This window comes from Pholcus phalangioides, unplaced genomic scaffold (assembly GCF_987345545.1).
Source record: "Pholcus phalangioides strain wild (caught in Gottingen) unplaced genomic scaffold, Ppha-v1.0 ptg000004l_1, whole genome shotgun sequence".
Taxonomy (NCBI): Eukaryota; Metazoa; Arthropoda; class Arachnida; order Araneae; family Pholcidae; genus Pholcus; species Pholcus phalangioides.
Window position 1 is genome coordinate 13460642 of NW_028301597.1, and position 144179 is coordinate 13604820.

The window sequence follows — 144179 nt, forward strand, 5'->3', positions numbered from 1 at the left end:
CAACGCGCGTGTGTGAATTCGGTTGCCCCCCCCCCCCTTCCACTCCTAACTCAGACACCGGTCCAAAAGGAAGAAGCTAATCAACACGAGACACATCATCCAGTCATTTTTTTTTCTCTGTTGAATTCAAAATAATTTTAGAACATTTGAAACTCTGAAATTTTTTTCACATAAAAATGTTATACATTCATTGTTATACAGGGTGTCCCTCAAATTCATAACTATAGTTTAAAAATTCTCAAGAATTGAAGGCATTGGTATGCTTGAATCGGTTTACTGGAAAGTTATTCTCACGAGGGGGGGGGGGGATTTGTACAGAAAAAAAATTAGAATTTTTGTCGATAGAGGACGCTGCATGAAAGAAAACCACGGGAAATATGCAAATCAGAGTCCTATAAAATGCAGGGTGTGCAGCTTATTTCTGAATTTTCGTGTTGTTGGCAGTAGCATAAGGTTTTCATTGTGATATTGACATTGGTGGATAAAGCACTATTCGTGAAGTAGTTTTAGCTCAGCTAAGAATCGCCTGCTGAAGCTTTACGAATGTTTCGGATACAGTAAGGATTGAAAATATTCAGACGCAATAACTCCTACCGGACTTTCTTGCAGTGCCCTCTATCGACAAAGATTCAAAGTAAATTTGTTTTCTTCAAACACACAAAAAATTTGCTCCTCCTGAGAATAATTTTTCCCCCTTAATATATCTTGGGCTAAAAAGATATGAATTGGCGGGATGAATAGCTTACCGTAGTCTTCAGGGGCAGAGAAAAATTCAATTTTTAGTTAAACCAATAGTTTATTACTGGCATGACTTCAGGAACGAATCTCGCACTTTCTACAACCGACGGCAAGGAGACCAATTTTTCGTTCGGATGCAATGGACGATTTGTATTGCTTTTTTGTGTGTGTGGCCGTTAGAAGCCCGTAGACTACCAGAACATTCTTGGAACCTATCTACTTCTAATCGAGACGTCAATAGAGGGTCATCGTTAGTTGTTTCAACAGGCCAATGCCTCTATTCACACGTGTACATTCACCAGTAAGTGGTTCACTACTAATACACGACGTGAGTTGTAATTTTCAGCTATGAGCCCGGACTTGAATCAAATAGGAGACCTTCATTTTCTTTCCATGCCTGATCGAGTATTTTGAACGATTCTTGGTAATAGCACAACTGTGAATATTAGGCTACGGTTATAGTCGGAGAAATGCTTCTCTTACGTAAAATTTTTTTTTTGTTTCCTTTTGTGAAAGATAGATGACACTTAAACTCATACTTTGCACATTGAATATTTCTCTTTTGTGGAGGGGAGGCCAGATATCTCAAGTAGAAAGGTGCTTCCAAAAATAGGATCCTTACAGACGATGTCAGACAGGATTAAGCGTGTTCATCTCTCACAACGGATTAAGGCACTCACAGAAAGACGGATGAGACAGCGGTAACAAGTAACAGGTTTATTGCAACAATTAACTTCGAATGTAATCATGTTTAACTGTTATAAGATATGCTGCACAGCACTAAGGGCTGCGAGCAGACATAATATAAATTTACATTTGAGAATTAACAGTTATAACCAGCGAGTGAACGGAGTGAAGCAGCAACGACACATAACATAGCTCAATCCTTTTATACACAGCACACATTTCACATTTTTGTGGATATGCAAATGACATGATCCATGCAACAACCGTGGATCGGTTGTGACGAAGGTTGGCAGCGACTCCTTGTACGTCACTACAAGCAGAACATACCCTGAAGCGATGACGTAGGTTAGCAGTGACAGAAATAGCGTACCGCCACAAATACAATCGAAAAATTGTGTGATAAAAACACAGAATCTGGGCTCGAGCCCACAAAATAGTGATTGAGGAAGGCAGACGCTCTCCCACTACTTCAACAATCGACACCAGTCTTATAAAGTACATTACAAGCGAACCTGTCAGAGAATAGAGAATAGAAAAAAAAGAAAAACGGATATATATGAGTAAGGTTCCGGGACGAATCGTCAGGGAAGCTGCTAAACGAAGAAGCAAAAGAGGGAAAAACTACCCTGAAAAAGATAGCGCGGGAGCCACAGAGAGAAGAAAAGAGAAACGCTCCCCCTGGGGTCTTTTTCTTTTATTATTATTATTATGAGTGTGGTGTTGTAAGGTGTGATGTGCTCGTTGTGTAGCACTTTTCTCGATCCTCCTTAATCAAAATAAATATGATTATTGTTTTGAAAGACGACTCACCGTCACGTATAGAGATCGCCTACCCATCCAATCGATCGTGAGACCCGAAAACCCATTCGAGGTCTGGAGCGTTGACTACATTGGACCCTTAGAACCCAAGTCAAGCAGAGGCCATACATTGTCAGAGTACAACACGTGGGACTGATATTTGATCAGGACGTAGAATTTGGAGATGTGGACTACGCTCCTGTTCACATAAAATGAAATCAGTCCAGGACATTCACAACCACGTAATGGGGTTATCTAATAAGCTGGAAGTTCACAGCAACGGCAAGTATTCGAAACCGAAAAAATTTTCAGACGTGTTCAGCAGCACGCCTGGACAAGCAAAAGTCGGGAAATGTATATATTAGGAAAGTACACGGAAAATGTTTGTAAATGTGAATGCATTTCAGTGCATATGTATTACTAATGTGTACTCAGTATGGTATTTTCATTGATCCCACGATGGTAATTGTTGATTTTGTGATTTTTTTTTTGTATGTGTGCTTGAACATGTTTTTCTTTGTTCATTTCTTTTCCTAAATGTGGTAAGCTCAGTTGTCTTGAAAAAAAAATAGACAATGAGCTCCCAAGGGGGGACGAGTAAGGTTCCGGGACGAATCGTCAGGGAAGCTGCTAAACGAAGAAGCAAAAGAGGGAAAAACTACCCTGAAAAAGATAGCGCGGGAGCCACAGAGAGAAGAAAAGAGAAACGCTCCCCCTGGGGTCTTTTTCTTTTATTATTATTATTATGAGTGTGGTGTTGTAAGGTGTGATGTGCTCGTTGTGTAGCACTTTTCTCGATCCTCCTTAATCAAAATAAATATGATTATTGTTTTGAAAGACGACTCATCAACGAGTACGTGTTCAGTTACTCGACCACGAAGGGGGAGGATCGTTACTATATGCCTACGCAATCTATGCGTTTCATTTAAAGAATTTCATCTTAACGGGAAAGCATTTCTGTGTGTGTGTGTGTGAAATCCTCACAAATGATGACACAGGATACTACGCTCATCATCTATGGATGATGGGAACACACTGATGGTAAAAATTACACCGATGTCTGTATAATTTTGAGACTGCTTGTTTTTCATTTTTGAATTTCTATTAATTTAGTTCTTGAAAAAAATTCTTTTAAACAATTGTGTAATAGCTTCAATGAGATTCATGCACAAAAAAATTTGAGACGGAAATGTGAAATGCTTGATTCATTATTTAAGGAAAACGATTGTCTATATACTTTTGAGACAGGTCATAATTTAAAATAAACGACATCGAAATATCGAGAAACGTGTCGTTATATTTCTGTTTCTCGTTTCATTTCGCAGATTTATTTTCCGACCAACCCTTGCGAACATATTCGTATTCCTTTCCAACGCACCATGCGACAGGGTTACAGTTTTCGAAGATACGGTTGAGATATGGGAACCCATTCAGACTCTCATTTCCTTGCACTAAGAAGCAGAAAAAGGAAACTACGACACCACAATGAATCCGCTATCCTGGGAGAGAACGCTATCCCACTCCACTTCTGTAAATAGCCAATGATTTATGGTGTACATCACGCCCATAACAGGGATGACCGATAGCGCAGCAATAATATATAGATAAAAGAGTTTCAGCGCTTTCGAGGCATTTTTTGCAAGAAATTCTCAGAATTAGAGTTCAACACCTTTTTAAAAAACTTGGTTTGCCCCTTCTGATTTCGTAACTATGAGAGAGAGAATATTTTTTTGAATACATTTCAGAAAAAACTTCAAGCAATATAATATCTGGGTCTTTGCCTCACTTGTTTTTATCACCAATCATTTTTCACAGGTGTTTTTCGCATTTCTGTACGCGAAAATCATCTCTTGGAAAATGGCGCAGATTTTATAATATCCTGCGTGCGGTGCATATAATGTTGAAATAACATAATGAAAAAGTATTTGATATAATTATATTTCAAACATTAATTAATTTTCTGTAGTATCAAGGTTTCATTTTGGCACCTCGGTTATAACGGTAAAATCTCCCGAGCCCCTTGAATGTCGCTATAACCGAATTTGACTGCATAGAAAATGAAATATTGAATTCGCACAACACATCTGAGTCCATTAAGCGAAAAAGTTACCTGTATCGCCACTTAAACTTGGTTTCCTATCGCCGATATTTTTCTATTTAGTTGGAAGGGAGGTGAGCATTAAGAACGGTATATACCGTCTTAAACTCTCTCACATGAGAAACGTCCAATGTTTTTTCACCTCTCGGCAGACGTTGGCGTTTGGCAGCACAGCACGGCCATCTAAACGAATGGAGTCAATGGAGCAATGGCTCCGAATTATTGAAGATTGAAATGAAGTGAATATTGAAATACATCTGGGATAACCAGAGCCGCAACTAAGGGGAGGAGGCAGGTGGGTCTGGTGCCTCGGACTCTGGACTATAGGGGGTGCCTATAACTGCTCCGTCTGAATTACACGGGGCCTCAAAATCTTGCCCAACACCATCATTCTTTCTTTCAAACTGAGCACAATTCAGGTCTATCACCATCTACGGGCGATTTACTACTTAGCAAGTTGATCAGGAAGTGTAACCGTGTGTGTACCTAACAGTCTGGGTGCGTATGTAGCGTTGTATTTGATTTTTTAGTGCTTCCATCTATATTTCAGAAGAAAAGTGAGTGATGTGATATGATTGAATTACATTTGTACTGTTCTAAGGTCTATTGCTCTCTGTGGCGAGACTTTTTAAGGGAGAGATCGGCTCGCATTCGCGATTTGAAATAAGCAACCACAGAAAACCTACTTCAGTAGACCACCATTGTGGCGACGGTGGGGCCCAACACCATCTACAGGGTGATTCAGAAAAGATGGGAAAAACTTTAAGAGGTGATAGTACACACCAATACAAGCAATTGTCATCAAAGAATGCATGGTCTAACATGAACCATGTGAACCGACTATAACCGTAGCAAACGCTCGTTTTGAAACGGCCACTCCGCAAACGTTAAAACGGCATTCCTGTTGAAATTTATCGGGAGAAAAAGAACACCATGCATTCAAATGTAAACTGGGCAAAAGAAGAAGAAACCGTATGCAAATCTGCGTCACACTAAATAAAAGGTGTGGACGCCAGCCCTGTGAAGTTATTCCAGCGCGCAACCGTTCTAACAGTTGTAACGTACGGAATAATGGCGGACTGGCGCCTACACACTTTATTCACTGTTACGCAGATTTGCGTACGGTTTCTCCTTGTTGTCCAGGTTACATTCTCTGGATAAATTTCAACAGGAATGCCGTTTCAACATTTGCGGAGCAGCCGTTTCGAAACGCGCGTTTACGTTTCATGTTAGAGTGTGCATTCTTTGATGACAATTGCTTGTACTGGTGGGTGCTATCAGTCGCTCCCATCTTTTCTGAATCACCCTGCATGGCAGAAGGCCTCCGCGGGATGCTCGTGACGTCACTGAAGAAGGTCACGTCACCTATAGCCATTGGATATACTGCAAAAAAGGTAAAGATAGCGCATGCGTCGGCCTGCTGTATCCAATAGCTATTGACGGGCCTTCTTCAGTGACGTCACGAGCTTCACAAGGAGGCCTTCTGCTGTAGATGGTGTTGGCTTGCCCTGGTGATGACGACGAATCTAGTTGCAGCCCCGCGGGTTACGAAGATTATTTTCCGCTGATTTTCAGTTAACACAGTCACATTGTTTTTTAATTTGACAATACACAAATATACATATGGAATTGAGCGCACACACACAATAAAGACGTTCATGTAGCCCCCAAGGGACAATTGTTCTTCCAGGAAGCCTGTAAGATTAATGTCTTCTCTGTTTACACAAGCAAAATTAAAGAGAGAGAGAGAAAAATAATAATAATTAAATAAGAAATAAAAAAAATAATATAATAAGTGATACATATGTATGCATATATTTTCTCTTCTTTTGGGTATTTCTATTTGTTTAGCCGCCAATTTAAACCAAAGTACATTTCAATGATATTAGGTTTTCTATTTGCATGAAGACATAAGGCAATGAGATAAAATTGATCAGAGAAAAATATAAAAAAGGCGATTGTAATTTCACAATTATGAAGGTTTCGCAAAAAGTTCAAAAATTATATATAATGTAAGTGATTTCGTGTGCAAGACATAATTTATGTGCATAGGTATGCCATTAGCAGGACTTGTGAAAATAAAATAAAGCAATCAAAACATTTCATAATACTAGGAAAATATTATTTTCACTATTATTATAATTAAATATTAAATATTATTTCATTATTTTATTAAAAGATTTGTTATATCGTCATCTTCTATATATAATGCTGTATTGTCTGCAAATGAGATTAGCTATCCGTTCAGGTTCATTTTGCAAAAGTCGTTTATATAAATTAAGAATGATGTGGGATCCAACACTGATCCCTGGGAAACACTTTTTTAGGTTTCGTGGTAATCACTAATTTTCTTCTTTATAGTAACAGCTTGGTGTCTATGTAAATAATAAGTTTTGAACCATTCAAGTACTTGTCCCCTGACTCCAGCCTTATGTAATTTTCTTGTTAATATATTTAAGTCTACGTTATCAAATGCTTGCTTTAAATCCAGATAGACTATTATGCAATATTTGTTATTATTATAACCATTATTTAGATAATTACTGACTTTTAATACAGCCATTCAGTGTTTTTGTTTTGCTGGAATCCATACTGATTGCATGCAATAAAGTTGTTATGGTTTAAGAAGCTAATTAGTTGCACATTCATATGTTTTTCAATAACTTTTGAAAATATTGGAAGAACTGAGAAAAGAGGTTGGTAAAAGGCCGAGGAGAGACAGAAGTCGCGAGGAAAGGGAACGAATTGAGACATTCGATAAAAAAGAGAATAGTGTGAAAGTTTGTACCGAAGGGACATGACGGTTTCGTTGGGGAAGTTGGATAATAATTGAAATAAAGGGTTGTTTTCTACTTTTGGGAGTTAAGAACCCAGTTATTTTGCCCTGAAATCGCAGTGGAAATACAGCCGAGGACCTACGACCGATAAGAAGTAGACGGGGGAAAGTTTACTGGTAATGTAACTCAAACGTACACTATGGATTTTGACATACGTACATGAAATGCAAATGCAAAAAAAAAGTGCAGATCAGGGCTTGACAAATCGGAAAAAGTTTTATGCGCCAGCCAAATTTCTTAGGAGCCAATGATGATCTTAATCTCAAGAAAAACAGTCCTTAATAATTTTTTTGTACTTTTTCAGGACTTTATATTCTTTTTCTATGTTGAAAGACAACTGTCTTAAAAATCGGAAAATATATTCCAATTTAGCTATCACATGAAGAAAATTTTAAGTGCCAATACAGATTTTATAGTCACCAAATGGACTTGACACTCGAGATTTGTCAAGCCCCTTGTAAGTAACAGTTTTTCCTTCAACTAAATGAAGAAAAAAAACCTCGCAGGCAAGTATCGCGAATGTAGAAGGGGTAAAAAAAGAAGATTATATTGCAAAAGTTACCAGATATTCTTCTGATTCTGAGTTGGACACCATGTTTAGAGTTTTTTAGACGTTCGTGTGTTGCATATGATCGAAACACCCATGAACATTGTGGATTCCTCCCAGGAAATTACCAAATAATTTGTGCTGAAGCGATTCTGCAGTAACACTTATGGAAGCCCAACACTTCATGTTTAGAATGTTCTTGTGTTACACGTAATCCAAATACCCATGAACACTGTGGATTCTTACCAGAAATAATTGCTTGAACTTAATTTCACACTGTTTATTTTTTTCCCAGATGAATTGCTGTTTGGTCACACAGTTTGGAGCAAAGAATTACATATAATTTGTATTCGTTTCAGTAACTTGTCTGCAATAAAGTGCTCCAAAAAAATTCTAAATTTCCTCCCTGTTTTCCTCCCTTTTATGTAATTCAAAATTTACTGGCTAAATCTTCTAAAGTAGGGTAGTAGTTGATTATACAGTGTAGAAACGTGTGGTGTTACAAATATGACATTTGTAAAGCCTCGCTTTCAAAAGTGATGTACATTAATTGTGGGTGTGAATATTTTGTTATTAAATAAATTTATTTACTCATCGAGCTCATCGATTGAAATGATTGAATCCGTGTGTGTTATTCAGCATTTACAAACGCTGAACAAAATTCAAATGAAATGATGAACAAATATGGTTCTAAAATTTTTATGAATTTTGTAATAAATTTACAGTATTCAGACTCAGTAGTATCCATTTATCAAATCTTCTTCTGAACTTTTAATGCATCTGAAGTCCTTTATATAATCTAAATTGCCATTTCTGTGAGTAAGTACTTCTTTTTTTGATGCCGACCCCCCCCCCCCCCCACCTAAAATTAAGGATCGGGGAAAATGAATTTCACACCCTTTTTCAACCTTAAATATTTCCCTATTAAAATATTCCCTACCAAAAATTTAAGTTCAAAAGAGTAAATACGAATATTATTGCTATAAACTATTTACATCGTAATCGCACGAACTGTAATGAATTCCAGTTTCATGTATATAATCGTAGTCTATGTATATAAAATTAATTTTCTGTGTGTGTGTGTTCTCAATACAAATCTACAATTTTAAATCGATCTTCGCCAAATTTTGCATATATACCAAATGGGACCCGACTTGAACGACAGGCTACTTTAAAATTTTGTCAGAGCAGGGCAAATGCCCCAAATGGGCAAAAAACTGTCGGGCAACAATGGTTTTTGGGCCTCAACAATCACTTTCCGAACGTTTACTTTGGTTACCGTGGTTCCCTAGCAATGCGTTTCAGATATCCATTTGCCTTTACAATGGTTTGCCACATTTTCAATACTCCCAGTAATGAGGTTTTTTTGAATGACGTCATGATGATCATCAACATCGCTTTGAGGGTCAGGAAAAGTGATTCTCATATAAATCACTGTTAAAATTGCCGATTTTACTGTAGAAATGCAGAAATTTAGTGGGGTTTTCTGTCACATCAATAATTTAAAAAATTGTATTGAATCCTCGATTTTTGAAATATTGAGTTTGCTTAGAGATACTCTATATATAGGAAGCCCAGGAGAGAGAGAGAGAGAGAGAGAGAGAGAGAGAGATTATATATATATAAATAGAAAGTAATTAGCGCCGGACCTACTTTTGAGTTGGATATTCATGCACTAACATTGATTTCAACCGTTTATTTATATGTTCTCAAGCATGAAAATTAATGTCTCCGTATTGTCTTTTGATATTCAACTGCATCAATTCATATAGTTTAGGATGTTTTAAAATTAATTATAAGTACATCGAATAAATTCCACCGTTTTAATTAAGTATTTTTTTTGAAGCAGAAATAGACAGATGCATAACTTGAAGTTCAAGGGGGGGGGGATCAAAATACCTAGCACCCCTTGAAAAAGGAAAAAAAAAACCCAATATTTTCATTTCTACGTTTCTTTAAATCTGGATTTGTTTATTTCATGAGTCACCATATAAGGAAGTCGCTATATTGGTTAACGTGGACACGGTTTGTATCTCCCTCAAAGAAAGAGGGATATATCACGTGATCCAATAAAGCCATGTTCAAGAAAACCCGGACAGCGCCGGGTAATATATAGCTAGTTATTATTAATTTTATGAAATTATTAGTAACCATAGTAAATTCGATCATTGAAATGTCTTATCGTTTTCTCTTAAATCGAATTTTTCATGCTCATTAGTCACCCATTTTCAGCGCGGGAAATATACGAATATAAAGGGGTTCTTCTAGTTCTAGCTAAGCCCTCCGCTAACGGTCTATGACGTCATAGCCTAGAAACACTTGACACGTTATCACGGGTTACTATATTTGGCGCTGTTGTAAACTATTATTCAACTAGTGAAAAAGGAACCCCTTTTTTTTTTCTGGAAAAGTACCTTTCTTTGCTTTGATAGAGAAGTACCAGCGTAAATAAAGTGTATTTTTTGCATCGATATGTGACAGTACTTTTTCTTGAAAACCAGTGGGTTCCATTGCTTCAAACAAAACAAGCATGTTTTACAGTGTTTTAAAATAGGAATATTTGGTGTGGGACTAAGTTACTACTTTGGCCCAAAATAAAAACAAATGAATTTAATAAAAATATGATGAAAAGTGGAATTGTTATAGATCACGTCCTTTTAGTGAATGGTTTGAACTATCTTCAAATTACCTTATATCTCAGCATTTATTATTGGCTGTTTCCTAAAATAATATTAAACAAAGAGTTACTGGCGTACCGTTGATCCTAGAAGTATACTTTCAGCTGGAAAAAGCACCCAAATAATGTGTAGTACCAAAGCCTTGTAAATACTACTCTCTGGGAGGTTTTGCTTGTACTCACACAGATATGTTATTAATGTTCGAAGGGGTTGTATGTTTATTAAAATAAAAAAAAAACTTTTCATGTTGACACATTGTGCCCAAAACCTCAGTGAAAAGGTGTTGCCGTGTCTCTCATGATGCCCACAAAAAATATTCCATGTTTTTAAGCGCAATATTGGCTGAGATATAGTATTTCAAAATTTGGAAGAAAGTTGGAAGAAAAGCAGCATTATAAAAGCGGGTAAAACTCTTACCAGCATTTAATCCCGGTTTTTTTTCCAATCTGGATCAGACCTCAATTGTGAATCCCGTCATCTTTATTGTAGAGGCGTTAGCAAATTATTAGCTTTTTTTTGCACGACTCCACAATCACTTGTTGTATCCGGATCAGGATCGTCAGATATCACGAAACCATCGAAGTAACGATGATGTTTGATGGATCTTGTTGAATTCCTGATCTAATCTGCGTTTTCCAACTTCAAACGAAGTCTTCAACTGCTGGAATAAAAAAATATAGGCCAATGAATCAGAAGAGCTCTCTAAATCAGTGTTTCTCAACCACCAGGCCGCGCAGCCGGGTACCGGGCTCCGACATCAGTCAAACCGGGCCGTGAATGGTTAACCGATTCATTTTTACCCATTTATAACCCCATTAGGCGTGCGTATGACCGGGTCTTCCACTCACATAAAAGAAATCAACCGGGCCGCAGGCTTCCAAAGGTTGAGAACCACTGCTATAGATGGAAGTTTAGACATTAGACTTTCGATCTTTGATTCCAGAAGTTGAAGACTTATACGGAGATGCAAATTTCATTTGCCATCAAGATTTTGACTATGTCTAAAAAGCTATATCGAGGCTGCAACAATTCACATAGGCAAAATCTTTACACCTCGGTGGTTTCGTGATATCTGACGATCTTGATCCGGATCCTACCAAGAGATTGTGGAGTCGTGCAAAAAAAAAACCACTCTAATAAATTATAAACCAGCTGCTATATCGGCTCTAACATAGCGACGATGGAATCATTGAGAGCTCATGATTGAGGTCCGATACAGATCTGTAAAACAGGCTAATAATTCAATATAACAGAGACGTATGAATTCAATGTTTTGTGTGTGTGTGTGTGGTGCATAAAATCTATGGTTGAGGCAAAAATGGAAACAGTAAAATGTATTTCTACTATATCAAAACGCGTTTCCTCATACTGTCCTACCAAATATACCTGCAACTTTGTGTTTGCAGAAATGTCCCGTTTTTCTACCCGTATTGCGAAGATCGAACGATTCGGGGTTTACATACGTAACGAAGAAAGACATAAAACATTAATTCAATCAAGTTGATGTAAATTTGCATGAAAATAATATAATATGTAATAATCCGTTTTATGTCAGATGTTCGAATTTTTGAAACAACTTTTGGGGTGTCCTAATTTTTGAAACAAAAAAAGGAAAAAGTAACTTGACACTTTAAGAAACAATCAGTCTACTTTATGGAAATTTTTTTGCCGAATTTTTTCAAGAAGAACCTTTATAAGATGAAAATACAAATTTCAACCGTACCCCTTAATTTTGGATTTCCAGCTCGAGAATTTCACGAACTGCTCTTGTGAATATATTTCTAGGGTGTTCTAATTTCCTGAAAAGGAAGTGTATTTCAGTGGCGTCCCGGAATGGATCGTTTTTTGCCAATGGATAAAACCATGTGTCCGTAGTAGCATATTATTGGAAAAAAAAGAAGATTGAATAATTTCATTACGCACTTTCATCTGTAAAGACTCCTTTTTGAATTGTTGTTTCCATGGTGACGTGAGTAGCATCTTCCTCCTCCTCGCGCGCGAGCGCTCTCTTCTCGCTCTACTCTTTCTACCATACACTCACTCACACACACACACACACATAGTGTATGCTGTCTATAGACAATAACCAACTGCTCCTCAAGGAAAGAACATCCACAAAATTTAATATATACTAGTATATTCTTGTTCAAAAGTCACCGCTGCATCCAGTCGGCAAAAAGTTGCACTGGCCTGTATTTCATTGACGCGGATACAAGTTTTATTTTCTGTCCGTCCGGAAGACTTCCTTGAAAGAAAGAACTTACGAAACATCTCGGAACTGTTTTGTGCTATGCCGTGTTCAAGCGGTACTTCGAGGTGCGCGGTATTCTTGATGATAGGCAGACAAAGCAAGACGACTGCATCGGTCCGTTCAACAAGTGGTCGGATTTCGTTATGGATGTCTACCGTAAGTTAATTTCGCTGCTCTTCGTCGTACACCTTCTGCTTTCGAACGACATCTAGTGCATCTTCACATAACACTGTGTGTGCGATATATTTGGAAAGGAAACATTGGAAACTCACCTCGATTCCAATCTTGATCGATAAACTGAATTCTCGAAAAAAGACATCGAATCCTAGGAAAAAAAAAGAAAGTTGTGTCGTGTGGGAATAAGTTTCGTGATCGTCACTTCTGTACGAATTCGTCCGACTTCATCATGGCGTACCGTGATGTTTTTGAATAGTGACGGGGACCAGGCCAGAGAGTAAAGGTAATTTTTTCTCGGCATTCGGCTACAGTGATGGTTACATTTCTAATGACCTGCACTGGAGTAAGAATGTAATAGTGTTATCTTGATGCGTAATTTAAGAAAGAAACATCTTCCTGCGAGATAATCTGATATTTTCTTTTGAAGTCGCAACTGCTGTAAAACGCATGAACTATATTCCACCTGTCGTTGTCGTATCTGTTCGATCGTCGACTCCGTAAACTCGTGATGTATGGACTGATCTTGGAGAATCTGAGTCAATATGTGATTTCGGTGTACGGAGAAGATAAGTGGACCGAGATACGACGATTAGCGAAAGTCGAACATACCACATTCAGCACACATCACGTGTATCCCGACAGTCTCATACCGAAGCTGACGTCGAAAGCATGCCGGGTAAGTTCTTGGGATGTGTGTGTGATTAACAGTATTCTTTTCAAAAGTTTTTCCCCCCGCGTTGGCGCAACATGACTTAACAGGTCTTTGCGCCGACTCTATCCATTGCAACGACGTGTAATAACAAGGATAACGAGGAATTAGGAATCTACCTAAAATTTATTATTAACCACTTTACGATGAAAGACGTAATATTGCGTTCAAATGCCAGTGGGATAAATTCAAACAAGTCTCTCTGTTTTCTTTCCTCCCTCCTCATCACCACGAAACTTTGTTGCAACCCTAGAAATCCTGAAAAGGAGGTAAAAGCAAGTGTCAGTAGATAAGTGCCGCTGTGGTGGTCGAGTGGTTATAGTGCCGGACTCGTGATGCGAGAATCCGGGTTCGAACCCCACAGTGGTGGTCGGCTGAAGTTGGTTTTCTGTGGTTCCCAACTTCAAGGCGCAAATGCGAGCCGATCTCCCCGTTAAAAAGTCTCGCCACAGAGAGCAACAGTCCTACAACGGTAAATCATTCAACCATAACACTTCACTCATAGTTAGTAAAACTGGGGGCAGATGACAGCACTACACATAACAAGCATTACACAGAAACAAACATTACGTCAGGTTGCACTACACGTACACGCACATTCCCGCATGTACCGATTCGTTGGGGGGTTCCGCGGGGGGGGGGGTGGTGTAGCAGTAGTAGGTAGGGGCTCGGGGATCCATGATGTTCTTAAGTCAGCCACCTCGTTGGGCAATTTGCCTGTTGTGGCGTTGTATTTGTATAAGGTTCTTTTTGAAATTCACGCAAAAAAAAAAAAAAGAAGAATGAGTTTCGTCCAAAATCGTCCTAAACGATAGTCCTCCTCTCCCTCGTCGTTTAGAGTAAGTTAATAGTCAATAATGTTTGTAAACATTATTTGTGGCGTTATTTATATTATGTATATTTTATTGTATTACATATTATTATTTTATAGTGTTTAATACTATAAGTGATTGAATGCCGTTTTTATTAGTCATTTTTATGTAATGAATAATTGCGGAACAAATTATGCGAGTTTCCATTATTTCCTATTGGAAAGTTTAATTCGGATAACGAGCACGATGGGGAACCAATTAAGCTCGTTAACCGAAGTTCCACTGTATTACATATAATAGAGGGAGACAGTATAGTAATATAACTCTTTTCCTTTCATTTGTTTCCTTTTACCCTTTGTGCTTATCTACTTTTTTCCTTCCTTTCTCTGCCGTGCCATTTATGTATCATATTTATCCCAATTCGTCTAACAGAGATCATCCGAATTTTTTGCGAATGGCTTGTAAGCGAAGCGGTTAACTCGTATTTATGTATCATCATCATCATCAGCAGCAATAATCATCTTAAATTAACTGCTGGATGTAAATCTTCTCTAAATTTTTCTTTTTCCTCTGTTGTCAGATGCATTTGCCATTCGGTTAACACCAACCATCTTTCGGACTTCGTGCCAGTAGTGTATACATTTTGAATGAGGAAGCTAGCATACTAGCTCAGCTGGCAGTAATTGTTTTTTTACTGTGGTGGTCATAGTGAAGGACTCGCATCACGGAAACCAGGGTTCGATCCCCACCGTCGCCACAGTGGTGGTCGGCTGAAGTTAGTATACTATGGTTCCCAACTTCGAGGCGCGAATGCGTTAAAAAGTATCGCCACAGAGAGCAACAGGCCTAGCAACTTCACAATTATTCAATCATTGCACTTCACTCGTAATTAGAAAAATTGATGACAGATGGCAGCACTGCAGCACATAATAAGCATTACGAACTTTACGTTAGGCTCGCAACACGCGCATTTCAACATGTACCAAATTGTTAGAAGTTCCGCAGAGGAATGTGGACGAGGTGCATGTGTGGTTTAGTAATAGTAGTCATTTTCCTTTCACCTCGAAGAGCAGAGTTTAACTATGATGCATAAACATGAAAATTCAGGCATAATTTCACTTCCAATAGCATAATCGCCGACCATTTTGGTAAATTTGATAAATTTCCGTGAAATTTATATCACTTTTACCGGCGATTATGCATAGTACCGAAGTGTCGTTGGTAAACATGATAAATTATGCCTAAATTCATCACATTTGCCGGTTATTATGCATAATCGGCATTTCGTATTGGTAAATATGATAAATCGGTCCCACTACGCGATAAGATTAATTATCTACAACAGTGGTTCTCAAACGTTTTGAAGCGTGACGTCCCCCCCCCCCCCCTTTGGACAAGAAATTCATCGGTGACCCTCTGCATAGGGTGGCCATATGTCCAAGTTTTAAGGGACATTTCGATTTTTTGCTAGTAAATATGTTGTCTCGAAAGCTTGTTTTGGTTTTAATCAGGCAATATATTGATTTTCAACGATATTCATTATCTTTTAAATATTATATAAGTATCTTTTATGTTTTTTGATGTACTTTATGCAAGATGGAAGCATAGCGAAGTGTATGCTCTTTGATTTCGGTGCGCAGGGTGATTAAGAAATAACCATCCGGTTTAAAATGATTCTACACTTGAAATCGGCCATTAATAATATAATATTGTTCATAAAAAAATATAAACATTTCCCCACTTCTGTTCACATATATTACTTACCATTCTGTGTTTTCAATTTAAAAAAAATATACGATTTTGAAATCGGGTGATTCTTTCTGAGCCACCCTATGTATAAGTATTAACTTGACATATACTGATTATTGTACAAGTAGAATGTGATAAAATTATATTGTATGATGCATGGTAAGTAGCTCAGATGAGTAAAGGAATTTTTTTAGTTTTGACACATTTATATAATAATAATGAATTTCTTATTTGAACGTTTTTAATTTGGACAATCTCTCGCCCCACACTTTGGGAATCACTGATCTAGAGGATCGTACTTGTGGACCCGAGTCTGAACCGGATATAATGAGTTCGAATTTAACGAATTTTCCCAAACATCCCCAAAATAACTCCTATTTGACGAATTCTGAAATCGAAACTAATTCCTATTTAAATATTTTAAGATCGTATCCCGTAAAACGAACTATTATTGCAAATCTTAATATCGTATCTCGACATAACGTGATATGATATATCATTACAACGCTCGAGTATAAATTAAAAGTGATTATTTTTTCAGTATTTATCGAATTTACTGATAAGGTTTGAGAGTTATGCATAATCTCCGGTAAAAGTGATAAATTTATCAAACTCACCGATACGATTGGTGATTATGCATAATAACCGGTAGTTAACCGATTTATCGCACATTTACCGTAACATACACACACATACACCCAACACATTCTGGTGTGAGTTAATTCGTTGAAAATCTCTTAGAGCGCCGCAGTGTGTTATTTTAGCAACATGGGGGGGGGGGGGGAACAAAATGAAATTTTCGACTGATCTGAAAAGGGAAAACATTACATTTCTCGATAGCAGAATGTCCCAACATTATGGAAACGTGGTTAGTTTCTTTTTTAAGCATGCGCAATTCTGTTCGAGCATGTGTCTATACATGCTCGTTCTCAAACAAACACGTCGTATTGCTTCGTCACCCACTTCATTCCGTCAAATTTTCTGGACCAATGTATATCACACATTTTCTTTTGCGCTGTTTTTGTTCAGTGGTAATAATTTACACACTTTCCTGATATTTTAAATTCAAAAAATTTTCAAAACTGTCTGTAATTAACCTGAGGACGTTACTTTGTAAAGTAAGTGATTTTTATCACATAAATTATTTTCTTCTCTAATTTCTTTTAATGCTTTAGTATATTACTAACCGTTTTTGAGCGCTCTGACCATATACAAGTTATAGCTAACATGTTTGACAAATAAAAACTTCAAAAACGTGCTTCGATAAAAAACTTGCAGACAAAATATTTTTTCTTCTTTAGATGGATTGGCAAATTACTCTCGTACGTCATTGCTTGACATATGGGTAGGAAACAAGAACGTTACAAGATTTAAAGTCATTTTTAGTTTTAATTTGGGAGAAATTGACAATACAGATATTTCTAAGGCACCGACGAATAATTTTAAAAGTATATGTTCGATATATTTTTGGCTGCAAGTGAAAAACGGTGGCGAAAAGCGGCAAGATACAAGGAACAATTTCTTAAAGATTATTCGTTATAGATTGATAAAAATATATTGCATGCTGAAGATTTATTTGAAGCTGCTCCAGCTACATCACAAAAATTCGCCATCAAAAGACCTGGGGCAGTACTGTATACTCATACTTATAAAGGACTAGCTGATACCCGGCGACGTTGCCCGCCCTGTAAAAAATTTACATATATATATAGCTTATTAATTATTTTTTAATGAAAAAAATTTCTGCGTCAAGTAAGAAAAAATTACTTTTATTTTTTAATATTTTAATTAAAAACTTCAGGCAATCGCTTGTGGATACACAATATTTTTTGTTTTTCCATTTGGTGTGTAGATGTACAAATTTTTGGGATTACCAACACGCGAACAGGCGACGTAAAGCTGTCCGTGTGAAAAACAGGGCTCAAGTAGGTTGATACCTGCCACTGCTAACGACTGGCCTTGCGCTTTGTTGATTGTCATGGCAAAAGCTAAACAAATCGGGAACTGTAATCGCTTGATAGTGAATGGAATTTCTTCAGTTATAATTGGGATACGTGGAATAAAGATGTCTTCTCCTTTGGCACATGCAATTAGAATCGTTGCTTCAATGATGTAATTGTGCAATTTCTTCACGCAGAATTTGGTGCCATTGCAGAGTCTCGGTGTCTGTAAATTTCTTAAAAGCATTATAGGTGCTCCAACTTTGTGAATCAAGTTGTGTGGTGGCACACCCGAAATATCCAAAGAGTTCAGAAATTCTGCAGGATGCAGAACTGCGCTGAGTCTGTGACAGTGTGAACCGATTTGTAAGATGTGGAGTCTCCCGGAATAATTTTTAGGATTTTTTCGTTGATCTTGTTCACACTGTCATTTTTCGGTGCCAGAATCGCTATCTCACAAAGCCACTCATTTTTTGGGTGATTTTCTTGAATGTTTGGGAAGACTTTGCAAGTTCTTGAACTGAGTTTATTTTCCCAAATAGATTTTGCCAGTTGTTAATAAGTCCAGCGCTTCGGTCTACGGGAATTCTTCTATTGCCAAGTTTGATCAACTGATGTGAAAATGATAGTAGTGCCGAGTCATTTTGCAGTTGAACTCGCATGTTGGTAGATAATGATAATTTTTTAACTTCGTGCCAGAGCATTGAGTTCATCAGCTGGCGGTGAACATTTTTATTCTGAGTTTTGTCGTCGTAGTTGTTGTTCTCTGTTAGTGACGTCATGCGTCCAGTTTGTGCAGCGAATATTATTCAAACGCGTTTTAAGCATTTTCTAAATTGAAACTATACCTATACGATGGGCGGTTGATGAGATAAAGGCCGCATTAGCACTTACAGGATACCCTGTATATAGGCTAGCAGAAATACCCGGCGCTCTTCCCGGGTTTTCTTCAATTACTGGGAGGATTGGAAAAGTGACAAACCGTTATAAAGGAATAAACTGTAATAATGGCAGCGTTAAAGATGTGACAAACCATTGTAAAGGCATATATTCACGTCTGAAACGCATTGTTGGAAACCACGGTAACCAAAGTAAACGTTCCGAAAGTGATTGTTGAGGCCCCAAAACCATTGTTGCCCGACAGTTTTTCGCCCATTTCGGGCATTTGCCCAGCTCTGACGAAATTTTAAAGTAGCCTACGGTTCAATCCCGGACTTATTTGGTATATATGCAAAATCTGGCGACGATCGGTCTAAAACTGTAGATTTGTATAAAGAGCATACATACATACTTTCACATTTATATATAAGATATCCCGAGAAGAAACAGACGTTTACTATACTGAACGCATGCGCATTTTAGAGACAAATAGATGTTCGAGAATTGATATATTTAAATAGGACCAGATCTGGCAGCATTGTTGAGCAGTTGGTATGACGCCGGATCGAAAAGAGTTTATGGTTTGAATCCCGCCCGTAAGACTATTTTTACCCTCTCTTTCTTGCATCTTCAATTTTTTGAATGATTATTGATTTATTGAGTTTTTGATTTGCACTCAATGTTGTTAAATGTCCCGACATCCCCAGAGGTGTGCGGGGTCGCGGATGATGGCGTATTAGCCAGCCTCCGACACACGTTTTTTATTATTTTTCGCACAATAAAATGAAAGTATTTGTTGTTTTTATGATCGTATCGGTTATACTTTTGAAAAATAAATGAGTGTAAAAAACTACAATCCGAATCCAGCCAGTGGTGCCCTCCACTCCTTGAAATAAGCATCGTTTTTCCTCTGTGTGTGTGTGTGTGTGTACGGAGGAAAATTCCAAGAATCATTCAAAGATGTAAGGTAAAAGAGGGGAAAAACAGCACTATGTGTGTGGTTTGAACCATGAACCTTTCGGTTGCCTTCGATTCGGCGTCGCACCAACTGCTCAACAATTGCTGCTAGCCGGTCCTATTTAAATATATCAATTCTCGAACATTTATTAGTCTCTAATGCGCATGCGTTCTCAGAATGGACACCTAGACTAATCGTGAACGCTAGACGTCAGTTTCTCTTGGATTATCCGTTATAAACATGAGCAGATAGTACTGCCCCTGGAAGATCCAATAAGCTCTCTACCGACTGTGTTCCTAGAGTGAAGTTGCGCCCAGAAGATTTGAAGTGCGTCTCCATCCTGCTGTAGCAACGCCAGTTAGCCGGTGTTGGCTGTAGACCCTAACATAACAAAAAATCAATGGAAAAACAGCGCTCTATTACGTCAGTGAATCGAGTGTGTATGAGTATAGCCACTGGATATACTCCCTATTCCAGTCGCCGTACGCTTAGCACGCGACTGCCGTGGTGGTAGAATGCTCGTATATCACTGTGAAGGTTGCTGCTATGGTCCTGGGTTCGAACCCGAGAGAGGATATTAATAAGATATTTTCTTTAACTTACTTGAGGCCTTCATTTCCAGCCCATCTTATTAATGGGTACAGTTGCCTTACTACGCATGAGCAGTCCGTCAAGGGCACTTCCCTTAAGTTTTCCGCCGAGAAATATAGCGTGCAATTTACTGGCGTTTAAATGAATTATTTCACTCAAAAATTTATAATTATCCCCTTTTAATGAAATCGCACAATTAAAATGCAATATGTGCGACATGAATTCCATGAATTGTTTAAAAAATATTAAAGTTTGATGGAAAAACGATTACCATCAGGGATTTAAAAATGAAATAAATTATAATTTTTTTTTCTGGCCAAACCGAATTGAAGACAATACATGGAGTAATTATAAATTTGAATCCATTGAATGTTAAATACAGTACTTAAAGTGACGTCCTAATTTAACTGGTTATGGGCTGGGCTGTTTTAAGAACTTTGTGGGGCCCGGACCAAGTGATTGTTCTGAGGCCCTACCTAACAAATTCTCGGAAATTTCAATCAATTCTAATTTTCGTGAGGCCCTTCTTCTCTTGAGGCTCATGGGCCATACCCGGATGGGCCCTTGCATTAAGGCGGCGCCGATTATAGGGCCGGAAAATATGTAACCACAGGGTGTTTGGAGGGGCTAGAGCTCGAAAAGAGCCGGAAGCTGCATTGGGTGGCAAGGTTTAGGGGGGGGGGAGATTACAGGTGAGAACAAAATTATCGTAATATAATAATCGAATTTCATAGTGGTGGCAAAATCATTTTCCCCGCCCCCTCAAAAAAATTCTAGTTACGGCTCTGGCTAGAGATCATGAACGAAATATGGGTGTCCCCAAATAATTGGAATTTAATTTTTTTAAATTTTATTCTTCAATATTTAATTGTATTTGTGATAATTATAACCTCAAGAAGTTATTGAAGTCAAGTTGAAAAGGGAGGGAGGTCACTGAAAATGTTTGGTCACTGAATGAATGAACGCCAGAACTTTGCCACTGGACTTATCCCGTTGCCGAAATCTCTTCCAGCCCATCTTCGTGGCAGAGCCTGGAACACTTTGTTTTGTGTCAAAAAGAAAAAAAAACCACAAAAATGTTTACAACATATTTACCCCGAACAATTGGGTAGTGTCGCGATTAACAAATTTTGTGGTGATTACAGATGAGATGGGGTTGAGAGTTGGAGAAAAGTGTCGGGTTTCGTTAATACACGTATTCGGATGGAGGTATATTCATAGGCGGAAATAGACTTGGAAGTCTGGGGGGCACGGTCATTATTGCTGGGGGGCACGATGATGATGATGTCAACTCATATATACATTAGATCAGTCGACTTCACCTTTGACGCGGGGGGGGGGGAGGGGGCACTGACCCCCACGTCTCCCGTATCTCCGCCAATGGGCATATTTTAAAAGCAATTGGGGGGCATGCTATCTCATCTGTTATCTTACACTTGCCATAATATATGCACAAAAGAAAGCAAACGAAATGAGAATCTTATTGTGAAATATAAAATATCCATCGGAGCGAGTCATCTCGTTTAACACCTTATTGGTGAGCAAATGGATTTGATAAGCAAAGCACCAGGACCTGATGATATCTATTCCAGGGTCCTCGGGGAATGTGCTAATGAATTGTTGGGGCCAGTCGTACGGATATACAGGAGTAGTGTTGCTGAGGGTATCGTCCCAAGGGATTGGAAACTGGCTAACGTTGTTCCGATATTTAAGAAGGGTAGTAGAGAAGCGGTGTCAAATTATCGTTCAGTGAGTTTGACGAGTTCCCTCTCTAAAATTTTGGAAATTATCATCAAAAGGCAGTTTGTGAAGAGGATAGACGAGAATAATGTATTGTCGGATAATTAGCATGGGTTCGGGGGGGGGGGAAGTCATGTATGGCTGACTTCCTTCGCTTCTATGATGACATGACTAAGGCTTTGGGTAGAGCAAAAATTTAGATGTTGCTTACTTTGATTTCCAGAAGGCATTCGATCGGGTCCAACATGGTAAACTCTTGAAGCGTTTACACGAGATTGGAATTGGGGGCAACTTGGTGAATTGGATAGAATCGTGGTTAAGAGATAGGTCACAACGAGTTATGTGGGAACGGGGAATTCTCTGGTTGGACAGGCGTCACAAGTGTAATTCCTCAAGGAAGTGTCCTTGGCCCCATACTTTCTTCACTTTTTATCGATAAACTTGGTCAGGGGAATGTGTAGGACTGGCCCCAACAATTCATTAGCACATTCCTATGGGATTACTAGCAAATTCGCAGATGATGTGAAGCTAATGGGGGTAATCGGGAATGAAAGCGATAGGGAGTTGCTCCAGACCAACTTAAACAAGATTGCAGCATGGGCAAATGAATGGAACATGACGTTTAGCATAGATAAGTGCATGGTCGCTCATTTTGGTTTGAACAACCCACGGTTCTCTTACGAGTTGAATGGTGTCACTATCCCGGATTCAACTAGGGTCACGGATTTGGGAATTCTCATTGACGAGCGACTTAGGTTTTCTGAACATTGTTCAGCGGTTGTCAAAAAAGCGAACAGAATGCTTGGTCTCATTTTCAAAAAGGTCTCTTCGCGTTCTCCTAAAGTCATTCTTCCGCTTTTTCGAGGCTTAGTTCGTCCTGGACTGGAGTATGCTGTAAGGTTTTGGAGACCATACCTACAGAGGGACATAGACTTGATTGAAGGGGTGCAGAGAAGAGCTACGTTATGAAGAGAGACTTCATTTTTTGAATATGTTTACATTGGGCGAACGCGCTTTTACAAGGGGACACCAGTATCGATTGGTGAGGGACAATGCAAGGTTATGGTGTCGCAGGGAATTTTTCTCTAATAGAGTTGTTAATAAATGGAATAGCTTACCCCCGGAGGTAGTAAATTGTAACACAATTGACACGTTTAAAAAGAAATACGATAAACATGTTGGGGTAAATCGAGAAGCTATCCATACTTAGAATTAGACAACCATAAGTATTCTTTATGGGCGTTGTATAATATTTTATCATGTGTATATATATATATATGTGTGTGTTGTTTGTAATTGCATTTTTAATTGGGTTGCTGTATTTTTGAAATATATGACATCCATATTTATTATAGGCATCTTTTTCTCAGCCACCTCGTAGGGCATTTTGTCTGTTGTGGCGTTGTATTTGTGTTTTATTTGTATAACTTGTGGACTAGAATCCAGCATCAGTTTTATTGGGTTGAGTTCACTCGCTCCGGTGGATTTGATGTAAATATGCAAAATAGAAATATTATGTGGGGAAATATATACAATTAGGGATCTCACCCGTGCCATCTCGCTTAGCACCTTATTCGGTGTGCAACATGAATACGACGATTTGAGTACGCACGTGTGTTGTGGACATGAAATGCATCAAGAACTTAAATAGAGGAAAGAGAAATACACATATACACTTATATATATAACTGCCAGGTCGAGTTGTCTCGCCCTAAACCTATTTTGGTGAGTAATGTGGGATTAGTTTAAATTGTCTGGAGAGAGTCTTAGCTAATGATTAGCGTCGGTCTTGCTGTTTTGATTGACCCTCTCGGGCTGGTTATATTTATATTTAAAAAAATGAATATATATATAATAAAAAGTACATGTAATGGCTATTATGAAACCATTCGTGTCCTCCCGCCTAGCACCCCCGCTAGAATAGCGGAATGGAGGACGCTTGTGGTTATCAAATTTAGACCATTGTTACGGAAATGTCATAAAAAATGTTTGGTCACTGAAAACTTTAGTGATTTTTCTGAGGCCTCCTCCCCACCTGAGAAGAGGCCAATGAGATATTGGTAACATTTGCACGAATGCTACCAATAATCTTACTGGTTGCATCGGGGCCTCGTCATGTTCGTTTTTTCCCCTCTTAAGAAGGAAAAAAATCACGAAGGCCCCGGTGTTTTTCAATTTCTGTTAATTTAAAATGCCTCTGGGACAGATGCCCTGTGCCCAGAGCCGTCTTAAGAACATCGTGGGCCCCCGGGGATTCATCTGAGTGATGATCACCCAGATGAATCCCAATCAAATGCAGATTCATCGAACAGCGATACAGAGTAGGCTTTTCCCCATGATTTTTATTAGCATTTCTCTACTATTAGCTTATTTGTTTGTGTGTATTTTTTTTACAGGTATTTATAATTTTCGGCACGAGGTATGGTGATATGAATACTTAATGTAATGTGTACTATATGTTTATCTTCATGTAAAAGAGTAACGCTTGAATTTTAAGGAGCCAACTACATATGCATATCTGCATTTCATAATTAAAAAATACTACATTTTGTAATGTTTATTGCAGTTTCACCGTGATTTATGGTGATAAACTAAATATTGCCGAGCATATGTATATGTATTCATGAATGATACAACAGATAGGACTCAAAAAATCAGCCCGGATCAATTTAAAATCGAGAAAATATTTTTGCCCTCTAGAGGGATGCACGACGGTCAACTCGAAACGAGCCTTGCTCTTCACCTTCACAAAACAGTATCTCCCACAATATCGAAGGTAGTATTTGTCTCGAAGTTGTATGTAATTTAAGTAATACTCTCTCTTTTTGTTTTCTTTTTTCGTGAGGGAAGGGGCGTGCCCGTGCACCAACTCCCAGTTCACAAGTCTGATTTTGTATTGATGCGTTTTTGTTACTACTCGAAGGGTGGCGGATCTTTCTAAACGTACGACATGCTTCATTGCCGGTGATTAAGTTCGGTTGGACAGATGCCATACACATGATGTATCCTGGTGGCCTAATTACAATCCTTACTCTCTTAGTAACACAGGAAGCGTTAGTACACAGGTGATTGGTTACTACGAGCAAGAAAGATACCAAGACGTCACGAGGGGGCGGAGCTTTTGGCGAAATCGAATTTCGCCAAATAACTCGCTAGGCGCTTTTTAGTTGACGCCTATCTACAAAAGTCGGGACGACCATAAAAACAGAAAATACTGGGACTGTCCCATGAAATACGAGACGTATGGTCACCCTAATTATAGGGATACGTATATTTCGTTTTTACGAAGTGACCGCGATAAATGCGAAGTTTGCCAATTTTGACGAATACATGCTAAAATTTTAATTTTTACAACTTTTTCACGAAATCCTGGTAATTTGCACTTTTTGAAGTGGAAAGTCGTAATTTTGCTCAGTACTTGTGAGATTGCTTAAAAGGAGGGGAACCACAAGCATCACTTCTTTCCCCTCTGACATTGTGTTTAGATGTAAGTACTGTCGAGTTCGGTTATAACGTAGCCCCTAGGTGTTTCGAGAAGTGTATGTAATAACCAACGTGTATGTCCTAAGCGAGGAGTTGAAATTAGCTTACGTAGCAATAGTAGATATGCATTATTGAGATAGTCGTGGACAAAATAAGCTTATGCAGCACCTAATCGTAATATAATATAGTATGAATAGAGTTTTGATTGATTCTTGAAAAGTTTTGGAAATGTACCAGAAAACGAGATATACAACATGCAGACATTTTTGGAAATGTTAATAATTCTTTTGAGATTTATGCTAACGGTTTTCCCCCCTTTGAAGTTGACAGCAGTGTACAATTTAAAAATTCAGAAAAAGACCCTCCACTGATGCTTATGAATTTTACATACACGTCACTAGTACACTTTCATTAGCATAGCTTTTCCAGTGATCGAGTTGATTTGCAACAATCGCTTCCATCATCGTCACCAATAAAAAAAATCTCAAAGTAATAAAAACAAGTAAAAATTCAATAATTGGAAAAGCATAGAAGAGAGAGAGAGAGAGAGAAGAAGTTGGTTTTACACAGAGAAAGACTGATTTTTTTAAATTAAATGTCAAAAATTTTATCGCACAAGATTTACATTTTCCCTCAAAAATGGCGTTAAATTTAAAAACTTATTTATTGCTATCTGTTGATGAGAAATGTAACTATTCTGTTAATGTGTTGAATTATTAAAAAAAAATTTAGGTCTTTTTGTGAGAAAATGTCAAGAGATATCACCAAGAGAGAACAAATGATAAAAATATAAACTACTCAAGATATCACCCAAATAAATGAACAAAAAGTCTGTTTTTTGATCATTTTTTTGTGTTTTTGTTGCAGTATGTTATACAGTTGAATCCCTTTACAAAGAACGCCAAGAGACCGGAGGAATCACTTCGTTAAAACGAAATTTCGTTATAAAGGAATTCCAGGTTACCTAGCATTGTTCTTATGCAAACTTATTTGGGGGATTAGAAAAGAGTTCGTTAAAACGGGATTCAACTGCATCCGGATTATTTTCTTGATTAAGACCATTTTTTTGGTTTGTTATATCCACAGCGTATTTTTAAGCAGGGTATGTTATAACAGAGGTAAAAATATATAGACTATTAATGGGCCATTGAGTTCCCACGACGCATCCCAAACCTATGGATGTGTTAGATATCACCCGGACAATGAACTAGCTTTGAACTTTAAAAAAAACACAGAAATCTGTATTATAATATACAGGGTGATTATAAAAAAACTATCCCGACATATGGGCCCCTAACTATCATACCATTCACAGAAACTGAATGAAATTTTGGCATAAGGTATTTTGATGTATGCGCTCAAGAATGATATGGAAAACAACAGTGTCACTCTAACAGTTACGGTTACAGTGAGAAAATTTCGAAAATATCAAATGGCAACACCAAGTTTTTTGTATTGGAATGTGATCTCCATTGTGATAATAAAACCCTAAATAGCGTTCGAACGGCAACTGTAGCATGAAAATCACCGGCGGTAGATAGGCTACAAGTGAGGACAACCAATAAGGACAGAGAAGCAGCATAAAATAAAGCATTTTATTGTGTTTCACAAATTTTCCACATGACCTTGTGGAGGACTAATCAGGCTGGGATCTCAGCCGAAGAAACGGTGTGACGAATGAAACGAACATTAATGCTCTGGTGCACGGCAAAGTCCTTTTTACTTTTTCCTTGCCTAGCTCCGGGGATTTTCGTGCTACAGGTGCCATTCCAACGCTATTTAGTGTTTTTCAGTATGGAGATCGCATTCCAATACAAAAAACTTGGTGTTGCCATTTGATATTTTCGAAATTTTCTCACTGTAACCGTAACTGTTAGAGTGACACTGTTGTTTTCCATATCATTCTTGAGCGCATACATCAAAATACCTTATGCCAAAATTTCACTCAGTTTCTGTGAATGGTATGATAGTTAGGGGCCCATATGTCGGGATAGTTTTTTTATAATCACCCCGTATTTGCCATCTCGATACTCTGTTGAAATATGGTAACCCGCATTTATTTGAACATGTAATCGCATTTAATCCCATGTATACTCATGTTATCATCATATATTCGCATATATTCTCATTTATTCCTTTTCGCAAACTTATAGGATACAACACTTATTTTTATTTTGTGGACATTTGGGGATTGTGATCAAAGTTGTATATTGCAATTATTATAATTTTGTTATTTTTGGAAATTACACTCAGTTTTTGATATTCATTATGTTAACGGCATTAGTCTTGCTTCCATAGTTATGAATGTATACGTAAAGTATTGCAAGGTCTGGAATTTAATGTAGTAACAACCCATAAGAGGGTTGACTACTGAGGGGTGTTCACAGAAACCATGAAAAGTGTATAATTATTGTACTATTTAATGAATGAACGATATTTATAAAAAAATTACTCATGCTCTGTAAACATAAATCTCTGATTAGCATCTCTCAATTATGTCACATAATCCGCGGGGGTTTTTGGGTAACACAACACCAGCTACTCTTTTCACCCCCCTTAATGACAAATGTTCCTTCAGAATATAGTAAATATTTCTGGTGATTTCTCTGAATTCAAATATTTGTAAATTACCCACTTGGTTTCACATTAAAATTTATTTCTCCAAACATATACGCTCACTACACTACTGACACGCAAGCACAACTTGTCTTTTCCTTCATATGCCAATCCCAGGCAATTTGCAAGTCGGAAGACAGCCTGCAAAGGCGTGTCCGGAAAATTCACCGCCAGCAATTCACCGACAACAATTCACCGCCGGAAAATTCACCGACCAACAATTCACCGCTAGGAAAATTCACCGACCAACAATTCACCGCCATGCAATTCACCGCTAGGAAAATTCACCGACCGACAATTCATCGCCATGCAATTCACCGCTAGGAAAATTCACCGACCGACAATTCACCGCCTTGCAATTCACCACTAGGAAAATTCACCGACTAGCAATTCACCGACAACAGTTCAATGCGAGGGAGTGAGCGAATGAGTTACTGAGTGACCGAGTGAGTCAGTGATTGAGTGACCGAGTGAGTCAGTGATTGAGTGACCGAGTGAGTGAGTGACCCAGTGAGTGACTGAGTGACCCAGTGAGTGACCCAGTGACCGAGTGAGCGAGTGACCCAGTGAGTGACCGAGTGACCCAGTGAGTGACCGAATGACCGAGTGAGTGAGTGATTGAGTGACCGAGTGAGCGAGTGACCCAGTGAGTGACCGAGTGACCCAGTGAGTGACTGAGTGACCGAGTGAGTAAGTGATTGAGTGGGTGAGTGAGTGATCCAGTAGTGACTGAGTGACCGAGTGAGTAAGTGATTTATCGAGTCAGTGATTGAGCGGGTGAGTGAGTGACCCAGTAGTGACTGAGTGACCGAGTGAGTAAGTGATTGAGAGAGCGAGTAAATTGGTTAGTGAGTGAGGGAGTGAGCGAATTGGTTAGTTAGTTAGTTTTTAACCTAGTAGTGTCACAAATGATTAAAAAATCCGATTGTTCCGAAAACGTATTTATTATGAAGTGTAGATTTGAAGACACTTGGATCGGGCGTCCTCTTCGTCGTGGTGGTCGTCGTCAGCCGCGCTTTGACATTTGGAACTGCTTTCAAGGAACGCGTAACGATTTCCCTAATACCAACAATTCTATAGAAAGATGGCATCGAGCGTTCCAACAGCAATTATCTGCTCACCACCCAGATACATGGAAGTTCATCGGTGCCATAAAAAGAGAACAGAGTTTGAATGAAGTTCGGATGGAGCAAATTGTAAGTGGACAAAACCATCACATTGATTAGGAGAAAGAAATACCGGGACTCTGCGCAGAGATTAAAGAATTTACCCTTCACCGAATTCGCAAATTTTATGGGGTCCCAGACTGGATGTACCTTGGGCTTCCACTATCGCAAGGACCCCTGGAAATGAAACCTTTTAATTTCCCCATGAAGGTATATGTGCAATCCCCCGGGTACCCCGACCCTGTATGTTGGAAGCACTGGTGATATATGTATATTTTACGTATACATACCTCTCGGCATGACCCCCACGAGGGCAGGGCTGACAGGGGCCGGAACGTTTCTTATCGCTTTTTGATATTTTCACACTATAAATTAAGCACAGAGGGGCCCGTGAAAACGCTGGTTTGGGAGCCCGCCATCTATTTCAGCTTAGGGGACCTGCTGTAGGATGTGGGAAACTCGGGTTACATGCACATTACTTGGTCCCGATGTGTTAAATGGGTCCCGATATATACAAGAGTTAAATGAAAACTTGACCCCAAAATCGTAACCGACTTCCGTAACACAAAAACGTAACAGATTTCCATCACTCAAAAAAAGTCACCGACTCCCGTAATAAAAAAATCGTCACTAATTTCCGTTGCATAGGAAGTATATATATACGTATATAGTAAATATAGAGTACATATACTAGATACGCACTAAGGCGGGATTCCTGAAAGTTCATCACGTGAAATCGCGGGTAACAGCTAGTTCATCATAAAAAAAATCCATTGGTTACTGATGATCAGCGATGTTTTTTATAACATCAAAGTGATAACAGGAGATGATTTTAAGCATTTTTAGGAAGTTAATTCATCGCGTATCCACCTACTTTATTATCTTTTAATTCTGTTATTATCCCTTTTAACATTTCATTAGAAGTTTCTGAGTAAAACAGAGTTAATGGAATTTTGTTGAATATACTATCTTGTATTTGGCAACAGCAATTTGTAATTTATACAAATACAAGGCCACAACAGGCAAAATGCCCAGCGAGGTGGCTGAGAAAAAGATCCCCACAATAAATATGGATGTCATATATTTAAAAAATACAGCAACCCGAATCCGTATCATCTGAATTTCTTCTCATAAAGTCATTATTTAAACTTTCCGCCATATCTTTAGGACATGGCACTTACTCACTCAATAGATCACTCACTCACTTAGCAGCTCGCTCACTCACTCACGGACTGACTTACTTGCTCATTGAATCATTAACCCACTCGCTCACTGAATCACTTACTCACTCGCTCACTGAATCACTTACTCACTCGCTCACTGAATCACTTACTCACTGGGTCACTCAGTCACTCACTGGGTCACTCAGTCACTCACTGGGTCACTCAGTCACTCACTGGGTCACTCACTCACTCAGTAACTCAATCGCTCATTCCCTCGCTAACTGACTCGCATCGAACTGTCGTCGGTGAATTGCATGGCGGTGAATTGTCGGTCGGTGAATTTTCCTAGCGGTGAATTGCATGGCGGTGAATTGTTGGTCGGTGAATTTTCCTAGCGGTGAATTGCATGGCGGTGAATTGTTGGTCGGTGAATTTTCCTAGCGGTGAATTGCATGGCGGTGAATTGTTGTCGGTGAATTTTCCTAGCGGTGAATTGCATGGCGGTGAATTGTTGTCGGTGAATTTTCCGGCGGTGAATTGTTGGCGGTGAATTTTCCGTAAACCCTGCAAAGGCTAGGAACCGACGAAAACGTTCAATTCTGGTCTGGTGTGAATGGGACCAAATTATAAGGATTACACAATCTATGTTATATCCACGGTTTATCCTATATGCGGGTTATGTTATAAGTGTACTGGGATATATTAACGTGGATCGAAAAGTATACAGGCCCGTCATTTAGGGGGTGGGGGCAGGGGGAGCCACCCTGGCTTTTGAAAATACACTACAAATGGTATATATATATATGTATACATATGCGTACCTTTAGTACATTCTCTTTGCCCACCCCTGGCAAAAGTTCACCCCCCCCCCCCGGAAAAAGTTGAAATGACGGCCCTGAGAGAGAGAAAGTGTAGGAAATTTTTTTTTCTTTTTCGAAATTACTTTTGGCATGGGGGGGGGGGGGGAGTTGTGTGTGTATTAGTTTGTATAATTTTTTTACTGAAATCCGTTCATATCTTCTGGTGGCCCAAGCGCCCCAAAAATAGTTAAAAATTGACATTTTCATGAAAATGTATTAAAAATTGTAAATTAATGAAAAATGTTTATACATTTTGGGCAGAGTATTCAGGTATTAAAGTATATAAACTTATAAATAACAATAATTTTATAATAATACATGAAGTATAAATTTAAAAATCAAAGCATGAAGTATAAATTTTAAATCATAAAACTTATAAAAATTGAACTTTCAGTCATAACGACTTTTAATTCCATTAATTTGAAGAGATTTACGTATTTCTAAATGTTGCAATTCTTTTTGGTATTAAAATGTTCGATATGGCTTCTTCATTTTATCTTATTCAATATGAAGCCGTGTCTCTTCTCCACACACACTTTCCGACACTAGGTGAGAATGTATCTTTCGACTGCTTGGGTATGGCATGAATATTTTCACCGTTCCTTCCAACTTTTACTATTCCAAATAATTTTGTACATTTAAAAATAAACAATAAGCAATTTTTCATTCTCTGCCAATATATTATTTTCCCTCTGAAATCGATTGTCTAACTCATTTTTTATTTTTATTAGAAATTTGCATAAAAATCGATTTTTTGCCAAATATTTAAGTGTCTTGGGGCACCGGAAGAAATTAATTGAAGTTGAAAAATTTGGCATTTATGCCAGTATGCTTAAAAGACAACTTTTGCACCCCATGCCAATTCTTTTATCCATTTTGATTTTTCGATCCATCCTACTGTATATGGAACTTTTTGGAATTTCGAAAAAAAGATTATATAAAACACATTTGAACAATAAGTTTAAATTAGGGAAGTAGAGATATTACAGTCTTATCCCGTTTTAACGAATACTGTTACAGTGAAAATCCCGTTTTGACGAACACTTCTAATCCCTCAGATGACTTTACATAGGAACAATGCAAAAACCTGGAATTAAATATAATAACTATTAAATAATATAATTTAAGCCTTTTTGAAATTAAAATAAAGCAATAAAATTTGAGGAATCGAAAAAACCGCTTGAAACCACGCGCGAAAATAAAACGAAAGAGAAAAAAAAAAACACCAATCAACTTCGCTAAATTTGAACTTCGCCAAATATTTCACTATGAGTGACGTAATGGCACATGACTAACTTCGACCAATCACGATGCGCAAAATTTCCATAATGTTACTAGAAGAGTAGGATTTGTTTATTCGCATCCTGGTGATGTTCGAATGATTGCGGAGAACAGGGAGACAAGCATCAGAGAGAGAAAGGAAAGTTTGCAGAATGGTATTACACTCGCCTAAGATACCACGCATATTTTCCTAGCGCGCAGTGGTTTCCTCTTAACCTTTTTCCCATCAGTGTAATACGATTTACCGTCCCGCACGTTTATACATTTTTAATTCCTTTTTTTTGTGCTAAGGTTGAAAATTAGTTCAAAAATTAAACTAAAAATTATTATCACTTTTTAACATTTTTGGAAAAATTTGAGAGGAAAAAAAATTCTTCTTCACACACTTATTTTTGAAGCGTTTGAATTTTTTGAAGTTTTCTTTTCTGAAACATGCTCACGGCACTTTCAAATCTAAGAGCAGCATGCTGATAACGTGAGGCACGAATGTAAACGAACTACAAAATATTTTGTGCGAAAAAAGAACTTTTGCAACGTAAAATATCGTACGACACATTTCTGTGAGCGAAAGCTACAAAAATGAGGTGTCAAAATGTCACATTTTCGCACCTTATCGGTATGATTCATATTTTTCAAAGAATTGAAAAAGCCAATTGAATTCTCCTTGTCTTTTCAATTTTTCTGAAATATCAGTCACCACGTTAAAAAAAAAATTCCATCGCGCTCACCCCCAAATCACTGCCCTAGCGTTTGCGTGGAATTCCGATTCTACAAAGTTTCAAAGATTATTTTTGGAAAGATTTTAACGACCGTATGCTTTTGGAAGTGGTCAACTTATTATGTGTAAGATTAGTTACTCGTATATTGCAGTATTGCAGTTTCAAAAAAATATTCAAAGGAACAGTTAACATTAACATTTTAATCAGGATTGTAAGTGGTGCAAAATCTATGTTTATGTGCGTGTGTGTGTCGTAAAACGTTGAGCAAAATCTCAAACGGGTTTACGTTTGTCGGTCTTATTATTTATCTCATATAATAATCAAAAATTTTTCTACAATGGTATTCAACGGTTTGGGTGCTGAGGGTATGTGAACCCGTTTGATTTGCTCAACAATGGAGTTTCACGATAAGAGATAGATTGAGCGAACATAGATTTTCCTCTTTTCAACGACATCGCAAGTCAGTTTGTAGGTCTTGTACTTTCAAAGTAAGAATAAGCCAAGCAAATTTGCGATATTTCATTACACCGAATTACCGAGACACCATTATAAACAGGAATGAGTCAATTTTCACCCATTGTATTTTTGGACCCTCAGAACCTGTACTACTGCTGCTACTAAACCGCATATGCACCTCTCAAACATACCTCTGTGGAATTTCTAACGAACTGGTGCGTGGAATAATACGTGCCGTGTATGTGTTGTGTACCTAACGCGAAGCTTCTCCCTGAGAAATATCGGTTTGTTTACAATAAGTGCTGCCATTTACCTCCCAAAATCGAAGTAATAAACTCAGAAGCTTCTTATTACGCATGAATTTTAAACGATGTAGGCTTCATTGTTCACTGTGGAAGTTTTTTTTTTTTTGAAATGGGAGATAGGGATCGCATCTTTATTTCGAAATTTCGATTCCTTCTGTTAAAGTAGACACCCTGCTGATAGCCTGATCATGTAAAAAATTATAAGCCATGCAAATTTGTGGTCTTTCATTACACCGACACGGTGCATATACCACGTACTCCAATCGGCGAAGGATGAATTCTTGATCAAAAGGAATGTCTATGGATAGATCTAGTTACAAGGACTGGCAGGACTGTCTCAAGAGCATCATGGGCCTCCAACCCCAATGAGTTTTTGAGTTTTTCCTTGGCCAGTTCCCCTGGCTAAAAATGCTTGCCTACAAATTTTCATGATTACTTTCGAAAATTTCAGTCGTATGACAACATTTTTGTGAAGCCCCCACGGGCTGTGCCCAGAGTTGAACTGCTAGGACCGGCAGGAAAAGAATTGAAAGGACACGGTTGAGAAGGGAAATTCATAATGTCGTTTATAGATGAGTGATAGGAATGGCTCGCACATTTCTTACTTGCCTTACTTTCTTCCTTTCAAACTGAGCACAACTCCAGTCAATCGCTATGGGCAATTTACTACCGAGAGCGTTGTGTCGGAGGTGTGAGTGTGTGTACCTAACAATCTCGTGCGTATGTAGTGTTGCATCTGATTTTTCCAGCGCTGCCATCTATATTTCAGAAATGTAATGATTGAATATTTGTACCATTGTAGGCCCCTTGCTCTCTGTGGCGAGACTTTTGAATAGGGAGATCGGTTCGCATTCGCGCCTCGAAGTTGGGAACCACACAAAACCAACTTCAGCCAACCACCACTCGTGGCGATGGTGGGGTTCATACCATAGAATTATCTTGAGTACATATTTCATATTTATACTTTGCTATTATAAATACGAGGGAACTGCTCTGAGCTAGGGCCCCTGCTCTGTCACCTATTGAATAAGAACAAAACTCTCTTAAAATTGAACTAAAATAAAACGATTTTTTTTTTTTTTTTTTTTTTTTTTAATATTGCTCTCATTTTTTTTTTTAAATTTTCGTTGTGTATTTTCGATCGACTTATATTTATTTTTCTCGTTCGCATTTCATTTTCGTTGTTTTTTCGCCAGGTTCGCTCGCTTCTTTGATATAAGTTCGTAGGTTTTTGGACGTTAGTGTTAGCAAACAGTGTATACTTTTTCACGGGTACTCTCAATAACGTTGTTTTCCTTCCATTTGGGCCTATTGTTGTAGTGTTAGTGTTTTGAGATAGTTAGCTAATTCTAATAAGTATAAATTGTACTTCGCAGCTTAATACTTTTTTTTAGAGGGTGTTGTATTCTTTATATACATATTTATTTTATTCTTCGTGATTTAGTGCTGAGCATTCTACTTTACGTAATTTTTTCGTATAGTCTCTTACGTATATTTTGCATAGTAATGTATTTTACATTATTTTAATTTCCAGTTAACGTTTCTCATTTTCGTATTGTTAAGTATTATTATTATTATCTAGCTTTAGCAATAGTGTTAGTATGCCTCGACCTCGACTAGTGTTGTGTAGAGCTTGCGACGGGAGGTTTCCCTGGTCTAGGGGTATAGTAGCTGATAGTTTCAATTGTAAAGGGTGCTTGGATAGAAAAAGGCTGGAACTCGAGGTCGAAGCTTTACGGGAAAAAGTTAGGGTGCTAGAGGGCCCGGTTATAACGGACCCTCTGGTCGTCGAGCCACCTGTTGATGAAGAAGCAATCTCCACGAACAACGACATTTTAGAGGGCGAATGGGTGGTCGTGGATGAGGTAGAGGGGGATAGTGATAGGGGTTTAATCATCGGCGATTCTATGGTTAGGGAACTTGGGAACCGAGTGTGTAGGGATTTTCGGGGTTTCGAGCGCTGTTGTCTTCCTGGGGGGAAGATTGGCAACGTTCGAGACGTTTTTCATCGCCGAAAGTTGCCCTTGCGGGTGATTCTGTGGGTGGGAACAAATCAGGTAGGAGCGAATATTAGTGAGTCTCTGTCAGAATACCGGGATTTACTATTATCCGCTAGGGAGGGGGGTTCAGATGTGGCAGTGATTCCAGTGCTGCCAAGGGGTAGTAGGGGATATAGGAGTAGGATCCACCAATTCAATATAGGCCTGAAGGACATTTGCTCCTCACTTGGGGTCACGTTCTTGGAGCTTCCCGCATTTACCGATAGGTGGCTTCGTTCGGATGGGATCCATCTAAATAAGAGAGGGGTCTGGGAGGTTTACGATAGTCTTAGGTCAGGTTTTTTACTCCCAGACCACGTAGTCGGGAATGCGGGTTAGTTAATGATAATCACAACAGTACTGACGGGGAATTACCCACCTCTGACTTGGATGGCTTCTCGATTGACAACAAACCACCGGGCAAATTAAAATGTGTGTTAATAAATGCCAGGAGCTTGGGTAACAAGAAAGATTTTTTAGAAACTATGATAGTTGTGGAGGACTTGGATCTTATAGCCATTACAGAATCTTGGGCAAACGATGGGGATGAATCTTTCTTACACATCTCCGGATACGATACTTTTTTGAGAAATAGATCTGATAGGAAAGGGGGTGGAGTGTTGATATACGTGAAATCATGTTTGAAGGCTAGAGAGTGTAACGTGCAGAGAAGTGATATTGAAACCATATGGGTTGAACTTGAGAACAAAAGACGTCATAAGCTTATTGTTGGGGTTTGTTACAATCCACCGAATAGGGATCAAAACTATATCGCCAAAATGCATGATGAAATTTCCTACATGTGTAAGCGAAAGAGGGTTCTCATACTAGGGGATTTCAATTACCCGGGTATTGATTGGGAGAACCTTTCATCTGGAAATCAGTATGAAAGAGACTTTCTTAAGTTGGTGCTCGAAAATTTTTTGTATCAGCATGTATCAGAAGCCACTAGGGGTACTGCTATTTTGGATTTAGTTCTTACTAGTTCTGAGGATCTAGTTGAACATGTTTCGGTGGGGGAAGAGTTTTCTTCCAGTGATCATCGTATCGTCAGATTTCACTGTAACTTTTCCTCGGGTAAGGTTGACAACAAAAGACTGGTTCCTTGTTTTCGGAGAACTAACTTTGATGTTTTGCGAAGAAGGTTAGCGGAAGTTTTCAAAGACCGGTTGGAATCAGTAGGGGTGGTAAGTCAATGGGAAGAATTTAGTACGAAGCTGTCCTCTGTTTTGCACGACGTCATACCCTTTGTTCGAAAAAAGCGTGTTTGTACATCACACCCTCTATGGTTCACGGATAGCGTGCGGAACCTTTATCTTGAAAAGAAAAGAGCATTCAGAGAGTATAAAAGTGGACGAGGTGACCTATCATTGTTTACTGATAAAAGAAGACTGTTGAAGAAAGCGATAAGGGATAGTAAAAAGCAAGTTGAATCTAGGTTGAGATAACATTGGCTCTGACCCAAAATCATTTTTTCGATACGTCAATAATGGATGTAAGGGGACAGTTGGCCCCCTCTCGATAGGAGGCTCAAAAGTAGAGAGCAATGTAGGCATGTGTAGTGCTTTCAATGACTTTTTCGCGTCGGTTTTTAATGGAGATAATGATATTCGATATACGGGTGTTGCATGGGGTAATAAAACGCTCAACGATATTCAAGTGGAAGACGTGGAGTTCCTAAATCTTCTAAGAAATGTATGTGCAAGCAAAGCACCAGGACCAGATGATATCTATCCCAGGGTTCTCAGGGAAGGTGCTAATGAATTGATGGGGCCAGTCGCACAGATATACAGGAGTAGTGTTGCTGAGGGTATCGTCCCGAGAGATTGGAAACTGGCTAACGTTGTTCCGATATTTAAGAAGGGTAGTAGAGAAGTGGTGTCTAATTATCGTCCAGTGAGTTTGACGAGCTCCCTCTCGAAAATTTTGGAAATTATCATCAAAAGGCAGTTTGTGAAGTGGATAGACGAGAATAATGTATTGTCGGATAATCAGCATGGGTTCAGGAAGGGGAAGTCATGTGTAACTAACCTCCTTTGCTTCTATGATTACGTGACTAAGGCTTTGGGTAAGAGCAAAAATGTCGACGTTGTTTACCTTGATTTCCAGAAGGCATTCGATCGGGTCCAACATGGCAAACTCTTGAAGCGTTTACACGAGATTGGAATAGGGGGCAACTTGCTGAATTGGATAGAATCGTGGTTAAGAGATAGGTCGCAACGAGTTATGGTGAACGGGGAATTCTCTGGTTGGACAGACGTCACAAGTGGAGTTCCTCAGGGAAGTGTCCTTGGCCCCATACTTTTTTCACTTTTTATCGACAAACTCGATCAGGGTATCGATGGAATTACTAGCAAATTCGCAGATGATGTGAAGCTAATGGGGGTAATCGGAAATGAAAGCGATAGGGAGTTGCTCCAGACCAACTTAAACAAGATTGCAGCATGGGCAAATGAATGGAGCATGACGTTTAGCGTAGATAAGTGCATGGTCGCTCATTTTGGTTCGAACAACCCACGGTTCTCTTACGAGTTGAATGGTGTCACTATCCCGGATGCAACTAGAGTCACCGATTTGGGAATTCTCATTGACGAGCGACTTAAGTTTTCTGAACATTGTTCAGCGGTTGTCAAAAAATCGAATAGAATGCTTGGTCTCATTTTCAAAAAGGTCTCTTCGCGTTCTCCTAAAGTCATTCTTCCGCTTTTTCGAGGCTTAGTTCGTCCTGGACTGGAGTATGCTGTAAGGTTTTGGAGACCATACCTACAGAGGGACATAGACTTGGTTGAAGGGGTGCAGAGAAGAGCTACGCGTGTCCTTATTGGCACACGGGGCTTGAGTTATGAAGAAAGACTTCATTTTTTGAATATGTTTACATTGGATGAACGCAGGTGTCGAGGAGATATGATCGAAGTGTTCAAAATTTTCAATGGGATGGATAGGATGGACCATGAACTTTTAGTACACCGCCAATCGACTGCTTTTACAAGGGGACACCAGTATCGATTGGTGAGGGACAATGCAAGGTTATGGTGTCGCAGGGAATTTTTCTCCAATAGGGTTGTTAATAAATGGAATAGCTTACCCCCGGAGGTAGTAAATTGTAACACAATTGACACGTTTAAAAAGAAATACGATAAACATGTTGGGGTAAATCGAGAAGCTATCCATTCTTAGAATAAGACAACCATAAGTATTCTTTATGGGCATTGTATAATATTTTATCATGTGTATATATTGTTTGTAATTTGTGTTAATTGCATTTTTAATGGGGTTGCTGTATTTTTGAAACATATGACAACCATATTTTTATGGGCATCTTTTTATCAGCCACCTCGTTGGGCATTTTGCCTGTTGTGGCGTTGTATTTGTATTTGTATTTGTATTTGAATTTAAAAAAAAAATATGGTTGTTTGTTTTAAACCAATGTGCAGAATAAAAATGAACCCCATGTGGTATGAAACCATGATTTTTATTTTCATGTTGCTTACCGGTGTAAAGTGTAAATTTTATGCGCCAAAATACAGTTTATTATGTTCTTTGCCATTTACAAAAAGTAATTTAGCGTCAAACAAAAAAAATATTAATCGGTATTTTGGCACATGAAATTTCTCCCGTATGCAGCCTAAAAACGAATAATATATGGTACTAGCTATAATACCCGGCGCTGCCCGGGGTTTCTTCAATGAGGCTTTTTTGGATCACGTGATATCTCACTTTCTTTGAGGGACATACAAACCGTGTCTAAGTTGATCAATACGGCGACTTCCTGCGTGACTCATGAAAGAAACAAATCTAGAATTAAAGAAACGTAGAAATGAATTTATATTTTTTCTTTGGTGCTAGGTATTTCGATTACACCCCCTTTGAACTTCAAGTTATCCCCGTCTCTGCCTGTTTCTGCTTTAAAAAATGCTTAATTAAAGCTGTGGAATTTTTTCGATGTACTTTTTACGGGGCCCATAATTAATTTTAAAGCAACCTAAACTATATGAATTTATGCAGTTGAATATTAAAAGACAATATGGAGACATTAATTTTCATACAAGATATACAGAAGACTGGATGTTGTGAAGATATTTATTACTTGAGATGTTAATTTTTTAAGGAAGGAAAAAACTCATCTCTGCCTCTACCGGGAGTCGAACCCGGGTCCCTCGATTGCCGGACGAGTGCTCTGACCACTAAGCTACAGAGGAGATAGAGATTTTCCTTCGCTAGAGCGTATATATGCCGAACGGAACCGTGCAATGGACGGTGAAACCGATCAGCTAATAGCTCATGGACGACGAGCCACCAGAGGGCTATATATATGACATGAATGTCGCTCTCCACTTGTTAATACAAGATATACAGAAGACTGGATGTTGTGAAGATATTTATTACTTGAGATGTTAATTTTTTAAGGAAGGAAAAAACTCATCTCTGCCTCTACCGGGAGTCGAACCCGGGTCCCTCGATTGCCGGACGAGTGCTCTGACCACTAAGCTACAGAGGAAATAGAGTCCATTGCACGGTTCCGTTCGGCATATATACGCTCTAGCGAAGGAAAATCTCTATCTCCTCTGTAGCTTAGTGGTCAGAGCACTCGTCCGGCAATCGAGGGACCCGGGTTCGACTCCCGGTAGAGGCAGAGATGAGTTTTTTTCCTTCCTTAAAAAATTAACATCTCAAGTAATAAATATCTTCACAACATCCAGTCTTCTGTATATCTTGTATTAACAAGTGGAGAGTGACATTCATGTCATTAATTTTCATGCTTGAGGGGATATAAATAAAAAGTAGAAATCAATGTTATTGCATGGATATCCAACTCGAAAGTAGGTCCGGCTAATTACTTCATATTTAATCTCCCGGGCTTCGTATATCTATCTCTAAGTGAACTCAATATTTCAAACATCGAGTATTTAATACAATTTTTAAAACTATCGATGTGACAGAAAACCCCACCAAATTTCCGCATTTCTACATTAAAATCGGCAATTTTAACACTGATATCTATGAGTATCACCCTTTACCTGACCCTCAAAGTGATGATGATTATGACGTCTATTCAAAAAGCCTCATTAATGAGAGTATTGAAAATGTGGCAAAGCATTATAAAGGCATATCTTATTATTCATATAGTAACAGGATTAGAGAAGTAACAAACCATTGTAAAGGCATAAACACGTCTGAAACGCATTGCTAGGGAACCACGGTAACCAAAGTAAACGTTCCGAAAGTGATTGTTGAGACCCGAAAATCATTGTTGCCCCACAGTTTTTTTGCCCGTTTGGGGCATTTGCCCTGCTCTGACGAAATTTTAAAGTAGCCTATCGTTCAAGTCGGGTCCCATTTGGTATATATGCAAAATCTGGCAACGACCGATCTAAAATTGTAGATTTGTGTAGAGAACACACACACACACACACAGAAAATCAATTTTATATAAATAGATTATAACAACACATTCTGTTCATTTCCGTGCTGCATACCGGTTTTGAAACCAGGAATTAACTTCATTCAAAAAAGATACAACAGATAGTTAAGTTTTTATTTAATAGGTGGCAGCAGAGGCCACGTATTCTTGTGGCAGATAATTATTTTCCCGATGTTTTTGTGTAGAAGAGAAATGCGCATTAATGTTTTCTACAGTTTCAGAATCAATTGCAAAATTTGTATCCCTTTCGGACACTTTATAATGAAAAAAAAAAAAAAGGCCCATATAATCTATAATATTTTTTTGAAAATATATTTTTACGTTTTTATACAAACTAAGAAGTTTTTCTCTTTTTTCGCGAATACCATTATGATATACTATTTTCCTAGAAGTGTTTTCCAGAAAAGCCCAGTTGCAGTATGTGATTTCATTTTTAGCCCAGTTGCAGCATATGAGAGCCCATATAGCAGCAACGGGCTGTTAAATATTAGGATCGTGGAAATATATCGAAATACGTTGACTATACAATTTGCATCGTGGCTGCCAAAGAAAGAATTTCTGTGGAATTTCACCGCGATGGAAAAAATTTAAAAATGAAAGTGCTTGAAATTTTTGTTCCTTTAATATGCCCGCGTTCACCATGTGGTAAAAAAGAAGAAAAAAACATGTCCGGCCGAAAACTTTTATATGCCCTGGGCATACTCAGCCCTTCTGTATAGGATTTTCACCGTAGATTGCTTGTGTTTTTGCACTGAGCTATTTAATTAAAATCGAGGAGGTGGAATAGTTTCTTTTCAACTTGCGTTCAACTTCAATATTTCGCGATCTGTTTCACAGCCATTTTATCCAATCTTTGTTCTATTCGGAACCTCTCCAAATACAGTAGTACAGTCTGCTTTTGTCAGCCAAAAATATATGGATACCTATGAGTTGTTACGGCTTAAGAGGCACACCCTCCGTTCAAACATTTACAAAAGCCCTCGGGCAAAAGAGGAAGAATGGCCGACTGTCAGTCGTTGAAGACTATTCTGATCCGGAGTAGTTATGCATATATCCGTTCTACAATTAACGAAAGATTCACATCTGACGCATATCCGGTTGAATGGGATGTTCATATGTAGAAAAGTCGTGGTGGGCAGAAACATGACAGACTCGCTGTCACGAATGACCTGGCCCAAACAAGACCGATTGCGAAAGTTATCAAATTTATTATATATACAGTATTTACATTTTTTCCTTAGTTTATTTACGCCGAAATCTTTTCTGTTTAATCAACATTCCATGTTTGATTTTTATACGGACAGATAAAAACACTACCAACAAAAAATACATCTTTTTTTCCCCGAAGTTATTTCTACAGATATTCATTCAAAAAATTTATCGATAAAAAGGAGTACCGTCTATAAGCCAATTGGTTTTGCTCCGAAATTCATTCTCATAAAGATGAAAGGGGATTGGCTTATTATTGTTATCCATTGCACTTTTGTTGTGAAAGCGACAACATCCCAAAATATTCAATTTTTCAGTTTCGTTAATAACATTTCACAACGAAACGTTTTTGTTTTTACTTTCTTCAAACTCCACTGAAACTCACACACTCAGAAATTTTTGAGATTAAAACTTTTTCACGGGGCGATATTTTACGGAATATATAAAACGGATCAAATGTATATCGATTGTATAGGATGGCATGTTTATTTCATGATTGCTTTTTAATTTTACGTATGGAAACAGGTTGTAGGAGTATCGGAACGAGAATTTCTGGATTCGATGGGGAAGTATTTCGTGTCGTTCGTCGGACAGTACGGATACGATCGGGTGCTCGGCGTGCTCGGACGGCACATGAGAGATTTCCTGAACGGCCTGGACAACTTACACGAATACTTGAAATTCAGTTACCCGAGGATGAAGGCACCTTCTTTCTTCTGCGAAAACGAGACGCCTTCGGGCCTGACGTTGCACTACAGGAGCACGAGGAGAGGTTTCCTCTGGTACACCATCGGACAAATAAGGGTGAATATATTTCTTTCTTTCTTTTTTTTAAATGCTTTCGCAGAACAAATTGGATTAGGTAACCTCGTGATTTAATTCAGAAAGTGTTGAAAGAAAGCGAATATCTTTGTAACTGTGTGTGATTTCGGTGAGGAGAGCAACGACATCTTTCCGTCCGACAGTTGCTAAAGCTCGACCGCAGGCTCAACACACGCGCAGAGTTGCTGGCCACTTCATGAACTGGACAAACTCGGAAACTGCCATGACATATATGTATATAATATTTATTTTTTCACATCGAACAATTTCACAATAAAATTGCTATAAATTAATTTTCTCAAAATGTTTATGCAAGCGATGTTCTTGAAAATACACGAGTTGTTGACGTGGACAAAAGAATGTTTCGCCTATGGCTTCTTAATTTTTCTGAGAGCGGGATAAATGTTATCGAACGCTTCGTATAGTTCCGAGCTGAACTTCGCTCCCGTGAGAACGATTTTACCAGAGAGAAACGCCAGAATTACTATCCTCGGCTTGACCATGCGATACACGAGGCCGGGGAAAAGCTCCGGTTCGTAGGCGCAATAATTAGAGTGAGTTAAATTGAGCACTTCCAAGCAGAGCGGAAATCCCAAATCGCAACTGGCCACAATATTGTGTACCCTGAACTCCTGAAACTGCGCCCTGAATCCAAGCTTCTGCACGATTCTGGCAAATTTCCTCGCGGCTATTCTAGAGCGCGGCACGGTTTTGGCTCCGGTGCATACTATTTTTCCGGTGCCGAAAATCAGTGCCGTCGTTTTCGGTTCGCGAATCCTCATGATGACAGCTCCGAAACGTTTGGGATTGTACTCTGCGTTCCTCGCGTGCTGAGCTATCTCCTTTAGGTTCAATCTGCAACCCAAGTTCGCCGACGACACTACGTTCTGCAACCGTGGCTCCACAGTGCGCGTTGTATCAGAACATGGAAATGATGTTGGCACGGGACTGGGAACAAGAGACGGGTGCTCCACTTTTACTTTTGCCGGCAACATCACGAACGGGACCGAATCCGACGACGACGCTAAAATGTTCTGTACTGTAAGCAGCAGCTCCGAGCGTTTCTTCCGGTTGCAGTGGCTTTATAAGATTCGTCAACTTGCTTCTTACAGAACGATGCCGTCTCTCGATACTGCTGAGGAACACTGCAAATACCGAAGCTAATACTGAACTTTCGAGGAGGCTCTTGACTGACCTGACGTCTGTTCGTCAGCTGGCGGATCGGGTTATTATCGAATTCGTTTCTCGGGATGTTTTCGGTTTTTTTCGAAAAAAGAAAAAAAAGTTATTCGAAAAACAACCGTAAAAAAATTTCAGTCTTTTAAATGACTTTTTTTGTGAAGTTTTCTTCTCATATCACGCAGAGGATACAGAAGCTACCGGTCTTTTATCAACATTAAAAACCCAGTATTTCTTGTGGCGAAAAAATAATTTTGAAGAGTAGTTTTTCACTCCTCTCGATAATTTTAAAGGGTAGTTTTGGAGAAAAAGAGGGATTTTTTTTTAAAATGAAAAACAAAGAAATAACTCTGTCAAAAAAGAATCCTTAAAATTTTATGGAGTATTTTCACTCCTGAAACGAAATTCGGAGGAGCGAAATTGAATTTCGATGCGTGAATCATGCACCTAGATGCGTATTGGCGAACACTGTTTCAAGGAGTAGCGTAGATTCAAAGACACGCTCCATTGACTCTCGCGTTGATCTTATTCTAATCATTTTATACATTTAGTAAACTGCAATGTATATATGAGCCGAAAGCTGAAAGGTAATAAATACGGGAACAACATGACCAAAAACTTCATTATATTCAGAGGTTCGCTATAAGTCGGGTTACGAAGTGGGGTTCGTCTGCAATTCTTCGTTTATTGATTTGGATTTTGTGAGTAGACTCTTTCATCATTTATACAGAAATATATCGCATGTGCGTTGTTAAAAGTCATATTCGAGACAACATCGTTCTCCGCAGGCTGTTCCAAATTGTTTGCATATTGCATATCTCTACTGCTCCTAATTAATCACGCATGCACCTCGTACACATTCCTTTGCGGAATTTTTAACGAAGCGGTTACCTGCAGGGACCTGTTGTATGTGTATGGATAGGCCTTAATAAAAGGGACGTCCAACGATGCCAGCGTCGTCACGCGGGGTAGGCAAAGGTAATAAAATGTCTTTGTTTTTGACACAAACCGCAAAATGTTTCAGGCAACCACAACTGGCGTGAAAAAAAAGATGCCGGACTCCGGAAATTTCAAAGAAACACGCTTTGGGCAAGAAAAAATTCAGGAAGTTTCTATAAAATAGAACTCTCTTATAGATTCAGTATATATTTAGCTTCAGGACAATCTCTTTGCTATTCGCCGCTGTCGTTCTTTGGCCCCTTCCTCCGCTATCAATTTCGAAATGTCTGAACGTTCCCCGTTGTTGACTGGATGTATTCCCCCGTACCAACCTCTCGATTAGCGTAAAATATAGGCTGCCGTTGGGAAGCGGCAATAAATTGTAGGTCCTGGTCTAATTAGCCCTCGTGTACAGAAAATGACCATGATGCGCCAGAAATGATCAAAAATGATCATGTATTTCCCCCCTTAACGTCTTTATTTCTTCGTTCATTATGGCCTTTGTATTGACAACCTAAAAAATTATTGCTTCCCCAAGACACGAAAATGGACTAGGCATCGTATTTATGTTGTCAGAGTTGTGCTTGTTTTACACTCCTGCTGGTGTTTCCATCTATGTTCCATATTTTGAAGAAAAGATGGTAAGTGCTTGAATATTCATGTTATAGTGGACATCTCTGTAACCGTTTACTTTAAAAACCTACTTTCAATTACAAAAAGTTTTCAAATGACGTCCAGTTACTTATAACCTCAAAATTTGTTTGAGGGGTCGTACACATAAGAAAATGACCGAATTGACTTTTTATACAGTCTCCGTGTTTCAGTTATCGAAGAGTAGATCCCGCTCTGAAAAGTCATTTGCAAAACCTTTCATATTTTTAAATGTAATAATATTTATCGAGGTATAAAATAACTATGTTTTTGGCAACTGTTTGCAAATTTTCATTGGCTCAAAAGTTGCCATTTTTAGGAGCTCTACACAAATAGAATGAACTCTACTATTTTATTTTTTCATTCGCAATGAATAACAATTACATCTTTTGACAATTATTTTCACAATTACAGAATTTTTATAACTTTGAATTATTTCGCAATTTATGAACCACACACTCAATCATTGGTGGTAATTGTTGAAAACTTCAAAGTCGAATATCATCGCTAATATTACATTTGAAACCATACATTTTTTCAAAATGATTTTTAAGAGCCGCATTTAAATTTCACCGATTGGAAATTTTAGCACACAGGGTTTACATAAAAGGTTAATTTTTCTATTTTTTTTACGTATGCAACCTCTTAGGAAATTTAAGACGTTTTGAGTAATCACACGTCATTTGAAAACTTTTTGCAACCTATGTTACAAAAAATACTTTTTGTATGTTCCTAAAGTCATCGTTTGCAGAAATAACCGCTATGCAAATAATTTGGGATAGATTTTTTTCTGTCCGAATTCTACTCACGACATTTTGGCAAATATTGAGGTAAATGCTGGGAAATAAATTTAAGGAATGATGCGATGGGGATTGTTGAAAATGAGTGCTACCCAGAAGATATATCAAACAATTTAGCACTAAGCATGTTGTTAATTGTATTGCATTATGCGTTGCAATTTGTGAATTTTAGATTCAAAAGATCGTGTAAGCGCGTACGAGGGTATTTCGACGCATAATATTCTTTTTCCGTTTCAGGAGGTGGGTCGCCATTTCTACAAGACCGAAGTGCGCATAGAAGTATTAAAAGAAGAGACCATCTTCGACACCCTCCACGTGATGATGCAGCTTACTTTTGACAATCGTGCTTTCCAGACCGAGCGTCGACAGAACGTCCAGAGAGTCGAGAAGAACATGTTGCCCGTCAAGGCTTTCTTATTTCTCGAAATTTTTCCTTTCTGTGTGGTCTTCGACCAATACCTAGTCGTGAAGACTATCGGCAACAGTCTACAGGCCGTCATGCCTAATATCGTGGGCAAAAAGCTAACTGTGGTTTTTGACCTCGTCAAACCTTTAATCGAGTGCTCCTGGAGAGCAGTAAGTCTATTTGCATATCGTCCGCGAAACTCCATGCGCAGTAGATGGTAGTAGATTATTTGCATTTTGCTGAAATCTCGATAAATGCCAAAAATGGGCTTCTTTTTTAAAATCCTTTTAAAGGTTTCTGCTATGACATGTCCGAGTGGGCGTTCCGGTTAATTCCATTATGTCTTATTCCTTAATTAATCTTCAATTCATTATCTATTTGCTCTAAATTCCACAATTTTGTAGAACTTATTTCCCTGAATTTAAAAAAACCTGCGTTTAAACAAATTCTTTGACCTCCATTGTTTCTAACCAAAAAAAAAAAAGTTGTTCGAACAAAGGGTTCTTTTTAAACGTTCATTACTGCAGCCAGTTTGAAGATAAAAATTCAGAATCGCCTTCGCAAATAAGGTTAGATTATATTCTTTACTGTGAATTTGTAGGTCGATGCTTCAATTAACGACAACAACTCGTTGTTTATTGCAAAGCAGGCGTGACTGTGATTTCGCTGATTTGTTAAAATGATTTGTTGCATTTTTTTTTTTTGCCTTCAAGTTTGTAATCGATTTTTTTTCTTATTATAGTTTGAATCACAAAGAAGGTAGTTATATACATTTGGAATGCAACATTACTTCAATACATTTATTTTATATGTGATTTTTGAGGCTCCCTACGCGGCTATTTTAAGGTCCTGTATAAACAGCCCAATTCGAGATAGCTTTTTTTAATGATTTTTCAGACTTTCTACGAGCGCGATTAACTATGAAAAACATGATCAGCTCGAAAAAAAGTGAGCATTTAAGAGGTAAGCGAATGAGAGTAAATCAACTTATAATTTTCTTTTATCTCTTTGTTCAAGATCCACAGTCACACGAACAATGTATTTGAACTGCAGTCGGTGGAGCCTATAAAAGTCCAGTACGATGACCACGAGCGCATAATTCCAATTTCTGAGTCCGATGACGAAGACGAAGATGACGAAGGAAGTAAGACTTCAATTACTCCTGTATTTCTCATTTTCGAAAGCAAATTCCATATCTTTTATGTTGTGTACATAAAAACGTTGTCCGTAATTGAAAATCAGAAATGTTTACAGACGTACGTAACTATTCGACGGAAAAAAGATGAATCTGTAGAAATTTCTTGATGAAGAGATGGGTAGAATTTTGGTAACCATTTGAGGTAATGACCGAAAATCTCCGGTGAAAAGCTTTTGGTGCGCAATCGCCCTGTTCGTAGCAAAGCGAGTTCTCGTAAATCCAACTTTACATTATTATCATTGAACAAAATGAGAACGTAAACGATTCTCTGAAGATGTTTCTCTGTCATGTTTATTATGAAGCTTGAGCAGTTGGGTCGCGTCTTGCAAAATTGAGTATGTGGATCACCATGAATACGAGGAAATTTCCACTGGTGAAGGATGTTGAAGCATGTTGCACAAGTGATAAATTTTTTTTCTGAATTACGTACTTTTCTTCTTTCGTTTTAAGACGTTCTGATACAGCAAATGCGGCTTATTGGAATCACGGATAATGTTATCATTTTCGCCAAGTACGGAACAGACCTGCATCGTAACATGAAAAACCTCGTTTATAGTTATCTGACACATGTTATCAATTTGACCCATAATGAACTATGCTATATTATGCTATCGTTTATGCTGCGGAATCCAGGAAACCAACTGAAATTTTCACGGATATTCTCTCTCGCTTGTGGGCGATATTGAACCAACGCTCCTCACATCAATATGCACGTCGCAGCCGAGTAGCCGCGCGTACCAACAGTCAAGTACGCTTCAAATGGGTGAACGCACATTCGGGAATATACGGGAACGAACAAGCCGATACATTGGCAGAAGCGGAGTGTCACTTCCGGAGAAGCAATCTTCCAGCTACTGAAGAACTACGACTGCTGCGTAGCTTTGGGAAGCAAATGATCAAGGCCAATTTGATATCGGTTTGGCAGGCACGCTGGGATCTGAATACCGCAAAGAATGCGTACAAGATCCAAGCAAGAGTTCGTTGGAGTAATGAGGTTTGGCAAAGAAAGAGAAGATTATAGTTTTAAGAGCACGGGCCTTTTTCGGAACATCTGTTCAGATTCCACAAGTCTAACAAAGATCGGAATGACATTTCGGCATGATTAAGACTCTCCAGAAGGTCCGTGAATGGCTCTGTGGGGACAAATCCAGGACCAATGTGCACGAGTGGTGCAAGAATTGCGACGCCTGCGCCACCCGCAAAGGAATCACCCCGAACATCCTGCGACCGTTACCGCGGACCACCCACGAGAGCACCGGATACTCGCCATCGCTGATGAGAGAGAACCTTCGCCAGCCAGGTGATCTGATGTTTCTGCGACCGATAGATGCTGCTCTTCCACCGGAGGAACACGTCCAGGGACTCCAGGAGCGCCTCGAGGACATGCATCGAATCGCCAGACACCAGATCAACATCGGCTCCAAAAAGATGAAGAACCGCTACCATGCGAAGGCCACGTTTCATGACTTCAAGCAAGGAGAACTCGTCTGGCTGTGGAACCCGAAGCGCCGGAAAGGACTGTGCCCGAAACTTCAGATGTCATGGGAAGGATCGTACAGAGTCGTGAACAGACTGAACGACGTCGTAGTTCGGATCTAGAAGACGCCATCCTCGAAATGCATGGTGGTCTACTTCAACAGACTGACCTCCTACCACAGTGAATGCAACCCGTTGATCTAAGGACTGAATTGTCGGGACGAGCAATTCTAAGAGGGGGGCAATGTTACGAACTATAGACGATAGATGGCGCAAGTCCTTATCCCAATCTTCTGTTGGCAACGAGAGTTGATACCGGTTTCGGTTTATCGGACAAAGCTGCGATTGGTGGAGAACTGGTGGGAAGATTCTAGAAGGTCCCGCCCCTACAGACAATGGTTACGCACCTCCGTACGGTGGCGCCGCCAACTTGAAATTGTGAAGTTGGAATTTTGTAGAATGTTCCTTTTCTCGAAGTTTCGGCAGACCTATAAACATGGTGAGAATGAGAATAAGGAATGGAGACGCCAGACTCGAATAGAGATAGACTGGATGAAAAGTCAGTTGTGATTTAACTTTGCGAGAAAGTTATTCGCTCTCTGATTAGCTTGTAAATACGTGTAAATTTCTGTTCTGTAAATAAGTCTTTGTCCGTCGAACCGCTTCTTGGTTTGCAATCTCGAAGTCTTGTGAAAAATTATCCGAAACAATACCCAGTTAAATCAGGAAAAAAAGCCATAGATTACACGAGAAATGTAAAATCTGCAGTAAAAAAATCAAGATAGGTTTCTTTTTTTAAATTTATTTTTTTAGCATGTGTATCTCGAGCCCATCCTTGTTTAAAAGCAAACTTCTCTTCGAACTTTTTTAATGAATTTTTAAACTGATTTGAAATACAACATTTTGAACTTGGGTGCTGTTACACGTACTGGATTCACCTTTCTTCATTTCCTGTTTTTGCTAAAAAGGAAAATTCGCAGATGGCCATAGGTCAAAGGTCAACACGAAAATGCCTGAGAACGGAAAGAGGTGTGAGGACCTAGATCCCCATCACCGTCCCTTAGCTGCCCCTGTGGTTTCGATTCGGTCGCAAACGTCCCAGTCGCAAATAAGACGACATGCCATCTACGGGCCATCGGTGATAATTCTTGCGTCCCCGCCCATGACACGGCCAAGATCCAGAATACTGCGATCCCGAGTTGGAGTGGATAAGAAAACTAGTGGAGGCAAAGAAATGTAGACAACACCGTTTTGATCCAGCTTAGGAATATGATTTTTATTAAAGCTGCATCCTAATAATGATTCCTGACAGATTTTGACTATCAAATAATCTCCGACAATTCACACACACACACACACACAAGTAGATGATTTTAAATTAGATAAAATTAGCAATTAGAAAAAAACCAATTCAATCAGCATGACAGGACGCTCTGCTATCGTGGACGTTCATATCGTGTGAGCCAATTGATGTGATTTTAATGAATCGTTATACAAGTATTAACATTTGATCTATCGCCATCTTAAGTATAATTTTTGGCGATTTATTTTTTATATATTTGTATATTTATTTAATAAAAGGTGTGCAGAGATACCTTTGTCCGTAAGGGCAATGGCCGATATCGCCGGAAGGTGATGTGGTCTGGGTGCCCCCTGGCTCGAAAGCTCATAGTGAACGAACGGGTCGTAGTAGCCGCTACGATTCTTGTACGTATGCCGCTGTTTGCAATGGACTTTCTATAGTAGAAGCAAATGTAAAGTTAAAAAGTCCCCTCCTTCAGCTATCGGTCAGTTTCTTCCAGTTGACCAAATTCACTCTTCTCTGGCAGAAAAACTTTCTCAAAGAATCAATGATACTTGTATATAGTACAGGAAAGGTACATTAAGGGGGGTCTTGGTTTTTCATGCTTTCCTATGGGAAAAATACCCTTCCTTTAAGGAACATTTAAAAATTTTCTGTTCATTTTAGGCACTCAATTTTTTTCTCAAATACTATGAATATGTTTATACAATTTAACTTGAGCTTTTAGGGTTTTAATTGTTGGTTTTTTTTAATCGAATTTTAACTTCAAAAACATGCAACTTTTTCAAAAATCACCAAAATTTACCTATATTTTGTGCCATAAATTTTTTAAAAATAATTTTAATAAAAAATCTTCGCGTTAAAGTATGTAACACCATAGTGTTGAGAGACACACAATGTTTCAAGACATTTGAACGAGTGGTGTTTGAACGAGTTGGTTCCTTATCTAACAAAAAGCTTAGTTTTGAGAAAAGAGCATTTTAGTGGAAAACATTAGTATATATAATGCCTGGCGTGTGTTTAAAATATTTCATATTAAAATATTTTAAACACATTTCTAGTACAGGTAGAACGAAAAAATTTGTATAGTTTTTTTTAAGTTCTCGCAATAACTGAATTGAAAAAAGGGGGAAAAAAACAACAACATAATTTTAGTTGAAAACAAAAAAAACAACCCCTTTTTTAGAACAGTATAATAATAAAAAGAAAAAACGTGAAAGAGGATGATTCACAGTAAATGTAGCGGAATGATTTAAAATTTTACAACCAGTTTTGCGTATAAAAAGGGATTTGCCCATTATATTTGCGCCTAGATTAATTATTATATCAGGAATCCAGAATCCGATGTGATTACATTAAGCGGCATGCATTGTATCTTCCTCTTGAGCAGTTACGATAAGGGAACTTAATTATAGACACTGTTATGAATTATCTTACTTCGTGAATATAAAGTAATTATTGTACTATACTCTTTTAAGAAAACTATAATCAACACCTCGATAATATTAAGGTAATTTCGCTCCCCCCCCCCCGATGTTTTTCCTTTAACCGTGGAGTGAAGAAATACGGAAATTCCTGGGAATGAACATTGCATATCGCGGTGAAAATAGCAGTGGGTATCGTGAAAACGAGCAATTTTGAAAATACTTTTCAGAATTTAGATGCACCATCATTAATCGGATCTCTACCTTCGCTCCGTTTCTTGGATTGCCACAATTTTCAATTCATTTCTGAAGTGATTAAATGAGATCTCGTTTCTTCGCAACGGAACAATTTCAGTGAAAAGCTCACAACTTTTTTTCTTGCTACTTACATAATATGTTTGATCGAATGTCTTCGCAGGAATGCAAGACAAGCTACTTCATTTGAAAGGACAAATGATGTATATGGAAGAATGGACAAACATGGTTTATTTAGCGACACCCGTGTGAGTATACATATTTTTTGAACCTGTTCTTTGCGAAACATTGTAAGTTCCAGTGCACTATCACGAGATGTCTACAGTAGATATATTTACAGTATAGTAGATATATATAGCAGGATCTTCTCTTATATCTATACCTATACAGCATGAATAGTAACTCGTTACAGGTGAAAATTTTCGGCATTTTCGAACTCTTGAACACGTTCGCTTTGACCAAAACTTGAGGGTGGAAACGGAGGAAGCTTTTTGTTGTTTCTTTAAAGCAGTGTTTTCCAAAGTGGGCAATTTCGCCCGCTTGGGCGATAGAAGCTTTGGGTTTAATATAGGATCCTATAGATAGGTGTGGGTTGGGGGGCGATGAGAAGAAAAATTTTTGAAGAAGGGGGCCGATCGATGCACCAATAAGTTTGGGGGAACTACACTTTAAAGTGAGGAAATTGATCTCTCTTCAACGTCACTCACTTAGTTGAATGAAACGTGCTCCACTCCATCTTGTCAACTGCATCATCTATTACTTCTAATGAGTATTCAATTGCATGACGAATTTCCCATTTTGACATTGTCTGGATCACTACTTGCAAAGAGAAAGAGCATATTTTACTTTTCCACGTCAAAGTCGAAAGGACGAACGGAAACGAAAGATTCGGTTTCGTGTATTTCGGTTATTCATTTAGTAGGGATGCGAAATCGGTCGCCAAGTCATGTCCAATAAATTTCGCTAAGCAATGTTTCATTTACAACACTATTTATTTCTAATCACGAAGAAATCCAGGCGCTTTCTATCTCATAAAGAAAGAACATTTGGAAAATTTATTTCTAGCCGAAAATTTTTATCCCGAAAAAATTGGCGAATTCGTTTTACTCTACGAATCGTTTTCTAGAGCGGTTTATGAAATGGAAATGTTTTGCGTGTGTGTGAGAGAGAGAAATTCGGCTTTTTTTTAACTCAAACATTTCACGAAACTAAAATTTCGATTAGCGAAAAATTAAGTTACTGTATAAGCCGATTATTTTTAATCATTTTAGAATGCGTGACCTTGACGGTATGATTCACACGGGGCTCTACATTAACGACCTCAGCATGCACGATTTTAGCAGGGATATGGTTCTCGCGGGACAACAGCAATCCGCTGAACTGAAACTGGCGCTAGATCAGGTGAGCTTGCTATTATTTTCGATTCGAGTAGTAGTTACGAATTGTGTGTGTCATGGGCGGAGATACAGGGGGGTCAGGGGGGGGGGGAATTGCCCGCCCCCCCCCCCCAACGTCAAAGGTGGAGTCGACTGATCAATTGACAACATCATCATCGTGCTCCCCCTTCCCAGCAATTATGGCCGTGCCCCCTCCAGACTTCCAAGTCTATCTCCGCCTATGGTGTGTATACCCGCATTTTTTTTTATACGGTTTATAAATCTTTTTTCATTTTTACAAATGCATTTTTGCCGCCCCATTCACTGTAAAATTTAATGATTTGATAACGATTGTTTTTTTTTTGTTTCTCACAAAATTTGCCGGTATGTCGAGATTTTCATCCCTGGCAATCGCCTCTATCACCTCTCCGTAGTTCCGGTCCTGCCAAAACCAAGAATACGTAAATAAAATTTTAAAAAACTGGAAGGACAGTTCAGTTTGACGAATGTTTTCGTTTCTGCGCAACTTCATTCCAGCCTTGGAGGAAGACTCGAGGAGTGATTTTTTGTAAAATGCTGGAGACAATACTGTTCTGTCGAGAACAAGGAATATTATTGTGAGTAAGGAGTTTCTCGGCAGGGATTCCCCCTATTAATGCTTTCTCATTTTCTCCCGTAGACACCCGCTCCGGCGGAGCCATTACGAGGAGCCGTTTTTCATGGGAAGAACGAATTTCTTTTCGTTTTCTGTTCCAAGAGATTCTCTTTGCTGCAGGCTGTTAAGGAGGAAGTGGGGTGAATCGCATCTACCATTTGAAACGACCGATGAATGAATGGTTTCCAGATCTGCTTCGTGACGTTTACAACCGCGTTAAGAAAGATTGAAATCGCGTGTCATGCCTACCCCAAGAAAGCCCGTTTAGTGCGGAGGCCATTTTACCCAAGAGCAAGAGGGGAATGGGCGTGGGTGCATAATATGAAACAAAAATGAAAACTCGAATCGTCCATATTATTTCTCCCTAAGTAGAAATGATTTAACATGTGGATTGTATATGCGTCCTTGGCTTTGCTTTTTCCTCCCTTTCACAAAACATTTATAATCACAATGGTTTAAGTTTCTACGTTCTTTTGAGGGACAGTGAAACCTCTCTGAGAGGGGGAGGGGACTACCTTCCATTTTCTGAATAATACTGACTCTTCGGAGAGGTATCCCCCCCCCCCCTCCCAAAAAAAAAGGTTAACTTTTCCTGTACGTGTAGTGAACTAATACAGCATGGAGAAATTTTGGACCAGAAAAAAGATGTCCCTACGCTGCCCCTTTATGGACATGATCCTTCAAAGGGATTTTAATTTAATTGTAATTTACTATCATCGAATTAGTTCGTTTGCAAACTTAATCCAGTCTTCGAAAAAAAAAAACTATACAGATTGTATAGGAAAGTCCGTGTAGCCTGGAATAACTCGGGAAACGCTGAACCTAAAATCATACTTCCAATTAGGGATAAAGTATCCAAATTATGTGTATTCGATATGTCATTCATATTACAAGGGGGGTTGTATAGTTATTAAAATTAAAAACTAGTTTTTTATTTGGTCACCCTGTCATAAAAATCCATAGATATAAGATTAACTAGACTGCGCGTCCTCTTGTCCGGTCCCCCCCCCCCTCCATTTTTTTTTTTGAAAAACGCACCCCCGACGTGACGTGTTGAATAACAAAACCATGGTATCCATAACTTGGAGCGCTATCTTCGTACTTGGTGACACATTCGTTGTAATGAGTGAAGAAAATTTAGATTCGTGTTAATCGTGGCTTTAGTTAAAAGCGGAAATGAAGCACATTTTAGAATACAACAGCGATAAGTAACCTAACTTTCACAGATGAAATTCCTAATCAAAATTAGTGCAGTAATTCTATTTTTGTTAGATAAATTTCTTTTTTTTCCCACTCTTATTTTTCATAGCCTCCGATGACCCCATTCCTCACGTACGTCCCTGGATCCTAGGCCAGTTTTTTCACGAGACCCTGTTTTGTGGCTTTAAAATTAAGAAAACCAAAAAAAATGTGAATTGTGCGGATTCCTGAACCGCAGCCATGCGGGCCATGGCCAGAACATCAAGAAAAAAAGTTGGATGAGAAACGCCTACGAATTTGCCATAAGAGATGAAAATTTAATTTTCACGGACATTCCAAACCCAGACTATACACATCTGACAAACTGCCAAAATCTCGCCAACTTTGCGCGCCAAACATATTTCTCATTCGAAAACACAAAATTATCAACTTTAAAAAATGTTAATCGTAATATATTCATTTTAAATCAACATATAATGACAATAAACATTCTTATTTATCTAAATAATGTATTTTAACGCATAAGAAACCAAAAAACCTTCATCGGAAACTAAATCTAAATTGTGCGCCAATCCTCTATCGGTGGGACAGTTCGCGGAACAAACATCCAATTAATAAATATTAATACGAAAAGGAAAAAGAGAAATTTAATAACTCTCCTGTGAAAGGAAATCTTGCCACCTTTAATAAGTGATACATTGCAACCAAAAGCACAGCAGGATTTCGGCATGTCGAGCGATTTCTTAAACACTTACGGTGTCCACTCAACCATTGGAATAATAAGAAATTTCTTCTTACCACTCGTGAAAGTACCCACTCGTCACGTGGTTAGGTGTAGGAAACAAAAAACAACTGTGCATGCGCGATATATGGTTATATTAAATCTATGTAAAATTCCGAATTAGAGAGAAAGTTGTTGCCCAGTCTCGCCTTAGCCCAACAAAAAAATATTTTTTTTCTTGGTCTGCAAAGCATCATCTTATCGAGGTTCCACTGTATTTGAATGCGGTTTACGAAAAAGTTGTTCCCACTAACGGGGGATTTCTTTTGGTGCAGAAAAAAATGGTTCAATTTTTTGTCGGTGGAGGGCGTTGAAAACCAAGTACGGCAAGAGTGATTGGACTTGACCCTTTCTTCAATCTCTTCTGTGTCCGAACGTTCGTGAAGCTTCAGCCAATGATTCTTTAACTGCAATATTTGAATACGAAAATAGCTGAAAATGAGGGATAGAGCCATATAATCTAACGGACAAGCTCATTTTACGTTTCACACGTGTTCTTTTCCTTATTTTCTCAGTGGTTTTTGAAATCAAATACCTCGGCGAATATTGCAGTTGAAAAACAAGATTTTTTTTGTTGGGATCAGGAGGGATAGGGCAGCAACATTTTAATTGGTTTTTCGGACAGGGTAGCGGCCAAATAAAACGTTAGTTTTTTGTATAACTATACAGCCCCCTTGAAATATGAATTACGCATCTGATGTCTTTGCACGCTATTTGGATACTTTTCCCACTTGGAAGTATGCCTCTAGGATCAATGACTCGCGAATTATTCCAGGGTAAAGGGGTTTTCCTATGCACCTTGTATCAAATAAAAATCAATGTTAATGATGTTATGTTACCCTTTCAATCCATCGCGATTAATAGGGTTTGCTTTAAAAATGTGATTGCATGAACGATCCTAAGGGCCCTTTCACACGGAGCGGATGCGGATGCGGATGCGGGCCCGGAAGAAGTTTTAACAATTGGAATATACTGCGCCTTTCAGACGAGCCGAAAAATCTCCGCACCTAGGAAATGTTCATGCGGGTCCGGACGTCGTCCGCATGTGTCAAAACCTAAGTGCGGGCTCCGCATCCGCACATAGAAGTTTTGACAATAGGTTTATTCGGGGCTATTCAGACGATGCGGATGCGGAGCGAATTCGTCCGCATCTTTGGCTACTTTTTGAAGGTGATTTTTCACGGAATTTTTTTTAATTATTTGCCATAATGATAAAATGACCATCATAAAACACCATATGATGGTCCCTGCTCATTAATATAATGTACCTACATACGTCTATCCCTTTGTTTCGTTCTGAGATTGAGATATAGCAACTTTAACTGCCTTTTGACCATACTTTACAATTTTATACAATAAAACCTGCCAACAACGGCCACTGACGGAACAAAAATGATAAGCCGTTCTGTTCATTACGAATATTTAATTGACTACATACTTTAATAACTTTCAAATTTAATTTAAAAATTTTAATTTTTTTCTTTTTAAATTTTTAAAATTATTTAAAAATATAAATATCTGAAATATTATTTTAAATATTTGTTATTTTTTTAAATTTTTAATCTGTTAATTTTTTTAAACTTTAAAAAAAATACTTTTATTAAACAACGTTATCCCCGTACGACGTTCACTCAGGGCCGGATTAAGTCGTTTGAAGACCCTAGCACTTGAATATTTTTGGTGGTTCCCCCGATACCTACAAGTTTATTTTACTCAATATTCAGTCTATAAACTTAAAAAATGAAATTTTATATTTCAGAAGTGACTAATCTAAGGATGGGATTTCACTATAAAAGGTTTATGAAAGTTATTTTATAAAACTTGAAAAAAGCAACTAATAAATTTATCGGTTGCATTTGCTCTAATGCAACCGATAAATTTATTAGTTGCTTTTTTTTAAATAATTGTTATAAAATTTTTATAGTGTAATCCGGCCGGGATTATACTATAAAGTTTTATAAAAGAACTTTTATGAAAGTTGAAAAATTCAACCAATAGGCGCATCGGTTGCATTCCAGAAAATGCAACCGGTGCACACACACACACACGCACACACATTTTGCATTCAAAAAATTCAACCAATAAGATAATATTGGTTGAATTTTTCACGTTTTATCAAAGAGCTTTTACAAAACTTTTATAGTCTAATCCCGGCCTAAGGCTGGTATTACACTATAAAACTTGAAAAATGTAATCAATAAACACATCTGTTACATTCGAGCGAACTTAACTGATCGGCCTATCGGTTGCATTTTTCAAGTTTTATAAACTAACTTTTATAAAACTTTTATACTGTAATCCCGGCCTAAGACAGAATTGTGATGTGAATATTTCTAAGCACCGACATTTTGAACGTCCCCACCCCTCCCCTTTTTTTCTACTTGCAAATTCTTTGATATCTCCTGAATTTTTTTTTTAGGAACATATTAGTTTCGGATGTTTTTGGATTGGATTTTTCGAACATTGGATGTTTTTGGAATTTTTCTTTCATATTTTTCCGGAAAGACAGATTTGTTTTCAAAATCTTTTGAAAATATTTTAAGACATTTTCTCCGACTACTTGTGAGGATCGGAATGAAGATATCTTTATTCCCATATTCTATGTGGCTCTAGACTAAACCACCAAAGAATACCTCTAGGCTGCATATGGGCACTGAATCAGGGGTGAAGGAGAAAAACAGTTACAAAAATTGCGAAAAAATAGTTTTTATGCACGAATTTCAACCTAAAGATGCGGGCGAAACACCCGCATCTTCAGTGCTCGTGTGAAAGGGTATGCGGACCCGCTTCCGCATCCGCATCCGCTCCGTGTGAAAGGGGCCTAACACTTGATGATCAAAATTAGTGAGTGTCATTAATCCCGAGGAAGATCAATGAAGTCGTCATAAAACATTTCTCGATCATTGCGTAAAAGAAAGAAAGAAAAGTTGCTTTTTCTCGAATATCCGCGATTTCTTATCCCTCGCCAACGAATCCAATTTCCTTGGTCTCGCTCTTTTGTGTGTAGCGAATCTCCATTCCATTATATGTAATGTCCTTCCCTTATCGTATATCGGCCTCTCCCTTTTTTGGGATCGATTGCTTTTTTCTTTTTCTCGTGCGAACAACAAAACCACGTTCCCGGTTCAACCACCGAAGGAAAAATGCTGTATTTTCCGCCTCTCCCCACAGAAATAGTACCTCCAAACAACATTCGTTCTTTTGGATAAATAAACACTTGTTAAATTGTTTCAAAAACCCCTCTAGTTTTTGATTTGTTCAACCATTTGCTTTTCAATCGCCTGCAAAAAATGTATACCAAGTATACTAAGTGTATTAAACTGTAAAGTAAAAATGTTAAAAAGTGAGAAAATCCTTGATCAGGAACGTACGCAGAACCGACCTTCTTTTGCGGAGGGAAGGAAATAGGCAATCCCTTTCAGAGAAATTTCGAGTTACTAACCTTCAAAAAACATTTTATACTAACAAAAATTGAAAAAATATGCACATATAGATATTGTTCCGGTTTATGTCAGCTATGGCTTTCAGTACCTGGTGAACGTCCGCGGAAGAAGTTGGCTCTTGAATTTCCTTATCCAGCTCCTGTATTCTCTTGGAGCTTGGATTCTCTATTTCTGTAAACTTGTCAAAATTCTCACTGGGTAACAGATAAAATTCGAGAACAGTGTAATATTCCACCAAATGTATATGGATTACTTTGCGAGGCCTCCGACATCGAAGATAAGGGATTGTCCTTCTCCGCTGAAAGGGAAAAGCACAAGTTTCCTGTGATAGAGCGAAGTTAGGAGGGCGTGAGTGCGAGTATTGAAAAAGAGGACAGGATGTCATCTCTGCCTGAGGACAAATACAAAAGGCAGACAGAGCTGGTGAATGACGTGACTGAGCATTTCGACACCGCCAAAATCTGTGAATTCAAACGTAAGAAAGTCGGAGAAACCATCGCAGTACAACCGATAGCAGAAGCAAGTCGGAGGAGTGCATGCCCAGGAACTATCATGGTAGCGACAAGATTCAAGAACGCGGACCCGTTCCGGCGCATATTTTAGGGGGACACGTAGGCTCAGCAATGGGGTAGCATTATGGATCACGTGTAGCCATTTACCAAGAAGCCATCGGTGGAAGTCGCTCGACATTAAAAGCGAAAATATGACGGTGCTGAAAATAAAGATGGCTGGAGAGTTTTTCACTTCGATGAGATTGAAGCCGATGATGATTGATTTGAGCTATGTTTTATTTATTCGAGAGTTTTTTCCTTTTTGTGAACGGATGTGAAATTTTTCAATTCGGAATCCGTTATTGCGAATAAATGCGAAATTTCTGATTTTAAAACTTTTTTTTGCAAAATTTAAGTATCTCTAAATATAATTAAATTAAATAATATAATTTAAGCCTTCCTGAAATTAATAAATTAAAACAATGAAGTTTGAGGAATCGAAAGAACCGCCTGAAATCACGAGTGAAAATAAAACGATAGAGAAAAAAAAAAAAAAAAAAAACTTCGCCAAATTTGAATTTTGCCAAGTATTTCACTATGAGTGACGTAATGGCTCATCACTAACTTGACCAATCACGATGAGCGAAATTTCTATAATGTTGCAAGAAAAGTAGCATTTGTTTATACGCTGCCGTGCACCGGGGTCGCTAATTTCGCAAAGGCACAGCTATACCGCGATTACACGATTTCAGCCAATCACGTCTCTTCTTGGTTTACGATGATTCCTATTTCAGTAATATCGTATGGTCTGTCGGTCACAAGGTGGCTTCTTTATGCATAATTACTGGAATGTATTCTGACAAGATTAACACGCTGTAAGTCAAACAAACATTCTTCATTTTAATTCGCGTAAGCGAAAAATCAAAATTCGGTGGTTAATGGCAGCGAGTGATGGTGTCGATACATTTCAAAGGCGAAATTTGCTCTTCATTAAGTATGTGCTTTTGTAGTGAGCGAATTTAGGACCAACTGAATTGGGGTAGGTTGTAGCGCATCAGACTGTGAACCTGACGACTCAGGTTCGAATTGAGAATGATACCCGTATTTCTTTTCTACTTCTCACCCGAAAATGATTTGAGCCATTTGATTTTTTTTGTTGATGCAATTCATTTTACAATATATTTTGCCGACATTAAATGTAACAAAAGCATGTACAAAAAATAAAGACCAATAATGTTCTAAAAAATGTAACTTTTCTCTTCCGAAGTTTCGATTTTCAAATATTTTATTAAATATTACGACTATTAACGTGCATAATATATTTTTTTATACTATAATTTTGCTGTTTATTTATAGTCGATTTGCTGTCAAAAATTCATTGATAAATTGGAAAAATATTTTACTAAAATTTGGAAAGATTTTCGTGAGAGAGAGAGAGATCCGCACCTTTAGCTGTTTTTATATTTCAGTTTGTGCTCTCAGTGCATAAATTTGTTGGTTTAGAAAATTAAATCGGTTATATTGCATTTGAAATTTTGAAAAAAAACCAATTGCACATTTTTGAAATGTGCGAAACAGCGGTGGAAATTATCTACCTCGTTTGCACCGCGCTGTTCGATGATCCGATATGGAAAAGAACATATCGTAGAGTTACGCGAATTATCGTAGAGGATGAAGCAACGTGATTGGGCGTGTGGAAAAAATTACCAAAAAAATTGTGCAATCGCGGAATAACGGTGCACTTACGAATTATGATACCGGTTCTCGTTGGTTCTTTTCACCAGATTATCCCAAGGCTGCATTAAGAGACCTTTCAAGCGGCTTTGGATTATCCCGTCACGCGGATCTCTCGCGTTCTTCGCCGGGGACTTGAAGATGGGTAAAAACTCAAAGAAACGATGATTTGGGAACAAAGAAACGCCTTTATATTTAAATCAACTCGAAGTCCTGCTAAAACTACAGCAGCCTTCCAAACGTAAGTCTTCCCATTTCCAGTTCTACTGTCCGAGTTGATAGAATCTCGCTCTCCCATTCCAACAATCTCATCCCATGAGATTATGAGATTACCTTGCTTGCGTTCACCCCCCCCCCCCAGCCTTTTCAAATTCCTACCATTCGCAACAATATATATATATATATATATATATATATATTGTAAAAGTTCTATATTTTAAATGAAATACTGCAAACAAATTAAGTGAACTGGAAAGATGTAGCAAAAATATGAAAATTCGAAAAAAAATGAAAAATTCAAATAGGAATTCAAAAATGAAAAAGTTATAGCCAATTTGTAGGGCTCTCATCAGGAGGGGACACCCTGACATTGGCTTAACACAGAACGTTTCTGAGAGCATTTGGCCTCCATAGCCTAAATATATGCTCGATCCCCCGACGTTCTGCTGAAGTGCCATTGAATTCAAAAATCAAAATAGAAGCAAAACAAATGTTTTTTGTCAAGTTAAAAAAAAGCAAAGTATCAGTCAATATATAAATATATAAAAAAGATGCAGAAGGGGTGCAAGTACATACCATGTGTTAGTCCTACGTGTGGTGTGGCGGGTTGTGTTCAAAGTGAACAGTTATAGTTATTAGTGTGAGGGGAAGTAAGTCTAAGGTGTAAGATTATTTAATGCATTTTGAAAATCGTTGGCATTATTACAGATATGTTTGATGCGAGAAAATTGAGAAAACACAATATTTTTGAAAACTTTTGTGCTGATATTTGAATTGTGATTCGTTAGAAAATTAACTTTGGAATTAAAGTCTTTTCTTTTGTCATGTGGATACCAGTTAAGGCCATATTGTTAGCAATGTTTGTTTTCAAGTCAAGGAAATCAGCTTGATTATTGTTGTGATTAGTTTTTTTTAGGATTTAATGTGCTAGGATAGACTTGTTGGCTGATTTCGTGAAAGTTGTTCTAGTTGAAGATTCTTTAAACCGTCAATGTATCTGAAACCAGAAATATTAACAGGAATTAAATTTTTGTTCTCAAAGTAATGCAAGAAAATATTTGCAAAAGCACTTGAAAAACAAGTCCCTATAGGAATCCCTGTGTGGTTTGTTTATACAAACAAAGACCATTAAATAAATAGTTCTCAAAAATACAAAATTTTACAATATTCAACCATTCGTGTTTTTCCATCTTTATGCAATGTTCATAGTTGTTGTAGCGAAATTCACAGATGTTAAGAATCTCATTATGAGAAATGCTAGAGTGAAAAGATTTTCAAAATAAAAATTCTCAATGGATTTAATTTTATCTGTTTTGAGAAGTTCCAAAACTTTGACATTATTATTGATGATAATGCCGGATTTGCTGTTGTCAATTTCTTTAAGAATATTATGAAGCAATTTGAAGAATTTAAAACCAATTTTATGATTGTAGCTATTTGTGTTGCATGTCACAAATCTGAATTTAATTGGATTTTTGTCAAATTTGATAGTACAAATACAAATACAACGCCACAACAGGCAAAATGCCCAATGAGGTGGCTGAGAAAACCTATCAAACAGTAGCAAATAGATATAGAAATTTAAGATTATCATTTGCAATTTTGAATTTTTTGAAATTTGGCAAGTTTCTTTTATTGATTTCTTTGATAGGTTTGTCAATTGAAGTGTATGTATTGTTAAGAGAATACTCGTTGATAAGTAATGCTTTATAAAACACTTTGCAAATAATCTTTTAATCTAATGCAAATAATCAATTTGGTGGTCGGCTGAAGTTGGTGTGGTCAGCTGAAGTTGGTTTTCTGTGGTTCCCAACTTCAAGGCGCAAATGCGAGCCGATCTCCCCGTTAAAAAGTCTCGCCACAGAGAGCAACAGTCCTACAACGATAAATCATTCAATCATAACACTTCACTCATAGTTTGAAAAAAGCCTGTTGTGGCGTTGTATTTGTATTTGTATTTGTATAATAGCAAAATTGTGTGCAGCTTTATCCACAACCGAAATTATAAATTTCTCTTTGAGTTGCTTGATTTCTTGTAGAAGTTTCTTATTCTACATACTAAAAAGACATAAAAACATTTTTCAATAATCGCGAAATTTCATAATAATAATTTCGTCGAGGATAAGAAACTTACACCTTAAATAATCTTACTACCTTAGACTTACTTCCTCCTCACACTAATAACTGTAACTGTTCACTTTCAACACAATCCGTCACACCACACGTAGGACTAACACGTGGTATGTACTTGCACCCCCTTCTGCATCTTTTTTATATATTTATATTTGACTGATACTTTGCTTTTTTTCAACTTGACAAAAAACACATTTGTTTTGCTTCTATTTTGATTTTTGAATTCAATGGCACTTCAGCAGAACGTCGGGGGATCGAGCATATATTTAGGATATGGAGGCCAAATGCTCTCAGAAACGTTCTGTGTTAAGCCAATGTCAGGGAGTTCCCTCCTGATGAGAGCCCTACAAATTGGCTATAACTTTTTCATTTTTGAATTCCTATTTGAATTTTTCATTTCTTTTCGAATTTTCATATTTTTGCTATATCTTTCCAGTTCACTTAATTTGCTTGCAGTATTTGATTTAAAATATAGAACTTTTACAATGTTTTTTTGCTACACTGAATATTACAGCCGCCTACGGCGCTGATATTGGTGAGTTTCGACAAAAATATTTTTTTCATAATGTACATTTTTCTATATATATAAATATATATATTCATGAAACCTTTTTCTGTGTATGCGTGTCTTATCCGCAGACCTGTACCCTCCAAATGCTTTCAATGGATTTCCTTTCCCTCTGGGAATTTGGAAAACATTTGGAGAAAAAAATTGGGAAAGGACATGGCTGCCAAACAATTGGAACTCGTTTCTTTGGGGCTCGCTGCGTCTGTGCATTCTTAGAAACAAGCGATTAACAAATTCCTTAAGAGTCCGCTTTAAATGGACATCAGACGCTGGCTATTTTTCTATAATATATCAGCGATCACCCTAAAATTTATGGCTTTTGCGGTGGCATTATGCATGAAGAACTGTTGCAGCAACGCGTTTTCACTGGATACAAAAATCATGCGCATTTGATGGATGTAAATGACGTTTTCTCAAAAGATTACGAGTTTGGTCGAAGTGAAAACGTCAAATAAATGAATTATTTTAACATTGAAATGCATAGGAACCAATTCCGACCGAAGCCAACGTCGTACAAACGTGAAATTCGTATAACTGAATGACGTATGAACGAGGTCCCACTCTTTATCATAAATTGAGGATCATTGCGCAACTACCTTATCTTCCTACGTATGGTGTACACACCCCCATGGATTATGCATTAAAAAAAGTTGATTATATGCTGCTGCTTCATAGATATTTTCTGAGGTTGAAATAGAAATAAATATCTTTGCGAAAATTCATTTTGTGAGAATAATTTTTTCAAAGATTTATAGATGGCGTGTATAGACAAAAGTAGGAATATCATTTCTTCTGCAGACAGATGACCAATAAGTCTTCTATTACTTAAAATTTCATTATTTGTGAATGAAATTCACACCGGCGGATAGTAATGCAGGAAATAATTTTTATCTGGGTCGTCTTTCAAGCCAAGCTAAAAATGCTTGCCATGCACAAAAACATGAAAACAGTTGTAGTCAGTTGAGTGCAGTGTGTTGTGGCCGGCTATATGTACAACTTCACAGGCCACCAAAACGACTCTGAAAACTTTGATAATGAACAACCTCCCAGAAAAGAAATAGTAATTAAAATGCCTATAGCTAAGATAGCTGGTTTTAAGCTATAACTATAACATACGATAAGTTTGATTGAGTAATTATAACAATTATTTATTTACAATATTAGCGAAGTAAAATGAAACAAGATTTAGAGGAGAGCAGAGACACGTGCGTAGATGAGACCATGCAGGTGGAGATGACAAAAGGTCACGTGATGTCCTGCCTTCCGGCAACCCTATTCCGCTTGTTTGTGCTGAATGGACGCTATCCGTTGCTATAGCAACTTATAAGCTGCCTATACGCGTTTACATTGCCGAATTACTTTTTCCATTATAATTAGTTTGATATTTTCAAAAGGAATCGAGAATATATTGAACTGAATCGGCGAATTGCGCTGTTTGATAAAGTAAATTTTACTTTGATATGAAAAGAAATTTCAACTGTCCGGGAGGTCTTCAACCTATCAAGCATTTCGGGAAAAAGAAAAACTTTACACAAAGCTCACGGGCCAACTCTGAATCCAGATTCACAACAGCTTAATTCAATGTACAATGGTATGGGCCACCAGGGACCAGGTTAAACAGGGGCCAGAATTAATTGAAAATTTTTAATTATTCAGGTTTTTTTAAATTAAATTCATTTTTTTTCATTGTTTTGCTTATATTTTTTATATTGTATATATTTTTTAATTTCTTTTATAATAGATTCATCATGGGGTGGGGGGGGGGTCTCCGGGGCTGTGGCAATATCGGCCTCCCCATGTAAGCACTGTGCATGTAGTTAGGGCTTTCTTTCACGAATAGGCCCGCCAGGGTAATGTTTATTTTTGGGGCCGAAACTAGATGCTTGGTCAGTCGGGGCAAGGAAGCATTTTGGCACAACCCTTTGTAATGTTGAAGGAGATTTTGAAAGGGAAATTTGCGCCCTCTGGTCCGGCGCCCCTACGGCCTCGATTTATAGGAATGAGGGTCATGGCCCTCCACAAGGGCAGGGCTGAAGATCTCCAGCCCAGGGGCCCGGAACGATTATTATTTTTTCACGCTATAAATTTATTACAGAGAGGCCTGTGAAAAGTTTGGCCTGGGGGCTTCACCAAAGACCCTAGCCTAAAGGGCCCTCTGCTGCAGAAAGTGGAGCCATGGTGATGCGCATTTAAAGCATGGGACTACTCGGGCATAGCTCGGAGCCTCAAGTGCAAAGACGGTCTATGCAGAACCGCTTTTAGGTGTGTGCGACAGGTGCGGTTGCACCGGACCCCGCACTTACGGTAAATTATTGGGGGCTTTCACCAAGTCTTAAATTATTTCTTGCATTTATTCTTAATTTTCATCAATTGCGGAATTACTAATTTCATTAATTCTTAGTTTTCTTGAATTAAGGAATCCCCCCCCCCCTCTCCTCCCCGGTAGTACTGAATTTTTATCAATTCTGGAATTGTTCCTTTCATCACTTTTGGAAGTTCTATTTCCATTGGTTTTGAATTTTTGTTAATTCTGGAATTATTCCTTCCAATTTTCATCAATTCTAGATTTTTTTCTTCCATCAATTCTAAATTTTAATCAATTCTGGAAGTATTTCTTTTGTTAATTCTGAATTTTCATTCGCTTTGGAAAAATTATCCCCACAAAATACATAAAATCGGGCAAAGGGGGTCCTAAACATGTTTGATGTCCCAAAATTGTTGAGAAGCACTTGGCTCCACAATTTTTTGTTGCACCAGGCCCCGCGTGTAGTAAGGGTGGCTCTGCTCCTATGATAATGAGACTTGGTTGCATTTTTCGAGTGCAAGTAACATGATAAATTTGAAAAAAGGTAGTTACAGCGAGGTGGGTCTCCAGAAAAATCACTTCCATGGAGTGTCCCCCAAGACGCTGTTAATATCTACAAGATGCTACTCTGCTAATAAGATCTAGTACTGTGATTTTCAGAAGTATGTAAATTGGTAAGGGCTGGTACTCTTCCACTCGGGTGTAGAGGCCCCATTACCTCCCACATCTATATATATATATATACCTCCATGTGGATGAGACGGACAAATGAAAACACAAACAGCGTAGAGCCGGGCGGCCTTGACTTGATGATTTCTGTAGTGTTGCCACATGGAGAAAATATACAAATTATATATACTGGGGAAGACACCACATGCCGTTAGATATACGTCACAACATACTTTTTCATCATGTCTTAAACTCAAAACTTAAACACTTAGCTTTTTATTTCAACAGCGTTTTTGGGATTTCGAATGTATCGTGTGTCTGTGCTCGAGGGCACTTTGATTGCACTTTGAATTTCCGTTACTGACAGGTAGGAAATCCCAATCCTTTTTCTACGTTATAGTCCTGTCTCACTATTGATAATTTTTGCAGATAGAAAGTTGCATTTTTTTTACATGCTTTGTTGACCTTTTTTTTTAAGGAAAAATTAATCTTTGTGTAATTAATCATAGACAAAACGTGCTTATTATATCATTTTGACATTAGGAGTTACAAAAGAGCAGGCAACTGGAAGATTCTATGCGGAAGCTCGATATAGAGATGAGGAGGACGGATGAACTTCTCTACCAAATGATTCCGAAGCAAGTTGCCGACAGGCTCCGGAAAGGCGAACCAGCCGTAGAAACATGCCAGGTAACACCTCGCCAGTGCTCTCAAGCTTCATCTGTGAAATTATGAAATCGAGTAGTGTTGATTGGGGTAAATGGATACACAGGGGTAATTGTAAAAGCGTATACACAGACCAAAATAACACATTCAATATTTCGGCTATATTTCCGTAATCGGGTCCTCCGCCAACTTGACGAAATTTTTTCTCGCCAATGTGCGATACTTGTTTATATGTGGTATCTGTGTCAGAATAACTCCATGTGACGTCACGAAAATGCAGGAAAAGTCGTCGATTTTAAAATTAAATGAGAACTAATGAATTGAAATTGATTTATTCTAATAAGTGTCGGACTAATAATAATTTATATTGATTTATTAATAAGTATTATTATTAACAATTAATTGTAATTAACAATTTATACTAATAATAAGAAATACAAATTAATATAATAATACTAAATGATATTAAAATAATAAGTATTATTTTTATGTATAGTATTACCCGCAGCCGGTTCATTGGACTGTCGGTACTTTCATTTGTTGGGTTTTATGCTTATTGAATTACAGATTTCTAGGTGTGGTTGGAACAACATAATTTACCCAGGGTGACCAAGCGTAGCGAAGGAGCTGTGCCCCGCGACCCCCACGCCCGAAGGGCTGGTCGCCACTGCCTGCTGCGGCGAGGGAAAGAGCGTAGGGAGCGGGAAGCGGATATATCCGTGGCACCTGTTGGTCGATTTTCTTGCTGGGAGTGACCATAAAATGACCATGATACCTATAGTGTAGCCTTGTAACCTAAACCCCTGTAGCAAGAAACCTGTAGCAACAAAATCGACCAACAAGTAACGGATATGTCTGCTTCCCGCTCGCTACGCTCGGTCACCCTGGGTAAATATTGACTTTGTTCCAACCGCACCAAGAGATCTGTAATTCTATAAGAATAAAACCCGACGAACGGAAAATAATCTGTAAAAATCCGTTACGGATCGGTGCGACCCTTTTCGTGCGCCATACGAAGTACGGCCTATAGGTGTCAGAGCATGCAATATTATTTGTACTTAAAGATATAGGTATAGATACAGTTATTAATGACCTTTACAATGTTTTTTTTTAGAATATTTATTTCATTAAATAATAATAAATGTTGTTTTTGTTATAAATTAATGTTATTCATATTAATCAATGGTCAAGGGCGTCCGAATTCCAGATTTCAATAAAAAAAAACATACATGGCGCCCCGGAGAAAGAATATATAGCCAGATTAAATCACTTACTTTTAATTTAAATTTCTCACTTCAATGAATGATTATTTATCATAAAATTGATGAAAGGTAAGTATATGTAACAATTAAAGTTAGTTTCAGTGTGTGGCGTCATCAAAAATTAATAATTTAGTGAATATCATGGCTCCATGTTTTATTAGGGTTACCATAGCTATAATTCTTGAGGAATTATGGGTAATATGAAACTCGCCAAACTTGTTGCAGAGAATTCGCCAAGTTGGCGGGGGACCCAATTACGGAAATACAGCCGATGTTTCTTACAGTATTGGGTGAATCGGGTGACAAGGGTCGTTCCGAAGTCGGGCGCAATCGATATGGGGCGCCATTGAAACCTCGTCACATGTTTACGCGTATTGTTTGTGAAGCTGAGTTTCAAGTCGTTTGCTCAATTTGTAGCACCCTATAAAACTTTCTGTTTTAAGGACATTTTGAGATAAGTTGGAGGTTTCTCAACACCAATTGTACGAACAGAACGTAAATATAAAATTTTAGGTTTGCGTTTACACATTTACCCCACATTTTTTCTCATATGGGGGAACTGAAAACAGTATGGAGGCCAAGGTCACTTCCTTGAGGAACTCCACTAGTGACGCCTGTCCAATCAGAAAGTTCCCCGTTCACCATAACCCGTTGTGACTCTTAACGACGATTCTATCCACTTCAGCAAGTTGCCCCCAATCCCAATTTCGTGTAAAAACGCTTCAAGAGTTGACCATATTGGACCCGATCGAATGTCGCCCGAGCCAATGTTATCTGCCCACCTAGATTCAACTTCCTTTTTGCTATCCCTTATCGCTTTCTTCAACACCCTTCTGTTTTATCAGTAAACAATATACAGTCCCTCGTTCACTTTTATACTCTCTGAATGTTCTTTTCTTTTCAAGATAAAGGTTACGCACGCTATCCTTGAAACCATAGGAAACATGATGTACAAACACGCTTTTTTCGAATGAAGGGAATGAAGTCGTGTAAAACAGAAGATAGCTTCGTACTAAATTCTTCCCATTGACTTACCACCCGAACTGATTCCAACCGGTCTTTGAAAACTTTCGATAACCTTTCTAGCGAAACATCAAAGTTAGTTCTCCGAAAACAAGGAACCGGTCTTTATTATCAACCTTACCCGAAGAAAACTTACAGAGAAAACTGACAACATGATGATCACTGAAATGAAACTCGTCCCCCACCGAAACATGTTCAACAAGATCCTCGGAACTGGTGAGAACTAAATCCAAAATAGCAGTACCCCTAGTGGCTTCTGATACATGCTGATACAAAAATTTATAGAGTACCAACTATACAGTCCAAAATACACATTACACACGTAATTTGACGTTTGTAGAAATGCCCCCTTTTTTTACTTGTAATGCTAAAATAGAACTGCTCTAGGCTAACATACATAACCAATTACAAAATTTATCTGTACAAGTTCATGTTATTATAATTGATTCAAAAATATTTTAATTATGGTCAGTGGCCAAAAATGTTATGTATATGGAACATAATTATGTTATGTATTGGAACATAATTATGTTATGTATTGGAACATAATTATGTTATGTATTGGAACATATTTAGTTTTAAATACAAAAAATAAGTTAATTTACAAACTTAGAACAATAAGAAATTTCGGGTTAAGTAATGCAGCAGCGCTCATAAAAGTCTTTTGACAAATGCAATACTGTTTGTAGCACCAACTCATTTGCATGGACATGGACATATGTAAGCAGAAGGAAGATATTTATCGACACCTGTAGCTGAAATCTGTTTGTCTGGGATTAGTGAGCTTTTGTCTAATTTTTGTTTTTGTACGGATCGAAAGTGTTTTGACAAAAACAAATCAAATATGGAAATAATTCTTATTTGATATAAATTTTTAGTAGAATTATGCAGAACACATAACTCTGAAACATAAAAAATATTCGGTGGATTTTTTCGGAAAAGTGTAATTAAGGCTTCAAGGAAGCTGTGAAGTCAAGCTGAAGTAGCAAGTGATTTTTGTATTTCAAGACAGTTCACACGTTTGTGAAACCATGTTTAATATAATGTCGGGAAAAAATCATTTTCGTCCAATACGACCAAAGAAGACAACAGATAGGATACATTAAACAATCTAAATGCAAGCTGAGAGAGATCCTCAAAATGTCCACTGGGAGAGAAGTTAATTCAAAACACGTACTGTATGTGAGTGTATCGCTTGAAAAAACGTTAGCTGGTCTTGTTTGGTTTTCTTCCAAATAAAAAAAAGAAAGAAAACGTTATTATACTTAATTACTGAAGGGCAATGGAGAGAGAGAATTTTGCCAATCTTCCTATTGACAAGAGAAACAATCCAAGGCACAAATGGGGTACCATATAATACAAATATGAGGTATCATAGGTAGTTATAAGGTAATTATTAAGGTATTATGGGTTGTGACTACCAAACACGAAGGTTAAAGTGGGGATGTTTCTCTGCTAACGGTGCCAGCCCTTGAATCCTGCTGAAAAAACCCAACACAAGGGACAGGTTTCGTTATAAAAATGCATTTCATAACCACGTGTCGTCCTTTATGACGTGACACATGTCGCTCTTACCGATATTCCAGCACGACAATGACCGTAAATATAGCTCAAAATTTGTTAGAAATCACTTCAAAGGCAACAAAATGAGAGTGTTGGGAGTAATGAACTCAGAGCTATAACTTAAATACCACCAAGCATTAATGGATCGAGTTCAATAGATAAGTCAGATACAGGAATTAACTGAATTCGATGGTTTCTCAATTGTGCGTAAAAAGACTAAAAGAAATCCAATGGTCATGGGACACACTCATTGAGTCCATATCAAAACAAGGTAAGTAGTTTTGTATCATTTCAAGTCTGAACTGCTTCCAACAAAGTGTTGACTTATTTTGCTTTGTTATGGTGCCCAATGAATGACGGATTTGATTATTTAGTAGTTTTTTTAATGTTTGTGTCAAAAGACTTTTATAGACCAGCATGAAAGTAAATTAATTTTCTCTGAATTTAAAAAGTTTTAGATACGTAATTTTTTGTTCAAAATAGTTTGTAATGAATGTTTATGTTTCATAGGATAGATTTCATATAGAGATTTCACATAGAAAAATTTCATAGATTTGATAGATTTCATAGAAAAATTTCATAGATTTGATAGATTTCATAGAAAAATTTCATAGATTTGATAGATTTCATAGAAAAATTTCATAGATTTGATAGATTTCATAGAAAAATTTCATAGATTTGATAGATTTCATAGAAAAATTTTAAATACAAATTTTACGGATACCTTTATGGTTGTCAAAAGACTTTTGAGCGCTACTGTAAGTATCATATTGACATATAATTAAAATTGTGATTCCCAACCAGAGTATCGCGACATTTCAGAGTTCTGCTAAGAAAACGGGCTAATTTGGCACGAGAATATTTAATATTTTAATCCACTGATTCCCAAACGGTAATCATTGGAACTTGGGAGTGCTTTGATAGTGGCCTGAGGTGCCACAAGTTATTTCAGGGATATTATGTCCAGTGCCGTAACTAGGCAGGTGCAACCCGCACAGGCCCAAGAATGGGCCAGAAGGGCCTAAATGCAAATTCTTGCACGGGCACATTAATGGCTAGTTACGGCACTGATTATATCGGAAGGAACGTTATGTCGATAGTCGTGTAACTTGGACACACGTTAAGTAATAAATTTGTAATTCTCTCATTAATGTAATTTAAATTTTCATTTGTTCAGAAAAAAAATAATTTCTTTCATCAATTTCCAAATGTTGTGGTTCCAAAATGTGTGGTGGATCAAAAAATTTTTGATCATTAATTCGTAATTTTTATTCGTTTTTGTTTAGGTTGTGTATATTTTTTATGCATGTGTTTTTTAGCATTTCTTTACGTTCTGTAATTAGGAATGTGTGTTATTTCGTGTGACAACTTTTCTCATTCCCTAATTATATGAAATCCGAGCTCGAACTGGACTCAACTGGAATAAAATGGATTTATTTGGTTTTATGGTTTTTTTTTGTTCTTAATAAAAAACATTCCATGCTCGAAAGTCCAATTCCCAAGAACCCCCCCCCCCCCCCCCCGCAAAACTGAGTGATTTCAACACGAAGTGCTGCCATCTTTGGTCATTGACTTAAATCAGAACCGATTCCGATAATGTTAACAGAGAAAAACACGCTTGTACGCGTTGAATTATTTTACATAATCTTTTTTTTTCCTACACGCAAGCGGAGATAGACTTGAAGGATTTTGGGGGGGGGGGGGGGATGAATGGGTTGTGCGACCCATGTGACAACACGGGACGTCTGATCCGGAGAAGGGAGAAATATTAATTAGTATATATTTTTTTTGTGTAACTGATTTTTGCAAGTACAAATCTTAAATTTTGTGATGACAGTTTTTACTTAATCTTTTTTAGAACTCGTATATTTATGAATAGGGTGCCAAACCTGTGGTTTATAATTTACGAGAAAGGTAGAGCACAAAGGAAAAGAAAATAAATAGTTTAAAATATAAGAACAAAAAGTTCATAATAATTTGACATAATAGGAAAAAGATCGTTCATCTCATTGATAGATTACTACTAATTATTGTTAACTCAACCGTACATGCACCGCACCTCGTGCACATTCCTCCGCGGAATTTCTAACGAATCGGCTCATGCCAGAATGCGTGTTCTGAGTGTATGTACCCCTAAAGTATTTATGTCGTCAGGGTTGTGCTTGTTTCCTGTTCTTGCCGGTGCTGTCATCTGTCTTCCATATTTTGAGATGAAGATGCTTGAATTTCAATGTTATGTAAGTATCATGTTGAAGCTATGATTTCAAGATCATTGGTCGATTGAAAATGATTTTTAATTCGATCTATATAATGGATCCTGTGCCAAATCCAGCTTTAGGTACCACAAATAAAGAAAAACAGTTCATAAAATTCAGGCAAAAAACGAAGAATCATACAAGTGTATGCAGCTGTTGATTAAACTGCTTAAGACATCTCCGTATAATATAGAGACATGATATCCCTGAAGTAGTGCGTGTAGGAGATAAAATGCGGAGATTAATTTCGGAGGTAAATTCTACTGGCCTTTGCGGGGAATCTCACCGCCATCCACTTGCAATTCGGGCGAGTGCATTACAGCACTATGCTACAGAAGCACTGATCCTTTCCTTTCTTGGAGCATAGAATTCCGCGGAGGTCTGTGGAATTTTTCTTCCCAAATTCATCTCTCTCTCTCTCTCCACATTGTCTTCAGTTCTTTGCATGGGTTTAGTATTATTTAATTAACTATGTACCATTCGAGCGAAACGATGAGTGCTTAAGTTGGTTTTTCCGTTCATTGCATATTATTATAAAGAAAACAACATACAGCCATTTATATATTCTTATTTGCCTTTGTTTTATTATATGCATCATTTTATTTATATTTTTTCCTTTCAGTTTTTCGAAAGCGTCACGATTCTATTTAGCGACGTTGTCACATTCACCGAGATATGCAGTCGCATAACTCCGATGCAAGTCGTTTCGATGCTCAACTCGATGTACAGCATCTTCGATCAACTCACGGAAAAACACCGAATCTATAAAGTAGGTATCCTACAAATAATTTGTACTATAAAGTCAAGCGTAAAATTTCACGGCTGAAGTCATTTCTAAAAACTATATAAACTCATGTCGCGATTCACAATTAAAAACGAAACCAGTCGTTTCGTCAGAAGCTGAAACAAATAACTTCAGTGGGGCAAGTTATAGACAACGAATATTTGCACAAGAAATGCATTTCGTATCAAAATTAACTGGTTGTATATCAATTTGTTTGACTTCATCATTGACGCGAGTAAGACAATGATATAACCGAAATCGACTGTATCGATGTATTTGACTTCGCAAATATCACAAAAAAGAGAAAGAGAAGATAAGAAAAAAGATTCGATGGAGCTTTTCGCAAACACTTTTGAAAATTGAAAGAACTGATGTGAATTCGGAAGCGAAACGTTATTCTACGGAGAAACAGATTTTTTTAAAGCGAAAAATTTTATTTTATTTATTTATTTATTTTATTTATTCAACTAGCTATAATACCCGGCGCTGCCCGGGTTTTCTTTATTGAGCTTTTTGGATCACGTGATATCTCCCTCTGTCTTTGAGGTACATGCAAACCGTGTCTAAGTTAACCAATATGGCGACTTCCTGCGCGACTCATGAAATAAGCAAATCTAGATTTAAAGAAACGTAGAAATGAATTTATTTCAATTTTTTTAAGGGACGCTAAGTATTTCGATCTCCCCCCCCCCCCCCGAACTTCAAGTTATCCATCTGCCTATTTCAGCTTCCAAAAATTGGTGGAATTTTTTCGATGTACTTTTTACGGGCCCATAATTAATTTTAAAGTATCCTAACCCACATGAATTGATGCAGTTGAATATCAAAAGACAATACGGAGACATTAATTTTCATGCTTGAGAAGATTTAAATAAAAAGTTGACATCAATGTTGGAGATATCCAACATCTCCATCTCCATAATGCCTGGAGATATCCAACTCAAAAATAAATTACTTCATATTTGATTTTCTGGGCTTCGTATCTCTAAGCGAACTCAATATTTCAAAAATCGAGAAAACTCAATACAATTTTTAAAATTATTGATGTGAAGAAAACCCCACTAAATTCCCGCTTTTCTACCGTAAAATCGGTAATTTTAACAATGATTTCTACGGGGATCATCCTTTGCCTTACCCTCAAAGTGATGCTGATGATGATTCTGACGACTATTGAAAAAGTGGCTAACCATTATGAAGGCATAAATATTATACATATACTGACAGCGTTGAAGAAATGACAAACCATTGTAAAGGCATATATACGTCTGAAACGTATCGCTAGGGAACCACGGTAACCAAAGTAAACGTTCGGAAAGTGATTGTTGAGGCCCAAAAACCATTGTTGCCCGACAGTTTTCGCTCATTTCGGGCATTTGCCCAAGTCTGACAAACTTTTAAAGTAGCCTGTCGTTTAAGTCGGGTCCCATTTGGTATATATGCAAAATTTACAAATACAAATACAACGCCACAATAGACAAAATGCCCAACGAGGTGGCTGATAAAAAGATGCCCATAAAAATATGGATGTCATATATTTCAAAAATACAGCAACCCAATTAAAAATGCAATTAACACAAATTATAAACAATATATATATACACACATGATAAAATATTATCCAACGCCCATCATCAAGAATACTTATGGTTGTCTTATTCTAAGAATGGATAGCTTCTCGATTTACCCCAACATGTTTATCGTATTTCTTTTTAAACGTGTCAATTGTGTTACAATTTAATTTGGCGACGATCGATCTAAAATTGTAGATTTGTATAGAGAACCTACACACACACCGACAGAAAATCAATTTTATATATATACTAGCTATAATACCCGGCGCTGCCCGGGGTTTCTTCAATGAGGCTTTTTTGGATCACGTGATATCTCACTTTCTTTGAGGGACATACAAATCGTGTCTAAGTTCATCAATATGGCGACTTCCTGCGTGACTCATGAAAGAAACAAATCTAGAATTAAAGAAACGTAGAAATGAATTTATATTTTTTCTTTGGTGCTAGGTATTTCGATTACACCCCCTTTGAACTTCAAGTTATCCCCGTCTCTGCCTGTTTCTGCTTTAAAAAATGCTTAATTAAAGCTGTGGAATTTTTTCGATGTACTTTTTACGGGGCCCATAATTAATTTTAAAGCAACCTAAACTATATGAATTTATGCAGTTGAATATTAAAAGACAATATGGAGACATTAATTTTCATGCTTGAGGGGATATAAATAAAAAGTAGAAATCAATGTTATTGCATGGATATCCAACTCGAAAGTAGGTCCGGCTAATTACTTCATATTTAATCTCCTGGGCTTCGTATATCTCTAAGCGAACTCAATATTTTAAAAATCGAGTATTTAATACAATTTTTAAAATTATTGATGCGACAGAAAAAACCCCACCAAATTTCCGCATCCCTACATTAAAATCGGCAATTTTAACACTGATTTCTATGGGGGGGGGGAAGGATCGTCCTTTGCCTTACCCTCAAAGTGATGCTGATGATTGTGTCTATTCAAAATGCTCTCATTACTGGGAGGATTGAATAAAGTGGCAAACCATTATAAAGTCATAAACTATTATACATTGCTCAAAACAATTAGGGGAGCACATGGTTTTAACAAAATTACGCAAAGATGTATACCGATAAGTAACATAAAATGAATCATCCATAATTTAAAGCCTAGCAGGAAACGGAAGAAGAAAACTTCATATGCAAATCAAAGTTCATGACGTCAAAAACCAGAAAAAGGAGATAAGGGCAGAAATCGGGATGTTGCAGAAACGTCTGTTTTACTGCCGTAACTGTGAAATTCGATTGCGCAGTATTTTTTTTTTTTGAGACAAGGTGACTTGAGGATGTCTCAACAACGTGATTTACCGGAATCCATTTCATGGCGTGTTATAGGCAGACTGGAATCCGGGCAAACACAACGTAGTGTCGCGGACGCTGTTGGAGTCGCCAGAAGTGTTGTTGCAAGGCTGTGGAATCGATTCCAAGAAACAGGAAATGTTAGACGTCGACAAGGTCAAGGTCGGCCACGCGCCACTACAGCAACTAATGACCGGTATATACGGTTAACAGCCCGTCGAAACAGAACAAAGAATGCTACGCAGCTGCAAAGACGGTTGCTCTTGGCAACAGGAGGAAGGGTGTCCAGCCAAACAGTACGTAATCGGCTTCATGAGGGAGGGCTCTATGCACGTGGGCCAATGGTCTGCATTCCGTTGACCCCACGCCACCGTGCGGCCCGAAGAAGATGGGCTGCTGAACATCGAGATTGGGAGCAACATGATTGGAGCCAAGTGCTGTTTACGGACGAGTCCCGATTCAGTCTGGAGTGTGACACCCGACGTGTTCTGGTATGGAGGGACAGGGGCACTCGAAATAACCCCGCATTCGTTCGTGAAAGGTCACAATACAGACGAGCTGGTTGGATGGTATTGGCTGGAATCAGCATAGGCGGACGTACGGACCTGCATATCATTCGGAATGGCACTTTGACGGCCCGAAGGTATGCAGACGAGATACTGCGACCTCATGTCATCCCTTACGCTGGAGCCATTGGAGATTCCTTTGTTTTCCAGGATGATAATGCCCGACCGCATAGAGCTCGTCTGGTGGAGAACATGCTTGAAGCTGAAACAATACAGCGTGTGGAATGGCCAGCGTGCTCTCCTGACCTGAATCCAATCGGACATGCTCGGACGACGCATTGCTGCGCGACCAAGGCCGCCTGTTACTGTCCGAGACTTGCAGATTGCACTTCTTGAGGAGTGGAACAGTATTCCCCAAAGTCTGATCGATAACCTCATCGCATCCATGGCAAACAGGTGTGCAGCAGTCTTAGCTGTTCGAGGAGACCACACGTCCTATTAAAACTCATGCATCATGTCTAAACAGTACTTTTTTTATCGTTTACATGTAACCAAATTGTTGCCCTAAATCATCTTTTCATGTTTTTTCCATATTTTCAAAGAATTAATGCTTAATTCCAAATTTTTTTGCGTCTTTTTTCTGTATTGCGCATTGATACGCGTGTACTATCCATTGTATGCCAATACGTGGCTGTCTCGCACGGTTTTCTTCACTTTTTTGCTTGCTCCCCTACTTGTTTTGAGCAGTGTACATATACGTACAGCACTGAAGAAATGACAAACCATTGCAAAGGCATATACACGTCTTAAACGCATTGCTAGGGAACCACGGTAACCAAAGTAAACGTTCGGAAAGTGACTGTTGAGGTCCAAAAACCATTGTTGCCCGACAGTTTTTTGCCCATTTGGGGCACTTGCTGCTCTGCTCTGACGAAATTTTAAAGTAGCCTATCGTTCAAGTTGGGTCCCATTTGGTATATATGCAAAATTTGGTGACGATCGATCTAAAATTGTAGATTTGTATAGAGAACACACACACAGAAAATCAATTTTATGTATATACTAGGGGGGCTCTGCCCCCCTGCCACCTTTGGCGGCCAACCCCCCCCCCCCCACTTCTCTCCCGGACATATCTTGTTTATTTCGTCCCACTTCATCAGCGTGCTATGGAAAAGGGGAAAGGGACGTGTGAAAGCACCAGCCTACTGAAGAAGCGAATTTTAATGAAAATAATAATAAAGCAACAAAAAACAAATGAGATTCATCAAGTATCCCCAGAAAACTTCCCCATGGGGGTCCCCAGATTCAATTCGCTGAATTTCAGTGGGGCCCCACACTGGATATATCTTGGGCTACCGATGTGTTGCAAATTTTACAATGTTAAACCAGAAAAATCAATGAGATACATTCAGGGCACCGAATTACAACCTGCCAACATTTCCATGAAGCCCTGACCTGCAAGCTTGTCGGACACCCCCCTGTGAGAATTTTTCATTTTTATCAATTTTACAACGAATAAAATCCAGGGCCCCACATCCAGTAGCGGGGACACAATACACAGATTTTTAGTGGGGCCCCAGACTGGCTATATCTCGGGTTTCGGCATTGGCAAATTCTACAACAGAAAAGAATGAGATTCATCCAGGGCCCCCAAAATCAAACCTGTAAACATGGGGCCCCCCGACTTGGAAGCTTGTCGGTCATCCCCCGGTGCGAGTGCCATGAAAAATTTTCATTTGTATTCGTTTTACCAACGAATAAAATCCAGGGCCCCAAAATGAAACCTGTAAACATGGGGCCCCGACTTGGAAGCTTGTCGGTCATCCCCCGGTGCGAGTGCCATGAAAAATTTTCATTTGTATTCGTTTTACCAACGAATAAAATCCAGGGCCCCCCAAACAATTACCCGGGACACCAATTCGCATACTTTTGGTGGGGCCCCAGACTGGCTTTATCTCGGGCTTCGGCTGTTGCAAATTCTACAACAGAAAAGAATGTGATTCATCCAGGGCCCCCAAAATGAAACCTGTAAACATAGGGCCCCCGACTTGGAAGCTTGTCGGTCATCCCCCGGAGCGAGTGCCATGAAAAATTTTCATTTGTATTCGTTTTACCAACGAATAAAATCCAGGGCCCCCCAAACAATTACCCGGGACACCAATTCGCATACTTTTGGTGGGGCCCCAGACTGGCTTTATCTCGTGCTTCGGCTGTTGCAAATTCTACAACAGAAAAGAATGAGATTCATCCAGGGCCCCCAAAATGAAACCTGTAAACATAGGGCCCCCGACTTGGAAGCTTGTCGGTCATCCCCCGGAGCGAGTGCCATGAAAAATTTTCATTTGTATTCGTTTTACCAACGAATAAAATCCAGGGCCCCGAAAATGAAACCTGTAAACATGGGCCCCCGACTTGGAAGCTTGTCGGTCATCCCCCGGAGCGAGTGCCATGAAAAATTTCCATTTGTATTCGTTTTACCAACGAATAAAATCCAGGGCCCCCAAAATGAAACCTGTAAACATAGGGCCCCCGACTTGGAAGCTTGTCGGTCATCCGCTGGAGCGAGTGCCATGAAAAATTTTCATTTGTATTCGTTTTACCAACGAATAAAATCCAGGGCCCCAAAATGAAACCTGTAAACATGGGGCCCCCGACCTGGAAGCTTGTCGGTCATCCCCCGGAGCGAGTGCCATGAAAAATTTCCATTTGTATTCGTTTTACCAACGAATAAAATCCAGGGCCCCCAACCAATTACCCGGGACACCAATTCGCATACTTTTGGTGGGGCCCCAGACTGGCTTTATCTCGTGCTTCGGCTGTTGCAAATTCTACAACAGAAAAGAATGAGATTCATCCAGGGCCCCCAAAATGAAACCTGTAAACATAGGGCCCCCGACTTGGAAGCTTGTCGGTCATCCCCCGGAGCGAGTGCCATGAAAAATTTTCATTTGTATTCGTTTTACCAACGAATAAAATCCAGGGCTCCCAAAATGAAACCTGTAAACATAGGGCCCCCGACTTGGAAGCTTGTCGGTCATCCCCCGGAGCGAGTGCCATGAAAAATTTCCATTTGTATTCGTTTTACCAACGAATAAAATCCAGGGCCCCCAACCAATTACCCGGGACACCAATTCGCATACTTTTGGTGGGGCCCCAGACTGGCTTTATCTCGGGCTTCGGCTGTTGCAAATTCTACAACAGAAAAGAATGAGATTCATCCAGGACCCCCAAAATGAAACCTGTAAACATGGGGCCCCCGACTTGGAAGCTTGTCAGTCATCCCCCGGAGCGAGTGCCATGAAAAATTTTCATTTGTATTCGTTTTACCAACGAATAAAATCCAGGGCCCCCAAAATGAAACCTGTAAACATAGGGCCCCCGACTTGGAAGCTTGTCGGTCATCCCCCGGAGCGAGTGCCATGAAAAATTTTCATTTGTATTCGTTTTACCATCGAATAAAATCCAGGGCCCCCAAAATGAAACCTGTAAACATGGGGCCCCCGACTTGGAAGCTTGTCAGTCATCCCCCGGAGCGAGTGCCATGAAAAATTTCCATTTGTATTCGTTTTACCAACGAATAAAATCCAGGGCCCCCAACCAATTACCCGGGACACCAATTCGCATACTTTTGGTGGGGCCCCAGACTGGCTTTATCTCGGGCTTCGGCTGTTGCAAATTCTACAACAGAAAAGAATGAGATTCATCCAGGGCCCCCAAAATGAAACCTGTAAACATAGGACCCCCGACTTGGAAGCTTGTCGGTCATCCCCCGGAGCGAGTGCCATGAAAAATTTCCATTTGTATTCGTTTTACCAACGAATAAAATCCAGGGCCCCCAAAATGAAACCTGTAAACATGGGGCCCCCGACTTGGAAGCTTGTCGGTCATCCCCCGGAGCGAGTACCATGAACAATTTTCATTTGTATTCGTTTTTACCAACGAATAAAATCCAGGACCCCCCAACCGCATTCTACAACAGAAAAGTCATGTCAACCCGGGACACCAATTCGCATACTTTTGGTGGGGGCCCCAGACTGGATATATCTTTTGCTTCCGCTATCGAAATTTTTCAACGTTAAAGCAGCAAGAAAACAATGAGATCCATCAAGGGCCCCTGGAAATGAAAACTTTTTACTTATACGTGAAATCTTCCCCGGGTACCCCGACCCTGTGTTGGGAGCACTGCTGTTGTGTGTGTATATTATACATATATATACACCTCTCGGCATGGACCTCCCACCCCACAAAGGAAGGGCTGACAGGGGCCACAACGATTCTTATCACTTTTTGATTTTTCACACTATAAATTAATCACAGAGGGGCCCCTGAAAAGCTGGTTTGGGGGCTCGAAATCTAAATTCCAGCCTAAGGGCTCTGCTGTAGGAGCCTCTTGGTACATGCACATAACATGGTCCCGATGGGTCAAATGGGTCCCGATATGTGAATATCGACCCAATATCGATATATGAATATATGAATATGAATGTACGATATATGAATGTGAATATCGATATATGAATCGAACCCACTTCCGTAACAGATTTCCGTCACTCAAAAATTTCACCCACTTCCGTCACTCGGTTGCTTAGCAACAGGCCCTTTTCGAGTTTGTTTGTGATTTTATATTATAGAATAGATATATACTAGCTGATACCCGGTGACGTTGCCCGCCCCATAAAAAACTTATATATGTATAGCTTATTAATTATTTCTTAATCAAAAAAAAATTTCTGCATCGAGTAAGAAAAAATTACTTTTATTTTTAAATATTTAATTAAAAACTTGAGGCAATCGCTTGTGAATACACAATATTTTTTCTTTTTCCATCTGGTGTGTAGATGTACAAATTTTTGGGATTACCAACACGCGACGTAAAGCTGTCCGTGTGAAAAACAGGGTTCAAGTAGGTTGATACCTGCCACTGCTAACGACTGGCCTTGCGCTTTGTTTATTGTCATGGCAAAAGCTAAACGAATCGGGAACTGTAATTTCTTGGAGGCGAATGGCATTTCTTCAGTTATAATTGGGATACGTGGAATGAAGACGTCTTCTCCTACGGTACATCCAGTTAGAATCATTGCTTCAGTTATGTAATTATGAAATTTCTTCACGCAGAGTCTGGTGCCATTGCAGAGTGTCGGTGTCTCCAAATTTCTTAAAAGTATTATAGGTGCTCCGACTTCGAGGGTCAAGTTGTGTTGTGGCACAATCGGAATATCCAAGAAGTTCAGAAATTCTGCAGGATACAGAACTGTCTGCTCTGAGTCTGTGACAGTGTCAACCGATTTGTAAGATATGGAGTCTCCTGGAATAATTTTTAGGATTTTTTCACTCTCTCACGAAGCCGTCATTTTGTTGAATGTTTGGGAAGACTGTCTGCAAGTTCTTGAACTGTGTTTAACAACTGGCAAAATCCATTTGGGAACGTAATCAGTCCAGTGCTTGGATCTACGGGAATTCTTCCATTGCCAAGTTTGATCAACTGATGTGAAAATGATAGCAGTGCTGGGTCATTTTGCAGTTGAACTCGCATGTTGGTGGATAATGATAATTTTTTAACATCGTGCCAGAGTGTTGATGGTTTGAGGCAAGCATTGAAATGCATCAGCTGGCGTTGAAAATTTTTATTCTCAGTTTTGTCGTCGTGGTTGTTGTCCTCTGTTGTTAGCGACGTCATACGTCCAGCTTGCGAAGGTTACGAAGAAGAAGGCCCGGTTTCCAGGTTACGAAGAATTAGTTGTTATTTTTGTTGATTGAGGTGCACCTCCCGCACTCCAATGAAAAAAGAAGTAAAAGGAATATATGCATATATATATATTTATGTAATTGCGTCTTTTTGCGTTAAGACAAACGCTTGAGGTTTTTCAACCGATCCTTGTCAAGTTGTATCAGGTTGTATCGCTCCAGTGTGCACTTAACCTTACAGGTAGAGTTACCAGATTCGAAAACAGAAAGGAGTACGCCTGCGCGCACCCTTGATGACGTTATTTCCCCCGTTTTGCAACAGATGGCGCTACTTTTCTTCCAAAAAAAAGGGGGAACAACACCCTACCACCACAATAATTCCCAACTAAAATAGAACCGCTACATATGAAAATTTGATAAACCCGGTTATTATGCATAATCACCGGTTATTGTGCATAGTTACCAATTATTTTTGTAAGTTTAATAAATTTTGTTATTCACATTTACCGGTGATTGGAAATTTTGCGCAAGTGAAAATCTAGGATGATGGAGTCGATCAGTGATGTTGCTTGTGTTTGAAAATGTTGATAAATGTGAAGTAAATATGTAGGACTTATTCTGAAATTCTTCAATATTAATTAGCTTCGTAATTCTTAGCATCTGTGCGCATATTTAATACCGAAAAAGGTCTAAATTTGCAAATGTACATGCACGTATGCATTTGTGTATAAGGGGCCGTTCAAGTATTACGTCAGCAAATTTTAAGCCATTTTGGACCCTCTCCACCCTTGTCAGCAAAAGTCAGAAAAACACTGACCCCCTCCCCACTTGTTAGCAAAATTTCGTCAGCATTTCCCCCTACCTCCTAACGTATATTGATGGGATCAGAAACGTACGCTAGAGAGGGTGGGGTTGTGCGCCTCCCCCAAACGAAAAAAAATGTATTTCTTTAATGAAATTTTTTTTTTAAATTAAAATTTCGAAAGAAAATACCCTTATATGTGTTATTATAATCAATTTCTGTTCATTTCAATGCTATTTGAAGGGTGAGAACTCAAAATTTCTCTAAGAAATTCATTGCGACCTACCCTTTGAGCCATATATGGTGAACCCTTGACCCACGGACCAAATGTGGCCCTGAAGGTTGTCTGATATGGCTTGCCCGCTCAAACCTAATTTTCTAAAAATGAACTAGGCGGCAGATTTACAAATCGCTTAAATGACCGTGGCACAATTCCAGATCATTTAAGTGGCCCGTGGCACATTTTGAGATCACTGAAGTAGGCCTCAAAGACCACTTTCACACTCAAAGATCACTAAGTAACCCACGACACAGTTCCAGAACACTTAAACGATCCGTGGTAGATTTAGAGATCCCTTGAGAGACATGTGGCACAGTTCCAGAGCACTCAAGCGGCCCGGAAACATTTCTTGAGCACTTGAAGGATCCGTGAAACATCTAGGGGATCACTAAAGTGGCTCTGTAGGGGACTTATCAATAGGGAGAATGTTAGTTCAGATGCCCAATAACCATCGAAAGGTGTTTTTTCCGTTTATTGCGCACCGAATTAGATGAATATTTCATATCTTCATAAAGAGTGGTTGATTACGTAAACATCATCCAACCCCCCCCCCCCCCACTGTCATCAAAAGTCAGCAAATCAGAAACCCCTCCCCCCATCGATGCTGTCGTAATACATGAATGACCCATAATCCGGGCTCTAGTTAGGAAATGGGTTTATCGAGCTCACCCGGTAAAAGTTGTCAACAGAGAGAGGAACAAATATTAATGATATAATAGATGTTTTTGAAGGAATCAGCATTGAGCGTTGTTTGCATACCATTTTATTTATTTCTGAATGGAATAGGTAGCCCTCCCCCTCCCCACTTCAGTACACGGCATCTGCTGTTGGTGAGCAAACGATGGTATTCTCAAAATAGATATTGCGGTTTTCTTCTTCCAGAGCTGTTTTTCCGACTGTCTTTTACATGTTATCCTGGGGCAAGCTGGGCAATGGTTAAAATTGTTGACAAACAACGAGGTGGGTGGACTGGATACATCGATTATAAGTGAAAGACACTAATCACACAAGGAAACGCGCGTCCTTCATCATCACAGTTTTATTTACGGGGGCTATTCTACTTAGCATGTTGCCAAGAGATCAACTACAATACCCTTCATGCTTTTGGCATAACTATCCATCATAAAAGCTTTACTTTTATATCGTAACACTCCTCCTTGCCAAAACATAACGAAAGGAAAAATAACATTGATGCGTTTCACCCTTCAAAACAAAAAGGTTTGATAACCGTTAAAAGGACGCTGATGTTATAGGCGTTACACACCGAAACCTAAACGCTTCCTCAAGTTTAACAGCACTTTCTTTGAAACATTTTTGGTACTGCAGCACCACCCAAGAGTAGCACATACCCACTATACGACTTTCTGTCAACATGATCTGCGCCCCAGTCAGCATCGGAAAATATTTCAATTACTCTTCCTGTTCTTCTAAAGGTGAGGGGACACGTTTGGTTTCCTTCAGATAGCGGAAAAGATGTTTGACACTTCGCCAAGGCTGTTCAAAAGGCCTGTCATTGAACTGACTCATGTAGGTAGTAGTACTAAACGCAATATCTGGACGCGTACTACAAGCAAGACAGACTTGCTATGGCTTGCCTATATGGGATCCTCTCACCTTTCTCTTTCACGTGAGCGTCAAAATTGGAGTCGACTGATCTAATGTATATATGTATATATGAATTGACATCATCATCATCGTGGGGGGGGGGGGGGGTCCAGGAATAATGACCGTGCCCCCCCCCCCCCCCCAGACTCCACCTATGTCGGGTCCAAAGGAGTTGATGCTCCCTTTTAAAATGGGTTGATTCAAAACTGTCCAAAATCTCTTCGGTGTAGGCCATTTGATCAAGTGTTATTGAGCCATCTTCTTGTCTCTGAACCCTCATGGACAAAATCCATGAGGGATCCATGATCTCGGCTTCGCCGATATCCTTGGCTTGAAATCTTTCCTTGACCATATGTTTAAAAGACGTTATGGTATCGGAGGTTCTTACAATAAGCATGTCGTCAACGTAGATGCCAATGTACAACGCTTTGTCTTGATGATAGTAAATACACGGGTCGCTCTTAGAGCGTAACAGTCCACACTGCTTCAGAAAAATATCAAAACATTCATTACATTCTCTTCCTGATTACCTCAAATCATATAAACTTTTTTTTTTAAATGACAAACGAGATGTTCTTTTCCACGCTCTTGGAATCTCTCAGGTTGTGACATGTAAGCATCTTCTTCCAGGTTTCCATTTAGGTAAGCTGCTGTCATGTCCATCTGGTGAATTTCCATGTCCAATTCGACAGCAAGGGCCAAGAGAATCCTTAACGATTTTAATTTTACGACCGGGGAAAAGGTCTCTGTAAAGTCTGGAACTTGTGAGTAGCCTTTTGCGACCAGCCGAGCCTTGAACTTTGTCACTTCTCCTTCTGCATTCAACTTCCTTTTGAACACTCATTTGCATCCTATAGGTTTGATATTAGTTAGTTTCGGGACCAGTTCCCATGTTTGGTTGTGGTATAAACTGTCCAGCTCTTCCTTCATAGCTGCTTTCCACATTTCTGCATTAAATGATTTCATCGCTTCTTCGACGGTGGTGGGATCTTCAATCCGAATATTAGTATTAAACTGCGCTTCATTGACAGCTTTGTAAGACACCAGGATCCCTCTTGCTTCTTCTAAAATATGGAGGTTGATTCGCAGTGGTTGTAGGTTGTTTCGAATTTCCAACCATTTGTTCTGCATGCTTCAAGTCGGGCAATGCATCCCTTAGAGAGGCTCCAGGAGGTGTCACTTGTACTTCTTGATCATTTAGATTGACTACTAATTCACTTTCTTTCAATTGACAATCTGTTTGACTCCTCCTGAATGGAAAAACAGTCTCATCAAACCTCACATTCTTACTGACGAAAAGTATGTCTCCGTCTACGTTTCACAACTTGCACCCCTTGACCCTTTCAGGATATCCAATGAAAACGCATTCTTGTGAACGCTTTCCCAGCTTTCAATTTATTTGGGGTTTACCGATGTGCGCATATGCTTTGCAACCAAAAATTTTAAGAGGATTAGTTTCGACAGGTCAAAGTTCTTCGGGTATAATTCCCTGGATAGCTTCAGATAGGCATTTATTCTGCAAATAACAGGCGGTAGGACGACATCTGCCCACAAGTTGTTTGGGACCTTCGAGTCTAGAAGAAGGCATCTGGTCATGTCGAACAGGGTGTGATTCATTTTCTCAGCTACCCCATTTTGCTCTGGAGCTCTAGGGACCGTGAGCTGCCTCGTTATTCCATTCTTGTTCAAAAAATTGTCAAATTCCCGACTGATATATTTCCCTCCATTGTCACTTCGTAGAGTAGCGATTTTAACTCCATGGAAATTTTCAACAGTCCTTTTGAACTCAATAAATTTCTCGAGGACTTGACATTTGGATTTCATATGTTTAACTACGCCATACTTTGAATAGTCGTCAACAAAGGTGACAATATACCTTGACCCTCCTTTAGATGTAAGCATGATAGGTCCTGTGACATCAGTATGAATGAGCTGAAGTTACCTTGATGCACGTTTGGTCCCTCCTTTGGGAAAGGAATTTTTCTCATCTTTCCAAGGACGCAAGTAGAGCAAATATTTCCATCTTCCATTGCTTCTGCACAGCGCTTTATAAGTACTCGCTTCTTCAACCTTATAAAGTCTCCCACTTCTATATGCAGTAAGGATTACTTTGTTTTTTTCGTTAGGGTCTTTGACGATGACCTTGCCTCCTTGAAATGAAACAATCATTCCCATCTCCTCGATTCTTCCCACTGAAAGGAGGTTACCGTCGAGTTCTGGTACGTACAGAACGTCGGCAAGATAGAATGTTTCTCTACCACAGGATTTAACAGGCTTCAAAATAACATCACCTTTCCCAACCACTTCCATTTTCTCGTAATTAGCTATTTCCACTTCGGACTTCACAGTTGTCAAGTTGAGAAACTTATATTTTTGTGAACACATTTGCTCCGTTGCACCACTGTCTAGATACCAATCGCAGTTAGGCTTCTTGTTACTAGCGTTGGCAGTCAGTGTTCGATTCGCGTTCTGCGAAACCATCTCGGCCCGATGGGACGTGTTCTTCGAAGGGGAGTTTCTGGCTATGTGTCCCCAAACACCACAGGAAAAAACATCAAATTCTTCTCTCACTGTTTCAGGGAGTATCTCCCTGATTGTACGCGAGTTTTTCCTATATCGTCAGTTTTAAGAGCTCTATCGTCCACAGCTATGCGATTCGTTTGCGTATAGTCACGCAGTAACTTCTTCTCTTTCACAATCAGACGCGATTTTATCATTTTTGTGGACAGTTCGCTCTCATCACGCTCCAAGTTCAGTATTAGACCTTCGTACTCTTTGGGCAGACCCATCACAAGAGCGACTTCCCTGTCAGTAAAACCATATCCGCAGGACGCCACCTTTCGATGCAAGTCCATCAATCTTCCCAAGTATGCACTTACGCATTCGTCAGCCTTCATCGACACATTAAAAAACTCTCTAAGAAGCTGCAGTGTGTGTAACAATCCGAACTTCGTGTGTTGTCCCTCAAGGATGCCCAAGCGTCCCTCGCTCTCGCACAGTCCGCGATATCGTCTAAAAAGTCATCTTCGACCACTAAAAACAGAAACGTGAGGGCCCTTTCATTTGTTTTCCTCTCGTCCTCACTTAGTTCTGGTCCGTATCCGGGTTGTATGGCATCCCAGCAGCCTTTCTGCACCAGTGCGGCGCCCGACCGTATACTCCACAAGTTGTAATTGTCCACATTGAGCTTTGGAATCTTCAATTCCTCCATCTCTATTTGGCTTAGTTGCGCGCGTGTAGAATTTTGTTCGATCCTTTGTGAAACTAGATTGAAGTTATCTACTTCCCACTTACCGACGAAACGTTTATCCAGGAGGCGTCGTGCTGAAAACGTGTTGCGAAACAACGGGGTGGGTGGACTGAATATATCGATTATAAGTGAAAGACACACTAATCACACAAGGAAACACACGTCCTTCATCATCACAGTTTTATTTATGTGGCTCATTCTACTTAACATGTTGCCAAGAGATCAACTACAATACTCTTCATGCTTTTGGCATAATCATCCATTATAAAAGCTTCACATTTATATCGCATCTGCCCTGCTTGGAGGCAACTTGGATTCGTCTGGAAATTTCAAGGGCGTTAGTCAAAGCATGTAAAAATAGGGGGGGGGGGGAACACACACACACGCACGCAAACACCCATGCCAGTGAAGAGATATGTGTTTCAGAGTGAAAAAAGAAGAAGAAAAAAAGGTTCCGGAAACCTGAAAAGTGGGGCAAAAGGACAAATTTTCTAAAAGTAGGAGGTCACTTGAAATGATACCAAAAAAGAGGACGATTGGTGGACATACTTACAGGCCTATACAGCAGCATTTGATTACGCTAAGCGCCGCTCTCTATAGGCAAAAATATCAACCAAGTTTTTTCCCTATTGGAAAAAATTACGTGAGGACAATATTTTGGCAAACTTCATTGGAATGTACCGATTTAGGGGCTAGACATCGGCGTGAAAAATTTTGATTCTGTTTCCCTTCAACTTTTACGAATTTTAAGAGTATTTACGGACTAATGAGAAAAAAACCGGTATCTAAAGATGTGTAAGGTACCAAGAAAGAGGGAAAACCATAGGCAAAAATTAAAAGTTCGCAACTGAACGTCTTCTATCTAACAAAAGAAACGCCACGATGACATTGCAAGGATTGGAAATGGCTTGAAAAATATGATTGATATGGATCAAATTTCGAGAAAAGAAATAATTATTACTTTTCTCAGGTAGAAACGATAGGAGACGCATATATGGTCGTTTCTGGAGCTCCGGAGAGCGAGCCGAAGCACGCGGACAAAATATGCCAAATGGCCCTGGACATGGTCGTCGTGATTGGTGATTTGAAAGATCCATCGACGGGAAACAGTCTCAAGATTAGAGTCGGTGAGTTGCTCGATTTTTGTATTTATGATCGCCTAGTTTTTTGTATTTGGTGTAAAACTTCCAAACTTTGTGATTTTAGGCCCCCTCCACCCCATCCAATCGTATTTGCACCGTTGAAGTTATAGGTTTTTTTTATAATAATTTTGTCGCGTGACCAACATTTCCTGGGATTTTTTTTACTTGATTATTGTACGCGCTGCAAGGCAATTTGTCTCATTCAGCAACGGCAAATTTTGGAATCTTGCGTGTGCGGAACCAACTTTCACTTTGGGCGGGAGTGCAAACGCGCAGCTTGGAGGCAACATTGCAAGTGGTGACTAATAACTTTACCCTTTCACGCACGTATTACTCATTTGAGAAGATATACACTCTTTCTCTTGGAATAACTACTCGGGCGTTATGTTTGCGTGTAATTCTTACTTGGGGATGTGTCAAGTGTGTTCCAGAAACTGCTTTAAACGCCAAGAGTTGGTACCTTAGCGATTTTGCTAGAGGGTTCCAAACTCCTATTAAAAGGTGATAATGACATTTGTATAAGATTAGAGGATTTGTATTGAAAATACGCTCACGCATACATTGGCAATCAATATTATATACAGGACGCATAGCTAAGTTACTCTTGCAGCAAATTACTGGCGGACTGTTGATTCTAGATGCATACTTCTAATTAGAAAAAGTATACAAATAATGTGTAGACCTTCATGTACGTCATTCATATTTTGCAACCAGGAGGCACCTGGATCCACATCGCCGTACGGTGATATCAGCCTTCAGGCCCGTCACGGACATCGCTACCTCTGGAACACCTTTCATTCAGTATTCAATTATATGAAAAATTAATCGTTAAAATTACGTAAGAGGGCGATGGATCAAATATTAACACTTGTATTACGATTTATTAAAATCATGTTAATTAGTGCACTGAACGTCCGTGATAGCAGAGAATCCTGTCATGCTGATTGAAGCGCTAATTTGCTAATTGCTAATCTAATTTGAAATCTTGTTCAAGGGTTGCATAGTTAATTAAAATATTAGAAAATTAACTTTTTATACGGATATCCTGTACTCAAAAACCCAATTAGAAAGTTGTTGTCCTATCTCTGCTGAGGCCAATAGAGAAAATTTTTCTCTTTCAAGTGTGCAATATTCGCTGAGATATTCAAATTCTAATTTCTTCAAATCGGAGAAAAGTTGGGGATAAAAAAACACCATAAACGAACAGTTCTTGTCTCTCACTTTTTTTTTCTAACAGCTTTTTCCCTCGTTTATGCTGTTTTTCCCCAACTTTTTTTCCGATTTGCGAATTCGAATGTCTCACCGAATACTGCAGTTGAAGTTTTTCTTTCGATTTAGGAGAGACAGACGAAACAACTTTCTAATTGAGTTTTCAAGGGCAGTGTGTCCTTATAAAAATTTAGTTTTCGTATTTTGATAAGTAAACAACCCCTTGCAATATGAATGACGTATCTACAGTGCCGTAACTAGCCATTCCTGTGCCCTGTGCAAGAATTTGCATTTAGGCCTTTCTGGGCCCCCTTTCCAAGTGGGCCCTGTGCGGGTGCACCTGTTTCACCTGCTTAGTTACAGCACTGCGTATCTAGTCAAGATACGTCAGTTTTAACTCCATAACGTAGAATTCCATACGTTATTCGCATACTTTTCTAATTGGAAGTATGCGGTGTATTTCTAGGATTAACGGTTCGCCAGTAAAATTCGGTAAGGGAACTTAGCTATACATCCCGTATGTTACGGTACACGTGATAAACCGGTGATTACGCATAATTGCCAGTAGTTATTGTCACTAATCGTCTCGGAAGTTTTGATTAATTTAATTGCATTTTATCACTTTTGTTTTGCTGGCGTTCATGAATATCTGTCAAAAATACCTGGCAACGTCCGGGTTTTCTCAAATTATTAGAAGGATTGAGAAGGGACAAACCATTATGAAGGTGTAAACTAATACGTAATACTGGCGGCATTAAAGATGTGACAAACCATTGTAAAGATATAATGCATGTCTGAAACGCATTGCTAGGAAACCACGGTAACCAAAGTAAACATTCCGAAAGTGATTGGGGGGGGGGGGGGGGGTCCAGGAACGATTGTTGCCCGACAGTTTTTCCGTTCATTTCGGGCATTTGTCCAGCTCTGACGAACTTGTTAAGTAGCCTACTGGTCCTGTATGGTATATGTGCGAAATTTAGCGACGATCGGTCTAAAATTGTAGATTTTGTATAGAGAAGATACACAATACATACAGACACACACAGAGGAGATCAATTTTATATACAGTATATAGATTTCCCAAATGACATTGGTAATTTTGACAAACGTGAAAAAAGTTAAAAAATGGTATTATTTCATTTAACCCTTTATCCCTCTTACGTGATGTGCGTACTATACACGTATCTTTCCGTAAAAATGAAATTTAAGTAGAATAAGTGCACAAAAAGAAGTTAAAAACATAAAAATATTATCAGTCTTGTAATGTAAGCTTTCTTCACAAGTATCAACACGATCAAATTCATCATTATCTAGACTACTTCTACTACACCGTACACGCACTTCGTAAACATTTCTCTGGGAATTTCTAACGAACTGGTGCTTGCCGGGAAGTGTTGTGCGAGTATATATGCGCAGCACTAACGTATCAATAATGTTGGAGTCTCGTATTCGAGAAATACTGCCACCCATCTTCTTTTTTATAAAAGTGGAAGTGGCAGATTTTCTGAATTTTCCTATTAATGTTAGTTCATGTTAGACCGACGCACATTTATTTCTCAGAATCGGAAAGCCACAGATAACAAACTTTGGCCTCTGTGTCGCCAGTGAGGTTTGAACCTAGATTAAAGTTTATGTGTCTGGTTATATCATATCTGGTAAATTAAAGTAACTAATTTAGGATTCATCATATTTGCCAATAAGAGCTGGGGAATATGCATCGTTACCCATAAAAGTGATGATTTCATGATATGTAAGCAAAATTCATCAAACTCACCAAAACGATCTGCAATTATGCATAATCACAAGATTTATCACTTTTATCCTAACATACATACTGCATATAGATATATACAGAATGCCACGGATATTCTCATAAAGATCGGAAAAATCTTATCTGCGCTATGAATTAGTGAATCAATGAAGCTTGTGTAAAATATATTAGTATACATTTCGACATAACTCATTGAAAACCGAAGACAATGTAATGAATAATTTTGTTATTCGGATGAATACCAGAAAAAAAGAAATTATGACGGACTGCGCAGAGAATCAGGCTTATAAGATAAATGTGCGTTTATATGTAAATAATGTTTGCGTAAGTTAAATTTACTATGCTAATCACATCGAAAACCAGAAATTTAAATATTTCACGATGGTCCGTTTCATCCTCGGGTTTTTAGAATAAAATTTTCCTTATTTAAATAACTCGAGAAAAGAATAGGCTGTTTTATTTTGTAATTTTATTTCCACGCGTGTATATGTTTTGTTTGGAAACCAGTCTCTGTGTTAAATACATACCACATTCCAAAAGCCTAATTACTAGCGCAGCTTCATTTTGTCTCTCTCTGCGTACCTACATACATACATATGTGGGGAAACGTTCCACCTTCTTTGAATTTCACGAAAATAATGCCAGGCAAAAAAAAAGCAAACTAAAAAATAAAGCAATTCATTAGTCAGAAGAAAATACAACTGCAAAATTAGAACGGAAAAGAAAAAAACGAAAAGATAAGTACATCTCCAAGAACGCAGATATATCTCAGCTAGAAAAGAAAAATGTTTAACGCCTTAAACAGCAAAAGCAATTCGGGCAAAGAAGGGAATAAGAGAAGGTGCTTACTTGGGAAACACACCGTATCATAAGCTGTTGTTTGTGAGCACTCCCTCTCTCGGATGATATAAGGTTCAACTCGCACTAGGCCGACTGTTGGAGCCACTTTTAATTACTGTAGGTGTAACCTTTTAAAATGCTCGGTGTTTGTTTAAATTTCACCTTCACTACAGAATAATTCCCGCCCCCCCCCAATCTTTTCTTTTTCCGAGTCTAGAAGAATAGCCCTCCCCCACGTGTGCTGTACGTAATCCTATTTGGCGGAGATGGAAGCGTTGAAAGAAGAAGGATGTGAGAGTATTTTGCTTAATTTTCCTCTCGCAAAACTGATCGTTAAAGATCCTTTTTCCCTCCCTCTCTCGCTCGCTTTTTACTATAATGGAGCGGATATCAAAGAAAAATTTACGTGTTTTGAAGGGATACCTGATATTTTAAGCTTTTTTTTTGGCCATAATTTTTCAATCGAAATAATCTTAAATTTTAAGATTATTTCGATTCACGTTTTATCGTGTCTCACCTGATCCTGATCATTTCTCAAGTTGATGTAATTAGTACAGTAGACGCCACTTATATATATATATATATTAGAATCCCACATAATGTTGCCATTCGGCATTCGGTTATTGTTATCACGTTTGCAATGTACGAAACGGACCAATATAAAAGCATGGGAAAAACTTCGTTTAGTTATCAGGACTTCGATTTGTGTTATCAATTTCTTTTCATCGAAATTTTTTTTTTTTTGCATATATGGAAGCTAAGTTTGAACCAGACTCATTTTTCCCTACAAGCTATCGTTATCAATCTACTAACTAGACTATGTAAGAGGTCAGAGGGCTTTCTAATTGACAAACATTTCCGTACTCGGACTCAGATTGTCCTAATAGCATTTCTTCAATTTATTTCCTATAGTGAAGGCGTGTGTGTAAGGTTTAAGAAAAACCCTTTCTTTAGTTCATTGGCCAGTTTCTTTGAACTGGCCATATTTAAGCTCCTCTGCCAGAAGACTATAGTGTAAGGATTCACTATATTGTACATGTTGATTTAAAATACTTTATTACATAAATTTATCAGCATTAAAATTACTATTGGTTAACCTTAACTATTTACATCGCAGTCAAGTACAAACACATCCGGACAATTAGAAGTCTCGACTCTCTCTGTTGGTATTACACATAAGTATACATTCGCAGCATTCACAGTGGCAATCATGGATGACTAACGCCATCTGCTAGATTATTGGTTGCTATACAATAGTATCGCTACAGAGTATCCCCCCAGTGAGTAGGGCGAACGCTACATGAAATTACTGCGAAATATATACGCATATGCGGTAACATGAAATACAGTATTTTTTTCTTTGAATTGGTTACTAAAGATGATTTTCTTTGAATTGGTTACTAAAGATGATTTTCATTATGTGAAGCTAAAAAAAAAATAATTATATATATTTATAGTATTTATATATATACGGGGTGATTATAAAAAAACTATCCCGACATATGGGCCCCTAACTATCATACCATTCACAGAAACTGAATGAAATTTTGGCATAAGGTATTTTGAGGTATGCACTCAAGAATGATATGGAAAACAACAGTGTCACTCTAACAGTTACGGTTACAGTGAGAAAATTTCGAAAATATCAAATGGCAACACCAAGTTTTTTTGTATTGGAATGCGATCTCAATACTGAAAAACACTAAATAGCGTTGGAATGGCACCTGTAGCACGAAAATCCACGGAGCTAGGCAAGGAAAAAGTTTCCGTTTCTTCCGCTGAGATCCCAGCCTGATTAGTCCTCCACAAGGTCATGTGGAAAATTTGTGAAACACAATAAAATGCTTTATTTTATGCTGCTTCTCTGTCCTTATTGGTTGTCCTCACTTTTAGCCTATCTACCGCCGGTGATTTTCATGCTACAGTTGCCGTTCGAACGCTATTTAGGGTTTTATTATCACAATGGAGATCACATTCCAATACAAAAAAACTTGGTGTTGCCATTTGATATTTTCGAAATTTTCTCACTGTAACCGTAACTGTTAGAGTGACACTGTTGTTTTCCATATCATTCTTGAGCGCATACATCAAAATACCTTATGCCAAAATTTCATTCAGTTTCTGTGAATGGCATGATAGTAAGGGGCCCATATGTCGGGATAGTTTTTTTATAATCACCCTGTATATAGAATTACATATATAAAAAAAATTAGGATAGAACAAAAAGTTTTGTTGTCTGCATAATAGAAAAACTGATACATAGATTGATTATATATAGTTGCCATTTATTACTGCAAATGTAGTAACATATCATTTAGGAAAATGAACTTTTCGTCCATATCGAGTTGTACTTTTTGCAATTGATTGTTCAGACTGTTCTGATGGTGTTGCAGGTTCAGAATGTTTTGTTGTTGTATCTGAATTTTTCTTTTCCACAGATGCAGGTTTTACGTGGCCAATTGACACTTTGACTGTTCGGTTCGGAAGTTCGATAGTCACTGTCTTGTCACCTCTAGTGATCACTTTGTGTGGTCCCGTGTAAGGCTGCGATAGTGGTGGACGCACAGTAGCTACTCGCAAGAATACGTGTGTGCAATCTTTCAGAGATGGATGGTCATACATTGTTGTTTGACCGTGTGCTGATGTAGACACAGGCTTTAATGTAATCGTCTTTTCTTTGAGTTCCGTCAAGAAATTCGGAGAATATGTTGTTAATGGCTTTGAAGAGTCTGTGAGAATATCAGCTAATAGACGTAATGAAGTACCTTACACAAGTTCTGATGCACTTGCTCCGATGTCTGGTTTTATTGCTGTTCTGATACCTAATAGTACTATGGGTAGTGTATCAGTCCAGTTTTGATTCTCGTGAGCTTTGATTGCCGATTTTAAATGACGGTGGAATCTCTCAATCAGTCCATTGGATCTTGGGTGAAAAGCTGTAGAGCGAATTCGATTTGTGCCAAGAAAATGATTGAGTTCCTTGAATAGATTTGACTCAAATTGCCTTCCTTGGTCCGTAGTGATAGTAGAAGGACAACCAAATCTGCTAATCCACCCCGTAAATAGTGCTTTGCGCACTGTTTCGGCGTTGATGTTGGGAATTGGGACAACTTCAGGCCATCGACTGTATCTGTCTATGATGGTGAGACAATATTGCATTCCTTGTGGCATAGGAAGGGGTCCTATGATATCGATATGCAGGTGTGAGAAACGTGTATCTGGAGTTGCAAAGGTTCCTAGTTGTGCTCTTGTGTGGCGTTGAATTTTGGATCTTTGACATTGTGTACACTGTTGCACTAATAGCTTAACAGATTTCTGCATATGGGGCCATACATATCGGGCAGATATTAGTTTACTTGAGGCTGAAGCTCCTGGATGGGAAAGGTTATGAAAATGCCTAAAAATTATTTCGCGTTGAGATTCAGGTTCGGATGGTCTAGCTATACCTGTTGACATGTCGCAATAAATATTTGTATCAGCTAGAGGAAATGGTATCATTTTTAATTTTAGAGAACTGTTTCCTTTTAGGTAATTTTGGATTTCAGGATCAGTTGATTGAATTTTAGCTGATTCTCTGAAATCTAAATCTGGTGCTGATGAAACTGAATCTATCTCAATGCGACTTAATGCATCGGCTACGACATTGTCGGTTCCCTTTATATATCTTATATCAGTTGAAAACTGAAATATAAAACCAAGTTGGCGAAATAGCCTTGGAGAGCATTTTTCTGGTTTTTGTTTGAAAGCAAAAATTAATGACTTTTGATCAGTAAAAATTGAAAAATTTCTTCCTTCTAACATGTAACGAAATTTTCTTATGGTTGTATAGATTGCAAATAATTCTCTATCATAGGTTGACCATTTCTTTTGGGTGTCTGATAATTTTTGAGAAAGAAATGCTATTGGTACCCATGCGTGGTCAGTATATTGCATTAATGTGCCACCAACAGCGTTATCAGAGGCGACAACTGTGATACAAAGTTGCGCACCTGGCTTTGGATGCTGTAGCAAAGTGGTTTGAGCCGATGCTTGTCTTGCATCGTGAAAAGCAGTTTCAGCCTCAGGGTTCTACTGTAGTTTATCGGCTTGATTGCATGATTTTGTTAGTTTTGATTTCTTTTTATTTTGTCGACCTTGAAGGAATTTAACTAATGGAGATAATATTTCCGCTGCTTTAGACACGAATCTCCTATAGAAATTGAATACGCCTAAAAATCTGCGTAATTGTGTTACAGTTTCTGGACGAGAAAAATCTTGTATTACTTTAACGCGATCTGAAAATGGTTTAATTCCCTTTTCTGATACGTTAAAGCCTCAGAAATTAATGTTAGAAACACCAAAGATGCATTTCAATGGTTTAAGACTTAAACCATAATGATTTAGCCTATAGAAAAGTTCGCGCAGGTGTTTGAGATGTTCTTTTTCTGATTCTGAAGCAACCAGAATATCATCCAGAAATGCATAGGCAAAAGGCAAACCACGAATAACTTCATCAATGAATCGTTGAAATGTTGCGGCTGCATTGCATAGCCCAAATTGCATTCTTGTACTTTCGTACAGGCCAAAAGGAGTAGTTATGGCAGTTTTATGAATATGATCTGAATGAATGGGTATTCAATTATATGCTTTAATCAAGTCAACATGCGAAAATATTTTTTTTCCCTGTAGTTCTGCAGTGAAATCCATAATATTAGGCCCACTATACCTGTCTTTCACTGTTTGCACATTTAGTGCACGATAATCGCCGCCTGGTCTCCAGTCTGTGCAATCTTTTTTTGGTACAAGATGTAGTGGAGAAGCGTAAGAACTTTTTGAAGGGCGCATATGGCCTAAATTAATCATTTGCTAGAATTCATCTTTTGCGGTACGTAAACGATCTGGTGCAAGTCGTCGTGGTTTTGCAAACACCGTTTGACCGATTGTTTCGATATGATGCACAATGTTATGCTTTATTTCTACATTTGCACGTGGTGGTTTTGTTATCTCAGGAAATTCCTTAAGTAACTGATGATATTGAGTATCGCCTGTAATCAGCTTGATTGAGTGAATTGATGCTGATTGAATTTTTGCTATAGATGATAAATTGGTTACCGAATCAAAAACTTTTCTTAATTTTAGATCAGGAGTAAGACCGAAATTGAAAAGAAAATCTGCGCCTATTATTGACTAAATTTTTCCCACACATTCCGAAATTTGTGCTACCATCTATCGGTGGAAATATGTAATCAATTATTTTACACCAGAAAAGCATTGTGTGTGTTTTGCATTTATATACATTGCTCAAAACAATTAGGGGAGCACATGGTTTTAACAAAATTACGCAAAGATGTATACCGATAAGTAACATAAAATGAATCATCCATAATTTAAAGCCTAGCAGGAAACGGAAGAAGAAAACTTCATATGCAAATCAAAGTTCATGACGTCAAAAACCAGAAAAAGGAGATAAGGGCAGAAATCGGGATGTTGCAGAAACGTCTGTTTTACTGCCGTAACTGTGAAATTCGATTGCGCAGTATTTTTTTTTTTGAGACAAGGTGACTTGAGGATGTCTCAACAACGTGATTTACCGGAATCCATGGCATGGCGTGTTATAGGCAGACTGGAATCCGGGCGAACACAACGTAGTGTCGCGGACGCTGTTGGAGTCGCCAGAAGTGTTGTTGCAAGGCTGTGGAATCGATTCCAAGAAACAGGAAATGTTAGACGTCGACCAGGGCAAGGTCGGCCACGTGCCACTACAGCAACTGATGACCGGTATGTACGGTTAACAGCCCGTCGAAACAGAACAGGGAATGCTACGTAGCTGCAAAGACGGTTGCTCTTGGCAACAGGACGAAGGGTGTCCAGCCAAACAGTACGTAATCGGCTTCATGAGGGAGGGCTCTATGCACGTGGGCCAATGGTCTGCATTCCGTTGACCCCACGCCACCGTGCGGCCCGAAGAAGATGGGCTGCTGAACATCGAGATTGGGAGCAACATGATTGGAGCCAAGTGCTGTTTACAGACGAGTCCCGATTCAGTCTGGAGTGTGACACCCGACGTGTTCTGGTATGGAGGGACAGGGGCACTCGAAATAACCCAGCATTCGTTTGTGAAAGGTCACAATACAGACGAGCTGGTTGGATGGTATGGGGTGGAATCAGCATAGGCGGACGTACGGACCTGCATATCATTCGGAATGGCACTTTGACGGCCCGAAGGTATGCAGACGAGATACTGCGACCTCATGTCATCCCTTACGCTGGAGCCATTAGAGATTCCTTTGTTTTCCAGGATGATAATGCCCGACCGCATAGAGCTCGTCTGGTGGAGAACATGCTTGAAGCTGAAACAATACAGCGTATGGAATGGCCAGCGTGCTCTCCTGACCTGAATCCAATCGAGCATGTTTGGGACATGCTCGGACGACGCATTGCTGCGCGACCAAGGCCGCCTGTTACTGTCCGAGAATTGCAGATTGCACTTCTTGAGGAGTGGAACAGTATTCCCCCAAAGTCTGATGGATAATCTCATCGCATCCATGGCAAACAGGTGTGCAGCAGTCTTAGCTGTTCGAGGAGACCACACGCCCTATTAAAACTCATGAATCATGTCTAAACAGTACTTTTTTTTATCGTTTACATGTAACCAAATTGTTGCCCTAAATCATCTTTTCATGTTTTTTCCATATTTTCAAAGAATTAAAGCTTAGTTCCAAATTTTTTTACGTCATTTTTCTGTATTGTGCATGGATACGCGTGTACTATCCATTGTATGCCAATACGTGGCTGTCTCGCACGGTTTTCTTCACTTTTTTGCTTGCTCCCCTAATTGTTTTGAGCAGTGTATTTTTTCAACAAAAATTCTTTTGTTTGATGACCTCTCAAAATTTCCCACAAATGCCAAGAAATTTCCCATGTGGACAAATTTTGGCCAATTTTTCCCACGAATATGGGAAATTTCCCACGAGTTACCATTACTGCTCTGTTGGTATTACACATATGCATATATAAGTATACATTCGCAGCATTTACAGCGGCAATCATGGATGACCAACGCCATCTGCAGGATTATTGGTTGCTATACAATAGTATCGCTACAAGCGTATTACAAGGGAAAGTGACCACGTTATAAAAGGAACCGTAATTCCCGCACTAGGGTGAACTCATATCTACAATCACTCACCGTGTCACGTCAGACACAGCAAACATTCTTTAACATAAAAATGTCTGTCTAAGCCTGAGCTGCCACGATGCGATAAATATGAATACGTTCATTGGTTTCATGTTAAAGAATGTTTACCGTGTCTGACACGACACGGTGACTGTCTGTAGTTGTCAATCTACCCTTAGGGTTTCATTTCAACTCCTCATAATTTCTGACCAAATAGAAGGACGAAAGGACAAAAAAAACAACAAAAAAACACGATTCAGCATTTTCGAACTTTGAACCTGTTATGTGAAGAACGGAGTTGTCTGCAATATGCTCATCCTACTTACAACCAGAACTTTTTCGGATATAGTTACCAGTTGGTTATTGTTATCATAAACCTCAAGTCCCTATGTGATTACATTAAGCGGCGTGCACTGTATTTTTGATATTTATAAAAATCTTGAGGAATTCATGTTCTTTTTAATTTAGTTGAATAGATCCTTTTCATTTGGGTACATGCACAAAGTCGGATGTAACAAAATGGTGCTAATTTGAATTGCTTATAGGGGTTGACATCACTAAGCTATCAAAATGAACAAGGTGCCTACGTAAAGAACGTTTTGAACAGTACTTTATGAAGTCCTGAGCGATTCGAAAATACAAAATTTGAGCCATTTTAGTTTAAAATGTCATTTCGGTAATTCATGCATAACTTTCAATAATTCATGCATAACTTTCAATAATTCATGCATAACTTTCAATAATTCATGCATAACTTTCAATAATTCATGCATAACTTTCATTAATTCATGCATTCATTCATTCCATTCAGTAATTCATACATAAGTTCGACAAATTCCTAAGAACAAAACTAATATGGCAAAGAGTTTATCAAGAGTAAAACCCATATTCCTGCACGTGTGATTTTTGGGTCGTTGAGCAAATCAAACGGGTATACGTGTCCTTAGAAGCCAAACCATTCGACACCGTTGATGAACATTTGATTTTGTTGTTGAACTTTCATTTTATTCTTTACGATGAATTCTTAACCTTAACGTTCACGGTTATGGCAATCTGACATTTCTTTCTTACGAAGGTGTGCATTCGGGTGCTGTTGTAGCCGGTGTTGTGGGACTCAAGATGCCAAGGTACTGCCTTTTCGGTGACGCTGTCAACACTGCATCCAGAATGGAAAGCACCAGTGAAGTAGTTATATCATTTATTCACTCGATTTTTCACCTAACATATACGCACTTACGTTGAAAATGTAGAAATTAAAAGGAGAAAAACTGAACGGCCATCATCTGGTCCAATGAATCTCAAATTGTGCTCAAGACAAAAAAAGGAAAAGATCTTTAGTTTACTCATGCTGTGTAAGGGAACTAAGTGAACGCTATGACCATAGAGTAGACGTTTGTAAATTGTGATTGAGAACTACCGGACCATCACATGAAAAGGTGGATTTTCCTTAAAATGCTGGTGGTAACAAATATGCGAATGTGATGTTCATGAAATGGGTATAAGAAGTAGATATATAAAATATACAGTTAGCAATCACTACTCTCAACCTGTTTTTAATCCTCTGACTGCTCAAATAGTCGGTGATTTGCTTTTTTTTTTGGCCTCCTTGAGCGAAAAAACAATTCTTTTTCTCCTCAGTTTTACTTTGTGAAAAATAGATGGTAATTTCTCACACACTTTTATATAGACTTGAAAAAGATCGAACACACAAAATCGAAAAGAGGGAGGTTGGATATAGTACGAGGAAATCTGTTAGAGAATAGCGAAATAATGCAATAAAAAATAAATAAACAAAACTAGAATTCGTACGCCATCTTAAGAATTTCATCGAAAAAAAACAATTTAAATTCGAAGGATGATTTTGAGCAGGCTAACAGCGCTCATCATCTGTAGACGGTGGTGGAAGCAGTTTAACTTCTTCACACTCGAGCCAAAACTGACAATTAAAATTTTTTTTTTAAAGATAGGATAACGTGATCACAAATCACTTATTCCCAAAAGATCGGCATGATCCGTCCAGGGAATTTGTTAGTGTTAGTAAACATCTATGCCCGAACCGGGACTCGAACCCACACCTGCACAGTGAGAGGCTAGCTCCTAACCACTTGACTGCCAGGCGGCAGTTTTTATTGATTAATTTTTATTTATTGTATGCGAAAATGTCCTTTGAAAAGAAAAAAAAAATTGATTTGGGTCGATATCTTTCTTCACTAGGACTACACATATGTGCACCTCAGGTCTTAAAAAACTTGGAAAAAGAATCATTAAAATCCTTTAAAAATGGAGAAAAATGATTTTAAAAATGGGGAGGTTGTGAGGGTTAAATAAATCAAGATAAGATTTCGGACGGCAACGGTGAGACTGAATGCATGCAAAATTTATTTAAATTATCATTTTACTTTGCATGCGGGTAATTTATTGATCTATATTAGTTTTAGTTTTCTATTTTATATCGAGGCCTTTTTTTAAGCCCTTCGATACTTGACATCACAGCATGATCCACTGTTATTGTTCTAGCAGTTTTCTGTATAGCAATAATATATTGTTTCCTTTATTACGTAGGTTTAGTTTATTTCAGATCGAATCGATAATAATAATTGCGCATTTGCAGGCCTTAAAAATTCATATAAGCGAGATGACGAAGGAGAAGCTGGACCTCGAAGAATGGACAATATCAGATCGGGGAAAGGTCACCGTCAAGGTAATTCTCCACTGACATTTTTGTTGTCGATAGTTTATCGTCGTATAAAAATTAATATTAGCCACAGTTGATATCATTTAAATATCAATATTCAAATAATAGTGGTAAGAAAGAATAGTCAGCGTAGTGAATGTTAAACTACGTAGAATAGTACTGTATAATATGAAGAGAAATAAAAAAGAATTGCACGATATGTTCACACACAGTAGAACCATTTTCGAGGTACCGCTTAATCAGACGTTTCGCGCCATTGACCGCTTCATAGATATTTCTATAGCTGAAAATTTGCTTCAATTTTTTTTAAATTAATAGATCGAGATGAGCATTTTCGATTATTTCAGCGGAATTTATACAAGTATTGTTAATGGCGAATTCCGTGACCGTTAATCCGTTTATGTAGACCTACTGGGGGTCTACATTTCCTTCATTAAGGAAATCACTATTAACGTGATATTTGGTCCGTAATATAATCTCAGAATACTTCAGTTTGCAAGAAAAAAGAAATCCCAGAAATACAGAAACATGCTTTTGATGTAACCGTCCGGCTTCTCTTGTTTCTGATTTTATGTCAGAAAAAAATTTATATTTTTGTAATTTGTGGCCCACTCAGTCTGTATCTTCTTTGAAATCTTTTACGAATCAAACGGAATAAAAAAACAAAGCACAGTCTCTCGACACATAAAGATTATCACCGAATTACACCCATTTCAACGTTAGAGTTGAAATATTTCTCGCATCTATGCAATGGCCTGTGCTTATAACCATGTGTATATGTCGTATATTAACGACAGAAAACTGCCGTTTAGCGAATGAAGTCCAAAATATCGAACTACACTTCGAATTTCGGGCAAACCAAGAGTGATTGAGATCTTTTTAAAAGGAGGGAATTCGGCTAAAAAATTCCGATTCACAAAATATTTATCTATCAATAATTAATGGATTATGGAATTGTGAGTCTCAGATTATTCTTATTTAAACACATATTTATTCTGTATAGGGAAAAGGTGAAATGAAAACGTATTGGCTGCACGGAAGAAAAAAGAGCGCTTCTGTAACGCAAGAGACAAACAGCGATAGCGACGACGAAGTGGATGACGGTGAACGCATCAAGTCGGCTTTGGTGAAACCAAATTTGCGAGTATCAACTTCGGCGGAAATCCGCTCTCTATACTCTCCCGTGACATTCGAGGACCTGTCCAGATATTCACCGGTCATATCGCCGACCAGTTCTAACAGCAGCGATTTCAATCACGCCGTAGGCATTGATTTGGCGAAAAGGACGATGTCTCTGAGGCCACCGTCACCTTCGACGTCCCCGAAACTCATCGAGAGGAGGAAAAGTGAAGTAAAATTCCAGCTTTGGTCGTCACAATTTTCACTGATAATAACATTTTGCAAGGGTTTTCTGATCTCGTGTTCGAGAAACAAATGCATTTATGGAAATATATTCTACTTATATAATTGACATTAATTAAGTCAATTACAGTGAATCCTCGATATAACGATACTCTGCGGACTAAGAAAAATATCGTTGCAGAGGGGCTATCATTATATCGAGAGGAAGGATTATCATCAGTCGCCACCAAATTTACGCTGTATCATTGGTGTCTATTTTACTTACCTACCTACCTAATTTAATCTTTCCGTCGTTTCCCGGTTTTCATGGACAATCGGACGACTTACTAACGTGTATGAAGAGAAAAACAAGATTGCGCGTGTAATGTGTTTTGTGTAGTGTGTGTAGTGAACAGAAAGATGAAGAGAAAAATTCGGTGATATCAAAAGGTTGAAAATTTAACCGAAGCACTAGTTCCCACTCATTCATTCAGCACCCATCTCGCCACCCGAGCAAAGAGCACCGCTCCGCGCTCACTCGGAAGAAAAAAGGGGAAAAAACACCTTCAGAAAAAAAACCAATAAGAAAAACACCACCCAATACACCAACAGAGGGTGGGGATCTCAACATTTTCACATTTACACATTTGGATCCAGGATATACCTTAAAAACATTGCGTAATAATTGCACATTTACAATGAGTCTAACGACTTAGAAGAATAATAGCATACATTTTATGCATAGATAATAATATTGACGAACGAAAATGAGATACTTTTCTCGTATGTTTTTACATATGCACATTTAAACATTTGGAGCGGGATATATTTCAATAGTAGTTGAACATTTGCATATTAGAAAAAGGATACAATTCAAAAAGGATACGAGTTCTAGGCTCAATGAGTCTGCTATCTCATAAGCCAGTTTACTGCGGAATTTTTTGCGGCCTAGAGAACTTCATCATTTGGCATGCATTATAATTGACTATATCAACCAGTTGTTCAAATTCAGAATTAGGCATTTTCTGAAACTGCTCTCTCGATAATTCCTGGATATATTCCAATATCGTGGGCATTTTTAAGTCTCTTCTAATTTCAGCTCCTCTGATGAATTTTGGCGCTTTAAAAAAAGATCTTAAGATTTTGTTCTGCTGTGTTTGGAGACTTTGCATGTTTGATTTTGAAGTATGAGCCCAATGGACTTGAATAGGATGATTTTATTCCTCAAGGAGAGTTTAGCACTTGGAACATAATCCTGGACATCATACCCAATGCTTGTGTCACTTTGCTTCTCAGGTATTTGATTTGTGGTACAAAGATCATTGGCATCTATTCTAAATTGGCGTTGTTATTATGCCGTAAAATGCCTTAAAAAGTTTGTATTTGCAACAAAAAAATTCCATTTGATCAATTGATAACAAAATTTGTCTGGTTGTTTCATGTTGTAAAGTGGTTTAATTTACAACATTATTGTGCACTACGTAAAAAGTAGCTTCTTGGCAACTTCATCAACACTTTCGGAAGGTAGATGGCGACGCTTATTCAACATCCTCCCCCGGAAAGAACAAAAATTAGTGAGGAAGTTGAAAGTATGTTGAAGGCGATTTTGAGCTGTATTTTGAAAAATATCTCTCTGCAAAAATCTATTCAAAAAATATTGTTATAGAGGTCATTTGATCATTTTTGTCGCATCACAGTCATTTTCTGCCCACGAGGGCTAATTAGACCGGGATCTACAATTTATTGCCGATTCCGAACGGCAGGCTTTTTTTTTATACTCATCGAGAGGTTGGTGCGCTAACACCTCGATGGGGGATTCCCTGCGGTAGCAATTTGTTTTGCTGTCATGTCGCCGTTTCTGTTGTACCCGTGTCAGGAAAGTTTTCTGACAAGGACGAACCGGGTATCGAACTCGCGACACCTTTAAACATCCTTTGGTACTTTAGGCGAGTATCTTACCGACCTGGGCTACCGTGCCCCTTGTTATAGAGGGATTTATCATAGTAAAAGATGTTGTATCGAGAGAAACATTGGCTACAGGCAATTCCAAACAAGATTCTAAAAATACCGTAATAGAAGGATTTATCGCTGTATTGAGTGTCGTTGTAGCGAGGTTTCGCTTTATTTTGTTTTTCTATTCATAAAAATTAACCGTAAATTTTGAAAACATGGTATAAAAGACGGTAAAGTAAAATTTAGTTTATCGTCTATTATACCATGCACATGTTTAACCTTACTCATGTTTGTACCGTTATTTAATGGTACGAACACGACGTTAAACAATTACTGAATTTTGAATTGTAAAATAAGAATTTGTGCACTAAAGAGCCAAAATAGTCGTAATGCATTTCGTAATAACAATACGTATGAAATTTCTCTATGAATAAATTTATCTGTTTTTATTTTCCTTGGCGCTTCTGAACAGACACAACGCTGAAATCCAGCCGAAATGAATCCCTAGCTTCAGAAGGGAAGCTCTTGAGGACTGCTGCTGTTCAGACGAGTCCCAAGTTTCAAAGTTTCGACAGATCTATCGTATTACCACATAGCCGGACATGGCAATCGCCTCATTCTTTTTCCGTAGGTGCTGACATTCACGATGTAAGTATTATGTAGTATTCGATTTATATATACAGGGTGCGTAGAGCTAACAGAACGCACCGAAAATTACTGGCGAACCGTTGATTCTAGAGGTACACATCCAATTAGAAAAATTATCCAAATAACGTGTGAAACTCAGATATACGTCATTTATATTGAAAGCGGTTGTATAGTTATTGAAATAAAAATATAAAAAATTTTTATACGGACACCCTGTGATCAAAAACCCAATTAGAAAGTAGTTGCCTTGTCTCTCCTGAGGCAATAAAAAATCCACACAAATATCTCTGCAAATACTGCTGTCAGTTACGTGGACTTTTTGTTGTTGTTGTGCTCAGAGTTTTTATGCTCCTAAAGAAGAAACGGTAAATTCAGGTCTCTTAACCTATCAGCAACGACGTTTCATCTTTAGGGCATAAAAATCCGAGCCCTATTAACTATACAACCCCTTTCAATAGAAATGACTTATCTGAGGTCTACGTTATTTGGATAACTTTTCTTAATTGGAAGTATGCATCTAGGATCAACGCTTCGCCAATAATTTGCAGTGCATGCTGTTAGCTCTATGCACCCTATGTGTATATTGTTTGAAATAAAGATATACATAGAGTAGGGCTTGATATCTTGAACGACTTGCCAGGGGCATGTAAAAATTTTGACACGGCATGCATTTTTTCAACCACATGCTTGACCTTAGAATATTAAATATTGATTCACGCGTGTAATATTTTAAGTCAGGCATTCAGAGATTTGTACTTGTTCAATCCCGATATACAGTATCTGTTATGCTGATCTCGAACTTTGAAGCTCGAAAAGAAGGGGGAGGGGGACAAATTCGTGACTTCAAAATAAAATTTGACACGTATTTTCTCACATAAAAATAGTCGCGATTTCCACGTACGAAAATACATGTGTAACTTGACTAAAATTGTGTGATAACTGATAAGATGGGAGTGAGGGATCGGTATTTTTTCGCTTTTAAGCCTGGCTTCCCACCAGAAATGCTTATATTTTTTGCCCATTTCTCTATACTGGAGAGGGGGGGGGGGCGTAGAGTATACCCAACTGCCACCCTTATATACATTAGTTTAGTAATCGTCCATCGTGAAAATTTCAAATTTTATTTATTACTTCAAGTTTTTATCCACTTCATTTTTCCTCAGTCCATCCGCTCCTTTTTCATGTTATGTAAGTATCGTGTTGATGTATCTGCTCCTTGCAGAATGTACTGAGAGCAAACCATTCTGCTAGACAAGGAATATGATTTGTCGATCATGTCCATCTTAGTCTTTTGTTTTGTTGTGTATTTTTTCATTTTATTCAATATATTATGATTTTTTAACAATATATGATAGTTATCATTATTTTTATTATTCAATTTATTATTTTTTATACAATTTCGTTTTGTTCAGTTTTAACAATTTACTAACTTTTAATTTTTTCCCTTATATTCCTTTGAACAAGGTGAATGGTCTGATAGCAACGTCGAGCGGTAAACTCGTGGGTTGCTGTCACCACTGCTGCCACTTCGATTCGCATCATTGTGACAGTGTTGTGAGAACTAAGTCTACCAGAAGATCACAACAACTTTCGGATGCCACCAAAAATTTCAAAAAGGGTATCAAAGTTATCCACGTCGCACCGAGGTTGAGAGATCGAGAGGAATCGATCGCAGCCGTCAAGAGCAACACTTGTGTATTTCTATGAAAACTTACATTGAAAAGAAATGAAAACACATCGGGAATGTGTATCATTTCTATTTTATTCCAAATATCACAGCCTGATATTTATATGATGCGTTACGTAATCAGAGACAATTTATCACTGTTTTTGATTCAAGAAAATTGAGGGGGAACTAATTGATCGCTCATTGAAACAGTATAATAACATGGGGCAAAATAAGGAATTGAGTTTATATCTGTTTTGTTTGTTTCACTTTCAGGTATTTTTGTCATACACACTCTCTCTCTCTCTCTCTCTTATCTCAGTTTCCATTGATATTTTCTACAATTCTTCATTTTGGAGGAGGGGTGATTCAGCTTCTCATGTCTTATAGCTTATGGGAATAATACGAGAGACAGAAATCGACTCTCAAACATCGTTTAAATATACCACTACTACTACTAATAATAAATATTTATTTGCATATGGAACCAGACCCATGCAAGGACGGCGTACAATTGAAAAGAAAACCACGATTCATTAGTACGCACATAACCAATTCACATGATAACAATTCAAAAAAAAAAAAACAACGAACACCAATATAAAAAATTCAATAATTTCACAACATCGTTAAAAAAATGAAAAATTTTCCAATTTTATCTTCGGATAAGTTCGATATTTTGAAAATGAAATTTTCAAGTCTAGCGAGATTGCGGAAAATACATGATTTTAGAAGTATGCTTCTTTGTAGATTAAATAGTGGGCATTCTCGAATAAAATATGAAATGTGTCGAATAAATTATTGTAGTTACTGCTGCATTTAGGGCAATTCTGGTCAGGATTTAATATGAAATATCCTCTAGACAAACTCAAAAAACCACCATCTGTTCTAATTTAAAATTAGGCGTTTCCACGACACAAAGGTATGTTAAAAAGCAGATAATTTTCAGTTGTGAGACTCAAAAAATCTCGTGGCAGGGAGCATATTTTGTTGACCTATGAATTGATAAAAGATCGTTTTGAATTGTTAGGTCTACGTGTCTTGAAATGATCATAGAAAAATGTTTTCTGAGCGCAGCCGGTGCCATTTGCAGGTCCCAACAATCGCAGAATCGTACTGTATATTAGCATCGTTTAATTTAATTCTTGAGAAACGAGTTCTCTCTAAAAAAAAAGACTCCGGTCTTTCGGCCACGGACTACAATTAACTACCGACTGAGTTGTGCTGGAAGTGTGGTGTGAATGAACTACTATGAATATGTACCTAATAGGTCTAGGTGCGTATCTAGTGTTGAACATGAGTTTCTTTTTTTGTACTGCCATCTATTTTTCAAAGTATGAGTGAAGTGTAGTGATGGAATATTTGTATCGTTGTAGGTCTGTTGCTTCCTGCGCATTTAAGATATTTTATTTTGGTGGCATGCATTTTCATCGTGCACTTTTCACCTTTTTTGTCGTACCTGAGCGGCATTTTGTTTATTCGGGCGTTGCCAGAGATTTTTTAAGCGAATTACTTCGTCATTAAATGTATATATTTCAGCACAAATTTTATTTGCGATGATAATTCAGCAGCACGCACCCCCCGCCCCCCGGGTCCTGGATTTCACCTCTCTCTTCCCATGTACAGTAGAACTTGTCGATAACGGACAACCTTGGAACCGGGAATTTTGTGTGCTAATGTAATAGTAAAATACATTGAGGCCCACTGACGTAATTCCAAAAAAATTGTTTGTTAACGGGAAGTGTCCGTTGTAGAATGTTCCACTGTGTAAAGCAATTTTTAAAAGATTCTCGGTTTTCGGCAACACACGAGTGTATTACTCCACTACTGATTGCGATTAGTAGAGGCCAACAAGTTTCGGGAGTTTGGAAAACGATGTCTCTCATTCCACACACACTCACACACACACACATTTTTCTCATCCGGATCTTCACGTAATTCCTATATGCCGTACGACTATCTGCTGCTTCTAACAACTTTTAATGTGTCATTTTAATATGTAAATTTTAAACCTAGTTCGATCGATTTCAAATGGCTGCGAATTCCTTATTCGGCGAACGAAAACGGATCAATCGCTTATTGTTTTCGCAGAGAAAAAATAAAAAATAAAAACAATAACAACAACCAGTTCATGATAATTATTTACCTCAAAGCATAGCGTACAAAAATGTCCGATTCATCACAAATTTCCCGTTCTTTGAAAAATCGAACACTGTACAATCAAGAGTGAGAAGCCAAAAACGACTTTAAAAGTAAGATTCGACTCTTCAGAAAACGATGTAAATACTGTAATAATAAAATGCTGCTGTGAGATGCATGAGTAATTTTCGCGAATTAGTCAAAAGTCCGTTATGTAGTCTCCTATATTCTTATTTATGTAGTTTTCATTTGCAAAGTGTACATTACAACGAGAAAATAAATTGTGAACACATATGAAGATTCGTGTCACATATAAATGTCTGTGAACTAAATTATTTTAATTGACTCACACAATTCTCACTTTTACACTAATCCTCTTACATAAAAGTTATATTACAGCAGTAGAAGCTCTCAAACTCCGACTCCTCGGGAGCTAGATGATTCCGGATTATGGATCCAGGGGCTGTACTATCTGCTCATGTTTATTCCCATCCCATCCGAATTATAAGCATGACTTTAAGAATAATCCGAAAAACGATACCAAGGAATTATTCTTAGGCTCACTCCTTAACGTCACGTGACGCGAAAGAGGGAAAATCAAAAGAAATCGCTTTCCACACAGGGAAAAGCGATTTTTCCTTTTAGCCGATCGACCGCTGACCAATCAAAATTGAGCATGGGATATACAACTACTACTATACATTTACTGAATTTTTTGTTCAGCGACGGTGGCAACGCAAATTCATTTTTGATGCACGTGCAGAACATTTGTTGTTGTTTTTTCACATTCTTTAACGTTAAAAATGGAGGGCGAGGCTATCTGAGAGAAGTCTAACGGATAGATATTTTTTTAATGGGAAGGATGGAAGTTATTTCTATAGTTAAAATATATTTTTCAGCGAGTAAATATTATTCACGAGTATATTTCAGCATTTATATTAATTTATTGAAGTTCTTTAAGCCGTACTTCAGTTCATAAGGAACTACCGAAATCACATTGGAATAAAAAATGTATGGTTGTTCTTCATTGCCTATTTTGATGGATGTGGGTGATTATTACTTTGCTTCATCTATTTTTTTAAACATATAATTTTAAGATAATATAATTATATCATCGAGAAATATATATATATATATACTCTGAAATCACCATATAATACTCTGGTGACCAGAGAAAAATATATCTTTCTCTAGAGAGATTATCGTTATATCGGGAGGCAGAGAGTATATGCATTTTCAAACAAGACTCGAAAAAATACAGTTGTAGCGAGCTTTCACTGTACACTACACTTGGTAATGAGTAGATTTCTAATTGAATCCAATCAATTGTAAAAGACCGATGAAATTGCAGTTTTCTTTCAAGGAAACACACCACTTAAGTCATCGTAATAAATTTTCAAGTCAAAGAAATAAATTTTTCACTAAACCGGCACCATCGCGAGTAGAAAATACTATCATCCGATGCTTAAGGAGTGGGTCTCCCCTATCAGTATCTTCCTCCGAGTATTCGGAGAAAAACGATGGTACAAAAATTTCCCCTTTTATGCTTATATTGTCATAATCGATACGGATCGGATTCCTGATAAGCATGAATAGATAGTACAGCCCCAGTTTTGTTTATTTCTAAAGCAGCAAAATGTGGTTCTTCGAACATTTTGATTCATATTTGCCTTTGAAAGAAAATTAATAAAGCAACGTACGTGTATGTATATATGTGATAATAGATTGATGGTAAACGTCAGATTTTCTGATTTCATACTCTCCACACAACATTCGTACTTTTCTTTTTACCGTACACCACCCAGACTCTGTCGGCATTCGTCAATTTCAGTCCTTGTCCCGGTTAAGGGGCTGGGTGGTGTCGGGGAACTTTAATTTCCATGTATATAGAATACATACATAAAAAGAAGTTTAAAAAAAGCTTACAAAAGAAAAAAAGAGCAGGCAAAAAAGAAAATCCTAGATTAATTACAATATATACAAATTATGATGACAGACAAATAAAAGAAAGAGGAGGGGGGAAAGCCAACTGTAAGGTGAACGTTCGCCGAGGGCCTAAAGCGCAGGACTGGCTTGAGTCCAGCTTGGTCAGCGGACAAGTCTATAGTCTGACGAGTCTGAGTCTTCGACCTATCGCTGATGTTTTCCTGCCAACTGGTCGAGCGCCTTGGCTCCACAGCGGTGGTGCTGGGCCTCTCCCCATCAAAGTCCGGTCCGATCATCTTAGCCTTTTCCGGGTTTTCTTGTAGGAATCTGACAAGACTGATTAGTTTTCTTGTCGGCTCCGGTCTTTTTAAGGCATTGACCATCCATGTTGTTTCCAAGGCTTCCGAGAGAGAGAGGGAGCTCTTAGATGGAACTCTTTGGTGTGTCAACAAGATGTGGCGTAGTGGAGTTTTGTGCAGAGTCCACCACAGCTGCAACGACCGTTGGGGATGGACTTGAACCTTCGGAGGTTAGCAGAGAATGGGCGTGTCCAGTAACGAACATAATCAATTCTCTGCACCACTTGCTGTTCCACGTTTTAACGCGACTCAGGATCTTATGCGTGGACTTTCCCGAAGCCTCCAGATCATCCCAGGCTACTTGCCAGTTCATCATCATGTCACCCCATAGCCCGGCTTTGGCAGCGGATGCCGGCAAGCGGATTTCATTTGATAATCTGCCATTCTTTGTGGCCTCCTCATTGCCCCACAAACCCGCATGCGCCTTTATCCATGATATTTTGATATTCGGGTGTCTGTGGAGTAATGTTCTTATTCTCCGGGCCGTATGGGGATGTGTCTGTGCATTCTGGATGGCCATGATTCCGGAGAGGCTGTCCGTTCTTATGTGAGCATGTTCTTTCCGTTTTGCTGCTTCTTTAGTCGCTGCTAGGATGGCACGTAGTTGTGGTCACTAGTAAATTGCGGCTCACTAGATGCGCACTCAGACTGTTAGGTACACGTACTTACAATTCCGGCACAATTCCCTAGGTAGTAAATTGCCCATAGCGATAGACCTGAGTTGTGCTCGGCTTGAAAAAAAAAAAAGTTGTGGTGGGCTACCGCTGTGGTGGTCGAGTGGTCATAGTGACGGACTCGCATCGCCGGGACCCGGGTTCGAGCCCCACCATCGCCACAGTGGTGGTCGGCTGAAGTTGGTTTTCTGTGGTTCCCAACTTCGAGACGCAAATGCGAGCTGATCTTCCCGTTAAAAAGTATCGCCACAGAGAGTCCTACAAACAGTACAAATATTCAGTCACTACACATCACTCACTTCACTTTTGAGATATAGATGGCAGCACTGAAAAATCATACACAATACTAGATACGCACTCAGACTGTTAGGTACACACACTTACACTTCCGGCACAACTCACTAGGTAGTAAATTGCCTATGGCGATAGACCTGAGTTGTGCTCGGTTTCGAAAAAAAAAAATTGTAGTCGGCTGAAGTTGGTTTTCTGTGGTTCCCAACTTCAAGGCGCGAATGCAAGCCGATCTGCCCTTTAAAATGTCTCGCCACAGAGAGCAACAGACCTACAAACAGTACAAATGTAATTCAATCATAACACAACACTCACTTTACTTCTGAAATATTGATGACAGCACTGAAAAATCAAACACAATACTACATACGCACTTAAACTGTTAGGTACACACACAGTTACACTTCCGGCACAACTCACTAGGTAGTAAATCACCCATAGATGGTGATAGACCTGAGTTGTGCTCGGTTTGAAAAAAAAGAAAATTTTGCTTGGAATACTGAGTTTCCAGGCTGGAGTTTCGACTTCCATATGTCCACGACCTCTTCGTTCTGGGTTCTTACGTAGGCTGCCCACATGCATTGAGACACGCCGGTGCCATCATTGTGCTTGCATTTCTCCAGAAGTCCGAAAACCGTCGTGGATACCCACAATACATCAGGAAAATGTGGTACAAAAGAAGTAGAAAATAGTCGATGTAAGAGGAAAAGCCGAAAAGAGGGATTTTAGTAAAGAAAAAACGTCATAGTCCTCAGTTAAAAATAAATGTTCGGCAGAAGTGATCCAGATTATGAATCCGTCCGGATTAGGGAGGTTCTACTGAGAATAATATCAGTAATTTTTGAACTCAAATATATTATGAAGAAATTGTAAATACACTTGTGTTTATGCAAAATAAAATGTCTACAGGCTAAATTGAGTATTTTGTTATTCCTCAAACTGCTCCCATCGTCTATTGGTGATGAGTGTAGCAGCCTGCTCAATCATCTACTGATGATTTAAATTTCTTTAAATAGAGTTTCTAATTGCCATCTATTTCTCACAAAATATAACTAAAAAAAACAAAATTTGTCAACAGAATCACATCTTAGTCGATTTGCGCAGCCAAAGGGTTAAGACTCTACGATCCAATAAATAAATCCTGTTTGTTGTGTAAGTATTTGTCCCACACATGTTCAGGTTTGCTTGCACAAGTATTCTGAAACCTGATCGTGTGTAGCGAGCTTTAGGCAAAACCAATTTTAGTTGATACTTTAAAGGTCGATTTCGTCCCAGCAAGGATGTATCACTACTTGCAGTTCTGTAGAACGAAAATAGTATTACTTATTACTAGAGCCAGGATTTTCATGCTCTAAAAACTTCTAAAAAATGCTCTATAAAAGATGCATTTATGCTCTTAAAAAACTGTAAATACGCCCTATAAAACGAAAAATGTGTCCTAAAAATTTTTCATTCCTATCTCAAATAACATTAGTTTTAGCAAAACAGTGTGAAAATGTTGATAATGTGATAGCGTTGATGCTATCTAAATTCTCTTTAAACATTATTTACTTTTTATGAACAGAAATTCTTCGTTTTACTAATCTCATCGAGCTAAAATTTCCCTTTTGAGCGTTTTTCCCTCTGCTGCCATCTATAGGTAAAAATACCTAGCCAGCCAACTAGTGTATTTAGCTTTAGAGAAGCACAAAATTATATATATATATATATAAATAAAAATAAATAAATAAATAAATAATTCTTTTTATTTTTTTGATAAGAACTCTCAAAATTTCCCACAAACGCAACCCCCCCCCCCCACATTTACCAATTATAGCAAAATTTACCCCCGAGTTACCATCACCACCACCAAACCAGAACATGACTCCCACTCTGTTCCCAAAGAGGATATAAGCGGTTAAGAAGTCATGCTGGAAAAGCCTTTCAGCATCTAGGCCGGGAGAGCCACCACGCAGAGGTCGCAACAGCAGCAACCAACCAACCCCCAGAGCAATCAGAAAAGGCAGCACAAAAAGCTTTAGCCCCGGATAAGTGATGCCTTAAGGCATCAACTCTCCGGGAAAAGGGGAAAAAATACACATATTATATGACATATTGCTGGAAAATCTGAAAATTACGGCAGCGGAAAACACTATGAACGTTAATGTTCGTCAATATGATACGAAGCAAAAGGTAGGATAACCGATATTACATGGATACAGATTACAGATTTACATGGATTACAGATACTACGCAGCAATAACATGCCTCCATGAAATATAATACAGATGGCAGAGAAAAAATATTGCTACAAAAATCACCGATTCAAATGATTAATCTATTTACAGCCACACACACCAGTGTCATTGAAGGACTAGTAGTTTTTATGCTCCAATAATTTATTGTCATCGCTGATTGTTGAAAAACCTTAATTTCCGGATTTTTTCACCAATACGCAACAAGGCTCCATTTTTAGTGCCAAGAGCTCTCGTTAGAGGTGGGAACAGCAAAAACCAGTCTGAAGCGGGATTGGAATAGCGAGGAAAAAATTAACTTTTCATCGAAAATCATTAACTATGCTAAATATGCCTTAAAAGTTTGAAAATATGTTCTATCACAAAAAAAATATGCAAAGACGGAAATCCGGAACCCTACTTATTACAGTCGACGCTCGTTATAACGACCCTCTTCGTTCTACGGAAAACGGGCGTTATATTGGAATGCTTAAAAAAATCATAAATTTTAGTTCTCCGGAAATTTATACAGATATTGTATTGACGGAATAAAAAAAATCTTTTATTGTGAAAAAATGTTACAATGAAAACGTATCTGGCAGAAAATTATCAGTTGTTGGTGTGAGGAGGAGGTTGTAAGGTGACACTTGTAAGGTGTAGGAAGGAAAACTATTGCCTATTAAGATTTTTTTAAGATTAATTAATGCAATTCGAAAGTCGTTAGTGCATTATTACATATTTTTAAAGCTAAATAGTTGAGGAAGTATGATATTTTGAAAGATCTTTCTGCCGATATTGGAATTGTAATTTGTTAAAGAAATTAACGTTGGAATTAAAGTCATTCCTTTTGTCGGGGATACCTGTTAAGACAATATTGTCGTTTGCAATGTCTATTTTTAAGTCAGCTTGATTACTATCGTGATTAGTTTTTTTTAAGATTTAACGTGTTAGGATACACTTGTTGACTAATTTCGAGAAAGTTATTCTAATTGAAAATTATTAAATGATCAATGCATCTAAAACCTGTAATATTATAAGAAATTACATTTTTGTTTTCGTAGTAATGTAAAAAGGTATTAGCAAAAGCACTTGAAATACTCGTAGTACCCATAGAGATACCCATGGCCTGTTTATATATAAATTAATACCCCACCTAATAACTATGAACAGTGCATCAAAATAGAAAAAAAACAAATGGATTAATTTGGCCAAAATCCGTAGTTTTGAAAGTTGTTTATTTAATGGCATTAATTTACATAAACAAACTACAGGTGTCGCTATGGGTTCCAGCTTGTGCTTTGCTAACAGTTTTTTTTTTTGCATTGCTATGTAAACAAAAATTTAATTTACTGGCGAATCGTGGATTCTAGAGGTACACTTGCAGTTAGAAAAAGTATCCAAATGACGTGTAGTACTCAGATATGCCGTTCGTGTTACAAGGGAGTTGTATAGTTATTAAAATAAAAATGTTAACTTTTTATACGGACACCCAATGCTCAAAAACAAAATTAGAAAGTTGTTGCCTTGTCTCTCTTGATGACAAAAAAAAAAAAAAACTTCTACGTTTCCAAGTGCAATATTCACTGAGATATTCGAATTCGAAAAACGGTGGAAAGGTGGGGAAAACAGCATTACACGCGCGCGAATGCATTATAAGTACGATTAAGTAAATCGTTTTGCCTGCACATATAAGAAAATCGAGGATAGAGAAAAAAGAAAATGAAAACATTATCCGTTCGTAATCCAGTTCAATTATGATCGCTCTAGCGGTTTCAGTTGCCACCACGAAGACTGACCTTCGTGACACTTTGTAGGTCACAATCTGTCTTTTCTGGCCGATCGATATAACTATCAGACGGGGGTGGGGGTGCACAGAAGTCTCATATGATGGATGATTCGGTAATAAATGAATGAATGGAAATCATGATTATATCATTTCTCCGCAAAAAGCCTCATTTCTAAAAGCTACGGATTTGAGTCCAGCTTCACGCGTACCATGCAATGTGTATAGGTAAAATTTTCTCCACAAATAAAATGGTAGAGCAAATATCAATTTGTGCTGCAGATTTTTGCATGAAATTTTCCATAACGCATGTTACGATTTCGCAATTTATAAATACGAATAAAAAGCCACAACACAGGCAAAATGCCAAACGTGGTGGCTGAGAATAGATGCCCATAAAAAATATGGATGTCATATATTTCTAAAGAATTTGTTTCCCTCTCTGTCGGAAATTTTTTTTTCTCATAAAATTTGTAACACTCTCCCCCCACCACCAAAGGAAGTATGAGTCCAACTTAACGCGTGCCCTCCAAAGCGTATAAATACAATTGGCGCTCGTTATAACGACCGGTACGGCACGTCCGAAATATTTTGCCATTTCTGCAAGTCATTTTATCCAATATAACGACCGGTAAATATCGCACAATCCATTAATTGTAACTAATGAACTCATTTCGGCCCACCCCCTTTTTTTTTTCTTTTTCAAAGCCATATACAAAATCCACCGTTGAGTGTGTTTGACCTTGACCTTTGATGCTTGGAGAAGAAAATATATGATGTGTTGTGAAGATATTTATTATTTGAGATGTTAATTTTTTTAAGGAAGGAAAAACTCATCTCTGCCTCTACCGGGAGTCGAACCCGGGTCCCTCGATTGCCGGACGAGTGCTCTGACCACTAAGCTACAGAGGAGATAGAGATTTTCCTTCTCTAGAGCGTATATATGTGCCGAACGGAACCGTGCATTGGACGGTGAACCGATTAGCCAATAGCTCATGGACGACGAGCCACGATTGGCTGATCGGTTCACCGTCCATTGCACGGCTCCGTTCGGCACATATATACGCTCTAGCGAAGGAAAATCTCTATCTCCTCTGTAGCTTAGTGGTCAGAGCACACGTCCGGCAATCGAGGGACCCGGGTTCGACTCCCGGTAGAGATGAGTTTTTCCTTCCTTAAAAAAATTAAAATCTCAAATAATAAATATCTTCACAACATCCAGTCTTCCGTATATCTTGTAGTTCATCTTTTTCCTGCGCTTTTATGCAGGGAAAAGACAAGTCGAGAAACTTTTCCACCATTCTCGCGAGAGAGAGGGAGGTCTCTGCGCTATGATGTCGCTAAATTATCGGAGTTGTCACCAAACTCGCCGAAATTGTCTCCAATTTGGCGAGATTTAGAGTGAAATGAGTTAATTAATTTTTTTATATTTGTGAAAACAACATGACAAATTAGTACAAAAAGATAAAAACAGTAACACAGAACAAAAATATACACACACATAAAAATAAACATAAAATTAGGAACATTCACTCTGTGACCCCAAGGGACTAGGGTGTCCTTCCAGCAGGTCTATAAAAATAGTCATCTGTTAGACAAGTGGCAACGCCGTTTCTTTTTTCAAAAATTAATTAGTTAATTGGTTAGAGTTTATGGAATGTATTTTACTTAAATGTTAATTTCTTGCAATATATCGAAATTCACAGAAATAATTAGGATCACACAAATATACCATATACATAATATACATCAATGCATCCAGCTTCTCAAGCATCATAATTATTGCATAATTGCTTCATAATTTGTCTCTCTAGCAAACGAATAAATGTTAAAATTTTAATTCATACCATTTTTCGTGTGGCTCATTGAGTGAAAAAAGATTTAGTATTTTAGCCCCAGTAAAACAAAAACTTTCTGTTAAATAATGTTTTATTGACTCTTGGCACTTGATAAATATTTCTATATCTAGTTGATGTCCTATTACTTTTCATAGTTAGCCATGTGCAATTTATACTTTCGCAAATTTTATAATCCTATATATATATACTAGCTGATACCCGGCGACATTGCCCGCCCCATAAAAAAACTTATATATGTATAGCTTATTAATTATTTCTTAATCAAAAACATTTCTGCATCAAGTAAGAAAAAATACTTTTATGTTTAAATATTTTAATTAAAAACTTCAGGCAATCGCTTGTGGATACACAATATATTTTGTTTTTGCACCTGGTGGGTAGATGTACAAATTTTTAGGATTACCAAGACGCGAACAGGTGACGAAAAGCTGGAAAACAGTGCTCAAGTAGGTTGATACCTGCCACTGCTAACAACTGGCCTTGCGCTTTGTTGATTGTCATGGCAAAAGTTAAACGAATCGGGAACTGTAATCGCTTGAAAGTGAATGACATTTCTTCAGTGGTAATTGGGATACGTGGAATGAAGACGTCTTCTCCTTTGGCATATCCAGTTAGAATCGTTGCTTCAATGATGTAATTATGAAATTTCTTCACGCAGAGTCTGGTGCCATTGCAGTCTCGGTGTCTCCAAATTTCTTAAAAGCATTATAGGTGCTCCGACTTTGAGGGTCAAATTGTGTGGTGGCACACCCGGAATATCCAAAGAGTTCAGAAATTCTTCAGGATACAGAACTGTCTGCGCTGTGTCTGTAACAGTGTCAACCGATTTGTAAGATGTGGAGTCTCTTGGAATAATTTTTGGGATTTTCTCGTTGATCTTGTTCACACAGTCATTTTTCGGTGCCAGAATCGCTCTCACAAAGCCATTCAAGGTTTCGGTGATTTTGTTGAATGTTTGGGAAGACTTTGTCTGAAAGTTCTTGAACTGTGTTTAACAACTGGCAAAATCCATTTGGGAACGTAATCAGTCCAGTGCTTGGATCTACGGGAATTCTTCCATTGCCAAGTTTGATCAACTGATGTGAAAATGATAGCAGTGCTGGGCCATTTTGCAGTTGAACTCGCATGTTGGTGGATAATGATAATTTTTTAACATCGTGCCAGAGTGTTGATGGTTTGAGGCAAGCATTGAAACGCATCAGCTGGCGTTGAAAATTTTTATTCTCAGTTTTGTCGTCGTAGTTGTTGTTCTCTGTGATTAGTGACGTCATATGTCCAGTTTGTACAGCGAATGTTATTCAAACGCCTTTTAAGCATTTTTTAAATCGAAACTATACCTCTACGATGGGCGGTTGATGAGATAAAGGCCACATTAGCACTTACAGGACACCCTGTATATAGTCTAGCAAAAATACCCGGCGCTTCCCGGGTTTTCTTCAGTTACTGGGAGGATTGGAAAAACGACAAACCATTATAAAGGAATAAACTGTTATAACGGCAGCATTAAAGATGTGACAAACCATTGTAAAGGCATATACACGTCTGAAACGCATTGTTGGGAACCACGGTGACCAAAGTAAACTTCCCGGAAGTGATTGTTGAGGCCCCAAAACCATTGTTGCCCGACAGTTTTTCCACGACCTCCTATATAACCGGCCTTTGCTTAGCGTTGTGACGTCACTGGAAGTAGTGCTAAACCTCCACCTCCTTAAGCCTAACGATCTGATCAGATACGGCGACGATATTTTTTGAAGTTTTTTTCTCCCTGAAGAATTTGAATCACGTAACCAGTCAGAAAATTTTCTTAAAAGACATCGATATTTTTTAACAATAAACACATTAGAATCATTTTAAAAAAATTTGTTTGCCCTTTCCCATCAGTTATGCACTGCACTATTCACTTTTTTTTTCAATTAAACAATGATTTCATAGATCTTCACACACACATTGTAGAGAGTCATCTTAATTCCTCAATTTTTTTTCTATTTGAAAAAAAAACCCCAATCATTCTGTACAGATATTTCTATAAGTATGAGACTTTTTTTAAAAAAATCGAGTGTTTCTAAAATTCAACCTTTGCAGAAATATGTTGAAAACTTCTGATTTTTGAACAGATAAATGAGAAAAAAAAGCCTTGTCTCTTTTCTACTTTTAAAAATTATTTGATAGCAATAAAAGACACACCATAATAATGTCAAATTGGAAAAGTTTATTTACATTTTTCGAAAAATGTTGACAACTTTATTTTACATGAATATAAAATCCTTTCATTGATGTAGGAAAAACAAATCTGTCCACACATGAAATAAATTCAAAAATACACATTTGATAAATGATTTCAATAATTTGATTTCAATGATTTTCAGTAATTTCAGATATATTGATTTCAAAAATACGCAAATTTGATTTTAATGTAAATTGGTGGTTTTGAGTAAACAGCACAGTTAAAAATATATTTTTTGTGATCATCTGTGGCGTGTAACAAGTAACATACTATGGAACCCCAATAACTTGAAACCCAAAGACTATCGAAAAATAATTATGTTGATGTAAGCAGATGTCAAGTTAGAGAATTTTATTTCAGTTTCCTTTAAACAATTTTTTTTATGTATGTATATTGTTGAACACACACACAATTCTAGATATCATTCACAGATTCATAAAAACAAATGTTCTTATCTGCAATTTCCTACGAAAAGTTTTGGTACTGGGAATAAAAATTGTGTTGTTTTGCTTATTGTAGTATATTGAGTATTGTGCTTGATGTGGTGCACTAATTATTGTGCTGTATTGCGCATAGTGCCGCATTTCTTATTGTGCTGTATTGCCGATGGTGGTGCAATAAGCACTGTGCTGCATTGCCGATGGTGGTGCATTAAGTATTGTGCTGTATTGCTTAATGTGGTGCCCTGAATATAGTGGTGCATTGTTTTTTGTGATGCCCTTAAAATAAGGCTGCATTACTTATTGCATTGCTTGATGCATTGCTTATTGCATTGCTTGATGCATTGCTTATTGCATTGCTTGATGCATTGCTTATTGCATTGCTTGATGCATTGCTTATTGCACTGAATCACCGATGGTGTGGCATTGCATATTATGCTGTATTGCTTATTGTGGTGCATTGCGCATTGCAGCGCATCGCGTGATATATTGCTTACTGTAATACAGTACTTTTTGCGTATATTATGGTGCTTCGCTTATTGCGATACATCGCGTATTAAGGAGCATTACGTTTTATGCAGTAATGCACTGTGCTCCCCGCAATGTTGCGGGGCACTGTAAATAGTGGTACATTGCTATTTTGGTGCATTGCGTATTGTAATGCATCGCGCATTATACTGTATTGCATATAGTTATGCATTGTGGTGCATCGCGAGCTGTATTGCGTATTGTGTTGCGTTGCTAATTGTTATGAATTATAGTCATCGCGTGTGTGCTGTATTTCTCATCGCGTGTGTGCAGTGCTTATTGCGTATTGTGGCCCATTGCGTATTAGGCTGTATTGCTTATTGTGGTGTACTGCAAATAGTTGTGTATCGCTGATTATAGCGCATCGCTTGTTTATCGTGTTTCAGTGGTTATGGCGTATTGTGGTGCTTCTTGCGATGCATAGTGCTGTATTGCTTATTGTGGTGTGTGTTGCGTATTATTATGCATTACGTGTTGTAGTGATCGCGTACTATATTGTTTATTATAATGCATATTGTAATGCCTACTGCTTATTGTGGTGCACTGCAATATGATGAATGTGGTGCATTGCGTATTGTTATGCATCAATGCAGCATGCGTGCCTACTGCTTATTGTGCTGTAGGCCTTATTGTGGCACACTGCAATATGGTGCATTGCTGATTGTGGTGCATTGCGCATTGTTATGCATCGCACATTATAGTGCATTGCATGCTATATTGCTTATTATAATGCCATGCTTATTCCGTATTGTGTTGTATTGCTTATTATAATGCCATGCTTATTCCGTATTGTGTTGTATTGCTTATTGTAATACATTGCGTATTGTGCTGTATAGCTTATTTTAATGCATTGCGTATTGTGCTGTATAGCTTATTGTAATGCATTGCGTATTGTAGTGTATCGAGTGCTGTATTGCTGATTGTAATGCATTGCGTATTGTAGTGTATCGAGTGCTGTATTTCTGATTGTAATGCATTGCGTATTGTAGTGTATCGCGTGCTGTATGTATTGCTTAATCTAATACAGTGGTTATTGCTATCGTGCTGTATTGCTTATTGTGGCGCACTGTATTGCGTATTGTGCTGTATTTCTTATTGTAATACATTACGTATTGTGCTGTATTTCTTATTGTAATACATTACGCATTGTGCTGTATTTCTTATTGTAATACATTGCTTATTGTGCTGTATTGCTTATTGTAATGCATTGCGTATTGTAGTGCATTGTGTGCTATATTTCTTATTGTAATGCATTGCGTATTGTAGCGCATCGTGTGCTATATTGCTTAATCTAATGCAGTGGGTATTGCTATTGTGCTGTATTGCTTATTGTAATGCATTGCGTATTGTAGTGCATTGTGTGCTATATTTCTTATTGTAATGCATTGCGTATTGTAGCGCATCGTGTGCTATATTGCTTAATCTAATGCAGTGGGTATTGCTATTGTGCTGTATTACTTATTGTGGTGCAACTGCAAATACAATGCAGATTTTAGTGCATCGATGATGAATTGCTCATTATAATGCAGTCCGATGCAGTCTGTATTGCGTATTGTGGTGAATTGCTTATTGCGATGCTTCGCTGATTGCAGTGTATTGTTAATTTTGCTGGTTGTTGATTTGGACTGTTATGCATTATTATTACGTACTGTAGTGCATAACGTGCTGTATTACTTATTGTAATGCAGTTCTTATTGCGTATTATGGTGCATTGCGTATTATTGTGCTTTGCTTGATGCGATTCATCGCGTTTGCGTACTGTGGTGGATTGCATATTATACTGTAATGCCTATTCTTGTGTACTGCAAATAGAGTGCATCGCGTGCTGTATTGCTTATTTTAATTAGTGCTTATTGAGTATTGGGATGTATAGCTTATTGCGGCGTACTGCAAATAGTGGTGCATCCCATATTGTAGTGCATCGCGTGCTGTATTGCTTATTGCAACGCAGTGTTCATTGCGTATTATGGTGCATTGCGTATTATTGTATTTTGCTTAATGCGATACATTGCGTACTGTGGTGCATTGCATATTGTGCTGTACTTCTTATTGTAATGCAATGCTTACGGTGTATTGTGGTACATATTATGGTACTTTGCCTATTGCGATGCATCGCGTATTGTGCTGTATTGCGCATTGTGGTGCATTCCATGGTGCACTACTTATTCGGGTTTGCATTGTTTATTGCTGCATTGCCGATGGTAGTACATTGCGTTTTGTGCTGTATTTCTCATTGTGGTGCACTGCATATAGTGGTGGATTGAGTATTGTGCTTCATTGCCGATGGCGGTGCTTTTCGTGTTGTGATACACCGTATATAGTGAATTACTATTTAATTTGCTGTATTGCTGATATGGTGGTGCATTGCATATAGTGGTGCATTACTTATTGTGCTGTATTGCCTATCGTGGTGTATCACGTATGTATTGCGGTGCATCGAGTATTCTGTTGTATTTATGATGGCAGATGTTGTATTTATGATGGTATTGCTTATAGAGGAAACTGGCAATTGAATGACTATTTTGTAGGCATTCGCAGTGACTGAGGAATATTTTGTTTTATAATTAAAGAATATGAGACGAGTAGTTAGCTCCATTGGAGGAGTTGGCCCCCCTAGTATATATATATATATATATATGTGTGTGTGTATATATATATTTGTCTTATGTTAAGAATGTTATGTGACACTCTGCTCTATTGTTGTTAGAGTTAGTACTTGTTATTATTGGTGTTATTTAATCCTTGTATGTTTATATCATATGCCCAAGCCCAGGCACGAATTCCATATGTTATTAGTAAATAAATCCGTGCATAAGATATGCCTTTTAGGAAGTTGTTATCAATTGTGTTTTTGAGTTTTTTTATATAGGATTGCTATATAGATTCTAATTTTTTTAACTATTTTTTCACACTGAAAATTGCATTTTAAATCATCCTCTATTACAATTCCTAAACAGTTATAGTTATATACTCTTTCTATTTCTTGATAATTGCATTGTAGGTTCAATTGGTGCAAACGATGGTTATGTATTTTTATATGCATATCAGTTTCGTGATTAATGTGTTTAGTTTTTAAGAGTATGTATTTAGTTTTTTTGAGTGTTTAGTTTTAATTTGTTTTTATTTAGCCATGCGTTAATCTTGTGTAAGTCCTCTTCAACCCTTTTTTCCGTCATCAACCCAACATATAGGCTTGTGTCATCTGCGAATGAGATTAGATTACCATTTAACTTCATTTTACGTAAATCATTAATATAAACAAGAAATAATAATGGCCCAAGGACCGATCCTTGTGGGACTCCTTTCATTACATTTTGGAATGTGTTGATTTCACCATTTATTATGACAGCTTGTTTCCTGTTATATTGTGCTTCCACGCTGAGTTGTCCTCTGGCTACGTCATGATCCGCGATTCCATTTATCTTCTTTCGGTAAGAAGGTCGCAATAAAAAAGAGTAGGTTGGCATTTTCCGTGTCGGGATTATGACCCAGAACCATTGGTAGGGTCATACAACAGAGAATTTCACCGAACATGTTCGATAAGTTCCTCTTTCATCGTCGAAACGCGAACAAAACACAAATAAATGAAAACACGAAAGAAAAGAACGAGAAAAACAAATATGTCGTCTTCACATGCCATTGACGAAAATTTAAAAAGTTTGATTTCTTTTTGACACGTAATAAGGCGTGTTAAGTCGGATTTCATAATCCGACACATTCCCACGTTATGTCAGCACAGTGTGAACGTACCAAAAGAAGACCCATTAGTGTAACTTTATATCATACGCGTTAACGTGTGGTAACACGTCACGTCAGCGTAGCGTGTTTCAGCCTTAAGTCGTGAGATCAGAGAGGGAAAGTACACATTCTTTTAAAAGGGCGCCAATTATCGTCCAAAAGTTGAAGTATTTGTAAATGTCACATTCACGATCTAGATTCATTTATCTTCTCTGACTATGCATTTTTTAGCCAGAACGATATTATTTATCTATATCGTGGCCCGATAAAGATCAATATTGGAAACTGAAATTTTACTATATAGACCTATATCTTTGCGCTACTGGGGTAGTGAGTGTTATTAATGGTGTTTTATTTCACTTTAAAAAAGAAAAGAAAAGAGTCTCGTAGTATTAACCCCTTCACGAACAAGCTTTCTGTAACGAATTTGAATGATCTCTATTTGACGCCATGACGATAAAATTGGTAACCATCTTGTTCGCACCATTTAGCAAAAAGTAAGAAGGGGAAACAGAAAAAAATGAGAATAAAACAAAACAAAACTGTATAGTAGATAAGAAAGAGAAAGATTACAGTAGATTTCTCCTTTCCCTCACCCTACGTATTCTCTTTTAATCTTACATGTATACAGTAGAAAAATACATTGCATGTGGGAAAAAATCATTAACAGGAGTATAGGAAAAAGGGGAAAACAACTTTGGTTCATGGGTTACAATAAAGCTGGTGTTTGGATGAAATATTTCGCCCATGATCGTATAAAGGGGGATTAAAAAAATCATAATGAAATCCTTAAAGGTGACAAAAGCACCGAAATTGGTTGAATAATGAGGTCAAAAATTGTCTAGCAATGCGTGTGCAAATCAGTGTGACAACCCCCATTACTCATTTCTGGTAAAGTCAGCATCACATTGCGCGATTTTAGTTTATTGATACATCAATTAATAAACATGAAATAAAAAATTGTGTTTTGAATGAACACGCATGAAATATAAAATGCATACGTAATTGGAAATAGATGCTCCTAAAAAATGGATTAAATATCTCTCTTTAAATATCGTCAAACGGGGTGAGAAATGTCAAAAGTGGGAAAAATTCTAATTTTGCTTCAAAACATTTCAATAAATTTCATTGCTCGAATTAGGATAATCGCGAAATTTCACAACGAGTTGAATCCGGCTAGATTTTGGGGTGTGTATTGTCACCGGAGTTTCCACACTGGAAGAGTATTACACCAGCCTCATGGTGCCAGGAACTTTTGCTGTTATTCGAATACAGAAATAGAAAATGCGGCAAGAATTTTATTGCGCAAGTCATGGAGATTGAAGACAAATTTTATGAAGAAGAAAAGTGGGAAATTTATCTTTCGCAAAATACGGAGATCTCGGTGCTGTAGAGAAGAAGAAAATTCTTAGAGGGGTGCATTTTCCCCAAACAAGACAGAAGACGATGAGTGACATGCAACCAAGGTTAATTTGAAAATTGGAAAGAGTCATTTTTCTTTGCGTTCAATTCAATAGTTCTTGCACTGGTTTCATTCATCTTGTCGCAAAAATATAATTGTTTTGTGTTTCTCAATGTTTTTCCTTGCCAGTGAGGGCTATGGTAGGATTACCAACCGTCCTCCTTTTTGAAGGAGTCATTTCAAGCGGCCCCGTACGTTTCGGAAAATTCGCCATTTGTCCTTTTTTCAGGTTTCCTGAATTATTATTTTTTTTTCTGGGGAAACATTTTTTTCCCCACTTTGAAACATATAGTCTATCTCTTCATTGATACGAGTGTTTTTGTGCTTTTTCCCCATACGCATTCGCCAATAGCTGTCAAAACTCCCAGAATTGTTTTTGTTTTTGCTTTTTTAGCGGTTCTGCTAATTGGGAAAAAATATTGTTGTGGTTGGTTTTATTGGTCAGAACAGTGGCACCATGTATTGTGGAAGTTGTGGAAAAGCGACGTTACTAAGGATGTGCGCAGGCTTCCTCCTTTTTCAGTTTTCGAATTTGGTAACCCTAGGCTATGGTCTCTTGTGACAGGAGCCATCTGGCGAATTTGATTGACAATAATGGATAAACTGTTTTCATTGTTCCACATTATTGCTTAAATGACACACAAAAATAAATATACTGTATATCCAGTTTTACCATGATCATGTTCATAGTCCATTATAATATACAATTTATATAGTGTAGTGTTCTGTAGCGCGTCTCTCAGTTGAAAACCTTGACGTAACAATATGGTATAAGGCTCCAAAGCACAAGAAGAAAAGCCTCAGGAGACGGAAGATTGCAAAAACAAAATTGGACATTCGAAAATAAACAGAGGGAGAAGGGTGTGTGGAAAACGATCGAGTAGGATCGTCGTCTCATGTTTACGTTCTTATTCTAATTTTTTTAAAATAAATTTCTGTTTATGTTTGTCATGATGAGTGAATATTCGAAGAACATAAGGTCACTACATATAGTACTACTCAATCGTACATGCACCTCGAAAACATTCCTCTGGGGAATTCCCAACGAACTGGTGAATGTGGGAACATGATTTGTGTGCATATGTGTAACCCTGACGAGAATGTATGACGTCAGAGTGGTGCTGCCATTTATATATTACAAGTGAAAGCGGAAGATGCCCGATTTTCGTGTTATATAAGCATCGGCTTGAGGTCTGCCTATTTAATTCTGAACTTTCTTTTATTTTGGAGTCATTTCTTTCATTAATTCGAAAATTTTTTTTACAAATTCTTAAATTTTTTTAATTCCATAAATTCTGAATTTACACAGGGGTTGTAATTATTTCTTAGATTCTAATTTTCAGTAGTTTTTGAATTAAATATTTCATTAATTTAAAATTTTCTTCATTTCTCTGAATTTTCATCGATTCGAAATTTTCATCAATTTTTGTGTTAACTTACATAAAATTCAATGAAAATTTAAATGTGTTAATATTTTTTTAGGAATATTTTTAAGGATCCCTGTATACTTACTCTATAATAATGTATGCATTTTTAGAGGACGACCCCTCTCCACAAAATATACAATATTGGGGATAGAGGGGGGACCCCCAAACATTTTTAGGGCCTGGAAATTGTTCAAAATGCCCCTGGCCCTGCTATTGCTTTCGCACCGCTCCACGTGACTGTTAAGGGAGGCATTGTGGGCAATTACAAAGAAAACTATAGTCAATTCAGCTTTTCCATGTTCCCAATGTTCACCAAATAAAATTACATAACGAAATGTTTTTTCTTGGGATACAGAAACCTTGTCAAAATTTGTTGTCTACTGAAACTGATCTGTGCACGTAATAAGTGCTTTGGTATCAATGTGTCGCTTCTACAGTTTCATCCCACACTGAGAATATACGAAAAAATCCTTTAATGTAAAAAAATGTGTATATACTGTATATGTAATGTGAAGTTTCCAATAAGCATTTATAAGTCTTTCGGTTTTGCATGTGCATTGTCAGAGTAAAAATTCATTCTATAGCGTTTAAATTTCTCTGCAGAGAAAGTTGATTGGGGGGGGGGGGCGGCAGAAGGCAACGTTTGCAACAAACAGCAACGAAAGCTTACTGTTGATTGACTTCTCGTGTTCATTTTAAGTTAGTGTGTTATGCGATAACCCCCTTGTCGATAGATCGTCGTTGATCTAGTGATCCGAGATGATAGATTAGATTCGGTTTCGAGAACTAATGCACCTTATTGATCGTTTCTGTATGTTGAAGCGTGAGATGGGAAAGCCGATGACTCAAACGCCCGACTACACAAATATGGATTTAAATCGTGTGTGTATTTCAGTCACACCACTCTAAACGAAGAGAGCGAACGGGAATATCGAATAGAATAATGATATGAAGCATCAAAATATTGATGCGGTGTGCGTGTTTTGAACGTGAACTGTCGAGAAAATGATTCGAAGTAATGAATGAAGTTGAACTTTCCGAATTTGTTTGAAAATAATAGGAATTCGCGGGGGCGGCCATAAATGAATTTGTTTAGCACGCACATACACGATGGCAAGTTATTCAGCAGTCTAGTCTATTTTAGTCAAATGACTGTATAAAGCTTAGGTATATTGCCATGGAGTTGTAAGTGTCGAGGACTTTTCTCACCCACCCTGTATATGCAGTCAAACTCCCGATTGAACGCTACCATCTGTCCGAAAGAATTTTGGCGCTGTAACGAGTTTGACGTTATACCGGGTCATGGGCGACGGGCTTTCAGAGAAGCAATACCACATAAATTCGCAATTTTATTATGAGCTACTGTGTGCGTATAGTCTTATCAGTGTTTCGCCATGAATAAAATAACCTTCTTTTACACGCATTCTAATTTAAGTTCAGAAAATTGGTAAAACTAAAATTACTTGAAAATATTTCTGTATATAAAACTTGACAGACACATATACGTACCACTGAAATTATTGTAATTCTGCGTAAATTTAGCGACGCATTTTATAAGTGCAGAAACAATAAGAGCAAAGGGAAATAATAATATGGCACTGTTTTTATTCCATATTAGTTTTTTAATAAAATTTTTCTGTTTTTCATCTGTTGAAAGAATAACTCTTTTTAAAGCCAATAAATTGAATAAATCGAGGGAGATTATTTCTTAATGACTGGGCAGCAACTGGGGGGGGGGGGGGACAGGTGAATCTAGTGCGTGCTGCGGGTGCTAGACCAGAGGGGGCGCAAATTTCATCCTGTCTTTCCCCAAAAGAGTAATATGGGGGGAGGTAGAAGCTTTGGATTTCACATAGGATCCTATGGTTTGGCTCGAGTTGGGGTTGCGTTGGAACAAAATGTTTGGGAAACTAGGCTTTAACCTCTCCTTTAATATTCCAAGGGTGCGCCAAAATATACCGTGTTTCCCGAAAATAAGACCTGGTATTATATTAGTTTTTATACAAATACAATGCCACAACAGGCAAATTGCCCAACGAGGTGGCTGACTTAAGAACATCATGGATCCCCGAGCCATTTTTTGGAGTCCCTACCTGCTACACCACACATGCACCCCCCGCCCAACCCCCCAACGAATCGGTACATGCGGGAATGTGCGTGTACGTGTAGTGCAACCTGACGTAAAGTTTGTTTCGGTGTAATGCTTGTTATGTGTAGTGCTGTCATCTGCCCCCAGTTTTTCTAACTATGAGTGAAGTGTTATGGTTGAATGATTTACCGTTGTAGGACTGTTGCTCTCTTTGACGAGACTTTTTAACGGGGAGATCGGCTCGCATTTGCGCCTTGAAGTTGGGAACCACAGAAAACCAACTTCAGCCGACCACCACTGTGGGGTTCGAACCCGGATTCTCGCATCACGAGTCCAGCACTATAACCACTCGACCACCACAGCGGCCACCCAGCTTTTTGCTTCAAAAAGCGCATTAGGGCTTATTTTCGGGGTAGGGCTTATATTAGGAGAATCCTGAAAAATTACGCTAAGACTTCATTTCGGTAGAACAACTGTTATCTTTTTGAAAATATTTCTGAATGATAGTTACACAAAAATTGACAAAAAATTGAAACTTCATAAAATATTTCTTTCATGTTGTCGTTGTCGGTTAAAGTAAGCAGGAAGTTCAGTTTAGATTTTCACGAACAAACGAAACGATGTGTTCATTCCCACCGGAGATACTCGACACTTCATTCGGTCCTCAGCTTCGAACTGTACCGATTTTTATTTTATGGCCGGGATTAATTATTATTTATTTTATTTATTTAGTATACAAACCTGTGTCAAAGGCCAGCGGCCTCTGACTTCACTAGGCGCACAATGCAAACAACAAATGAAAATGGAAAGAAAAAGCGGGGATATCAGCAGTAAAAACACTAAATTAATCATTTCTTTCGTGTCGTCGTCGTTTAAAGTAAACAGGAAGTTCAGTTTAGATTTTCACGACCAATGTAAGGGAGGAAAATGCATAAAAGATGACGCTATATGGATTTTGATTTAAAAAAATCTCCGAATGCATAACAACCAATAAAGTACACATATACATACAAATAAAATTCAGTATATGATAAAATTATAAATTTAAAGAAAAAAAGCTGCATGTAATTTCAAATTAAAATAAAATATATCTCGTGGGAAAAATCCAGTAAAACAATAGAACGATTGCACTCAAGAAACGCAACAAAGGGGAGAAATACACAAGAAGACGACACCTATAAATAGGTTAAAAACATAAATAAAAATATGACATGAATGTCGCTCTCCACTTGTTAATACAAGATATACAGAAGACTGGATGTTGTGAAGATATTTATTAATTGAGATGTTAATTTTTTAAGGAAGGAAAAAACTCATCTCTGCCTCTACCGGGAGTCGAACCCGGGTCCCTCGATTGCCGGACGAGTGCTCTGACCACTAAGCTACAGAGGAGATAGAGATTTTCCTTCGCTAGAGCGTATGTATGCCGAACGGAACCGTGCAATGGACGGTGAAACCGATCAGCTAATAGCTCATGGACGACGAGCCACCAGAGGGCTATATATATGACATGAATGTCGCTCTCCACTTGTTAATACAAGATATACAGAAGACTGGATGTTGTGAAGATATTTATTACTTGAGATGTTAATTTTTTAAGGAAGGAAAAAAAAAATCTTGTATTAACAAGTGGTCGCTCTCCCACCAGCCGCTGTGGTGGTCGAGTGGTTATAGTGACGGACTCGTGATGCGAGGATCCGGGTTCGAACCCCACAGTGGTGGTCGGCTGAAGTTGGTTTTCTGTGGTTCCCAACTTCAAGGCGCAAATGCGAGCCGATCTCCCCGTTAAAAAGTCTCGCCACAGAAAGCAACAGTCCTACAACGGTAAATCATTCAACCATAACACTTCACTCATAGTTTGTAAAACTGGGGGCAGATGACAGCACTACACATAACAAGCATTACACCGAAACAAACTTTACGTCAGGTTGCACTACACGTACACGCACATTCCCGCATGTACCGATTCGTTGGGGGGTTCCGCGGGGGGTGGGGGGGTGTAGCAGTAGTAGGTAGGGGCTCGGGGATCCATGGTGTTCTTAAGTCAGCCATCTCGTTGGGCAATTTGCCTGTTGTGGCGTTGTATTTGTATTGTATTGTGTATATATATAGCCCTCTGGTGGCTCGTCGTCCATGAGCTATTAGCTGATCGGTTTCACCGTCCATTGCACGGTTCCGTTCGGCATATATACGCTCTAGCGAAGGAAAATCTCTATCTCCTCTGTAGCTTAGTGGTCAGAGCACCCGTCCGGCAATCGAGGGACCCGGGTTCGACTCCCGGTAGAGGCAGAGATGAGTTTTTTCCTTCCTTAAAAAATTAACATCTCAAGTAATAAATATCTTCACAACATCCAGTCTTCTGTATATCTTGTATAAATAAAAAAAACCGAACACAACATACAATAAAATAAGCATATACACACCGATAAATTTCAATATCATGAACTTACAATAGCATAGCACGTTAAAAATGATAAGAGATCAGAATCGCTGAGAGAGTGACAAAATCTGTGATATGTGGATGAACACATGAGATGTTGTGGCAATTTGTTCCATGCTCTTCCAACTATACATCGGAGATTTAATTTTGTGTGTTCAGACGTGGGGAAGAACAGTTTAACATTATCATCAAATTGTACTAGGGGAATTGGGTGAATGTAAAAAGTAATAGCATGCGTGAATAGTACAAACAATAGTGGACCCAACACGAGCCCTGTGTCATCCCGCTGGACACTCATTTTTTTCCAGAAAGGGAATCATCGACACGAACCTGAAAAGTTCTTGAGCTTAGATATGACTGCAGTATGCGACAAACATATTTTGGCCCATCCAAGTTCAAAAGCTTTCTGATCAGGAGAGAACGATCTATTTTATCGAATACTTTGTGGAAATCGATAAACAAAATATCAATTTCGGTTTTCTCTTGAATGACGGTCCTCGAATAAAACCAAGTTGATTAGGAGGTATAAGCTCTGAATTGATAGCAAATGTAAGACGTCCTTGGACCAGACATCTTTTGAATATTTTAGAAGAAATATCGGCACATGATACCGGGCGGTAGCTGTGAGGATCCGAACATTTGCCTTTGTTTTTGAAAATAGGACGAACCATGGCATTCCTCCAGGAATTTTGTACCGTGCCATAATCAAAATACTGGAACACTGCAATCAGGAAGTGAGATGCCTTATCTCGTAATGCCCAGTAGAAGTGACCAGGGATGTCATCAGGCTCAGTAGAAGAGCGAGAACGTAGTGAATCTATTAACGAAGCGATGACATCAAACATATCGATGAACTGGGAATGGTCTAGCATTAGGCCGTCATCAAAATAAACCTTTCATGAACGGTAACACGTAAGAGTCTGAAAATATGTCCGCAAAAATATGAGCCTTAGATTGACTGTCAGTGACAGTTGCTCCGTCGACGACAAGGGAAGGTATGGATTCAGCAGAACGGAGTCTCCGTCAGGCGTCTTTGTAGAAGGCAGTGCTATTATTATTGCCACAAATCGAACGGAGGTGTGAACTCTCACTATAGAGGAAACGTACGCATTGTATTCTTGATCCATGGCACAATATAATCGTTTATTTAGAGAACTCAGATTTCTCCTCAAATTGCGCCAAGTAATCAGTTTCCTCTTACCGAATATTCGGAGCCTTTTATTTGCTACTTTACTAGATTTTGATCACATGCGAGGAATATACTGCCAGCAATTCAGAGAAAACGTTTGAAATGCATTGAGAGGAGATGCGCGCTTTTCCTTACCAAATGCTGGGAGCATTTACACTTAGTGTCACCTGATGATCACCGAAGTAGTTCCTTCTCGGGATAGAGAATGCGGCACATCGTCCCACATAGTGGAGTGGAGTTTCGTCTTTTTCTCCACACGCAGGACAAATAGGTGAATCTGCATAGCCACAGTTGTGTAGGTGTTTCGTTAGGTTAGCATGACCAGTGATGATCTGTATAACCTGTCGAATTTGTTTCTTGTTCAATGAGATAAGTTTTTTGGCTATATTCGGATGGGTTCCCAAGGCCAGCTTGGCCTGTCTGCAGTCCTGTTTCGAGTTCCATTGCCGCATGTGTTTGTCTTCTATCCATCGTTTGACATCTCCTTTGATGGTTGACATCGAAACAGGATAGAAAGGTTCAGGTCCAGATAGCTTCATGTTCGCTGCCTCTTTGGCTATCTGGTCTGCGAGTTCATTTCCCTGGAAATTTACGTGACCAGGAACGCAGTAGAGGTTGATGTTGTTGCCCAATGCTGCCAAGTTATTCAACATGTCAGTGCAGTATTTTACACACAGTTGAAACTTGAGGAAGTTGTCAAGAGCCAATAATGCTGCTTGGCTGTCAGAGAAGATAACAATTTGTTTGCCATGATACCCTTTGGTAATCAGACTTTCAGCCAGTATGACTATTGCTAGTACTTCAGCTTGAAAGACTGTGGACATTTTGCCTAGATACAAATGTATCTTATGGTAGTCGTGATCCACTCCAAAGATGCGGAAAATTGCTCCAGCCCCAGTATCAGTAATCCTAGAGCCATCGGTGTAACACTCAATAACTCCTGTTGAGATGTTATCAATTATGAGCAACTTCATTTCTCCTGGGTATGTGGATAGTGAAGCATTTGGTGAAATTTTTTGTTTTGGAACAGAAGTCCTTTGGCATTAGTAGAGAGGGGATCTCCACTTTTCCCTGTAGACAGGTGTCAAGGTGATTCTTGAAAGAAGGTTTGTATCCCATACCCCATATAAGGTCGATTGCACCATGTACCATTTCTTTCCATCCTATACATGGTTTTAAAAGCTTCTCCTTGTAGGTACCATCTCAGAGGTGGTATCTTAAGAGTAGTTTCAAGGGCGATGGAGGGAGAGCTGAGTAAGGCTCCCGTAATAAGAATGCAAGCTAGTCTTTGCACGTTTTGTAGGACAGTTTCATAGGAGGTCTTTGATAACGCCTGATGCATACCACACAACCATAGCTCAGCATTGGGCGTGCAGTAGCAGTATAAATCCACTGAGTGGTTTTAGGGTTTAAACCCCAGGTTTTGCCAATAATTCCAGGAGAGATTTCCAGGAGAGCTTAGAATCCAGATTACATCCAAGGTATTTCACTCTGTCACATATGGTTAATTCTTGTCCCTTGAGGGTTAAGTTTCCAATTTCCCATTTTCTGTTCCATGAGAAAATCACAATTCTGGTTTTTTCCGTGGTAAATGTTAGTTGGTGTTTGTCACCCCATCTGCTGACAGAGTTTAAAATTTGTTGAGCAAGAATCCCCATTGTGGATAAATCATGCCCTTGAATGAGCACGACTAGATTGTCTGCATAAACCAGGGTATATCCTGGTCCGTTTATTAGATCAGAAATTAAAGAGCTGAAGACTATGTTCCATAATAAAGGAGAAAGGATTCCTCCTTGTGGGCAACCTCTTCTGATAGCTCTTTCAGCTTGGGCATCAAGAACACGAGCAGTGATTGTTCGGTTCCTGAGCATGTGATCAATCCATCTAGTTAACATAGGTGGAATGTTAAAATCTATTAGGGCATTACATACAGAGTCAAAAGTAACGTTGTCAAAGGCTCCAACAATGTCCAGGAAAATACCAACAGCAAATTGTCCGTTGATAATTGTGTTTTCAATTCTCCAAATCAGTTGATGCAGAGCAGAGTCAGTGGAAAACCCTGTATTAAAACCATGCTGGTTAACTGGAAAGAAGATAATGTAATCATTCTGAAGGATGATGATTTATAATAGGTGTCTTTTCCTGGTTTTGGTAGGAAGACACCTCTGGAGCTCTTCCATACTTTGGGTATATATCCCAAAACTTGGCTGGCTTTGAAGAGGCGAATCAGCTCAATGCCTATAACTTCCCATCCTTTTTGTAAAAAGATAGGATATATTCCATCTGTGCCTGGTGACTTGAAGGGAGAAAATCCCCTCGAGGCTTCGGTACATTTGTCATATTCAACATTATGTTGGCTATTGAGGTGTCTACTGGTTCCAGGATGGGCCTAGTCTGTATACCACAGTCTGGTTCCGTTGGTTCACCTAGGTGATAGTCCAGAAGACATTCCAGCGTCTCCATTGGACTGACAATATAGTTACCATCTGGTCGTTCTATAACATTAATTTTATCGTAGGAATTGTTTTGGATCAATTTGATAACCTTGGCAGTTTCTGACAGTGAATTCATCTCTGTGCAAAACTTCTTCCAAGAACTATTTTTCACTTTTCCGATTTCTTTCTTGAACTTTCTTTGAACTTCCTTATAGTAAGTCCAATTCGATTCAAGTTTAGTCCTAACAGCCTTCCTGTGTGCCTTCCTCGTTTCTTTACGGAGGAGTTCAAGATCTTTAGTCCACCAATTTTTTGAGTAGACTTTAGATTTGTCAGCCTTGAGTAAACACGCTTATTTTCAGAGTTCCTGATCACCTCTGTCAGAATGGCAGCATGGTGGTCCAAGTCGTCTACTGTTAAGATCTCGTCACCAGGGTTGGCGAGAGTGTTGAGCTGGCTTTCCAGGTTTCTTTTAAAAAGATCCCAGTTTGTGTTCCTAAAATTCCGAAAAAAAGTGGGAATAAATGTTGCTTCGTAGTAGAAATCAGGGTTCTAACTGTACATATATCCATAACATATTCATGGATGACTTTCCAGCAGTTAATCAAGGACTTCTTGGAATGTATGCAGATGATGTGATGGTAATGAAATCTGATGATGGCCCTCAAATAGCACTCACAAATGTTCAAAACGAAATATATAAAATTGAACGATGGAATTATTTCAACAGGGCAAAACTCAACCCAGAGAAGTGTGAAGTTGTATGGTTCACAACGAGAAAATTACCAATAAATACATTTGTCAACATCATGGGTCACACTATAAATCTGACAGATGGTATCAAGTACATGGGAGTATATATGGACACCAGACTAAATTTAAAAAAAAAACGCACTACAAACAGAATTAAAAGTGCCACGATAAAAATTGACCAAATGGTGAGATTCTGCAATCCAAGAACCAAATTCAGTCTTATACAAATACAAATACAAATACAACGCCACAACAGGCAAAATGCCCAACGAGGTGGCTGATAAAAAGATGCCCATAAAAATATGGTTGTCATATGTTTCAAAAATACAGCAACCCAATTAAAAATGCAATTAACACAAATTACAAACAATATATACACATGATAAAATATTATACAATGCCCATAAAGAATACTTATGGTTGTCTTATTCTAAGAATGGATATCTTCTCGATTTACCCCAACATGTTTATCGTATTTCTTTTTAAACGTGTCAAAACGTGTCTAAGAAACGAAATATTGATGCACACCCAGGTAATTCGTCCATCATTATTATATGCAGCCCCTGTATGGGCATATGCATCCATGCGAAATATGTACACATTACAAGTGTTCCAGAACAACATTTTGAGAAGATTTACTGGAGCCCCAAAATTTGTCAAAGTAACTGATCTACATCAGTGGTTCTCAACCGGGGGCCATAGGGGCCCCTAGTGGTACTGGGGTATTTCAAGGGGGTGCCACGGAAGGAAATGGAGAAAGGAGGCCATGACAGGTGGTTTGGAAGGCTGCAGAGAGCTGAGGAGAAAAATTAAGGTGTGAAGAAATAAAGCTTTTATATTAGTGACTATACAATTACAGAATCCAACAAAACCACCCATAAAATCAAGGCAGTCTTAGGGCAAGGACCTACTTGAGCTTCACCGCCTACATTTTGCAGCAGGTCCCTAGGATGGGGTTTTTCGCAGGCCCCCAGCTAGATTTTTCACAGACCCCCTCCTATATATAAAATTTATAGTGTGAAAAACAAAAAATGATGAAAAACATATCAGGCGACGGACTGCAGCTTTGTTAGTCCCACTCTTGTGAGGGGACATGCACGGGGGTCTCACGTCCATAAGTGACACCACCTTATGATATTTTGTATAGTATAATAAATTTTGAAAATAAGTAGGAAATATGTAGGATGTTTATTTCCAGCTAAATATGGGACTGCCATAGCATCACTTTGCCTAGGAGGCCCATGATGTTGAGACGGTCCTGAATAGAACTCGGACTATTGGGGAGCTCAATAAATTCTAGGCCAGTGGTCTGGAGGCCAATCTTCTTTGCATAATTTTAGTTCAGTATAAATTCACTGAAAAAATCAATTCAATGCGCATAAAGGATCTTGCTTCTAGATGAGGGTCGAAGAGTCACGGGCAAAAAAAGGTTAAGAAACGATGATCTACACGAAGAACTTAACGTGGAATCTATATACAGATATGTGAAAAGAATATCAGAAAAATTCCAAGAAAAACTCGAGAGTTCGAACATTAATCATTTTTAAGAATTAGTAGCAAACAATCATGACGAAAGATTGAGACATCTAAGGCCGAAAAATATACTCATGATGCAATACAGAAAGGAATTTTGAGGGGCAAAAAAACAAGACCTCTTATAGGTAGGTGTGAGGCTGAATATGACTTAATTTAAGTCTTAATACTTTAATTTTTCTGTTAAAAGTTTACAGATAATATGATGAACACATTTTTTAGTTCTTATATAAATTGCATAAATATTTTCGCATAATCGCATTTACTTATATAATCGCGTATTATTTTGTAGATAAATTCTCAAGCAAATATTCTGTAAGAGAAATTAGACCTTCATAAAGGTATTATGATTAGGCATTTTATAATGTATTGCAATAATAATGTAGTGTAATATATTAGAATATATTATGATTTACATGCCTGGTATTTAGTTACAAATGTAACATCCTATGGATGAATAATTGATGATATTGTCAAATTATAATGCCTTTTGCATTAGAATAAATAGCCAATGAGTCCAGGTCTGGGTTCAAATCCCGATTCGGGCATGGATGTCTACTAACCTAACACTAACAAATTATCAGGACGGATCATGCTGATCCCTTGGGAATACGTGGAGATCAAGTTTTTGAAATTCTGAAAAAAATGAGAAGAGAGAGAGAGAGAGTGTGTGTGTGAGATACCATGATATCTAGAAAAACAACTGAAATGATAGAAAATGTTAATTGATTGACCGATCCTGCGTGTAATGGCAGAGTGTGCAA

General features: G+C 38.3%; 2 protein-coding genes across 2 annotated transcripts; one reads left to right on the forward strand and one right to left on the reverse strand.

Moving 5' to 3' along the window:
* The first annotated feature begins 13290 nt into the window (after positions 1–13290).
* Positions 13291–114346, forward strand: LOC149086564 (soluble guanylate cyclase 88E-like). Its single transcript, XM_089230921.1, has 14 exons — positions 13291–13487; positions 43434–43712; positions 47537–47875; positions 48723–48849; positions 53525–53609; positions 54633–54762; positions 69479–69625; positions 76327–76473; positions 92463–92619; positions 104686–104795; positions 106222–106311; positions 107309–107651; positions 110072–110247; positions 111712–114346. Exons 1-14 carry the CDS (start codon positions 13320–13322, stop codon positions 111952–111954), a joined length of 2541 nt encoding a protein of 846 aa, XP_089087047.1. The 5' UTR covers positions 13291–13319; the 3' UTR covers positions 111955–114346.
* On the reverse strand, positions 44099–44725 carry LOC149086565 (uncharacterized). The gene has a single exon (XM_089231764.1). It carries the CDS (start codon positions 44723–44725, stop codon positions 44099–44101), a length of 627 nt encoding a protein of 208 aa, XP_089087890.1.
* Positions 114347–144179: the final 29833 nt, after the last annotated feature.

What these genes read in the sequence shown, in the direction of transcription:
- LOC149086565 (XM_089231764.1), bottom strand. Translation starts at nt 44,725, where the DNA reads ATGTTGCCGGCAAAAGTAAAAGTGGAGCACCCGTCTCTTGTTCCCAGT.
- LOC149086564 (XM_089230921.1), top strand. Translation starts at nt 13,320, where the DNA reads ATGTATGGACTGATCTTGGAGAATCTGAGTCAATATGTGATTTCGGTG. An exon ending in AGACGAAGATGACGAAGGAA is followed by an intron (nt 48,850 to 53,524) that starts GTAAGACTTCAA and finishes ATGTCTTCGCAG; the next exon opens with GAATGCAAGACAAGCTACTT. An exon ending in TAGGTGCTGACATTCACGAT is followed by an intron (nt 110,248 to 111,711) that starts GTAAGTATTATG and finishes CCTTTGAACAAG; the next exon opens with GTGAATGGTCTGATAGCAAC.